Genomic DNA, 144179 nt, shown 5'->3' on the forward strand with positions numbered 1-144179 from the left:
ATGAGCGAGTACTATTCAAAACGGCCGTTTCGAATAGCACGCACCCATAGGAATGAATGGAAGCGGCCGGCCACTTAACCCCCTGCTACGTCCATTCATTTTACAGATTAATCACATATTTCGCCACCTACACCAAGTCTGGCTCTTTGCATCTTTTAATAGGTGCAGCTCCACTCATACCAGCACAATTGAAATTTTTTTTCTCTAGTCACCACCATTCCTGAGCAATAAGTGCTGTTAGATTTGGCGCCTCATATGTTATTTCGGCTCTGTAATGTCAGGAGGGTGGTGTCAGGCAGTAGAATCACTTTTGACCTCTGATTGGAGTTCAGAATCACACCCCCTTTCTTATTCCTGTGTGACGCTTCTCGCCTGATAGTACAGAGCCTACAGGCACCAAAACTAACAGTATTGATTGCTCAGGAATGGTGTGGGATAGAAAGAAAATTCCAACTGTGCTGGAATCAGTGGAGCAGCACCTATTAAAGGATGCCAAGAACTGGAGCTAGTGCAGATGGTGAAAAGTTCTTTTTATCTAATGGATATTGTGAACATGCTGATAGAATCAGCCCATAATCTTTTTCATATTTTTAATCCTAACAAACTTGTCAATCATAAACTATGATACAATATAGGTTACTGACATTATGCACAAGAGATATGAAATTAATACATATTGATATAAAGTCTTATGCATGTATATATTGTAAATACGGGACCCTTTGCTTAGTCTTCTCACCAAACAACACACTGGTTCCTCCTCCAAATACACCACTCTTTGGCAGCTTTTTATTCTGTTAATGGCTGTACACACCTGGGGTAGCAAGTTCAGATTACAGCAGGACTGGTCTATGGGAGTGAACTTCCTGTACAGGACCTTTAGTAACTTCCAAATTTGGACCCAAACTCCAGGCACTTACCTCACAGAGACCAGAAATCTCAATGGTACATATCTGCCATCAACCACCTTACCACTTGCCAGTCTACAGTATGCATTGAATCACAGCAGGCTTACACTCTATAGTGATTGGCTTTTCATTTGTTCAGTGCTATAAGTAGAATATGATATATATATATATATATATATATATATATATATATATATATATATATATAAAATTATATATTATATATTATATAATACATTACACAGGGGAATAAGATTTGTTTGCTATATATTTCTGATTTCTGCCGTGTTGTACCTTTCTGTGCCTATATCTGTGACTGGAAGTAAAAAAAAAAAAAAAAAAGGTCTCAAATTTGATATGCTCATTCCTAATAGAAGGGATATTAGGACAAACATGTCCTAAATAGAGGATGAGCGAGTACTGTTCGGATCAGCCGATCCGAACAGCACGCTCGCATAGAAATGAATGGACGTGGTTTTTGCGGCCTACCTCTGCACCTAGGCCCCAGCTGCCTACAGGCTGACAGGGGCACCATCTACTGTGCCACAACTAAATCCGACTTTGAATCCACTAGGAGGGGGGCTGTTATACCCTTCTGGGCCCTCAGGAACCTCTGGGCAAACTTGCGGCCTACTGCAGCCTGTCAGACCTCCAACACCCCCATCTCTTGCCTGCACCAGCTCCCACCTGATTGCTTTCCTGGCCCCTAGGACAGATAATCTATCAAGCCTGGAGGATCCTCCTCTGCCACTAGATGTTACCTGCTGCTGAGACCCCATCTCTGCTCTACAATCCACCTGCAGTTCCTCAGGGACCTTCTCCTCATCAGCAGCTCCCCAGCTCATCCATCCTCCTGGCCTGCTGTCTGCTCCTGTCTGCCTGCTGGACTGAACACCCTGCTTCATCACCTGCATGTTTCTGCCACCTGAACCCATCATCTAAGGGCTTTCCTGCTACAATCAGCTCTGCTTCTTCCATCTCACTGATGCTTCCAACATAACTCAGCTCTGCTCCATCTCTGCTTGCTGCTATTATCATTCATATTGTTGGCATTCACTTCCTCCCTCCTGCCCCTGAACCCTGTTTGCTTCTTCAGCTGCATACCAAACCATCAGCAGCAGCACAGGAGGCTCTCAACCTGTCAGCTGAGTGACCATGGTCAAGATTGGCCGGGGTAAGGCTGGTGACTCTCCGGAACCAAAGGACAGGCCACTCCAGTCAGTGGGAATGCAAAAATTCCTTAAAAAACAGCAGGCTTCGGGATCTTCTTCTTCTCCAGGGAAGTTGGCACCTGAGGAATCGAGCGGACAGCGTGCAGTGCCACTTGACTCCGACGGGGATGGCTCCTTGCAGGATAATTCCTCGTCATCTATCTCTAAGGGGTATTTAAAAAAGACTTTGTCTCAATCTCTCTCAAATGCTATGGCCCCTGTGCTGAAAGAGCTCACTGCTCTTCGCGAGGACTTTGCTAATGTGACCCACCGGGTGGATAGGCTGGAGACCTGTCAGGGAGAATTGCAGCATGTGGCTTCCTCCGTGTCTGAACGCTTAGATACCCATGCCGCTCACTTTAACTACACTTATTTGGCGCTGGAGGACTTGGATAATCGCTCCCGCCGCAGAAATCTGCGTATACGGGGTCTCCCAGAAACCTACATGCAAGAACAGCTTCCCTCTATTGCAGCCAGTGTCTTCTCCTCATTGGTGGGTGTGGATGTCGCTTCAAAAATGAAGTTGGAGAGGATCCAGAGAGCTGCTCGTCCCAAACCTAGTGCAGAGGCCCCGCCACGGGACGTGGTGTGTGCCCTTTTTTCCCATATGCATACTGTGGATCTTCTTCGTGCAGCCAGGGATGCAGCTGATTTATGAGGGACACTTGCTGAAGCTGTATCAGGACTTGGCACCTTCTACCCTTCAGAAGCGCCGGGTGCTAAAGCCACTTTTGGATTACCTGCGAGCTAAGGGGTTTAACTATGCCTGGTTATTTCCCTTCGGCTTTTTGGTTCCTCACAATGGCAAGAGATTGGTGGTCCGTATGCCTCAGGACTTGGAGCGCCTATGGGGAGCTCTGAACATCCCTCCTATCACTGTTCCCTCTTGGATGCCGGTGCAGGAAGAGGCGCTACAGTTACCGGCGACTTGGCAACTTCCACCGAGTTGCTCTGAATCCCTGGATGCTGCGTCGGCCTCTACTGAGAGTTGATAGCTCCGTTTGCCATGTTCTTTCCAGATGGTTGCGCGGACTTTACTTGTTTTCATATTGGAGTTTTTTCTGGTTTGCGACTCATTTCATTTTGCTCTTTTCACTCATGTCCCCCCCTCCTCCCCCCTCACTCTTTTTTTTTTTTTTTTTTTACCTTTTCCTTCCTACCCTCCCGTCTGCCTCACCCCCTCCTTTACCTTTCTCTATTTTCAAATTTTATATTGATATTGTTATTTCTGGCCTCTTTATGCTGAAGCGCATCTTTGCGCTTGGGCCTGGTCCTGACTGTTTTTCGTATACCATGGACAGCTGTTATTCTATGAATGGTCATGGTCTTTGGTCTTATGCTCATTTTCTCTGCTGTTCTCTTATTTTGCCTATGGTACTGTTGTTGTTCTCTGTACTTTGAAAAAATTAATAAAGTTTGAATTAAAAAAAAAGAAATGAATGGACGTAGCCGGCACGCGGAAGTACCAGGTGCATCCATTCATTTCTATGGAGCGTGCTATTCGGATCGGCTGATCCGAACAGTACTCACTCATCTCTAGTCCTAAATATCCTAAATGTGTCCTAAATTAAATATCTAGGTATGATATGAAATTCAGACTTTGTTATAGACGCACATGTACACAGTACACATGACTGTATTGAAATTTTATACAATATCATCATCAAGGTATACAGAGCCATAAATGGGACCAATAAAAGCCTGTGCGCCAATATTGTACATCCGCATGCCACTGAATTAATTCACAGAGGCATATTGAGGTTTTTTTATTAGATTCATATGAAATCCAACAGAGAAAAAGTCATGCTTTGTTAATACAGTTAATGTATTACAGAGACGTTCTTACTTGCAAACAATGTTCCTGCAGAGAGTAATTTGGTGATATAGTGTTATACAGACTGTCATGAGTATGAGCCAATGTTTTTGACTAACTATAAAATCTATAACTTACCAAAGTGAGTCTGGTGGTAGCAAATTGGTTCTAAAACAAATCCCAGTAGCTTATAGAGGTGATTCTACAAATATTTCTGTGTTATTCCCCTTTGGGTCGTCAATTTCATGCAAACTGCTTTATTAATAGGAAAATGAGGGGAAAAGTGCTTTGGTGGTGTATCTTAGCTTGTCTGGGCTTTGGTCTGAGTCTGGTCTCTAGATTCCTGGGCAAAGCACCTTTTCCTTCATTTTTATATCAATTAAATTGCATGGTAATGGGCCTCAAAAGTTGAATAACAAAGCCATATTTGCACAGAGGCAAACTATGGAGTCACCTCTACTACTGACAGACTTCCTTTACCTTTTCACTTAAAGAGGACCTTTCATGGATGTGGGCACATGCGGTGTTATATACCGCTGGAAAGCTGACAGTGCGCTGAATTCAGCACACTGTCGGCTTTCTCGATCTGTGCCCCGGGTGAAGAGCTATCGGTACCGGTACCGTAGCTCATCGTCAGAAGGTCCTTTCTGACACTCTGTCAGGAATGTTCTTCTGCACAGCAGCGCCTATAGCGCTGTACTGTGTGAGCGCTATAGGCGCTGCTGTGCAGAAGGACGTTCCTGACAGTGTCAGAAACGCCCTTCTGACGATGAAGAGCTACGGTACCGGTACCAATAGATCTTCACCCGGGGCACAAATCAGGAAAGCCGACAGTGCGCTGAATTCAGCACACTGTCAGCTTTCCAGCGGTATATAACACCGCATGTGCCCAAATTCATGAAAGGTCCTCTTTAAAGAGAGTCTATAACTACCCCCGCTTATTCAGCTCAGCACTGCACTACAGAGCATATTACAGGGGTAAATATCATACCTCTGTTATGTGAATATCAATTTTGTACATTTGGAGAAAATCAACTTTGACATTTTATGTAAATGAGACAGGTGGTGCACTGGGGGTAGGACTTCAGCCCTGGGAGCACTGTTCACGCTGCTCAAGTAGGATTGGTGATGTCACACCACTGGGAGGATCAACTCTCATTTCATGGGGTGAGATGGTAGGGGCCTGAGTTGCAAGAGCTTCTCATTGTGTATGGAGTAAAGCGCTATGTGAAGTGAAGAGAATATGAGAGTGGGAGAGATTCTACAAGACATATACAAGGATGGGAGAGATTTTCCTCTTTCATATAACACTAAAAGCGAGTTTCTTTGATTTGTAAAGCCTGACATAAAGCCATTAGAAATTATCATTCCTCCATCCTCAGGATGTTGCACCAGGATCAGTGTTAAAGGGGTTGTCCCATCACAAGGATCCTATCTATACTGATAGTTTATGTGGATTTAAGACTTTTCCTAAATGCATTGCTTTATCAAAACTGCTTTGTTTGGCCGCTATCTCAATTTATTCACTTCATTGTTTACACTCCGTTTCTATGGCCCTTGGGATTATCTGCTCAAATGTCAAGTGATGTGGCTGCCTGCTCTCTGGGGGGGCTGGGAGCAGCTCTGAGCTATTTGTGTCTTTTAAGTAGCGGAGCTTCTCATCTAGGGGAGGTGAGAGCTCCGGGATTTCTGAGCTCTTATCAGTCGGTTTAATTGAATTTGGCTGATAAGGGCTGAGATAGGGAGTCCGTTACCTCTGTATGTAATGCAAACTGACTCAAATCCAGCTCTGCTACGTCAGCTTCACACTGTGGTAATTCATTTACAACCATTCCCGTGCAAGTGAAACCCCGCCCACCTATGTGCCGAGAGAAGCAGGAAGTGAAGAGAGCACAACAGCCTGCAGGTTAGTGAACAAGCATCATGGGAATACCCCTTTAATATCACTATCAGTTATAGTCGGGCTCCCGCAGTGATGGCTTGAGCTGTTTCTGAGCCTGTGCAGTCCCCATCATATTTGTATGTGGGGATACGTTACTCACCCACATTATCCCAAAATACATGTTGTGTAAACGCGGGAAGGGATGTTCGGTAACATGGTGGTGACATTTTAATATGCTAGGGAGAAGTGATAAACTTTCTTTAAATGATTAGTATAAAGTGTGTTAGGAAACAAACACGTGGAGAAAACTCATAAAACCACAAACATAAGTAAAACCTACAAACATGCAATTGCAGATGTGAACCTTGGTTAGATTGATCACAGGATCTGGAAGCCAGAAAAAAGTGAGTTCTGCTGCTTTTCCTTCAATAGCTAACATGATCAGTCACAAAGAAAATCTCAACTCAAAGTCAGTGGAACTAAAATACACAATCGAAAATATTAAAACCTTTAAATTCGTAATTGCACCAAAGGTGATCATTTGTGATAGGATTATAGTAATCATAGGTGGGATACAACCGGTTCTGCTGGATTGCGAAGCCGGAGAGAAGACCCCGACCCTGTTTTGCTACTAGTAGATCAGGAAGCTACAGGATTCCTTCTTTACCACTCTTTGATTTGTAGTCCTACAAGCTGTGTGGCATAAGCGGTAAGTGTTGGTATTTAACCTGTGTGTTCCAGCTTCTTCCTGCTCATGACGCACATTACAGAGAGAGCAGACAGGTAAGTAATGAATTAGTAAATGTGTGGGGCCAACAAAGGGGCCACTGTGTGTAGGAAAGTGACAGAACTGTTATATTGTGTCAGGGCAGTGATTGGGGACACTATACTGTATAAAGGCAGTATTGGGTACCAGTATTCTGAGTGGGCGTTAATCTGCATGAAACATTAAGGGGTAATATTAAAGGGGTTGTCCAGGAATTGGAGAAACCTATGTGGAGGCTGAGGGAGGCTCTGCTTTCCACTGCCGGAGTCTGTTCAGTGTCATGTTGAGACTCATTGCTAGAAGTCTGGGGCATCATGTGACTGCTGAGACAATTAGTAGCCTCAGAGGTTGCTGGAGAGGGTTTGGTGACATCATTTGCATACGTCACGGGTTCATTACCAGGGCCTGCTGAGGCCACTAGTCTCAGCAGTCACATTAGGGGCAGGACTTCAAGCAATGATGCACCAGCACAAGACTGAACAAATGCGTACAGACAACAGAGCACTGTTTAGTATGAGGGTATTTCATTTTGATCCTTTGATCCAACTCCTGGACAACGCCTTTAAAGGCTTTAATCAAGCGTTCTGTAATTATTGATACCATGTCCAATGGTCTTTTACTATTCGCAGTCGAAGCTTACACTCATCCCAGTGCTTTTGACGATTATCACCTTATATTACTTACACTTTATATCAAGGTACCTGGTGAATCCTTTTCAGTTTATTTATTTTATTTATCTTTTCAGTTTTACAATTTATACCATTAGATATCTTGACCTTTATATAGACATTGCTTTTGCAGTAGTTTCATCCATTTGAACCATCTATTGTATGTTGGTTTTTGACACGATATGCGAAGTTGTCTCTCGTTCCATCGCCACACATCTGGAAGATCCCGGAAGTTGGCCCCTCGTACAATTGTGGCTTCTCTTTTCATATTATATAAGATGTATTACCTGTGCATTGTACAGATTGTTCTTTTGATGATCGCTTTTTGTTGATTTATTTATTTATTTTCTTTAATGTAGAGTCTGTAGAAGGTATTATTATACCGAAAAACGTTTTACTCTACCTCCTTATGTGAATAAAATAAGCAATATTTCACAGCACAACCCAAGTGTGACGTCCTTTTCTACAAGTGTATCACGGGTTGGGACCCTCCGTCCACACACCAAGAGTCTCCTACTGCATCTCTCTATACTACAGGTGGTTATATTGGCACTTATGGTATTATTTATACAACTTATTTTTTACGATTGTTTTGATGTTTTGATTTTATAGCTGTATTAAAATGTCTATTTCTATGTAAGTGCTAGTTCACACAGGGACATGGAGGAGGATTTTGACAGCGGAATCCACGTCATAATCCTCATCCATACAATGTTAGTCTATGTAGACTGCTAGCGGAGAAAAAGAAGCGACATGACCTTTCTTCAGGCGTTTTCCGCCTGAAGAAAGCAATAGAAGTGAATAGGTAGCGCAAAACACGCGTTTTTTACTGCGTGTTTTTTTGCAAAAAAAAGTCGCTTTTTTTTTACAAAAAAAACGTGTGGTAAAAAACGCGAGGCATTTTTTGCAGCCCGTTCTCTTTAAAGGATGGGAAAACCGCCTGGAACCTTTTGGAAGCGATTTTTACAATAAAAAACGCTCCACAAAAAGCAGGGCTTTTAGGAAGCTTTATTTTCCGGTGCCAAAATAAGCCACACATAATTTATGTGTGATCTAAGCCTAACTGTAAAACCAGCTATAATGTGATCCATGTATGTATGGAATAGTCTGACAATGGACAGCCATAATGTGATCCATCTATGTATGGAATAGTATGACAATGGATAGCCATAATGTGATATATATATATATATATGTATGGAATAGTCTGACAATGGACAGCCATAATGTGATCCATCTATGTATGGAATAGTATGACAATGGATAGCCATAATGTGATATATATATATATGTATGGAATAGTCTGACAATGGACAGCCATAATGTGATCCATCTATGTATGGAATAGTCTGACAATGGGCAGCCATAATGTGATATATATATGTATGGAATAGTCTGACAATGGGCAGCCATAATGTGATATATGTATGTATGGAATAGTCTGACAATGGGCAGCCATAATGTGATATATGTATGTATGGAATAGTGTGACAATGGGCAGCCGTAATGTGATCCATCTATGTATGGAATAGTATGACAATGGGCAGCCATAATGTGATCCATCTATGTATGGAATATGACAATGGGCAGCCATAATGTGATATATGTATGTATGGAATAGTATGACAATGGGCAGCCATAATGTGATCCATCTATGTATGGAATATGACAATGGGCAGCCATAATGTGATCCATCTATGTATGGAATAGTATGACAATGGATAGCCATAATGTGATATATATATATATGTATGGAATAGTCTGACAATGGACAGCCATAATGTGATCCATCTATGTATGGAATAGTCTGACAATGGGCAGCCATAATGTGATATATGTATGTATGGAATAGTGTGACAATGGGCAGCCGTAATGTGATCCATCTATGTATGGAATAGTATGACAATGGGCAGCCATAATGTGATCCATCTATGTATGGAATATGACAATGGGCAGCCATAATGTGATATATGTATGTATGGAATAGTATGACAATGGGCAGCCATAATGTGATCCATCTATGTATGGAATATGACAATGGGCAGCCATAATGTGATCCATCTATGTATGGAATAGTATGACAATGGATAGCCATAATGTGATATATATATATATGTATGGAATAGTCTGACAATGGACAGCCATAATGTGATCCATCTATGTATGGAATAGTCTGACAATGGGCAGCCATAATGTGATATATGTATGTATGGAATAGTCTGACAATGGGCAGCCATAATGTGATATATGTATGTATGGAATAGTCTGACAATGGGCAGCCATAATGTGATATATGTATGTATGGAATAGTGTGACAATGGGCAGCCGTAATGTGATCCATCTATGTATGGAATATGACAATGGGCAGCCATAATGTGATATATGTATGTATGGAATATTATTATTATTATTATTATTGTTTATTTATATAGCACCATTAATTCCATGGTGCTTTACATTTGGGATATGACAATGGGCAGCCATAATGTGATATATGTATGTATGGAATAGTATGACAATGGGCAGCCATAATGTGATATATGTATGTATGGAATAGTATGACAATGGGCAGCCATAATGTAATCCATCTATGTATGGAATATGACAATGGGCAGCCATAATGTGATATATGTATGTATGGAATAGTATGACAATGGACAGCCATACTGTGATCCATCTATGTATGGAATAGTATGACAATTGGCAGCCATAATGTGATCCATCTATGTATGGAATATGACAATGGGCAGCCATAATGTGATATATGTATGTAAGGAATAGTATGACAATGGGCAGCCATAATGTGATCCATCTATGTATGGAATATGACAATGGGCAGCCATAATGTGATCCATGTATGTATGGAATAGTCTGACAATGGGCAGCCATAATGTGATCAATCTATGTATGGAATAGTATGACAATGGGCAGCCATAATGTGATATATGTATGTATGGAATATGACAATGGGCAGCCATAATGTGATCCATCTGTGTATGGAATAGTATGACAATGGGCAGCCATAATGTGATCCATCTATGTATAGAACTTAGTATGACAATGGGCAGCCATAATGTGATCTATCTATGTATGGAATATGACAATGGGCAGCCATACTGAACTTCCAGAGATGCTTTTGCTGAAACTTGTGGTGCGATGCTGACAATGGCCAGTAGGTGCCGCTAATGCACACAGCATTGTACTTCATAAATCCCTGTTTCGGAGAAGTGAGTCAGTGAATCTGCGATGGAAGGAAGAGTAAGTCCGCTGAAACCTGTATGAAGTTTTCCACTTCCAAGCCTGTATGACACGAGGAAGAAGGCAGCGTCCCTGCTAAAGACTCCGGCTAGAGGGTGCATTACCCGCGTGAACTCCTTCAGGGGCTGGCTGGTGATGGTGCTGAGGTGATGACTGTCCTCGTCCACATCTGTCACCGTCATAGCTGAAGTGCAGGAGGGCTCGGACTGCCGGAGAGCTGAGGTAGTGGCCGGACAGGTGCTTGGCTCCTCACCACTTACAAGGAAGCTTTGCTGAGATGCTCCCTCCAGCGCAGCATCCTCACTAGGCACTGTAGTGGGTATCAGAGCTGGGCACACGGCAGGGAGCATGCACAGGTCACTAGCCCCTTTCTCCTGGTCACTCTGGCTCTCCTACTCCCTCATGATACTCGCCCTGGCTCAGGGCACACTGGTGGAAAGCAGCAGGAGAACAAACATGGACAGTGGCTTCTTGTACAGACGTCTGAAGAACCACGAGAAGAGGGAGATGCAGAAGGAGATCCTCTCCATCCTGGGGCTGCCACATAGACCCAGACCCCTGCATGGACTCAGCCCCGCACAGCTACACCAGCCTGCCAAGCTCAACTCTGCCCCCCTCTTCATGCTGGACCTGTATAATGCCATGTCCGGGCAGGAACAAGCAGTGGAGATGAAGGGCTGGTCACACAGTACCCCTCATAGTCACCAGGTGAAGGCCAAGAGTCTTGTGAGCAGCCCCCTGACCAGCATTCAGGACAGTGCATTCCTCAATGATGCTGACATGGTCATGAGCTTTGTCAACCTGGGTAAGTGGCACTAGTGCAAAGGGAGAAGATATAGATGTATGTATATATATATAATATATGTGTGTGTGTGTGTTGCAATCTGTACAGAATCTTGCAGACCTACATGTATGGGATGCATATGGTAGAAATTTATTGCCCGGCATTGATACTTTATTCTTCATACACATGAATCTAATTGAGAAACATGTGGAGAACACACATTAAATTGATGGCTGGGAAATCTGTTTATTTTCTGCAAGTTCCTATTGCAATTCAATTATCCATAATAGAAGTCTTTCCATTGTGGAGAGCAGTGTGTGCGGGAGGATCAGTATGTACAGAATGGCAGTAATAAATGACACCAGGGCATGGGGGATCCCAGAGTCTGTGCTAACGCTGAACATCATGTGACTGGACATGACAATGCATTTATGGTGGCTGTGAAGTAATAGTAGTATACTACAATGACACCATAAACAGCAGATCAGGCGAGGGCAGGATCAGTCTGGTGTACTAGTACAGCGCAGACATCTCGGGTGCAGCTGGCATCTCTTGACCCCGTTCAGACACAGCAAGATATTTCAGCATTTCATTTTCTGCAGATTTTATGCAATTTTTTTTCTTTAGGTCACTTTGTTTTTTAGTTTACATTAATAATGTAGTAGAACAAAATCTTGAAGTGTGATGTCCGGTTAATGTTAGCGTGTTATCATGGCGCTGGATATTGTGCCTGGATCATTTGCAGGTGACAAATAGTTGAAAGTATTATTTATTTTATTATATTGTTGTTTTAGAAAGCACTATCCTAGTCTGAACAAAACTAATATAACCATGATATAAATGAGGATTGCAAGATATTGCAGACAATACAGTGGTGTCTATAAGAGCTTCCAATCTATAGGGACAGAGTAAAGAAATATGAGGATGAGTAAGGTGTTTGGTATGCCAGTCTACCACAAAGAAGTCAATTTATATTGTTCTTAAAGGGGGTGTGTTAGGTCAAAAATTCCTTGCAAACACCCAAAAAGGCTATGTAGGGCCCTTTAATAGGAGTAGAAATATATCTTCATGGCCAAAAAACTGTGAATCAATGCAAACAATCATCTTTTAAGAGAATTGGAGAGAACCTGGTGTGCTAGTTTTGTCTACAGAAGCTGAATAAATGTATTTGTTGCCAAAGGGGTGACGTTGGGTAGTAGCACTCATGGCTGTCTATAGGCAAATCTGGTAAATCAGGTCCCACCTCTAATGCACTTAAATTTGATTTGCATATTCATAAAAAGAAGATTATCTGTGCATGACTTTATCAGTTTGTGGCCACAGAGTTATGTTTCTGCACCTATTAAAGGCTCCTACACATCACTCTTACTGGTTGGGAGGCATTTTAGAACTGACAGACTCCCTTTAAAGGGCATTCTTTATAGTGGAGTATTTTCAACTCTGCTTGCAGATCAATTGGCAATGAACAGCAGAAAGAGGTATGGAGCAGACTGGTATAGCTTGGAGCAAAGTCAGTGTATTTGATGGCATGCCTCAGTCATGGGATTGCAGCAATGAGGATATGATGAAAATATTTTGAAGCCACTGATGGCACCTTTTTTAAGAACATCACTGGAAATGAGTTTGGCTATTTAAAGGGGTTATGGCATGAAGTATATATCCTCTGTCACCAATCACCTCTATCCTGAGATTTGGGGGGGGGGGGGTTATGGATTCAGCCTGACCACATCCAGGCTGATTGTAGGTGTACCCCTTTCTGGATGCCACTCAGCTATCTCCTATAAACAGAAGTGCAGATGCATCCAGTACAACACGGGTGCGCCTACGTTTAGCCTGATTTCCAAACAGGGAAACACCCCGCTTTCAGGATGGAGGAAAATATTTTTTGTTGCATAACTCCTTTAATGGTTATGAACTGAAACAATGTTTGCACCATATTATTAAATACTGTGAACTGCAAAGGTTCACAGGGTGATATGCTCAAGAAGATGACAGGTGAGTGGTATGGAAGGTGTACAATGTGAAGTATAGAGTGCACACACTTTTTTGGGTCGAGAGCCTACTACTTAGGGGTAAGAATGAAATACTTACGTTTACAATATTAGGCCAGGTTCACATCTGCATAGGAGACTCCGCCACAGAATCTGCCCAAAATTGGTGAAGAAAAAAGTCCGGCATGGTTTCATTATAAAAACGTTGGAAACTCAACAGACACCCAGCAGACCCTGTTATAGTCTAAGGTAGCCGCTGTTTTAGAAGATGGGCTAAGCCCAGAAGAACTGTGAACTTAACCTTAGAGAACATACATTTGTAGAAAACATTACAGATCTGGGCACTCTGGCATAGGATAACATGACATGGGATCATCATAGAGCAGGGGTCCTCAAACTTTTTAAACAGTGGGCCGGAGGCAGAGCAGGTCGCACAGACATCGGGAGCAGTACCCTCCAATAGGTAAAGTGAAGTGCGCTCCATGGCCTGACCCGAGCTCCCCAGGAGCTTCATTATAAATGCACACCTGCCGGCGTTGTCGGCGGGGCCAGACAGAAGTGCTTGGTGGGCCGCATGTGGCCCTCGGGCGGCAGTTTGAGGACCCCTGATCATAGAGCAATATCACATGGTAGCCAATGCATAATCACGCCCAAGAACAAGATACATCCAATAAATGCATCATATCCTTCTTATCGTTTCTAGAAAATCTAACATATACATATGTATCATAGTCACATCCAAATTCTTCTTCTTTTATTGCACCTCATAAATGTAGCTGTAGGTTGTGTGCCACACAATTCAATTGGGTAAGTAAGCAGGATTGTGAATGAAAGGAAGTATTACTTTATTAAAGATGAGTTCAACCTTAGAATGGACTAAACATTAAGACAGATCCATCTGATGGCGGACAACAATAAATCCTGAGCAACCTAATTGACTATAATGTGGTGATTCTTTGGATATCAGTTTTCTTGTTGTCATTTCACCAGATCAAAAAGTCAAACTAGATTTTAGGATTTTTTTTTTTTTTTTTTTTTTTTACTCCAGCACACTGTATAGACCTGGAAAATCTGCTTAAAAAAGTGCTAGCAGTTTTGCAAAAAAACGAGTCACGGTTTTTTCCGTCTCCCATTGATTTCAATGGGATTTTCAAGGCGGAATCCGCCTGAAAATAGGCCATGTCTTTTTTTTCCCTTTAGCTGAAAAAAAAAAATCAACTAGAGGAAAAAAAACCTGCCACTGGCTCCCATTGACATGAATAAGAGGTGTCTTATGAGGTGGATATCGCCTCAAACTCCTCCTGCTAAAAACTCACCCTGATTGATCTGTCCATTTTGCAACCCAGGCTCACTGCAGTAAGCAAATGTGCCAATGGAGAGCATGGACACAATCCAGTTGTTTTCCCATGAACCCTACCATGCAGACATTTGTGTGCGTGTAGCCTAAGGGAAAGAGTAAGGAAATGCATGAATTATCAGAAAGGATCCAAAATTTGTCACTGCAATGAATGAAATTCACTGAAAATTCACAGCATTTTCACGGCATCTATTGATCTGCTGTCAATTCTTTAAGCTGTAAATCAATGGTGTTTGTTAAAATGTAACTGTGGTTTTAATTTTGTTGTATGAATAGTTAAGGTGAATATAAAGGCTTCTGTCTCTACTTATCTCCTCTCCTGTCCGCTAAACTGCTCAATTCACTGACAAATCAGTCTTCACTGAAGTCAGACTGCAGTTCGTAGAAGTCTATAGAGAGGAGAGGTGGAAGGAAGAAGAGAAGTGAGCAAGAAGGAGAGAAACACAGATATTGTTAGGCAGATTACACTAAGATTTTTATATAACCAGAGCTTTATTAATTTCTATATTTTCTATTCATTTCTATAAACCACTTGCAATCTGCTAAACACATACTTTTAGTTCAGGCTTATGTTTGCAGCATGTCCTCTCCCCATAGTCTTCTGTGTAACCTGACCTGAAGATGATTCAGAGAATTGAATTAAAGAGGTATTCCCATGACGCTTGTTCACTAACCTGCAGGCTGTTGTGCTCTCTTCACTTCCTGCTTTTCTCGGCACAGTGGTGGGCAGGGTTTCACTTGCACGGGATTGGTTGTAAATGAATTACCACAGTGTGAAGCTGATGTAGCAGAGCTGGATTTGAGTCAGTTTGCATTACATACAGAGGTAACAGATTCCCCATCTCAGCCCTTATCAGCCAAATTCAATTAAACCGACTGATAAGAGCTCAGAAATCCTGGAGCTCTTACCTCCCCTATCTGTGTCATTTAAGTAACGGAGCTTCTCAAACAGCTCAGAGCTGCTCCCAGACCCTCCTTCCCCCCCCCTGAGAGCAGGCAGCTACATCACTTGACAAATGAGCAGATAATCCCAAGCGCCATAGAAACGGAGTATAAACAATGAAGTGAATAAATTAAGATAGCGGCCAAACAAAGCAGTTTTGATAAAGCAATGCATTTAGGAAAAGTCTTAAATCCACATAAACTATCAGTATAGATAGGATCCTTGTGATGGGACAACCCCTTTAAGGACCTTAGCAGGCAGTAGACAAAATGATAAGAGGAGATAGTAGCTTTTTCCTCTAATGAGATATCACAAAGTTTTTTATATTCACCTGAACAAAGTAAAATTGAAATGAAAGTTACCCTTTATACCTCCATGAATGAGTCAACTGTTGGTCACATACAGCAGTGCCTATAAACATTCCTAATGACTCCTGTGTTCGGTCAGGATGGCCCTGGTGTATGATATGGTATTGGTGGTTTTCAAGAATTGGGAAACCTTTCTTTTTTCAGGCAAAATGTAGAAGCAAAATTGTAAATAAGCTGAGAATGAACAAAAAATATAATTCATATATATATATATATATATATATATATATATATATATATATATATATATTTCAGTTAGCAGTTAACAAACTACAAACTCTTGGAAATAAAGGTAGTAATAGTCTTTTTTTCACCAGCAGTAGTAGTATTGTACTCGAGAATATGCTGATTTCAATGTGAAAGCTCCAGCAAATATTTTATGATGTTTTGCCGGTTTGGAGTGGATTCTTTCCATATTATTCATGTTACATCTTACATATTCTATTGTTCTACATAACAATAACAGCTCATTCACATAACAGTTACTGTTATAAATGTCCTACAGGGTTACATATGCTGCTGTCAGCATTTTTACTCAGCATGTTACTTCCCAGGATGGTTGTTGGGGGGAGTCCTAGAATATCAATTGTGGATTTTGTATTTAAACAGCATTCCTATTCCGTATAATAGCTAAATTGAAAAATAAATAGATGAAATAAAATAAGTGCTGGTATGTGGGAGACGTTTTGCTCGAATTGTGAACACGATGCAAGTCATCATATTTTATTTCCTGTTTAAAATTATGGTAGGGAATGTCTGCACTTCCTAGAATATAACCGAAGGAAAACACAAGCGTTAGAAAAAGTCTTACAGTCTTATTGTTAGTAGCTGCTGAGAGCTATGATATTTTGCGTTATAGCCGTTCACATACTAGAGCAGCCATTGTCCTCTTGATCCTATAAAAGGCAAGCCATTTGGACCCATTATTGACCAGTCACACACTTTATTGGTAGTGATATGTCAGTAGCAACAACCACTGACTGGATGTCAGATTGTTTTTTCTCCATCTTTTCATTTTACATAATATATCTTGAAATCACTCCTCTCCAGTATTTTTCTCTTTCCTACCTGATATCAGTCTGAGGGACTGCTAAATGTTGGCAAGTTACCAGCACTTCACAGAAATCAGCCAGGAAAATGATACTGGCAGGGTCAAGACACACATTTGGTCTAGGACAAGCTGACATGAAAGGTTATGAGCAGGAGAGAGAGTTCCAGAACAAGCCAAATACAGGGGTTATGAACAGGAAATAAAGGTCTAGGACAAGTTGACGTAAAATGTTATGAGCAGTAGATTGTGGTCTCGGACAAGCTGAATTCAAGGGTTATGCTCGAAAAGGTTTGATCTATGATGAACTGAAATCCAAGGTACGAGCAGAACTTTAAGGTCTGGGACAAGCTGAAGCCAGGTTCTATGCCGAAAGGTTTGGTCTTGCGATTCTAACTCCTGACACTGCCATGGGTCAGCTCTGTGTAGTGGCCAGAGGAGGTACTGCAGATCAGCTCCAATCCATTTGAATCAATTCCTTCTTTTCATATAGCCAATAAATTGAGAGGTTTTTCATCCTATAAAAATTCAGAAAAGGACCTGTATGTTTCTGAGTGCTCATTCACCATTACTCAGCTCTGCTGTTCAGCTGCTCCCATTATAGTGCCCATCATGCAAAAGTCAATCATTCCAGGGACTGGTAGAGCCTTGGAGCAGTGGAGATAAGACCCATGGGGTGTGTTACCTTCAATAGATAAGCAATGGGGAGACCACAGGTGTTCAAAGTAAAAGATGGGACAAGCAAACGATAAGGACTATGAACTATACAAGGAGTATGGTCATGTGACTGTATGAGACTTCCAAAGGCATTTCAGCAGTAGGCAATACAGTATTAAATATTACATTTAACTATACTTATACTTAACTAAATCCCAGCTACCCACAGAGTATATATGTTCAAGTAGGCAGCACCTATCACTGCAAGGACTGTTCCAACAGGCAGGTGCAGAAGTGCTGTGCTGCCTGTTGAAACAACTGGACATCCCATAGCGAAGGCATGGATGGTTTATTACTGTCCCAGTCTTCCTGATAGCGGTATACACAGCTTCCAGGGAAAAATGTGTACAGAGTTACCATATTATGGCTTCCCCCTGCCCGTGGTCATGTAATCCTCTGGGACTCGGGAATTGTATAAGTTCCTCCATTCCTCTTGTAACTAGGTCTAATGTATCAGCCTAGTTACAAGGGAAATCAGTAGTTAAAAACTGTAACCAATGTTAAAATGCCACCATTAGTGTATTAAACCTTATGGGGGGCATAATGTAGAAAATATAAATAAATAACATAAAAACAAAGTAAAAAGGGGCATTAAAAATGTTATAGCTCTCAAAACTGTGAAAAATGTGTCATGAACCATAGAAACTGGCTTGGCCATAAAGTGGTTAAATTATAAACCTACGTATAGGTAACTACTAGAGATGAGCGAACACTAAAATGTTCGAGGTTCGAAATTCGATTCGAACAGCCGCTCACTGTTCGAGTGTTCGAATGGGTTTCGAACCCCATTATAGTCTATGGGGAACATAAACTCGTTAAGGGGGAAACCCAAATTCGTGTCTGGAGGGTCACCAAGTCCACTATGACACCCCAGGAAATGATACCAACACCCTGGAATGACACTGGGACAGCAGGGGAAGCATGTCTGGGGGCATAAAAGTCACTTTATTTCATGGAAATCCCTGTCAGTTTGCGATTTTCGCAAGCTAACTTTTCCCCATAGAAATGCATTGGCCAGTGCTGATTGGCCAGAGTACGGAACTCGACCAATCAGCGCTGGCTCTGCTGGAGGAGGCGGAGTCTAAGATCGCTCCACACCAGTCTCCATTCAGGTCCGACCTTAGACTCCGCCTCCTCCAGCAGAGCCAGCGCTGATTGGCCGAATTCGTGTGCTAAGCACACACATTCAGCACTGCTTCATCACGCCAATACAATGCATTAGCCAGTGCTGATTGGCCAGAGTACGGAATTCGGCCAATCAGCGCTGGCCAATGCATTCTATTAGCCCGATGAAGTAGAGCTGAATGTGTGTGCTAAGCACACACATTCAGCACTGCTTCATCACGCCAATACAATGCATTAGCCAGTGCTGATTGGCCAGAGTACGGAATTCGGCCAATCAGCGCTGGCTCTGCTGGAGGAGGCGGAGTCTAAGGTCGGACCTGAATGGAGACTGGTGTGGAGCGATCTTAGACTCCGCCTCCTCCAGCAGAGCCAGCGCTGATTGGCCGAATTCCGTACTCTGGCCAATCAGCGCTGGCCAATGCATTCTATTAGCCCGATGAAGTAGAGCTGAATGTGTGTGCTAAGCACACACATTCAGCACTGCTTCATCACGCCAATACAATGCATTAGCCAGTGCTGATTGGCCAGAGTACGGAATTCGGCCAATCAGCGCTGGCTCTGCTGGAGGAGGCGGAGTCTAAGGTCGGACCTGAATGGAGACTGGTGTGGAGCGATCTTAGACTCCGCCTCCTCCAGCAGAGCCAGCGCTGATTGGTCGAGTTCCGTACTCTGGCCAATCAGCGCTGGCCAATGCATTCTATTAGCCCGATGAAGTAGAGCTGAATGTGTGTGCTTAGCACACACATTCAGCTCTACTTCATCAGGCTAATAGAATACATTGGCCAATCAGCGCTGGCCAATGCATTCTATTAGCTTGATGAAGCAGAGTGTGCACAAGGGTTCAAGCGCACCCTCGGCTCTGATGTAGCAGAGCTGAGGGTGCACAAGGGTTCAAGTGCACCCTCGGCTCTCCTACATCAGAGCCGAGGGTGCGCTTGAACCCTTGTGCAGCCTCGGCTCTGCTACATCAGAGCCGAGGGTGCGCTTGAACCCTTGTGCACACTCTGCTTCATCAAGCTAATAGAATGCATTGGCCAGCACTGATTGGCCAGAGTACGGAATTCGGCCAATCAGCGCTGGCCAATGCATCCCTATGGGAAAAAGTTTATCTCACAAAAATCACAATTACACACCCGATAGAGCCCCAAAAAGTTATTTTTAATAACATTCCCCCCTAAATAAAGGTTATCCCTAGCTATCCCTGCCTGTACAGCTATCCCTGTCTCATAGTCACAAAGTTCACATTCTCATATGACCCGGATTTGAAATCCACTATTCGTCTAAAATGGAGGTCACCTGATTTCGGCAGCCAATGACTTTTTCCAATTTTTTTCAATGCCCCCGGTGTCGTAGTTCCTGTCCCACCTCCCCTGCGCTGTTATTGGTGCAAAAAAGGCGCCAGGGAAGGTGGGAGGGGAATCGAATTTTGGCGCACTTTACCACGCGGTGTTCGATTCGATTCGAACATGGCGAACACCCTGATATCCGATCGAACATGTGTTCGATAGAACACTGTTCGCTCATCTCTAGTAACTACCGCTAGTTGTTTACTGAAAACCAATGTGATATTGGCTCTAATAGCAGCTGTGTAAATCTATGTCAGTCTCTCCATAGTGACAGCTTCAGACGGGCAGAATTGTATCATTTAATTCTTATATTATTAAAATGTATCAACATAGATTTTTGGATTAAAAAAAAAAGTGTGTTGAGAGGAAACAGGAAGTGGAGGCCTGGGCAGGATCGGGAGTGGTGGGGGATGGGTGAAGGCAGTGCTGTGGCTTTTATTTTTTGTTGTGTTTATGGACCTAATTGTGAACCTTTTTAAGAAGTATTGTATCCCCACCCGATAACCTGTATAGTTACTTCTCCATAGTAATAAGCGTGGATGTTATTGTAGAAAAGTAACAGGCAGAAGCTTCATCATATCAGGGGTGTCATCAGCAGAACATGTTAGTAGAGTATATTGTGGCTCTGTGTCAGTATATCTACAATCATTCTACCAATGTGATACAGATTAGCTTCACATTTGCACATAGTGAATGGACATTTTTTTCAGGCTTCCAAGTCTGATAAGAAAACTGCTGAAAGGAAGACAGCTGCTGACCTTCCTTTTCAGCAGGAGATTGTGGCGGTGGCTGCCCTCTTGCCGTAGATTTTATTATTCTGGTTTCCTGCTTTTCATATTGGATTTGGTTTCTGCTTTCAGATTGTATCAGTTATTGCTGACACGATAACCATGTTGTTTATATATTAAGGAATGCGAACCAGGGCCCTTCCTCAAGCTGCAGTTCCTCCAGGAGTATGTAAAGATACAAGCAGGATGGAAGGAGAATCTCACACCATAAAAATGACATTTTACCACTGATTTCGGATGCTATGTGTCATTCACTTATTTACGATTTATTTTACGATGATCAGATTCTGAAAAGTGATAGACAAATTATTGTCATGCGGTTTTAGAATTGCACACTAGATGTCAGTATAACCAGCATTCCCTTGTGAGAAAGACCACAGTGCTTTTCAGCTTTGCTGTACAAAGTGGATGCTGTGAAATGTAGCACCATATAGTAGACAAATCATAGCTTGTCAATAATTGGGGGCCAATTCTAGCCTAATATTACAATAGCTGTCTGTTCATCTCAATGTACTAACATTAGAAACAAAAATATTCTGATGGCAGACTCTCCTGACTGACCCTTGCTATGCAAGCGGCAGACTGATCAGTGAAGAATCATATACCCTTGTCACTTTTGTATGTGCTTCCTGTGTCTATATCCAGTCACCTCCCTTTGTAATTGTCAAAAGAAATGGATGTAGCAGTGAGAATCAAAACGGAAACTTATTGCAGTTTGCCCTGGTGTTACAGTGGCACTGTATTATTTCTGGTTTTGGGGGCTTTGACATTACCAAACAGAAGTGAAGTTTTAGAACAAAAGTTTTAGACATTGAAGTAGATTCAAAATCTGCAATTGCTTATGCAGTTACCCATGTCTAGTACCTGTACACATGTATTTTTCCTGGTTCTGCAAAACGCTGCAGAGCTAATACTATAATGGACCTTAAACTGCGATGAAGATGTTGCCAAAGGTCCTGGAAGCTGCATCAACTGCTGCTGATAACACTGGGGAGGGTGAACTGACTGTGAGAGAGGGTGGGTACTATGAGCAGTATGTGAGAAAGGGGGCTATAAAGAGCAGATTGAGAGGCGGTGTATGTGGCAGGAGGCAACGATAGAAGAATAGGGGGTGAGGCTTTAAAGAATCTGAGGTCACTTGTTAGTATTCAATAGTATCTGCAAGCAGCAGAGAGAGGCCTCCTGTGTGTACATCAATCCATGCTAGAAAAAAAGAGATCATAATGTAATCATATGACTTAGACCCCATTCACATCTGCGTTCGGGTTTCCGTTCCAGGAGTTTGCTTGGGGACCCCCTGAACGGAAACCTATACGCATTAAAAAGTGGTTTCCTGGGACTATAATGGGGTCCATGTGGTTTCCGCTTGGTATCCGTAAGAAACATGCAGAGAGAAAAGTCCTGCAAGCAGCATTTTTCTCTCTGCATGTTTCGGGTGGAAACCACACGGACCTCATTATAGTCTATGGGGTCTGTGTGGTTACCTTAGGTAACCGCTTTTTAATGCGTAGATGTTTCCATTCGGGGGGTCCCCAAGCGGACTTTCCAAACAGAAACCGTAATGCAGATGAGAAAGATATAAGTTGCAATTTGCATTACCGAGCAGGAAGTGATGTCACTATTTGTAAATTGCTGCTTTTCTTGTGAGATTTTGCATTAGACTGTATACACAATGTGCTGGGGTGTGTTTCCAGTTGTGTGTGTTTTACTTTCTTTGGCTCTTTCGCTGAGGTATATTGTGGATGGGTGTCATTGCATGCTCATTTGCTTTCAGTGACATCACTTCTGTTTGGTAATGCTCCTAACAAACACTTGACCCATCTATTGGCAGCCATATTGATATACACAGGTATGCAGATTGCTAAATGAACTAGAATTTTTTCCATGTGTGAATTTGTCTTTGTGATTGGTTACTTGTACATACAGTAAATGGTTGATCTAATATTGTCTCGAGCACCCTAGAAGAAGCGTCCAGAAACGCATTAGGGTTGGTAATTGGTCTGTATATGCCATGTTGGGCTCACATTACTTTCTGAATGTTAATAGGCGATATATGTATGGTTAGTAATATGCCTTTTACTTTGTTTGAACCCAGCAGGGAGATTAATTTATTGTATTTTACCATATTAAGATTACATTTTAGCACTTTCTTAATTTTGTGACTCCTCACTCTTATTGTAACATGTTTTCCTGTTCGGGCCTCTGCGCCATCCTCCGGTCGCATGCTTTGGCGCAGGAAGCTTGTTCAGTTGTGATCCTTTTCACTTGTGGTTTTAGCACAGCTGAGTATTTGTTGCTGTGTGTCAGTTTAGTCAGTGCTATTTGTCCTCTTGTTACTAAGGAGTTAAAGTTAGTGGCTATTTAATTGACATTCCTCCTTGCCATTTGAGCCCATGGCAGATTCCCTTTATATAGTTTCACAGCCCTTTCTTCTATGTTTGCTATTAGCTTATCTGAGCTTGCTGGCTATCAAACTGTTTTCTGTATATATATTATATTTTTTTTTCTGGCTTTGGCTATTCTCTGTGACTATTGTTTTAGATTCCGATTCTGTACTTCATTGCTCGACTGGTTCTGACCCTTGGCTTTGTTGATTCCCATATCTGTTTGGTTGTCTTGTCCGCATTTTGTGTTTTCACTTGTTTTTGTAAGAAGGGACTGTCGCCCAGTTGTCCTCTACCGCCAGGTAGATGGGGCAAGAAGGTAGTGACAGGGATTGGTTCCAGTTTAGGAATTATTGTCTTTGTCATTCCCTTCCTCCCAGTTTTCCACAGCAGCTACTGGAGAATTGCTCAAAAGGCAATTCCCTAACACTTCTGGTTTTATCCCATCATGTAACTCAGTAAAGAGGACTTCCATGAAAAGCAAAGTCAAAGTTTTCCCATAGTGACTGCTTTGCAAAGTAGGAAAAAAAATAGGTTACAATAGACAAGGACCCTGTTACTTCCCTGTGTGGTAGCATTGGATTAACCCTGTACCTGTTCTACATCTGTATCTCAGTTAGAGTTACTGGAATCCCTGAGATCGCTATAAATGTGTTCATAGTAAGTTAGAAAAACCTTTGTTGCTGCAAACAATTTAGTGCAGAAGGTGATGGTGGATTGTTGAGTGAGGAAAGGAAATGTATAGAAAGAAAATCCCATATGCAAAATGTAATTTTCCTTCTACCAGCAGATACCTTCATTATTTTCTGAAAACAGAGGTTTAATGGTTACAGTGAATATGCTGTTTGAGGTGTTTCATTCACCCAGTGCATTTGCAGGCAGACGTTACTTAGTTTAGCATCATTGCTATACCATGAGCTCAGAATAGCAACATGGTGAATCTACTTTCTGCATATGAAGAGACCTTCAAAGATATCTGCAAAGTCTATCAAGGAGTCTTATGACATCATAAATCACAGTTTCTCATCTTCCAGCTCCAGAATTTTGGCCATCATCTGTCTATTTTATGTCTTTGTGTGGGATAGGAAAGGACATTTTTTTTGTGTTCTGTGTCTACTTTTGTGTAACCCTTTCAATGTGAGAATTACTGTAGCTTTCTTATGATGGTCATCTTTAAAGCTTTTATTTTCTATATTGCAGATTCATATTGAAGATAGGAAAACTATGAATTTAAACATATGGAATTAAACGTAAAAGTGTTAAACCAGAATATATTTTATAATTGTCAAAGTAGCCCACTTTTGCTTTGATAACAATTTTTTTTGTATTTCACATACTTTTTTGTTTTTCTATGTATTCAGTTACATTGGACATACATCAGATACCTACAAAACTAGAAAATACTCTTGAACAAAGAAACATTGGCATTTTTATTATAGGACTAAACTTCCCATCGTTAATGCTTCAAGAGCCATTGAAACTTGTTGACTAAAGCTAGGTTCACACTAGCGTTTAGGGACTCCGTCCCCCATTCTGCTTAAAGTAGGTGTAGAGAAAACTCCTGCAAGCAATCTACATCTTATATTAAAGAGGACCTTGCACTGATCCAAATCACTGCACAGGCAGTTCTATATACTGCTGGAAAGCCGACTTTCCCGATCTGTGCCCTGGGTGAAGAGTTATCGGTTCCGGTACCGTAGCGCTTTACAGTCAGAAGGGCGTTTCTGACAGTCAGGTACGTCCTTCTTCACAGCAGCGCCTATAGCGCTGTACAGTGTGAGCAGAGAGGAACACCCTCTCCCTCTGCTCACAGTACTGGTCCATAGACGAGTATTATCAGGAGGGGAGGGGGGCGTTCCTCCCCACTCACACTGTACAGCGCGATAGGCGCTGCTGTGAAGAAGGACATACCTGACTGTCAGAAATGCCCTTTTGACTGTAAAGAGTACCGGCACCGCTAGCTCTTTACCCAGGGCACAGATCGGGAAAGCCAACAGTGCGCTGAATTCAGCGCACTTTCAGCTTTCCAGCAGTATATAGAATTGCCTGTGCCCAAATCGGTGAAAGGTCCTCTTTAAGTAGGTTCATAGGAGGGTGACAGCCAAATTAAGGCCTGTACATTTATAGTATGTAACGTAACAGGAACCATATCGGGAACAAAGTTTGCCCACTGTTGCATATTACCATAAATTTCATGTTATAAATTTAGTTGCTGCCATTGGTGGTTGGATGGCATCCTGCAAGTGTTTTTTGGCCCTTATCTGCCTGGGTTTTTGGGTGGCAACCTGGTTTACAATTTTGGGTACTGTAAAAAAAATCTGTTCTGATCTTATACTATTCAAAAGCCAGAGTAGTAAATCTGTTTTTCGAAACTCTATTCTTTCCTTATGTGATACTGTACTTGTAGGACAGGCTTGCTCTTTACTTGGTTCACTTTTCTTTGTTGTCAGTCACTGAAGCTCTGCACCTTTTTCCGATTTTGCGCCCTTGTCACTACCATATACAGAGATACAAGCCCCCAATCACTCAGTTTATAATGCAACCTAACAGCTTTGGAGCAACATCTCCTACTATAAAATACTTTAGATTTTTCTTTTTTAATATGAAATCTGTGTTTTTGGTAATGATTAGATCATGTGCTACATCATACTTGGCATCATGTACCAATGAAAATAAAGTTAGTCTACTCCAGAAAAGCATTTATACTAGCAATGACCATTACTAGTGTAACTAGCGAATTTATAAGGGCATGGTTGAAATAGGCTACTCTTTCATGGACTATGATTAGCTCAGAGTGAATTTTGGGTTGGGTCACACCTTAGTGCTTTACCACATGTGATGTTTGTACTGTAGTTTGGAGTCAGTCTGTACCACGTTATGTCCTTTAAGTGTTATATTTGAACTCTTTGGGCCTCACCAGATCAAAGCATATGCAAAGTGCAAATAAATAACGCCATCAATGTTTTTCCCACCCCAATTGCTACTTTCTGCCATATTAATTATTTGGTTCACTTGGCATGAACTCTTCTCCCTAATGACGTGTTACTGAGAGTTACTCCCTTTTCTCAAAAGGCTTGTTGATTCATGATGATGGCTTTCTATATGCTGCAGGAGACACTGTCTTCTTTTTGTAAGCAGGCCTTACTGCATTCAATGTTAACTGCATTTCTGTGTGTGCTGATTCTGAGAGAAGAAGTTTTGCTTATCCCGTCTTCTATAGATAAGTCTAACTTTCAAAAAATGTTTAAAATCTTCTTGAGTCTTCCACCTTTTTAATCTAAAGTTTATTACTAAGGCCCGGAATATGCACATGAGGAATTGCGTGTGAACTAAGCCTATTGTGCTGTACTGTAAGAGCAGTGAGGAACCCCTCCCCTCCTAATAGTGCTACTCCATAGATGAGTATTGGGGGGGTGTTCATCACCGCTCAGCGTCATGGCTGGTCAGTAAGCAATGCCTCCTCTCACAGTACAGCGCTATAAACGTTACTGTAAGGAAAGGTGTTCCTGACTGACTGTCAGAAACGCCCTTCTGACAGTGAAGAGCTCTTCGCCGGGGGCACAAAACGGGAAAGCCGATGCGCTTGAATTCCTACCATTGACATTTTGCCAGGCACCTTTGTTTGCAGTGCTGTTGTTAAGAAGAAAGCTGGACTGTTATGGGTTGGAAGCTTATTGTCTGTAGTGATAAATCCAGGTTCTGTTTGGGATCCAAAGATGGTTGGGTTTTAGTATGGATGGCCTTGCAGTGACTACTTCAATCTTGCCTTTGCTTTGGTGTGACACTGCCCTAACTACTGGTGTCATAATCTGGTGAGCCATGGCAGGCAATAGTTGTCACCCCTAGAAGTGATATGAGTGACACTAATAGCGATATCCTTCAGCCTCAACTGTTGCTTCTCATGGCAGCGCGCTTCCAATTGGCATTTTTCAGCAGGATAATGTCCACCCATAGCAAGCGTTTCTCAGGAATGTGCAGCGTTCCACTGCAGCCAAGTGTAGCAGTTGGCTCCCCTAGTGATCGGAGGCAGCCACAATGTAGTCATGCCAGCGTAATCCGCGTCAAAATCCTGCCGCCTCCCATTGAAATCAATGGGAGCTGGTCATTTCCTTTTTGCGTGAGCCCTCGTGGAAAAAAGAAGCGAGCTGCCCTTTCTTCGGGCGGATTCCGTGGCTGATTCAGCGGCGACGTCCGCCTCGCAACACCACCCTCAGGACTAGGCCCATTTATTTGGGTCTAATTCGGAGCGGAAAGCTGTGACGGGATGCCGGTGCACTGCACCGGCGTCCCGTCGCAGTAGCCGCGATGGAATGTGTTTAATCCTATGTGAACTAGCCCTAATAGTGTGTTGTTGTCCGTTGTCTTGCCTCAGACACAAGAACCTGTATTATGGAATTATTGCACTGGAGATCAAGAAATCCCAGGTTCCAAAAACAAAAGTATAAAGAAAGTTTAAAAAATAGATAAATAATTTATTTTTTATTTTTTTTTTAAAAAAACCTCCTTTATAATATAAAAATGTATATGGTAAACAAATAAATTAAACAAACATAGCCATGCATATTGATACCAATAAAAACTACAACTTGCCCCGTGAATAAAGAGCTATGATATAGCTCCAGCAACAACAAAAAATGTAAAAAGGTATAGACTTCAGAATACAGTGACCCCAGGCAAATTGTTTATTTGCCAAAAATGACATTTATATTTAGGAAAAGCAGGAAAACATAATAAAGCCAATATAAATGTGGTATCATGATTGTAATGCAGAGTGAGAGCAAACAAAATGCTAAAAATAATCATACAATTGTAGTTTTTTTCATTTAGACCCCCGCCAAAATGTTAATAAAGGCTAGAAAAAACATAGTGTTTACCCCAAAATGATTCCAGTTGAAAGCACAAATTGTGATACAAAGAATAAGCCCTCATGCAGCTATGTCAGCACAAAAATGAAGAGGTCATGAATTTTGGAAGGCGGAGATGTCAAAAGGTTGGTAATTATGAAAGCCCAAACTACCTTGCTTTGTTAAAAGTTTCATCTAATGTCTACAGAACGCTTAGTAAGAAGTTAGTGGGACGTGTAAGATGTCTTTCCTTGCTGTTCTTTTTAAAGATTAATATAGTGAACAGATATCCTTTAATCTACAGTATATTTCCACATTGAGCGCCAAAAATATCAGAATTATGAAATGTTTAGCTAATACTATTAGTTCCACTACACCAATGGTCATCATTGCTAAACAAAGTTATTAAATACCTAGGTTTATCTAATATATACACAGTACATTGCAAACAGACATTTTAAAAACTAAATTAAACGCAGCTTTATTTGTTACAGATTTTGCTATGGTTTTTTTTATGCCAAAGCCAGGAATGGATGGAGCAGAAGGTAGAAACACAAGAACTTCCTATATATTTCCCATTCCTTTGGTATCTATTTTTAGCTTTGGCTCCAAAAAAATGCAACAAAATCTACAACAAAAAAGCTGCATTTCTCGGGCCTCGGATAAACAATGGGTTTCCATTGAGGCGGAGCTTCTTTCTGCTCATCTTGCCTCTCTTCCGTGGATCCCCCCTCATTTTTGGCCTGCCCTGCCACGCGCCTCTCTTCTTTCTTCTCACTTCCTTACTACCTGGGATTCGGTCCACTCTTCTGTTTCCTTGGCCGCGGTCCCGGGCTGTTTAACTCCGCTATTCCGGAATAACATGTTTCCCCCTGGTCAAACTGCCCGTCGATTCCTTTGTTGGTCTGTTGGCGACGATGTCCGGCTGGGGTCTATTGTTGGATCCTCTCCCCTGCCCTCTCTCAGTCTACTACAGGCATCTTTTCCAGACCTTTCTCTCTCGTGGCTTGAGTATAATCAGCTTGTCACGTTCCTCCACCGGTTTTCTCTGCAGCCCGTTCTCTCCGCTGCCCCGACCGCCCTGGAGACAGAGTTTCTTCGCCCCGTGGTGCCGACTCGAGCTCTCTCCATCTTATACGATATTCTAACGGCCTCTGCCCCGGGTCTCCCTCCATTTACCAGGGCCTGGGACTCCGACCTGTGCTCCCGTTTATCTGCTGCTGATTGGGAACGCTCATTTATCTTGTCTCACAAACTGCCTATGCCCTATAGTGCACAGGAGAAGAATTATAAGATCTTGTCTCGCTGGTACCGTTGTCCAACCCTTTTGCATCGCATTTTTCCTTCTGTGCCGGAGGAGTGTTGGCACTGTGGATCCGCGGTGGGATCCCTCCTTCATATTTGGTGTGACTGCGGAAAGATTCAGGAGTTTTGGTCGTCTGTCTTCTCCCTGTATTCTAAGGTTAGTGGTCGCAGTGTGTCCCCCTCCTCCCAATTGGCCCTCCTCTCTCTTAGCCCTGGAAAGATTTCCAGGGTAAAGGGTGACTTGCTACGCCACTTTCTTTCAGCTGCCAGAACGGTCATTCCACGCCACTGGCGCAGCGCAGTAGCTCCCTCCTTGTCAGAGTGGCTCCGTGAATTTCTCCTCATTAGGAGGATGGAAGCTTTAGTTGCGGAGGACCTGGTGGACTCGTCTAAATTTGAGTCCCTCTGGTGGCCGTGGATCATATTTCAGGATTCGTCTGAGTTTTCCTCTCTTTTCCCCTAACTTTTTTGGTTTGTTCCTTCTTGGGGTCTCTCTTGGCGTCTTCTTGCTTCTATGTCATTTGTTGTTTTCTTTCTCCCTCTTTGTTTTCCGTCCTTGTGGTGTATTGTCCCTCCTCAGTTTTGTGTCTTGCTGGTCCTGCCCTCGGGGCCGTGTTGCGCCTGTGGATGCGCCTTCTGTGCTGTTTGGTGTTGTATGCTCATGGTGCATGTTCATCTTATTTGGCCCACTTTGGGTGATGTGTGGTTGTTCTCGTGATATTAGACCTGCCCATGGTTGGTTCTCATTTTGCAATCTTGCAATACCTTGTGGTTTTGTTTGTTTGTTCCTTTTATTTTTTGTAAAATTTTCAATAAAATACAGTTTACACACACACAAAAAAAGCTGCATTTCTGAAATGTGGAGCCTTAGCCTAAAGGTTCTAAAGACATAACACGGGATCTCCAAGTGCTCTATGTTATCAAGGCCCTTCAACATTAAAAAGGTTGTTCAGGCTTAAATGTTATGTTTTAATTAGGCCAGAGAAGGTGAAAAAAACAAAACAAAATATACTCACATGTTCCCAGTGCTCTGGTGTCCTCCCAGTGTGGTCTAGTCCTTATGCTCAGCTGCCTTTTTGATGTGAAATTCCTTGCCAGCTGTGACGTCCCAGGTCAATTCCAATATACAACATGGTATGGCTTGTAAAATCTTAGAGGCACCCTGGAGACTTTTAGAGGGGTTTTCCAGGAATTACAGTTTTTTTTTTCCTGGAGGCTAGAGAAGATAAACCGCCCCCCCCTCCCCCCAAAAAAAACAAAACAAAAAAACAACATACTCACCTGTATCTGGCACTCCGGAATCCTGGCTGCTGTCCTGTTCAGGAGCCTCCTGGGGCTTGTCTCGGCAGTAGTCTTCGCCACACCTGACCTCTGAGGCTGGTCGAAGTATTGAGTATTGTTTTCATTTTTCATCTTCCTCAGCCTCCAAGAAAAAAAATGTAATTCCTGGACAACTCCTGTCACAGAAAATGTCAGGGATTAGAGATGCTAAAGCCTGGTGGAACCCCTTTTACTTTTCATTTTTCTTTACATTTCTAGTTACATTATGTTTTATTTACCTGTGTATGTAGTCATTTATTGTATGTTGTTGGCATATACTTATTTATGGTTCTTCCTTTTCTTCACCTTATTACTGGGTTTGGGTAGATATTTTAATGTATTTTTATTTCTGGCATAAAACTATGGCAACTCATATATCTTGTACCTGTGTGGGGTTGTGCTTTTAGATTTTGAAATTGCATTAAATTGATCATTCCTAATTGATAAAATGATGTCATATTGCCAGGATGGGATATAATTTTATGTTCTTGAGAATAATGGACTGCAACAATCTCATTTCTATTACCATTGCTGGTATATTTTCTCTTTGGCATTGTGTTAACACATGCCTGAAAGTTACAGACTAGCAAAGTGCCAAAACTTCTGCCTTTATAGTGGTGGTCACACTTCCTGATGATCAGTTTGATTAGCAACACCTGGCTGATATGTACCATGTTAATTACTATGTCAGGAATCTCAGTTTAGCTGCTGTTGATTTAAGGTTTCTGTGCCAACCCGTAAAGCTTCTGCAGTCTTACTCCATTCACACGGAGTAACGCGAGGCGTTTTTTGTGCTTATTTTGTGCTTATTTTTACGGCCGTAAAAAGACGTTTCCATTGAGTTCTATAGTAAAATACAGGCGTTTTTACACCTGTATTTTTACGGCCGTTTAGTACATATATAGTAACCAATACATACAGTGTTGGCCAAAAGTATTGGCACCCCTGCAATTCTGTCAGATAATACTCAGTTTCTTCCAGAAAATGATTGCAAGCACAAACTCTTTGGTATTAATATCTTCATTTATTTTGCTTGCAATGAAAAAACACAAAATAGAATGAAAAAAAAGTCAAATCATTGATCATTTTATACAAAACTCCAAAAATGGGCCGGACAAAAGTATTGGCACCCTCAGCCTAATACTTGGTAGCACAACCTTTAGACAAAATAACTATGAACAACCGCTTCCGGTAACCATCAATGAGTTTTTTACAATGCTCTCCTGGAATTTTAGGCCATTCTTCTTTGGCAAACTGCTCCAGGTCCCTGAGATGTGAAGGGTGCCTTCTCCAAACTGCCATTTTGAGATCTCTCCACAGGTGTTCTATGGGATTCAGGTCTGGACTCATTGCTGGCCACTTTAGAAGTCTCCAGTGCTTTCTCTCAAACCATTTTCTAGTGCTTTTTGAAGTACGTTTTGGGTCATTGTCCTGCTGGAAGACCCATGACCTCTGAGGGAGACCCAGCTTTCTCACACTGGGCCCTACATTATGCTGCACAATTTGTTGGTAGTCTCCAAACTTCATAATGCCATGCACACGGTCAAGTAGTTCAGTGCCAGAGGCAGCAAAGCAACCCCAAAACATCATGGAACCTCCGCCATGTTTGATTGTAGGGACCGTGTTCTTTTCTTTGAAGGCCTCTTTTTTTCCTGAAAACTCTATGTTATTGCCTTTCCACATAAAGCTCTACTTTTGTCTCATCTGACCAGAGAACATTCTTCCAAAACGTTTTTGGCTTTCTCAGGTAAGTTTTGGCAAACTCCAGCCTGGCTTTATGTCTCTGGGTAAGAAGTGGGGTCTTCCTGGGTATCCTACCATACAGTCCCTTTTCATTCAGATGCCGACAGATAGTACGGGTTGATACTGTTGTACCCTCGGACTGCAGGGCAGCTTGAACTTGTTTGGATGTTATCCACCATCCGCACAATCTTGCGTTGAAATCTCTCGTCAATTTTTTTTTTCCGTCCACATCTAGGGAGGTTAGCCACAGTGCCATGGGCTTTAAACTTCTTGATGATACTGCGCAAGGTAGACACAGGAACATTCAGGCTTTTGGAGATGGACTTGTAGCCTTGAGATTGCTCATGCTTCCTCACAATTTTGCTTCTCAAGTCCTCAGACAGTTCTTTGGTCTTCTTTCTTTTCTCCATGCTCAATGTGGTACACATAAGGACACAGGACAGAGGTTGAGTCAACTTTAATCCATTTCAACTGGCTACAAGTGTGATTTAGTTATTGCCACCACCTGTTAGGTGCCTCAGGTAAGTAACAGGTGCTATTAATTACACAAATTAGAGAAGCATCACATGATTTTTCAAATAGTGCAAATACTTTTGTCCACCCCCTTTTTAGGTTTTGTGTGGAATTATATCCAATTTGGCTTTTTGACAATTCTTTTTGTGGTTTTCCATTGAAGACAAATTAAATGAAGATAATAATACCAAAGAATTTGTGATTGAAATGAGTATTATCTGACAGAATTTCAGGGGTGCCAATACTTTTGCCCAACACTGTACAATACTCCATGGCATTTTTTTTAACCTTATAAGGACCAGATGTTTTTTTTATTATGTTTTGATAAAGAAAGAACATAGAATTCACAGAGGGTATAAATAATCTGAGAGATGTTACAACAATTAAATATTGGAGGTATATAGTATTCTATCTACTCCACTTTTCAAGCATAGATGGGTGTATTAGTGGCGAATTTTTGCTCACGGACCATATTTAAACCAAAGCTGTACCACTTTGGTATTTCCGTGCCCTACTTGCCACTTACAAAATTTGGACAGAGCAGGGTGGAGATCAAGGCGGACTGGAACAGGGATGCTTCGACCAAATTTACTGTAATCCATGTGAAAAAGTGGTGTGTTATACCTGAAGTCTAGTGCCAATTCTGGTACATGGGATGGAACTATTAAAGAGGACCTTTCATGACTTTGAGTAAAGGCAGTTTCATACTGGTAGCAAGCCAACAGTGCGCTGAATTCAGCGCACTGTCGGCTTTCCCGATCTGTGCCCCGTGTAAAGAGCTATCGGTGCCAGTACCGTAGCTATTTACAGTCAGAAGGGCTTTCCTGACAGTCTGTCTGGAATGTCCTTCTTCAAAGCAACGCCTATAGCGCTGTACAGTGTGAGCGGGGAGGAACGCCCCCTCCCTCTGCTCACAGTACTCGTCCATAAACAAGTATTATCAGGAGGGGAGGGGGCGTTCCTCCCCGCTCACACTCTACAGCGCGATAGGCGCTGCTGTGGAGAAGGATGTTCCTGACTGACTGTCAGGAACGCCCTTCTGACTGTAAAGAGCTATGGTACCTGCACCGCTAGCTCTTTAGCCGGGGCACAGATCGGGAAAGCCGACAATCAATTCAGTGCGATCAATTCAGCGCACTGTCAGCTTTCCAGCAGTATATACTACTGCCTGTGCTCAAAGTCATGAAAGGTCCTCTTTAAGACGTGAGTTCTGGGGCATCTCATGCCAGCTGGGGAATAGATTTAGACTGGCACAGGAAACACAGTCTTAATAAATTCCCTTTATTGTTTAATTTTTACAATTTATAGATAATCCATTGTTTTGTATTTTTATAACTTTTTTTTTCAGTTTTTTGGATGCAGTAGACATTGGATTTCGTAATTACTGTACACAGCTCGCAAAAACAGCTGTATAAAACAGGGAGGAGCAGCAAATAGGACTCATCTTGTCCATGTTTCCCCGTTTGAATAATTCTTCCTGCAGGTGCAAAATTGTGTACTTATCTTGTCATCATTTGCATTACGCCTGCCTGGCACAAGTTATTTAGGTGTTAGACATTATGTTTACTAGTGCCAAGGAGGTGACATAATGTCTATTGAAATTCAGTCACTGGTGACTGACAGGGAACATTAAAAACAGAAAACTAGATCAAAGTAATAAGAGGCCTATATGCACTCAATTACTGTGCGGCAGCAGCAGCGGGGAGGCCGGGAGACCACAGTAAGCTATGTGAGAGAGAAATAAATAAGCCAATTCTAAATCATTTAATGACAACCCTGCTGAATATTACAACCATGAAACACTTCCTGTCATTAGGTGTTACTATATTTTATAGCTTGAAAACCAAATCAAATAAATCCCACATGAAATTTACATAGATACTATGTTTTTGTGATCTAAGTGAATAAAAATTCTTAAAGGGGAATTCCAGGACTAACCTATTTAATCTGTTACAGTAGGTGGGTTGAGTTGTCACTTTATTAAATATTTCACCAAGATCATCTCCACTCAATCCAGTACAAGTGAACATTTTTCCTTAGTCCCCATCGTTCCCAAGCAATGAGTGCAGTTAGCTTTGGTGTCTCATATGCTACTTAGACTCTCTCTAAGCTTTCTGAGCTCTGACACCGGATACCTCTAACTGAAGCTCTGAATCATGGCTCCTGCCTAGCAGCACCCCACATGACTGCAAATGAAGTACCAACATTAACAGTACAAATTCCTTACCCCTGAAACTACAAAGATGCTAGTCCACGCCATCTCCTGCTTAGATTACTGTAGCACTCTTCTCCATGGCCTCCCAGAAAATACTCTGATGCTCAGACGCTCCCCTCTGTCAATCCCTTCACTGGCTTCCCGTTGCCCAAAGAATTGAGTTCAAGTTACTAACACTGACATAAAAAGCCACACACAACCTGTCCCCTCCATACATCTCCGACCTAATCTCCTGCTACCTGCCCACAGGTAACCTCAGATCCTCCAAAGACCTCCTACTCCGCTCTGCTCTCATCCGCTCCTCACACAACCGTCTCCAAGATTTCTCCCGTGCATCCCCCATACTCTGGAACTTCTTACGCTAGGTTCACACCTGCGTTCAGCTGTCCGTTCTGTGGTTTCCGTCTTCTGCATGCCAGAAGACGGAAACCACAGAACGGGTCCGGCTGTGAGCGTCGTTGAGCGTTTTATGCTCTCCGCCGCGAAACCGGTTTTTTAAATCCGGACACAGAGTACTGTGAGAACCCGGTTTCGCGGCGGAGAGCATAAAACGCTCACCGCCGCTCACGGCCGGACATCTTTCTCACCTATTCAAATGAATGGGTGAGGAAGAGTCCTGCAGGTTTCCGTCTCCTGCTTGTTTTATGCAGGAAACGGAAACCTGAAGTACGGAGTGCCGGGCACAGATGTGAACGAGCCCTTACCAAGACACATAAGAGTGACCCCCACACTCACAGGCTTCAATGTTTTTGTTTATATTATAAAAAAGTTATACAATCTTCCAAAATAAGTTCTCTATCAATTCCTCGTGATTTCCTAGATCTTTAGATCTTTGCTTCTTGAATTTTGTTTATTTTTGCTTCTGGTGGCTAAAAATCAGTCCATGGTCATGTGATGGCTCTGTACCATGGTCATGTGATGTTATCATGACAACCAGGAACAAACAACTACTGCTGACTACCCCTTAGTGTAATGCGAACAGTTTGAGGCTGCTGGAATCTGTTGACATGCCCCCAACACTCCTCTTCTCATTCCCACAGCCCTTGGCATGTTGTCGAACGTCTCTGTGCTCACACCCTTCCTGCTCTGCCCATAGAACATGTGTTCTGGCTTTTAAAGGGCAGGCATTCTGTTTTCATATGGGCGGAATATACTTTTGGTTCATAGCTTCCTACTTAAAGGGATTCTACCATTAAAACATTTTTTTTTTTGTGAATAAGATGTCGGAATAGCCTTTAGAAAGGCTATTTGTCTCTTACCTTTAGACGTGGTCTCCGCTGCGCCGTTCCATAGAAATACCAGTATTTACCGGTATGCAAATGAGTTCTCCCGCAGTGATGGGGTGTGCCCCAGCGCTCAAACAGCGATGAGGGCGTCCCCACCGCTGCCAGAGAAGTGTCTCCAAGCGCCGCCTCCTTCTTCGTCCGCTGCCTCATGTTCACTGTCTTCCGGCGCAGTCTCGTAACTTCTAGCAGAGCAGAGCAGACTGTGCAGGCGCACAGGTCACAGGAAAATGGCCGCTTGCACAATATTGTTAGCGGCCATTTTCCCGTGGCCTGTGCGCCTGCGTAGTCTGCTCTGCTGTGCTAGGTTACGAGCCTGCGCCGAAGAAGACATTGAACATGACGCAGCGGACGAAGAAGGAGGCGGCGCTTGGAGACACTTCTCTGGCAGCGGTGGGGATGCCCTCATCGCTGTTTGAGCGCTGGGGGCCGCCCCCATCGCTGCGGGAGAACTCATTTGCATACTGGTAAAAACCAGTATTTCTGAGGAACGGCGCAGCGGAGACCACGTCTAAAGGTAAGAGACGAATAGCCTTTCTAAAGGCTAATCCGACGTCTTATTCACAAAAAAAAAAGGTTTTAATGGTAGAATCCCTTTAAGGAACTTTTTCTGCCTTACCTAACTTACCTGTGGTTGCGTTTTGGCTAGTTTTCTGATCTCGTCTCTGCCTGCGGTCTTGAATATTACTCCCATTGCCTGATCCCTGATGATAAGGAAATTAGTCTAATAAGTGGAGAAAGAAGCATTTTTGCCTGGAAATATTTCTAAAAAGTTTGTTAAATGTTAGTAACCATTTAGTTAAATGTTTCTCACTATTAGGCAACACTCACATGACCGATGACATCCCTATGTCGCTCGTGCGCTGCCCATGCCTCTACGGTCCCATTCATTGAGATCAGTGAGCATAGGCACAAAACAGGCAGGATTAGGACCTGTCCTGAGTTTTGCTTACAGCTCCATACACCAGACCATGAAAATACACTCATGTCGTATGTATGAGGCCATAGAAATGAATTGGTCAGAGTGCTAGCCATGTTCATGAAGCCACATACATTGGAGTAGCAATATGCTTACCGTGGGTACAATATGGCTACATACTAGTTTGTACTGTGTTGCGTCCATGTGACATTTCCATGTTTTTGGTATTTCCTTTCTCCTTCTTTATTGCTGCATGCTGGTTTCATGAACAGAAATACATTCTTAAAGTGGGATGTAGCCGGATTATGTCATAACTGCAAGTCTTTCCAAAACTTTGACATTGTTTCTCAGCATTAAGTCTTTATTGCTAAATGTTTTACTGCAAAATGTGTCTTCTCAACCTTTCCATCACAGTTACAAAACGGGACCTCCCATTGTGTGAGGAGGTCTGTCCAGCTGGCAATACCTCAGCCACATAATGCCCTCAAGAGCATTCTAGCTGTTCTGGACAAGCTGACAAGAAAATAAGTGAGAACTATTGCTTGAGAAAATGTATGTCCATACAGAAACAATAAGGTATTAATTACACATATTAAAGATATTTTTTTCGGACGTACATGACTTGGTATCCCTGTTCCTAAAGTTTTGTTGTCGCTGAAAATTATATAGAATAAAAATGATGAAAATATATTAATTTTATTTAGTACACCTTATGCATTACTTCATTGTATAGAAAACATAAACCCAGTGTATATTGTTTTATTAAAAGCAAAATTATTTTATTGAGTGACAACTACAGTATTAGCAGGAAGTGCTGCTGGGACTACCATAGAAGTGAATGGAGCTCGGATCACGGTGCATAGAAGTGAATGGAGCTGGGATCACAGTGCATAGAAGTGAATGGAGCTCGGATCACGGTGCATAGAAGTGAATGGAGCTCGGATCACGGTGCATAGAAGTGAATGGAGCTCGGATCACAGTGCATAGAAGTGAATGGAGCTCGGCTCTCGGTGCATAGAAGTGATGGAGCTCGGATCACGGTGCATAGAAGTGAATGGAGCTCGGATCACGGTGCATAGAAGTGAATGGAGCTCGGATCACGGTGCATAGAAGTGAATGGAGCTCGGATCACGGTGCACTGGTGCTTCATTCACAGGGAGGATGCAGGGGGTCAGATCTCCAGCGGAATGACACTTATACTTCATTCTGTTTTCAGACAATAGAAATAGAAAACAGTGTGGCCATAAGCTCCTATTAGGTTACAGTCCTATTAATAGATGAGCTCATGTTTGCTAATAAATTACTTTTAATGTTATACTTATAGCTTGCTATACAGAGGTGGGGCCAAACATTAAAGGATATTTCCACTTAAGTGTAAGATATCTGCAGCTGCTGTGTAGCAGCCATAAATACACCCCCTCTCAATTGTAAACTATTAGCTGGCAATGTACCACTAAAATGTACACACTATGTTAGTGATACAGTGCAAATCTATCCACAGCCACAGCTGCAATATTCTCTTTAGAAGTGTAAGAAACTGTTATATTTGTCATATCAGCCAATAAAACATATGTATTAATGGCATATAGTTACATAGTTTATGAGTTTGAAAAAAGACACAGGGTCATCAACCTATAATCTTACAGTTTTGATCCAGAGGAAGGCTAATACCCCTATAAGGAGAAGGCCAATCTTCCTATGTGTGTGGAAAAATTAATTCCTGACTCCATATATTACAGTCAGAATAAATCCCTCAATATGCTTTTTATCTCCAATAATTACAATTCCCGTAAATTGAGATTAATTATAATTATCGATAGGTCATCAGTATGAAAAATCTTCAGATCCAGGGCAGCTCCTTTAAAGGGAGTCTATCATTGGCTATAGTGATTTTTAACTAAGCATATCTTTGCGTATGCTTTAGATAAGCATACCTTTCATTCATTGATCGGTGCCACCATTTTTGAATTAGCCCGCTTTTATTGATATGCAAATTGCCCTGCAAGGAACACTGGAAGCCTTATCGATGTTCCCTGAGCACCGCTTGCGTCATCAGCCTTCTCTGGTTCTCACCGTCCCCTTCTATACACAGAATCCCTCCTCCTACAGGTCTTCACTGCTTCCTTCAGAGCAGATAGTCTCCTATAGCGTGATTAAAATTGCGCACATGCACTGTACATGACTAGCTGCTCTGGAAGCAGTGAAGGCCTGTAGGAGGAGGGATGTTGTGTAAAGAAGGGGATGGTGAGAACTAAGAAAGGCTGATGATGCAAGCAGGATAATTTGGAAGATGTCACTCAAGAAACTGAGTAAGGAACTAGGGGCAGTTAGGGGCGGTTATCTACAGCAGAGCGAAGCCTCACAGGGGAAGACATGCTCCTAAAGCGATTTCAGCTAATTTGCATGAGAATACAAACCAAAGAAAAAACACCCAGCTAAGGTAATAAAACCATCATTTTATTGGTGTCATTAAAAATGAAACAGAAAATGGACATACAAGGCTATACACAATAAATAAGGGGGAAGAACAACTAATACCCAAACCCAATGCAATGGAGATACCGGCTAGTGAAAAATTAGACATTATACCATGATTCCTATATGAACTATCATGCATACACACCAACAATAAATAGATGTAAACTACACAATAGTGTCAGTATGAAGTACATATACATGAAATCCCATCAACATATCAAGCTAAAAGTGCAAACTAGGAACCATGGTGAAAGACACAGACTATTGCCTATATTACTAGAGACATTGGGACCTGCAACCACCCAGTATCTCTGGTAATATAGGCAATAGTCTGTGTCTTTCACCATGGTTCCAAGTTTGCACTTTTAGCTTGATATGTTGATGGGATTTCATGTATGGTATATGTACTTCATACTGACACTATTGTGTAGTTTACACTTATTTATTGTTGGTGCGTATATCAATAACAGGTAAAATGAGTGAAAACTAAATGCAGTTTTTCAATGATGATTTCATTTCTTAAGGGAAAAAAGCTATCCTATCCAAACCAGCCTAGCCCTATGTGAAAAAGTAATTACCATCTAAAATTCTAATAACTGGTAGTGCCACCCTTGGCGGGAGCAGCTGCAATCCAGCATTTACGATAACTGGCAATGAGTCTTTCACATCTCTATGGAGGAATTTTGGCCCACATTGTAGGGTTTTCAAAGGTCCTGCCACAGCATCTCAATCGGATTTAAGTCTGGGCTCTGGCTAGGCCATTCCAAACCTTAATTTTATTTTTTGACCTTTCAAAGGTGGACTTGCTGGTGTGAATCATTGTTCTGCTTCAAAACTTAAAGGGGCTCTATCAGCAAAATCATGCTGATAGAGCCCCACATATGCGTGAATAACCTTTAAAAAGGCTATTCAGGCACTGTAAATGTTATATTAAACTACTCCTCCGTTTTAAAATACTAACCTAAAAAAGAACGTTATCTACTCACGGATCGTGCACGCTGGGCGGGCATTCAGGGTGTGTCTTCATCTTCTTCCACGCCTCTTCTTCCTCCGATGTCCTCCGGTCCCGTCCTCCTCTGGCGCTCGCTCGCGGACACTGATATAAAAAAAAGGCCTGGGCGCATGCGCAGTAGCATGCGGTTTCTACTACAGCTACTGCGCATGCGCCTAGGTTATCACTGTCCGTTCACGAGCGCTGGAGGAAGACTGGACCGGAGGACATCGGAGGAAGAAGAGGCGTGGAAGAAGATGACGACACAGCCAGAATGCCCGCCCAGCGTGCACGTTCTGTAAGTAGAGCACATTCTTTTTTAGGTTATTATTTTAAAAGTTTAATATAACTTTTACGGTGCCTGAATAGCCTTTTTAAAGGCTATTCATGCATATGTGGGGCTCTAGCAGCATGATTTTGCTGATAGAGCCCGTTTAAGTACACTTGAGCTTAATGTCTTGAACTGATGGCCAGGCATTCTTCTTCAAGATTTTCTGGTAGAAAGTAGAATTCATAGTTCTATCAATTACAGCAAGTTAGGTCCTGAAGCTGCAAAATAGCCCCATACCATCACACTACCACCACCATGTTTGACTGTCAGTATGATGTTCTTTTTCTAAAATTCTGTGTTAGTTTAATACCAGATGTAACAGGATGCACACCTCCACTTTTGTCTTTTCAGTCAACAAAATATTTTCAAAACACTTGGAGATTGTTAAGATGATTTTTGGCCAAAGTAAAATGGACTTTTGTGTCCTTATTGGTCAGTAGTGGTTTTTGCCTTGCAACTGTCCCATGGATACCATTTTTGTTCACTGTCATTCTTATCATTGAATTATGAACTGACCTTAACTGAGGCAAGTGAGACCTGCACTGCTTTAGATGTCGTTCTTGGTTCTTTTGTGAATTTCTGGATGAGTGGTCGATGTACTTTTCGGGTAATTTTGGTAGACTGGCCACTTCTGTGAAGGTTCACTATGATTCCATGTTTCTTCCATTTGTGGGTAATAGCTCTCTTTGTGGTTTGCTGCCGTCCCAAAGCCTTAAAAATGGCTTTGTAACGTTTCACAGACTTATAGATGTGAATGACTTTGTCGCTCATCTGTTCTTAAATTTCTTCAGATCAGGGCATAATGTGTTGCTTTTTGAGATCATTTAACTCAGGTTTACAAAAATGTGGTTAATTACAGTTAATTCATGGGGCGGGGGGAATACTTTTTCACATAGGGCCAGGTTGTTTGGACTAGCTTTTTCCCTTAATAAATTAAATCATTGTTTAAAAACTACTTTTTGCATTTACTCGGGTTAAAAAGGTATTCCTATCTCAAGGATCCTATCTATACTGGTAGGTTATGTAAATTGAAGATTTTTCCTAAATATATAACTTTAGAAATGCTGCTTTGTTTTCATGCTATGTGAACTTATTCCTCCCATAACTATGGACCTGTTTGATAGGACAAGTGACGTCACTCACTACTCTCACTGTTATCTACATCTCTGCAGGACAATTGTTCAGCTGACTGCAGTTTGCTGATAAATTCCTGTCTGTTGATTCCGTAGTTTCCTCACGCGAGATCCCTCGCCATCAATTCTTTCGCTTTCTCCAAATACGGCATGCCCTCTCATCCATATTTCCCACTCAGCCATGTATTATCCAGGGTCCGAAGAGCTTGATCTCCACTCTTTATGAGCATTTAATTTACGCAAAGGTCTCATTGACTGAGGCCCCGGCCCTGGCACGTTGGCGCACCAATATCCAGGAGCTGACGGATGATGTTTCAGGATGTTCTGGAGTCTTCCTTGTAAGTTTCACCCTCGGCTAATAATAAACTGATTCAAATATTCATTTTGCACCAGTGTTACTTGACCCCGGCCCCTCTTTTTAAGATGAGTCGACTACCTAGCCCGAAGTGCCTCAGGTGTCCGTGTCCTCATGCGGACTTCTGGCATATGGTGTGGAGTTGCCCAATTGTGCAGACCTTCTAGAGAGGGGTGGTGGACCTTCTGGCCGAGGTTTTAGGCCATCCTCTCCCGCTCTCTCCTGAGGTCTGTCTGTTCGGCGTGCTCGAGGAGGAGTTGTGTCAACATCACGTCCGGATTTTCCTTCAGGAGGGTCTGTTTTATGCCAGGAAGGCCATTGCCCTCCGATGGATGGCCCCGCGGTCTCCATCGGTGTCTCAGTGGCGGAGACTGGTCAACTCAATCCTCTCGTTTAATCAAATTATTTATAAAGGCAGGGGCTGCCCCCAGAAATTTATAAGGGTCTGGGGAGCTTGGTGTGCTTCACCTGCTACCCAGTACTCTGCCCCCTCCATGCGCGTGGTGCTGGGCGCCTTTATGCCTTGAGTAGGAGCTGTTGAGTTGCTTTGGTGATTGCTGTATTTTCCTGTGTTCATACTGGAGGCGGACTGTGGTGGGACGGCGTCGTGGCAGATCTTTGTTTGTGTGTTTGTTTGGAATTTTCCTTGTAATTTGTTTTTTGACCTTATTTGCCTATATTTTCCTGATTGTATAGTTTGTTGTATTACTTCTCCTTCAATAAAACGAGTTAAAAAAAAAAAAAAGTACAGTCTGTTATCTCTCTATGTAAACACACAGATAACACTGAGCCCATTCTCTATAAGCATCTGTATATTATCTGATCTGCTTAAGTATTGTGATACTTCATGGTGTCCCGTTAGGAAAACTCCTTTACCTTTTGTCTGATATTCAAATTTACTTGATAATCTGAAAGGTTTATGTGTGACAAATGGGCAATAACAAAAGAAATCTGTAAGGGGGCAAATACTTTTTCACAGCAATGTATAAAGCTACTCTGCATGGCCAAACATATGCAGATCCCCCTTCTTTCTGTTGAACTCATGTGTTTCAGCCACTGAATGCTAAAGCAGATGGTTTCTTAAAGGGGTTGTCCGGCATAAACTAAAACTTTAACACTAAGCTTCCTAACTTCTAATTTACTCCCTTTAAAAAAATATCATATTTTCCCATATGCCTGGGCTGCCCCAAGCACATTTTCTGTTCTCCTGGTGAAGTTCAGTTTCGCTGTTTCCAGAGACGGGAGGTCACCAATACTCTTCTCTCTCCTCTAGCTCTTCTCCCCCATCATACTCACCAATGTTCATGTCCTCTTCTTTTGCTGGGTGTCACTTTCTTCACAAGGGAGCCGGTGCCTGTGCAATGGAATGCTGGCAAAGGGGACAGCGCCATCGACGAAAGTCATCTCCAGGACGAGAAGACAGGTAAGTATGATGGGGAGTGGGTTGGGGGACTGAGTTAGTTAGCTAGGTAGATAGGGCTAGTAGTCTGTGCACTAACTAGGGATGCAGGGGGGGTTGTGAGGGAGGAAGTGAGAGGGAGTTCTGAGTGAACTGCAATGCATCATGGTAGTTGTACACTAAGACAGCAGGAAGCTACTTATGTAAACAAGTACAGAGGATACCCAGATCTCCCAGAGAAAGCCAGAAATCACTCAAAACACTGCTAAAGGTATTTAGGTACACTTATTAGCACTGACAGACCTTTAAAAAAAAAAAAAAATGCCCGGAAAACCCCTTTAAATCACCTGTCCTCTATTTCAACTCTGAGCAGAATTCTAAAGTGGCTCTAGAAGTGACATCAGTAGAAGAACTGCACAGTAGGAGCTGCATTAGGTGGGTTTCCATTATTAACCAAATGTATACGAGCCTAAGATCACCATGTTCAATGGCGAGCATCAGCTGGAGTGGTGCTAAACATGCGAACTACTTCATTCTAGAGCATTGAACATATATTGTATGAGGTGATGAATCACATTTCACATCTGGCAGTCTGTACAAGTCTGGGTTTGGCAGATGACCAGAGAATTCTACTTACTGAAGTGCATAGTGCCTACTGTAACATTTGATGGAAGATGAATAATTGTGGACGGCTGATCTTCGAGGTTTGGGCTAGACCCCTTATTTCTTGTCTCCACCTTTTTTATAGGACTGCGGATAGTAAATGTTGGTGATAGAGATATTGTAAACAGGTAGCCGTACAAGGGCTGATTAAAAAATAAGGGACTTGTAAAGTAAAATCCCCTTAAAAAGTAAGAGTACGAGATGGCAGCAAGTGATGATTAGATTTCTTCACATGTTTACCAGCTGCTTCCTGATGGGCTGTGTCAGTGTAAGTTTCATAGAAAGTGGTGACACACATCAGAGTTATGTCAACCCAGCTGTGTTAATTGGGGAACAAAAGTATTACGCAATATTTCAGGGGAAAACTTGAGAGCATATTTCACACAATACTGTGTAAACATTGGCCGTTTATGCACATCAGTTGCAACGCGCTGAATAAGATGCAGATCAGCCTGAGTAGGAAAGTCTAGAAAAGTAGCACATGCACCAAAAAAGTAGTACAGCGCCAAAAAATACTACAGCCTGTTTGACTTCTAGGCTTTGTAGTGCATTTTATTGGTGCTTTTTTAAACACTGAAATGTGAATGGGGTCTTTCGGAAATACTTACGAACTGTTTACATCACGTGCAGACTTCTTCCAAAAGTATACTTAGGGAGGACTAATGACAATTACATACTGATGGAAACCTGTATCCTCTCACAGTCTGACGACAATACAGGACCCTCCTCTTTGCTATAGCCCCTTTTTTATTCACCCCTAAGCTCCCTGTTGTCCCAGTAACCTACAGACACACCCAATGTAGAGTTATGAAGAGGACAGTTCCAAAAGTCCAGATTGGGCGGATAATCTGGATGGGAAAAATAAGTCACCCATTTGGAAGGGGTAACCTGAAACATATCAGAGGAACAGGAGGAGAAGGAAGTGCAGCGGCCATACTGTTCCGATAATGCTGCATGATGGTATAATATAGTTTTTTTTCTACCATTCCTATTTTATTGTAATGTACTGACATATGATTGCCAGGTTATTTTGTACATAAGTAGCTTTCAAAATGTACACGCTAGGTGCAGAAAGTAAGCTAGGTGTAAGTACATGCTAGGTGTAGTAAGTAAGCTAGGTGTAAGTACATGCTAGGTGCAGTAAGTAAGCTAGGTGTCAGTACATGCTAGGTGCAGTAAGTAAGCTAGGTGTAAGTACATGCTAGGTGCAGTAAGTAAGCTAGGTGTAAGTACATGCTAGGTGCAGTAAGTAAGCTAGGTGTAAGTATATGCTAGGTGCAGTAAGTAAGCTAGGTGTAAGTACATGCTAGGTGCAGTAAGTAAGCTAGGTGTAAGTATATGCTAGGTGCAGTAAGTAAGCTAGGTGTAAGTACATGCTAGGTGTAGTAAGTAAGCTAGGTGTAAGTACATGCTAGGTGCAGTAAGTAAGCTAGGTGTAAGTACATGCTAGGTGCAGTAAGTAAGCTAGGTGTAAGTACATGCTAGGTGCAGTAAGTAAGCTAGGTGTAAGTACATGCTAGGTGCAGTAAGTAAGCTAGGTGTAAGTATATGCTAGGTGCAGTAAGTAAGCTAGGTGTAAGTACATGCTAGGTGCAGTAAGTAAGCTAGGTGTCAGTACATGCTAGGTGCAGTAAGTAAGCTAGGTGTAAGTACATGCTAGGTGCAGTAAGTAAGCTAGGTGTAAGTATATGCTAGGTGCAGTAAGTAAGCTAGGTGTAAGTACATGCTAGGTGCAGTAAGTAAGCTAGGTGTCAGTACATGCTAGGTGCAGTAAGTAAGCTAGGTGTAAGTACATGCTAGGTGCAGTAAGTAAGCTAGGTGTAAGTACATGCTAGGTGCAGTAAGTAAGCTAGGTGTAAGTACATGCTAGGTGCAGTAAGTAAGCTAGGTGTCAGTACATGCTAGGTGCAGTAAGTAAGCTAGGTGTAAGTACACGCTAGGTGCAGTAAGTAAGCTAGGTGTAAGTACACGCTAGGTGCAGTAAGTAAGCTAGGTGTAAGTACATGCTAGGTGCTCGCTAGTAAGCTTAGAAATCTTGAAGCAAGACTGATCTCTTTGAGTGGTCACATGATATAAAACAAATATATAAACTCACTTTAACACAGAACTACCTGCTGTTTATATCTTGAAAATCAATGGGAGGGAGGGAGAGAGGAAGGGGGGAGTGAGGTGAGAGGGAGTTAGAGAGGAGGTTACATAGCAGCAACCCGAACCTTGTTAACAAATGCAGGTGATACCAGGAGCTCCCAGAGACACCCAATAATCACTCAAATCACTTCTAAAGGTATATGAGTGCATTTATTAACCCATTAATAGCAACAACAATTTTTTTTATAAAAAAAAAAAAAAAAAAAAAATTTTATCCTGGAAAACCCCTTTAAGACACAATTGACAGTTGATATTAAGATGGTCATTCAAATAGACTATGCAAATAGAACGGTAACTTAGGTAAATGATAAATGTGTAAAATATTGCTTACTTAAAAGAAATCATACAATTTATTAGTGGCGTGAATATTCAATTAGTATGGCTGGTGTTTATGCTGAGCAACATTTCTAGGGAGAAGCCATCGCACGACACAGATGTGTTGAGGGACTTGTTATTCCCTCTGTTGGATTTTGTGAGTCAGATTTCTCTTTGCTAAAATGTTTATGTGAAATCATTTCTGAGTCATATATTTGCATCATATACAACCTGTTTAACAATCAAAACAGTATGCCCTTCAGATGTTGACTAATGGTTAGATGATGTTTTCCAGCAAGGTCCTCCAGTGTCACGTGGCTGCCTATACCCCTAGCTATCAAGAACGCATTTCACATTATTATGTAAGCGTGCTGTCATATTGCTCATTACTTGCTGCTACTGCTGCTTCAGTCTTGTGATGTAGAACATTTTGATTATGTCAGCTTCTAAATAGTGGAGTGTTATATAGTAGATGAGGTTGAATGAAAACACAGACCTATCAAGTCCAACCTGTAACCCTACAGTGTTATCCAGAGAAAGGCAAAAAACCGCATGAGGCAGATGCCAATTGCTTCATGTCACTAAAAGAAATCCTTTCTGACTCCAAATCTGGCAATTAGTACCATGTTTACCAAAATCTAGAACCTATAACCCATAATACTTTTCCATTCAAGAAAGGCATCCATGTCCTTTTTGTATTTGCACAATGAATCCACCATCACCACTTCCTATGGCAGTGAGCTCCATAACCTCATTGCTCTTACAGTAAAGAATCCCTATCTATGATGCTGGTGAAATGTTCTCACCTCTAGGAGTAGAGGATTTCCTTTTGTCACTGTCACTGACCTAGATGTGAAATGATAATTAGAAGGGCCTATTTATTGTATTTGTACATTATTATTATTATTAGATCTCCCCATAGATGTCTTGTTTTCTAAACTAAATAACCCCCGAGTTTGTTAGTCTGTCTCTGTACAATCCACCTATTCCCCTAATAATCCTGCTCAGCCTCTTGCACTCTCTTTAGTTCAGTTATGTCTTTGTGTTATCATCTGTATTACTGTATATACTCAAGTATAAGCCAACCCGAATATAATCCGAGACCCCTAATTTTACCACAAAAAACTGGGAAAACTTATTGACTCGAGTATAAGCCTAGGGGGGAAATGTAGCAGCTACTGGAAAATTTCAAAAATTTAAATGATCAGAGTTTTTGGGTGCAGTAGATGCTGGGGAAGGGGAGGGGGTGTTTTGGTTGTCTGTCTGCCCCTTCCCTGAGCCTGAGGACTGTTTCCCCCCCCCCCCCCATTTGGAATTCAGTCTGGCTGAATATAAAGTATCTGCAGTGCTCCTATTAACCCCTTCCCGACGGAACAGGAGCACTGCATGGATATTACGGCTGGTCATAGACCCCCCCCCCCCCCCCCCCTTAAAAAAAAATAATAATTTTTTTTTTTTTTTTTGCTGACTCGAGTATAAGCAGAGGGGGGCTTTTCCAGCACAAAAACTGTGCTGAAAAATTCGGCTTATGCTCGAGTTTATACGGTATGTTAATTTTTGCATTACTTAGGGAATTTTTCTTTTTATTCTTTATTAAATTAAATAAATTTGAAATTGATGAAATTTGAAATTATTTTTAAAAAATTCTCCTGTGGCTAATTATTGCTGTTACGTTCTTTGGTATGGCACCCCTTGGTGATTTTTTGTTCTTGAGGTTTTTTTCACATTCTTTTCCAGTCTGTCCACCTCTTGTGTTTAGTGCTGGTGAAAAGAATTTGCTTCCAGTGCACTGATTCTTATTGGCTGTCTTGCAGAATAGCAGGAATCACTCTGTTGTGCATGACACTGCTACTGTGCACATGTGACCATCTTCTGTCAAAAAAGTGTGAGCGGACAGCACAATTTTGTAACACCAATACAAGTCTGTGATAAGAGCATTATTTTACAATGATTCCAATTTTTTACATTTATTTTATGTGATTGAACAAAGAAATGTAATACAACATTGTAGAAAACCCCATTAAGGGCATGTTCACACCTGCGCCCGATCTCTGCTTTTGGCAATCCGGTGGGTCTCCGTCTTTTGCCCGAGAAACTGGACAGGGGACGGAAACTCGGCAGTCAGTTTTCAAACCCATTCAGGGTTTGCAAAGTGACCGCCCGTGTGCGTCTTCTGCCTGTCCGCGGCAAAACGTTTTTTTTTTTATTCGGACATGCAGGACTTTGTGTCCGGTTAAAAAATAAAACGGTTTCGGCACGGAGACCAGAAGCTGCTCACAGGCAGACACTGACTGCCGGGTTTCCGTCTCCTGTCCAGTGTCTCAGGCAGAAGATGGAAAACCACAAATCGGAGACTGGGCGCAGGTGTGAACTCGCCCTTACCATGATACATTAATTTAAAACACTAAGAAGGAAAATGCATAGTTCAGTTGTATAATACCTTATAACACACACACACATATATATGTATATATATATATATATATATATATATATATATATATATAGTATATACAATATATATATATATATATCTGCCCAAGTAATATATATATATATATATATATATATATATATATATATATATATATATGCCCAAGTAATTACAGCATTATAGGAAAGCTTTCCCTTGTTATTCCCCATTAGTAAACACTGAAGCATTTTCTGAAATACAAAATGTACAACAAATCTGGCTGGAAAAGGACTAAGGCTTGGTTCACATCTGAGTTGGAGTCTCCGTAGGAGAATCTGCTGCAGATTCCATCTAAAATCAGCGGAGAAAAAAGTCTTGCACTCAGGACTTATCTCTTCCCTGGTTTCAGTATAAATCCGTCGGTGATGAAATTTTTGGTCGAGGGGTTCTCTGTCTTTCAGGTCCCCATATGGAACCTAGCATCAGAATAGATTTTGGAGACTTAGAGAAATGTTGAAAACTTCCAGTGACAATTCTCAAAGCAGTTGCTGTCTGGATTCTAGAGGATAGTCCAGCACCTTTTCTGTATTGTAGTTTACAGCTGATTCTGAATTCCATATCATTGTTTGTCTTTTTCACAATTTTTGCTGTTTCTTTCCAGAATTTTTTCTTTTTTCAATTTCATTGCAAAAACAATGCTATACTCTTATCATAGGCATTTAGGTTTTTTTGGTGACAATTAGAGATGAGTGAATATACTCGATCGAATACCTTGCGGCATAGCTCCCGGCAGCAGGGAAGATGGGAGGTGCAGTAAAAATTTGAAGCCCCGAAAGTGTTTTTTCACTGAGAGCTATGCGTCTGAGGTATTCGATCGACTATATATTCGCTCATCTCTAGCGACAGTGTTTAATACTGTTAGAAATATCGACTTGATATTTAGGAAATAAACTAAGTGGACCTTTATTTTTCTTACTGGTACGTTAAAACTTATTATTTCTTTATTTTTTGTACATTTCAATACATTTTGACTGCTATGTTATTGTTATTGAAAATAATTTGCATCCCTTTTAAAATGATGGCTTAATTTTGCACATACTTCAACATATTTTCCAAATTCTGTGATTTGCAAGTGCCAGTTTTTGACACAGTTTCCATTTCAAAAACGGCCCAGATACTGGGTCAGGTAGCAACATACTGAGCCACACCATAAATCTGCATCAATGCAAATTACAAATCCATCTGGAAGGGGCAGCATTGTGTCTAAGTGGTTAGAACTGCAGACTTGCAGCGCTGGAGTCCTGGGTTTGAATCCTTCCAGGAACAACATCTGCAAGGAGTTTGTATGTTCTCCCTGTATTTGTGTTGATTTCCTCCCTTTTTACAAATACATACTGATAGGAGAAAAAAAATGTACATTGTCATCCCTATATGGGGCTCACAATCTACATTTAAAAAAAAAACAAAACAAAAAAAAATCTATTTGGAGACATATCGCACTCATCATTTGGGTGAGTGAACACAATCTCTATTCCCCAATCTTTTTTGTAATGTAACTGACATTGAGAATTTATTCTCTATGAACAGCGAAGCAGATTTCTTATGTCTTGAACTAGTTTTCTGGTGTACAAGGCATAAAAAGTCCTAAAAAGTCACAATGCAATATTTCCCCAAATAGAGGTGTGATGAGGACAGGTTATCTTGTGTATCTATTAATATATAGCGTTCCTTATTCTAATTTTCTTAAACTCTGTAAAGATGTTTTGAATTTATTGCAGTGACAACATCCAGTCCTGGTAGTTACGTAATGTCATTGCTCTGTAACCTGTAGTGTGCATATACACCATAGTTGTGTTAAATTAGCCATTATGTGCATATCAATCCTTGGACACCACAAATGGCAATTTTATGATTTGGAGGCCATGGCGATATATTTTAAATCATGCTTACTATGCCAAGAAAGTCTCTGGAATCTCTCCATTAATTCAGTGTTAATTGCGAAGCCTGTAAACAAACACAGCTGCTGAGTGTTGGAACTGTATTTCTTGTATTAAAAAAGCACAGTTAAAAGTCTCGCAAAAGCTGAAGTGACATATGTGTGTGCATCATTGGCCCAAAGAAAATAGTAAAAATGTTCCAGGAACAATTTCTAAACCACAGGGTTATTAAAAAGAAAAAAAAATGTATTAGATGTAACTGGTAACTAATGAAGTAAGCAGCACAATGGCATTGTAAAGTTATCGCCTGCTTCATTAGAGGCTTTATATGTTCACTAACACTTTTTCCAGTCTTTGAAATGCCCATTTAAATAGTCTGCACAGATTCCATATTGTTTAAAAGCAATTTGGCAAATTCAATTTGTTGGTATTCTTTAAAATGTAAGGTAGTATTAAAAATCTGAAAATATCATGCACAATGCCAATAAAAAGTATCCATTCTCTACTTGGTAACAATATCTAATCATAATTGTTAGTTTTATGATTGATAAGGGTGTGCGGTTCTGAGATGTGACCACGGTTTGTTTCTAATTGGACATTGTCAGAGGGCTCTGACTAATGACCCCTTGTCTACTCTGCCCCCAAACCACCCACTTGACAGTAGAGAACCTAAATATTACATCAAACTCAAAACTAACAACACTGATTACTGCGGAACGTCGGGCTAGAAAAAAAGAATCCAACTGCTCCTTCAGTGTTGCAATAGCATCTATTAAAGGATGTAAAGAAAGAGAGTTGGTGGAAAGTCATCTATAAGAGACACCGACACTGGGTCACATTTATCAATATTGTCCCAAAGTTACACAGTGCAAACTTAGACTAGACAGTCATAAGCTAAGGCTCCACGTAGCCAGCCACAGCAAATAATCGCTGCAGGAAAAAACATGGCTGCAACGCATTGTGATTTTTCCCATATCACTGTTCACAGAAAGTCCGCAGAGGTTTCCTGTGCAGACCTTCAATTACACCAATAGGGAAACCGCCAGCATTTCCATAGGTATAATTGGCATGCTGCGATTTCCAAAAACGCAGCGTGTCAGCTGCACGTATTTTATCGCAAAGTGTGGATGAGATTCGCTAGACGGTGCAGTGACACTAAAACTGTGCTAGATTTATCAAAATGTCTGATACTGTTTCATAAATCTGTCATATTCTTAGACTGTCTAGTCTAATATTTCACCTCCTATTAGTTTGCTTAGTTTATGACAAAAAAATGCGGTAAAATAGCAAATTTTGTTGCAACTTTTCTTATAACTGTACATTATGGCGTTCCACTTTTAGTTCCCATAGAAAATTATGAATAGTGGCAATGACAAACATATCTAATGCACTTTTCTAACACAAAGGAGTGTTGTGGGATAGGGCAGATGTTTTACTTGGTGGGACCCAGCGCTACAAGGCATCACTGAGCCACTGTTCTGCTCAATTAAATTGACAAATGTGTGTTACCATTCTCCTTGTCTGAGGACGCGGTCTCCTTGAACACTGATTGGACAATGATATCACCCAAATGATATCACCGAGTTAACAATTTATTTACTAATTTTTAATAGAAATGTTTCCATGAATAACAGAAGGACTGCACAACACATAGTTATAAGAAACGATTTTACAGAATAGTTATTTTATGAAAAAAGTATTTATTAAAACATACAGTAAATCACAAAAGTGAATACACCCCTCACACTTCTGGAATTACTTCATTATATATTTTCATGGGACATCACTGAACGTATGACACTTTGATACAATCTAGTCAGTGTACAGCTTGTATAACAGACTAAATTTGGTGTGCCATCAAAATCAGCAACACACAGCCTTTAATGTGTGTGGTATCCCAAGGGATGCAGGTGTTATAGTAGGACCTAATGGGGGTAGTAGTCCCTCTGATAGATGAGCTGTTGTAATGGTCACGGTAGCTGTAGTGGTGGTCCTGACTGTGGGGCACCTCTCATAGGACACACAGCAAGTCAATTTTTAAAAGAAGGATAGCAAAAGACACAGCCCTTTGTTAACCAAAAGTTTCTTTACCGAGGACTCTCATAGAGTGCAGCAATACCTCCCAGTGATACAGTCTCATGTACAATACAGCAGGTGCATGTGAGGAGGACTACCATATAGTACCGCCATACCTCACAGTGATACAGTCTCATGTACAATACAGCGAGGGTATGTGCGGAGGACTACCATATAGTGCCGCCATACCTTCCAGTGATACAGTCTCATGTACAATACAGCAGGTGCATGTGATGCAGGATTCCCTTGTACACTGACAGGTAATGGCTGATGCTGACACAACTTTCCTCAGATTTGGTAGTTTAGAGTATTGAGGAGACACAGTCCAGGTTATAGCTACAGAAGAGGGATCTTCACCGATTGGCTCCCAGCGGTTGACTAATTTGGGGTATATGTAGTTACTCACGGTTACTGAGCTGCGATATCCGATAGTCAGACGCAGACCTAAGAGACATGTGGCCTGGAAACCACGGAGCACTGGACTTGAGCGGAGGCCTTTTTTAGGTCCAGGAATGCAGAAAGGCTCCTTTATAGCTGCTCCTTTCTTTCAGTTTCTTTTTTTTTTTTTTTTTTTTTTTTAATGTAGATTGTGAGCCTCACACAGAGCTCACAATGTACATTTTTCCCTATCAGTATGTCTTTTTTTGGAATATGGGATGGAAATCCATGCAAACATGGGGAGAACATACAAACTCCTTGCAGATGGTTTTTTGCCTTGGCGGGATTTGAACACCAGGACTCCAGCGCTGCAAGGCTGTAGTGCTAACCACTGAGCCACCGTGTGGCCCCTCCTTTCTTTCAGTTTCTCTCCTTCTTGGAGGCAGTAGAAATATGGCTGTTATGCCCTCTGTATGGATTGGTGAATGGTCCTAGGAGAATTTCTATCCTGTTGCTCTACATAAAGATGGCGTAGGCTATACGAAGATTGCCAACACTCTGAAACGGAGCGATAGCAGTTAAACAAAGACAGGTTCCACTCTGAACAGGCATGGCCATAATCGACCAAAGAAGTTGAGTGCCTATGCTCAGCGTCATATCCAGAGGTTGTCTTTGCAAAATAGACATACGAGAGTGCTGCCAGCAATGCCACAGAGGTTAAAGGGTGGGTGGTCAGCTTGTCAGTGCGCAGACCATATGCAGCACACTGCATCAAATTGGTCTGTAAGGCTGTCATCCCAGAAGGAAGCTTTTTCTTATGCACAAGAAAGCCTGCAATCAATTTGCTGAAAACAAGCAGACTAAGGACATGGATTACTGGAACCATCTCCTGCGGTCTGATGAGACCAAGATAAACTTACTTGGCTGAAATGGTGTCATTCGTGTTTGGCGGCAACCAGTTAGGAATTACAAAGACAAGTGTGTCTTACCAACAGACAAGCATGGTGGTGCGAGTGTCATAGTTTGGGGATGCATGAGTGCTGTTGGCTGTGGGAAGCTACTGTACAGTTCATTGAGGGAACCATGAATGCCAATATGCACTGTGATATACTGAAGCAGAGTAAAATCCTCTCCCTTTGGAAACTGGGCCGCAGGACAGTATTCAACATGACAACGAACCCAAGCAAACCTCTAAGGGCCCCTTCACACGGAGGATACTCTGGCTGATTCGGAACGTGTAAACGTCATTCTCAGACAGAAGGTGGAGGTTTACAAGGTCTCTAACATCCACCAGCTCTGTAATGTCATCAAGTAGGAATGGAAGAGGATTCTAATTGCAACCTGTGATGCTCTTGTGAACTCCATGCTCAAGAGGGTTAAGGCAGTGCTGGAAATAATGGTGGCCATATAAAATATTGCCAGGGGTTTAGACATTAATGGCTGTGTGCTGAGTGATTTTGATGGCTCACCATATTTACACTGTTTTACAAGATGTACAGTAACTACTTTAGATTTTATCAGAGTGTCATATCTTCAGTGTTATCCCATGAAAATATATAATGAAATAATTACAAAAATGTGATGGATGTACTAACTTTTGTGAAATTCTGTACATATCAGGAGGGATGGCAGGTCCTCTTTAACTCTCACTAGAAATATTTCTCATGGTAAAATCTTGTCTGGCCTAAAAACGCATGCTGTAGGAGACCCATGGCTACCCCTTATTTCTGCAGTAGTAAAATGAACCATAGTATGAAGGACAGCCCTTAGCACTAGTAAGAAAACATATGCTTCAGTGCTTTAGAGAGTTCTTGAACCTAGTGGCATTGAGGCAAGGCTGCTTATATTGGAGTGAGTAGCACATTTGTCTGTTTTTCAATACATTGTAGAATCTTCCCAAGGCGTGTCTCAGTAATGCCCTACTGTTTCAGAAAAAGAGAATTTATTATCTCTGGATAGAAACCAAAAATAAAATAATATTTGCGTAGATTTTCAGGTTTAAGGAGACACATGCTGGACATAGTTTGTAGTCCATATTCTAAGTCTCAGAGTTTGTCCTTAAAGGTGTTGTGCAGAGAAAAAGAAAGCCTACCAGTGCAGTCCATGCACAGGATAAACTTTATTGCTAATTAGAGATGAGCAAGTAGTATTCGAAACGGCAGTATTGAATAACACACACCCATAGCAATGAATGGAGCCGGCCGGCACAAAGATGGGGCCAGCATCCTGCTGCTTAACCCCATGCGTGTCGGCTGTGTCCATTCATTCCTATGGGTACGTGCTATTCGAAACTGCCGTTTCGAATAGTACTCGCTCATCTCTGTTGCTAATATATAAAAAGGTCCTCTAGAGTACTGATGATTACATATGTAGAGTGCAGGAAGTCTCTGTGATGTTGGCCGACTCTGTCTCATGTCACCGACCCCACTTTATTCCTGCTGCAGGCCCATAGAGAAGAGCAGAGTCAATCATGTGATTGAGAGTTGGAGCGCCAGCAGGCAGAGTAACAAGACTTCAACATTCCCCACTTACACTCTGTAAACCTAATAATCAAGGCTCTAGAGTACTTGTTTTGATAGATAGATAGATAGATAGATAGAGCTAATCAACTGATTTGACTCCAGCAAAATTCTTTTTTTCTTTTTGCTTATGCTTTGTAAAATAGCATTGCTTCTATTACAGGCTGCATAGATACTTTCAGGGGGCTTCAAGGGGTTAATGTCTGTATTTAGTGCTTAATAAAACAGAGACCTGTGGCTATCTGAATGGCTGCAATATTTACATACCCAGCATGTGGCATAACAGTACAGCTGTGTCAGTAAAGGGTTAATGGAGTTTGACACCCAGTAAAAAAGTGACCCCATAAAACCAATGACTTACTGTAAATATATATATGTCAATAGAAACTGTTTTTGAAATAAATAGAAAAAGACCCTTTAATGTCAAAATATAAAAGCTATATCTATAAAGTGATGTACATTAATTAAAATTCTTAAATACCAAATAATTGAATTTATAACCATTTACCTTTCTGAGACAGATTTTAGTTCATGCCCTTTAAAAGGAGCGTGTCATCAGTAAATGGTTTATAAAACTTATCACAATACCTTATACAGGTGATTCTACAGTTTCTAAAAATACCTATTATTTAGCGTTAGAGCCCCATTTCCATGTAAATGGTGTTTTCTTCATATGCAAATAAGGAGAAATGCTTTGGGGCATGTCATAGTTTTCCTGGGCTTTGGATTCAATTCTAGATTCCTGCTCAAAGCATTTCCCTTCATTTGCATATGAATAACTGTAATTTACATACATATAGAGCTCCAAAGCTGTAAAACAGAGATATAGTTGGAAACTGTAGAATTATATTTACAAGGTGGTGAAATTTGGTTTATAGGCAAATTAATACTGACAGACTCCCTTTAAGTGACCTCAGTAGGTGACGTCACTAATGAGTGCTGGGTTGCCTTGGCAAACTAATGCTTAGCACTGCTGGTCTAGTGGCCAGGACGGAAGACAGCAGCTTGTGGTATTGTACTCAGGATAGATGAGTAATATCTAATAAATGCTTCTCTGACCATTGATCCACAGCTTCCAACTTTCATACATGTCAGGGCATTAATACTGTATTGCATAGTAATTGTTCCCCCACCACTGATCCAGCCACTATTCTATGATTTAGGCAGCACTAACAACTGCCTGAGACATGTTAAAGCTATGTTAAGAGGCAACGATGCACATGGAGTTCTACACCATGCAAGAGAGTGAGTCAGTTCATCCCCATCACATTATTGTTTTCAGGTATTCTTATATGTCTGGAATATCACTTTTGGAATATCTTTAGGTGTGTTTAGCCTTTTGTCTTATTTTATTTCTGTTTTGGTTGATGCATACACTGGCACTTTATTATTTCATTCCTTTATGTATTTATGAATTCTGGCATGGATTTCTTAAGTGTGCTTGAAGTAACTGGTTGAGATGCAAGAGCAAATTACAGCAAATGCAGAAACTGGCTGATAGCAGTGAGTAGCCAAAGAACAAACTATTTAAATCCAGTACAGCATTGTGAGACAAACAGACCCAGACCCCCAAATGCCTTTACTAGCGCCAGCCACAAGGCCAGATGGGCTTTGTTGAATTTGGGCATTTGAATTACCACCACCAGAAACTGTCTAGGAAATAAATGTTCCACTAACTGAAAACAAACCAGAACCCACAATACACTTAAGGGACTGATGAGAAACAGGAGAATAATTTTCCAAAGGGTCAAATTCAGAAGTCTTCAGAGGCAGAATCAGGAGACAAAACAGATATCCAGTTAAAAGAAAAAAAAAAAGGTCAAAGCTGAGTGGTAATGTCAATGGCAGAATCAGCAGACAAATAAAGAGAAAACAAGCCAAGGATCAGAACAGTAATCCAATATACATCAGGATCAGAGCTAAACTAGAGAACTAAATTAGCAGGCAACCTGGGTCAGGGGAGTGGGGTCTTTTATATGCCACCTCAGCTGCAAATTGTCCAAGCCCAAGGAAGTTCTGAAATTTCTCAGATTGACATAGTAACCTTAAAGGAAAAGCAGCTGAACTGAGAATCTGGACAGTAACTTTTTGACTTTGCACATATGTTTTTAAGAGTACAATATAGAGTATTGTGCAAAATTTTAATTCTTCTCAGATTGTTATAAACATCTTGGAGAACTAACCACAAGTTTTCTGTGGATGTAGGCTTGCTCAAATCCTTCTGTCTCTTTATGTAATCTCAGATACACTCAATGATGTTGCTATCAGGTCTCTGTGGGGAGCCATATAATCATTTCTTGGACTCCTCCTCCAAGGGGTTTGTTAGTACTCATATGCTTTGAGGGAAATACAACCAGAATGTGTCTGCCTGGTGCACCCAATTTAAATAGTCTATAAAAATGTATCCATATTTGTTCAATTCACTTTGGTATGGAAGACACTTTATTATAAATATAAATATCTTTCCAATGTAAAACAGGTAACTCTTATGATTAAGCAATCCCATAGTGTTTAGCATTTAATAAATCCATAATAAATTAAACTTCACAAGGATTTGGGAGGTGCAATTGCTGGTTAAACAAAGACACATTTGTGTCTAGCATTTATAAGGATTGACTCAATTTTCTGTTTGTTAATCTGCTGAAATGTCAGCAGCTTCTCATCGGCATTTTGCCGTTGTGCAATGTAATGAGTCAGTCTAGAACATGGTTATTTACTATGTACATTTTCTGTCCTTACATTGCGTTCCTTATTTTACCATAAGGGGCCTCTAGGCACCTCATTAGGCTTACTTTGTGGAGAAATCCCTACCTCCCTTTTTCTTTGCCACAAATATCCATTACACTCTTGTGAGCTACTGTGTTGGATATCATTTTGTATTTTGTAGCTGCTGAGGTCCCAGTTCCCATATTTTATTCTTGGCTTCAAATCAGTTATGCCTGGCGTCATGTACTGTAGGTTGGATGGAGGACCATTCCATCATTAAGTCTCTGCACAGAAAACTATTTTAGAAGGCTCATGGTTGGCTTCCTTACTATAGAGTTCTGAGGTAAGATGACTTATGGCAAAGGAAAATGTATTTTTTATCCTGTTGCAAGAATTTAATTGGGTTTTCAATTAAGGTACAGTACATTACACATTTGTAAAATTACAAGCATGTATAACATACAATATTACCAAATCGAGAAAACCATACAAATCTTCTATAACAAAATTACAGACAAATATTAACTTCTCTCTGCAGGCATGTTTCGATTTTTATTTTTAACTCCCCACCTTCTAAAGCCATTACTTTTTTATTTTTCCATTCAAATAGCCAAATGAGAGCTTAATTTCTGTGGGACAATTGTTTACTACAAATCAATTGACAAAAAAATAACACACCCAGTCAGTAATATCAGATTCTTTCAAAATTTGACATGCCGCTAAGCAGATATGAAACTGATTGCGGATGGTTAGACACCAAGTCTTGCCACAAGAGGGCTTAAAAAATTGCTTACCCCGCTGCCCTAAAAAAGTGTCTCAGAGGCTATTTTTGGGTAATGTACCTCTTGGATGCTAGACATTCCTCTACAATAGACTTAAAAATATTGTGCCTAGATGACAGACTTTGAAAATCATTGGAATGAGAAAAGCAGGATGGTCGTTTTGATATATTTCATGTTATTTAAGCCACGGGACATTCTGCAGCAAAAAAGCTCTGCGGGAAAAACCGCGGTGGCAAAGTATTGTAGTTCTTCCCACAGAGCTTTAGATAGAAAGTTTGCACAATTATAATTGACATGCTGCAATTTACAAAACTGCACCATAGTTTTTATCAGAAAATGGGCATGGGATTTGTCACTTTGCCCTTACTGTAAAACGTCGCGATTTTTCCTGCAGCATTTCCACCGCAGGCAAATCACGGCGTTTCTGCACCGTGGGGTGCTGGCCTTAGACTGTTCTGATATAGCTATTAGAGATGTTGGGAGCAGTGGTTACTTGAGGGTACATACACACAGTGTTTTGTATATTACACGTAATATACAGTGGTCCCTTGACTTTCGCAGGGGATACGTTCCAAGGCCGCCCGCGAGAGTCAAATTTCTGCGAAGTGGAGATGCGGTGTTTAATCTCATGTTAGGGGATATCCTGCAATACTGTTCATGTCCAAAATAGTCTACGTACAATACAGTACAGTATATGAAATGATATGGGTACTCACCATTGAAGAAGATACATGAAACTTTTCTGATGATATTGATGAGCAAGTGCAAGGAGTACTTCCTTAAGTACCGATGGAGGTGCTCATTACAGTTACAGGCACTGCCAAGGGAGTAAGTGGTAAACTGGTGATGTCTGCCATGAAACAAAGCCAACACTTTGTTGTGGTGTGGTTTGCAGAACAGAATCCATGATGCAGATCGAATGGAGCCATAATTTGTTGGGTTTTATGGTTGAAAAGTTTGTTAAAAAGTGTATTTAAACCAGAATCAAGGCAAGGTTCACACTTTTCAGTATGTTGTTCTGACAGAATGGCAGATGCTGCCCCCCCCCCCCTCCAGTTTGCATCAACCAAAATTCCCTGCAATGCTAAAAATAAATAAATAAACAACGTTCTTTGTACACTCAGGATGAGCAGATAGGATGTTCTTTATGAATTGCAGCGCTCCACTGGATGTAACTGATTGGGCTTCTTACCATGAAAGGAGGCGCTTAGACTCTGTGGGCCAGTGCTTAAATTGGGAAAAAATTTTAGGGGGAACGCTGGAATAAATTATTTTCTTTTTTGATTTTCTTGCCAAATCCTGCCTGTCAGTCAGTGGTCACTCTCCATGCGACCACTAACTCATTATGTAATGAATGCTTTTACTGTGCATTCTCTATGTCTGAAGAAACCTGTTCCCCTCTTTACTGGCCCATTAATTCCAGCTCTGAACCACTAATATGCTATTGTAGAAGTGTTCAATGACATACTGAACATCACTTTGTTATTTTAAACTGCAGTTTTGCTGCTGAGAAAATTCACATTGAATGTGTATACAGATTAGGATTTAGGCGCACTTGGCTCAAGGCGACACCTGCCAAAGTAACTGTTTCGTCAGTGGTGCCTACTCTTTGCCACCACCTAACAGAACAAGTGACAGGTCCCACTGTAGCCAGCACCATAAATCTCATGAATCTAATCTAGCGTATGAGAAAAGAAAGACAGTACCGTGCATGCGCCAGCCACTGAGCTATCCTGGTATTCAATGGAGATGTTTCTTCAGAGACCCCCTCTGCTCCCTATTATCCAATAGGACAGGGGTTGTTCTATAAACAGGTGTGATTTGTGCCATGTGGATCACTGTACAGTTCTATTTACATTATTGCAAAGTTTTGATGTCCTTTCTATTATTCTGAAATGTGGGAAATAGCAAAAAATCCAATCTATAAATGTAACCATATTCTCATATTTGACCAAGTAAACAATTATCTTGTGCTGAAATATGAATTTTACAACCACATCCCACCGGACCTGCAGAAAATCTTGCATTTAGATTTGTCTTGATTTCAGTTGGTGTAGGTGGATGGTGGTTCATTACAGATGTTATTATACTTTCCAAGCAGCTGCAGTTTGGATTTTTTATTACACAGGTCTCTGAGGAACTCTTGAGCAACAGCATAAGCTTCCTCTGTAATATTCAGTGTCTTACAAATGACACCTGTTAGGTCAACAAGGTTATCAAGATAGCAAGTGAATATTCAATCACAGGGCTATTAGCATTATATACAAGGTTTATAAAAGCAGTGTTACTATACTGATGCAATACTTTCCTTCTATGAGAAAGGACAGTAAATCTTATCATGTTAAAAGGGTTTTCTGAGAGTTTTTAATTGATAACCTATTCTTAAGATACATCATCAATGAATGAATAAATGGGGTCCAGCACATTCTACTCTTCCATAGTTGGTCTGCCATTGTGCCTGGCCTGTCTTCTTCCAAGCTGCCAACATAGGCACAGGGACTTAACCCTCTCATTTCCCTATCCATGATATTAATAGGCTCTGCACCATTTTAGAATACACTTATCATAAAAATTGACCTTCCTTAAAGGGGATTTCTGGCACTAAATCAAGTATATCCATACTGATGACCTATCCACCGCATAGGCCATCAACATGTGATCGGTGAGAAAGTCCAACATCCATACTCTACACACATCATCTGTTCTAGCAGCCCCCAGGTACTGGAAGCTGATAAGGGAGGGATGGCATTTGCAGCAAGTAATAGGAGCAGTGCTGCAGTTCACCAGAACCTCTATTATACAGTACTGCACAACTACTGTTTCTTAAGTAGAGGCATCTCACTTCGCTCTTCCACTAGCAGCTTTCAGCACCCAGAGGCTGCAAGAACAGGTAACTCCCTGTTCTTAATAATATATAATAATATTATACATAATACAGTAGTAGAAGGCAAAACTTTTAAATCATACATGTTCAATGAAACACAAAAATTGACCACAGTGACCTTGTCTGTCTTGATCACTGGGTTCAATCCTTCGATGTTGTATCTTCTTGTACTTAAAGTGCCTGATGAACATTGTACAAACCAGCCATTATATATGTGGACATGCTGATCTGATTGTTTTTCCATGCATTGACTAGCCATTGGATTAATCAGCACACATGTATCCCCAATGCCAGTTCATTTTGTGCAAGGAGGACCTATAAAATTGAGCTTTCACAGTTCTGGCTAGACGAACAAGTGCTGTTTCTAGCAGAAATTTAAGATTAACCCAAAAGCATCAGTAAAGAATGTACAGCATGAAAGATGTTTTTCTTTGTGGTCATGTGCAGGCGGAAAAGGACGAAATGTGGTTTGAAAATTAAATGCAGACAACCACTGCTCCCCTTCGAGGTCAGAAAGAAAAACACTAACCCCCACGCACATATCTGCAGGTTCTGCTTTGCGTTTGCATCGGGGTTAACAGTGAAATGGTATCTTTGGATTGTAAGTCAGAACGTGTTCCATGTGGATGCAACACAAAGGCACGATCAGAGTTAGAACAAAATCCAAAATCTTCTCTGCACCTGTGCATTGCTCTCATATTTACTTGTCTTCTGCTCTTATCCTGCACCTGTTCTCAAATATTGTGCAACCATTTTATACAGTAACGGTTTCAAAATACTATAAATTCAGACATTTCAGGTTTAAAAGATTCGCAATAAAATACAGTATTGGAACTGATTGAGACCTCATACATACGGCTGTATGGCTGTTGATTTGTAGGAGCCATAAAGTAGTTCCATCGTGGGAGAATGGGCAGCACGGCATTTAGCACTGTAGCTTTGCATCACTGGAGTGCTAGGTTTGAATCTGACCAAGGATTTGTATGTTCTCCCCGTGTTTGCATGGGTTTCCTCGAGGTATTCTGGTCTCTCCCACACTTCGAAAACATACTGATAGGGAATGTAGATTGTGAGCTCTATATGGGACAATGACTGACAATGTCTGTATGGTTGGTGCAAAATAAATAAATAATAGTGCATGGGGTCTTTACTGTACCGCTTTACTGCCAAATTCGATGTAGGTATACTGAGATTTTATTTCTGTTGGATTTTGAATGGCTAACTGAAGATAGCCTGAAGAACAGTGCTCATCTACCTCTAGTGGTCCTACTAAAAAGACAGGGGCTACATTGTTTATATGGGAAAACCCCTTTGATGCTGCAGTCCCATGTTGCGAATATGCAGCATTTGTGCCGCAGCTAATCACATCCACACATTGCAGAAAAAAAATAGCAGCGGAAATGCTGCAATTCAAAAACAGTCAAGTTTTTGTAAATTGCAGCATGTAAGTCATATCTAAGCAAAATCTGGCAGTTTCCGTATAGGTATAATAGGGACAGAAAGTCCTCAGAAGAAAACTCAGCTTATTTTCTGTGAAAAGCGGTCGTTTACGCTTTTTTCGCCTTAAGCTGGTCTTACACTACCATAGTGGTTTTGCAGTCCGCAAGTTGCTGATCGGCAACACTAAATTTCACTCCAAATTGTCATTCTGCAGACATCCGTGTCCAGCTGCACGCGCCCATAGAGTTCTAAGGGACAGTCCGTGCCGTGATGTCTGTGACTTTGTGTACCTGCGGTATTCAGTGCAGACCTCGGTCACGGCCCGGCACACCACAGATAAAATATCCGGTAGTGTAAGAGACCACACTGAATACAATGTGTCCGCAATTGAGAACCCACAATTGCGGACCATTTGCGGACTAAACTTACTGTCGTGTAAGACCAGCCTTAGCCTAAACATAGCTAAACAGAGAAAGATTGAGAACACTTTTCTTTTTGTATGCCATTGCAGTCATCAGTTTCTTCACAGCTATTTACTGTCACACAAGTCTTTTCATCTGGAGGATTAAACCACAATCTGACCATTAAGCATGATATGATATGTGGCCTAGATTGATTTACAGCTGAATTGTCCACAAGAGGATAGAATTACAAGAACTAGAAAGAGAGAAGGTGCAGCAGTCACATTGTCTATTTCATATTTCAAAAGGGCTCTGAAAAATGATAACTGCTCCTGCTCACTTGTCTTGATAAATCTCCGGCAATGCCTTATGAGTATGGACAGCTAACAATATATAGTGTATATAGGTTATAATGACACTGCATAAAATGTGAATTATAAATTATTTGTCATCCTTGCAGGGAAATTGTGTTTGTGAGTTTGCAGATATTAAAAGTTTTTACTTTTTCATACTAAATTATAAGAAAACAATAACATGTTTTTGTAGGACAAATACCATCTGCTTGTGCAGACCTATAAATAAATGCAGAGGCTTCAAAGTCGTTTTTTTTAGATTAGGAATTTCTCTCACTTTTTTTTGTATTCTAAGAGCAGTGGATTATACACATGGCTGCATTATGGATCTAGAATACAGTCAGTGAAGTCTGCTATAAGCTAATAATGCTTTTCTATAGGGACTCTGTATGCTGCTCTACATACTTGGAGTAGTGAAGAGTGCCATGTTAATGGACTTTAGTGCTTATAGTTTGTACTAGGCAACTCAGTGGCGTATCCAGGCTTTGCCGGGCCCTGGGCAATTGACTTTGGCGGGGCCCTACTTACCCGGGGGTCCGAACGTGCACGGTGGGCGGGCATTCAGGGTTCGACGTCATCTTCAGCCACGCCTCCTCTTCCAGCAATGTCCTCGAGTCCCGTCTAACTAGCGAACTGACATTGATAAAAAATGGCGCAGGTGCATACGCAGCATACGTAGCATGTTGCTTCTACTACTGCCACTGCGCATGCGCCCGCGTCATTTTTTATCAATGTCAGTTTGCTAGTTAGACGGGACCAGAGGACATTCCTGGAAGAGGAGGCGTGGCTGAAGATGATGTCGGACCCTGAATGCCCGCCCCCCATGCATGTTCGGTAAGTTGAACATATTCTGTTTTAGGGTTTTATTTTAAAACGGGGAGGTAGTTTAATATAACTTTACCGGTGCCTTAATAGCATTTTTAAAGGCTATTCACGCATATGTGGGGCTCTATCAGCATGATTTTGCTGATAGAGCCCCTTTAAGGGCCTTGCGCTTCTAACCAACTGACCCGACCTTCGTTTTGTTAGGTCCGGGCCGTTAGCGCGGGGCCCCGGGCGGTTGCCAGGCTCGCCCAGCCCTGGATCTGCCCCCGAGGCAACTGCTTATTGGTAAGTTGTGGACCTCAAGTTAATTTTAAGTCAGAGGGTACTATATAGTTATTTATATCTCTGGCATTATAAAACGTCCAAACATGCTGTAAATTTTGCCTGTATTATTTCCAGAAATATCACTAGTTAAAAAAAACTGTCGAAATTGGGATACTTATGCAGCTCCAGCTGCTCCCAATTCCAGTTGTCTTTTCAACCAGGGATATCTTTGGAAATTGTAGAGACAATACTGTAACATTGGTGTTATATGAAAAAGGCTTAGGGCTCATCAATTATATACAGCCTTACTATAAATCTATGTAGTAATCTGGACTGTAGCAAACAAAGGTTTGTTTTATCGCTGACTCACACACTTGCCATATACATGCTTGGAGTATACAGTGCCCTATACGGAGGTACCATATGACTTCACATGGGAGGCTTCCAGCTCTCTGTTATATAATCATAGGGACATTATGTGCCATACAGGCTGTAAAATGTGTTATGGCTGAGACCTTAGACAGTGACTGATCAGGAGGTTGCAAGTGATCTGCATCATACTTGTGTTATTCTGTTGTCTATTAGCAGTATAAGCTGCAAGACCAAAAAGGCAGCTAACAAGAAAATACAGAATACCGTTAATACAGAAAACATGTCTTGTGGGGGTAGTATATTTCATTTTTATGTCTGTGAATACCTGAGATCTGTTATTATGTTGCCTGTTTTTTTAATATTTTTCCCCTATATTTCCAGCTACTTTCATTTTCCTATTATTGTAGCATGACAATGGTGACTTTTTGTTCATAGGATTTAGGAATGGAAAAGAGGAGGAAGGGCAACTACTGAAATAGCAAAAAACAAGAATTAAGCCAGTGGCTGACTAAACCACTATTATATAAATCATCTTGCTTGGTATTATTAGAAATAATTATTTTTCTTCTGCTTCAACCGACCGTACTTAATTGTATTAGTGATAGCAGGTTCGCTAAAGAAGGAAGAGAAAAATAGTCTGATCAAAAAGCAAAAAAGTATTTTCCTTGCATTTTCTTAAAGACTTTTTCAGACCCAAAAGCATAAAGGAGCTGCAATGCTGAATAACAAAGGTATAAATGGAGAGTGAAAAGAGCCCTATAAGGTACTGGGATTATTTTAATTCTAATTTTCCGGCTGACAGACTCCCTTTAAAGGGATTCTATCATTAAAATTATATTTCTGCCTATCACATCGGAATAGAATTAAGAAAGGCTATTCTTCTACCTTTAGATGTCTTCTCCGGGCTGCCGTTCGGTAGAAATCCCGGTTTTCATCAGTATGCAAATGAGTTCTCTCACAGCACTGGGGGCGTCCCCAATGCTGCGAGAGAAATCTCCAGAGAACTAAACTGACTAAAACCGGGATTTCCACCAAACGGTGGCCCACAGAAGACATATAAAGGTAGGAGAAGAATAGCCTTTCTTAAGACTATTCCGATGTGGTAGGCAGAAAAAATACTATTTTAATGATAGAATCCCTTTAAGGCTCAGGCTAGGCTAGGTTTGTCTTTTTCTTGAGAGTTTACTTTTGGGACTAAATTAAAGAGAAAATAAAAATATAATTTACGCTTTAAAATGGAAATTGGTTTACAAAGTCCTGCTGCCACACACAGTAAACGCCTACAGTTATGTACTGTAAGCAGAGCACGGGCTACCATTTGTCAAAGGATTCATTCATATAAAATTGTTCTTACCACAGAAAGAATTTCTTGATTTTCATTTTTTTTCTCCCAAACAATGTATTTGTATGTTTTGTCCCACGGAAATATTGTGGTAAAGCTTTGGACCTGCCATTAAAAAAGAATAACATGGTAGGTTTCATATTACCCTGAACAAAAAGAAACCCGCTGGCCATAAATAATATGAATTGCAATGTAGCTGAACAGCCTATTCTCTTTCCTTGTTGAGGAAAATTGCAGACCGTCACAAATTTGTGTTTTCCAGGCTCCATGTAACAAAAGCGGTCAGATTGATTATTGTAGTATTTGCATAGTACAAAAAAATGGACATAAATGGGATAAATGTTCACCCCATTTGAGGTCTATAGCAGTTCATTTGTATCTCCTCAAGAATTTAAAGTATTCCCCTGAATTTCTCTATAGAGTTGTACTAAATGGTAAAATAAGTGTTATGGAATTGCTATTTATGCAATTCCTAGATCTGTTTGGGAATTGCTACTCAATCTTTTCCCTGGTATGTTACAGGAAACAAATAAGATCCACTATCCAAAAGTAAGCTACTTATAATCTGATACCAATCCCACTGCTAGGATTTTTGGATTTTAGCCATGTTGGGATCCAAGTTGCAAAGTCAAAACTTGGTAGCAGAAAATAAGTGTACCTGCAGAGAGAGAGCCTACCCAGTAGGGCTATGGTGGGCCAAGGGAGTTATAAATAAGCCAAGGTCAGGCTAGGAGAGTGTGTATCATCCAAAATGTAACCAGAGTCCAAGCCATATCCATGAGGTGACATAAATAACCAAACCAGAAGCAGTGGGAAAATCCAGTATCATATCAGCATCATGAGATCAGCAACGTGGAGTGCGTCAAACAATGAACAAAGAGAACTGTACTAAAGGCAAGTTTAAATATGCTGCCTCAACCCAGTAATGCACGGTAAAGCAGAGCTCTGCTTGGGTCTTCTTTTAAAGTTTTGACAGCCTGAGCAGTCTCAAGCAGATTTTGACTTGTGGTCATGTGAACCTTAAAGTGATGTCTGCAAGCTGGAGAAAGTCTGCAACACAGACACTGAGATTCCTGACAGTAGGGTAAGGTAGTGAATGATTGGTCTTGCTGCAGACAAGGTGTGCTCTTCCTACCCTACAAGCCCAAATTCTATGTCATTGACACATCAAAGAGAGTTAAATCAAAGACCAATGAATCGATGATGATCCAACACAATAGACTGTGTTGTGGATCAGTATTGGGACCGTCACTTTGAGGAGTCTATGTTCTATTCTCTACTGATGAGATCTTCTTCCACTGTCATTGTAGACAAGCACATCCTCCTCTTTCAGTATCTCTACCTGGACATCCACATGCCCTTGTTGAGATTCAACGTGCTTCAAAACCATAAGCACAAGGTTTCTTCTGCTGTTGTGCTGACATGGAAACAACAGATCCAAATATTTTCCAACCAATATCCAAATCCACCAGTGGACAAAAATGTAAAGTAACATTTTACTGTCAGGTAAAAATACATATCCATTATAAAAATAACATAATATCTTTCGTAATAACAGAATCTGACATGAGATAGAGAGTTTTAGGCGTTTCAACAAAAAATTAATTTCCTCTGCAGGGAATACATATTTAAATCAATATAACACAGATAAATGTATCACTAAATGCATGAGGCAGGCTTTTGAGTCAGAGCAATTTATATACTTTTCACCAATACAACGAATATATAGCTACATAGTTTTGTAGTTCAGAATATTAGGATCCAAATAATATTCTATAGTGCACAGCTGAAAATGTCACCTCTAAGCATGGCCGTCTGTCATATTTGGCCCACTTTAAATGTCTTACCATATGTTATTTAAAAGTGAAAAAAAAGAAGAAAAGATAGACTGTAGTAAAAAAAAAAATAGAGAAGAGCTTTATGTTAGTTTGTGTTACATTTTCTCTTCATATTTACACATAAGAAGTTTTATGACTTTTTAGTGCTGTAAGTGATCAATGGAGGTTTTAGAAGTTGCTGAATTAAACTGATCTAGTGCCAACTTCCTACCCCAAACAGGTAAACATATGATGAGCTTGGCCTGAAGTGGTCATGTCTGGAACCTGGCCAATGCACGATTACTAAACTAGATGCAATCCCCAGAGATAGTAGCTAACCAAATACTAACCAATAAGTATTTGGACATCCATGCAAATAAAGATATCTGCGGTGTCACGCCTTCCGCCGTTAAATATCATGTAGGAAACAGCATTGACATTAGTCGCATGCAAGATGCCATGAATTGCAGAATTGTCCAATTTCACGAAAGGGTAATTGTCGAGTACCAAAGAAATGGTCAATCCTTAAAGGGATCCTATCATACAAACCTTTTTTTTGTGAGTAACATGTCGGAATAGCCTTAAGAAATTCTATTCTTCTCCTACCTTTCATTGTCTTCACTGCGCCGCCGTTTCATAGGAATCCTGGTTCTTGTCGGTATGCAAATGAGTTCTTTCGCAGCACTGGGGGTGGGCCCCAGCACTGGGGGCGTCCCCAATGCTGCCAGAGAACTCCCTCCAGCGCTGCCTCCATCTTCGTCAGCAGCGTCCTCTTCATCCTCTTCTTCCGGCGGTGGCTTATAACTTCTAGGGCTCGGGCAGAACAGACTGTGCATTCCCATAGGCCACGAGAAAATGGCCGCTTACAATACTATGGCAACGCATCGCGGTTTTTTCCCTCAGCACTTTTTACTTTCGGCTTGAATTACACCTATAGGGAAACCACAACTCTTTCTGTAAGTATAATTGACATGCAATGGAGCAATTAAGGGCATTCTGACTGGTTTGTGACTAGTCATCTCCACAAAAGTCTCAAGGAACCATTTATAGAGTATAGGGATAAGACCTTTCATGTATGGCCAGAAGTCACAGATGAACTTGACCTGGGAGAGTGAGTCTACACATCATATAATATCAGCCTCTCAGGGTTGGGAGTTGCTGTGACCAGTTTGCTTAGTCATCACAATTTGGCACTTGTCAAAGACACTGAGATACTTGCGCTTTCCCATAATTCCTGTTTCAAATGTCTACAACAAAACCTGACTATTCTTGCTATGGTATGGGGGCACTCGTCCACATTAGGGAGAGTGTTTGCCTACATAGGCAGTACGGAGACTTACAAGTCATTCCTGCTCCGCTAGGGATTATGGGTAAAAAATATGCAAATCTATTCTCCTGGATGGAATTAGGAGAACAGAGTGCACTCTGTACACCACCCTATAGAGGGCAGCATCCTTAACATCATGAACGACTCAGTTATAAAGTCTTTTAATCATAATGTGGATTTAATTGCTAAATCAGTATTTCTGTCCCAAAAGGAACAGATTCCCAGCTATGGACAGCGCTGTTTCGGCCTATTGGGCCATCCTCAGCATAGCATAGCATGTACTGCCTATTTAGGCACACGCTCTCCCTAATGTGGACGAGTGTCCCCAAACCCTGGTCTATAGTCTCTCACTCTGCTAAATCAGTATCCCTACGCTATGCTGAGGATGGCCCAATAGGCCGAAACAGCGCTGTCCATAGCTGGGAATCTGTTCCTTTTGGGACAGAAATACTGATTTAGCAATTAAATCCACATTATGATTAAAAGACTTTATAACTGAGTCGTTCATGATGTTAAGGATGCTGCCCTCTATAGGGTGGTGTACAGAGTGCACTCTGCTCTCCTAATTCCATCCAGGAGAATAGATTTGCATATTTTTTACCCATATTCTTGCTATGTAATATCTCATCCCATTGTAGCGAGATGTTATTCACTTCCCGTGTCGGTGGTTTTAATGTCATGTCTGAACATATGTATGCGTCTTCTACAATTCTGGAAGTTACGTTACTTAAGAAATGTTCACCAAAGTAAGTTAAATATGACATCTTTGAAGTAGTTTGGTTGTCAAATAGAGTTCTTAATGACTGAGCTATAATTTCCATTACAATGAGGCCAATACAAGAGAAAGGAAAGAGACATATTCAGTGTGGGTGAGTGGCGATGATATGAAACACACTATGTCTTCAGAAGTCAAAGGTTCATTGGATTTATTATCTCTGTTTGTGTCTGCTATCAGTTCAGGTATTTCTAGACAGAAGGAGGAAACTAGATAGAATGACCAGTGATTGGAAACGTTTGCCATAAATAAGAAACAGAGAAGCTAAGATCCAGTACAAATCCTTCCACTAACATCATAGCTTAACTGTATGGAACAAGCTAAATTACCGGAGATTACCTCCACGTACAATAGCCACGTTCCATGTCTGAATAGTTACTTCCTGGTAATGTAAGCCAGTGATAAGCTACATTTCCAAGTGATCATGTGTTTCCTGAGTGACTTGGCATGTCTGCAAGTAGTTATATGACATACCTGAAATAACTGTGATGTAGATAAGACCTCCTCAGGCATATATTATCATTGTAATTATCTATTTTTATACTTCCTGTTAAGCAAATAGAATCAAATCCTAAACTCCTAAAAGTACAGCCTTTCCCCATTGGATCCCTTATTACTTGTTTACTGGATAGATTTGCTAACCATACAGAAAGAGTACACGGGACAAAGAAGCTGTAGTATTAAAAGTTAGTGTACGAGAGGTCCTGATCTTGTCCACTCTCATGCCGCTTTGGTTGTATCTAGTTGAACCTGAGATTGTGATCACATTATAGAGATAAAGTAATACTTCCTGCATTTGACACGCCATGTCACATCGTGTGCATTGGCTACATGGTTTGATCACAACTCAGTCCCATACATGTGAATGGAATGAGCAGTGATACCAGACACAAACACTGCACAAATGTACGTCATTGTGCTTGGTAAGTGCTGAAGAGACTACAGTGCTCACCAGAACTCTGCAGATGCTTCAGACGGCTGATCGACCCATTTTCCTATGTGTTTTTTTCCCTATTAAATCTACAGGATAAATGCACATGATTCTGCAGGTAAAATTAGCATTCTATCTTTTTCAAAAATGTACAAGCTTTTGAAAATACAATTTTTCCACAGCTTTTTTTCCACAATGTGTGGATGAGATTAACCAAAATGTCATTTACGCTAGGTTCACATTAGCGCCCGGAGTCCGTTCTGTGGTTTCTGTCTTCTGCATGCAGAAGACGGAAACCTGTCTGACCGGGTCTGACCGTGAGTGGCGGTGAGCGTTTTATGCTCTTCGCTGCGAAACCATTTTTTTAAAATCGGACACAGAGTACTGCATGTCCGACTCTGTGTCCGATTTTAAAAAAACGGTTTCGCGGCGGAGAGCATAAAACACTCACCGCCGCTCATGGCCGGACATCTTTCAAACCCATTCAAATGAATGGGTATGAAAGAGTCCTGCAGGTTTCCGTCTCCTGCCTCTGTTTTGTGCAGGAAACGGAAACCTGCAGAACGGAGACCGGGCGCAGATGTGAACGAGCCCTAAGTTTGTTAGTACTGTAATCAGACAAAAACACTGCATATCCACAACATGGTGCCTTAGCCTAAAGCATAAATTCAATGTTAAAACCACTTTTCATAAATAAATAATATAGGTGAATATAAAAATCTTAGTAAAAAAAAATATGTTCCTTTTCCACTTATCCTCCTTCTTTCCTTCACTCTCTTATCCAGTCTCACGGAAGTCTATAGAGAAGGGAGGGGGGAGTAGGAGGCTGCTGCCCACTAGTTTGTTGATTTATTGCATCATTGGCAAAAGTGGTAGATTATCTATTATGCACATGACCGTGTGTGTGTGTGTGTGTGTGTGTGTGTGTGTGTGTGTGTGTGTGTCGTCTTGCTATCATTGTGCCACCTGAGCCTCTGCAGCCCAATTTATAGATGTCAATCAGCACAGGCCGCAAAATGGACAGGAATAGGACGTGTCCTGAGTTTTGCTCACAGCCTCATACACTGCACTGTGAAATATATGGTCATGTGCATTAGGCTTTATTTGTGGAAACTGGATTAGCCCTTTAAGCTTTCTAAATAACTTCATTTACTTTTTATTCTGAAAGGCATGTTATTTTTGAATTGTCTTTCATGTTCACACTGACATGTTTTTTTTCACATTTTAGTTGAATATGACAAGGAGCTTTCACCTCGTCTAAGACATCATAAGGAATTCAAGTTTAATTTATCTCAGATTCCTGAGGGAGAAGCAGTGACGGCAGCCGAATTCCGAATATACAAGGACTGTGTTCTGGGCAGCTTTGAGAATCAGACCTTTTTAATCAGCATTTATCAAGTATTAACTGAACACAGAAACAGGTACGGTTCATTTTCTATTTCTGAATACATACATACAAGTGCACATTCCATACTACTGCGTGTTACTGTATATATAATGTTCTGATAGTATAGGGACTGAGGCTCTGTCTTCCTAATTACATCATGGAAGATAGACTTGCACATCCTCAGTGAGCGCCATCTATTGGTGTGCATGACTGAGGCACTGACTTCCTAATTACATCATGGGAAGAATATGCAAATCTGACTTCCATGATGTAATTAGGAAGCCGGTGCCTCAGTCAAGCAAACCAATAGAGTCCGCTCCCTTTAACATCAGGTTCACTGATTCTATCACAGTTGGAATTTTTTTTTTCTGTAGCTATCACTGTTCTAAAGCAATCATTGCTGTTCATTTCAGCCCAATTGTCAATTATACCCTCTTTTAGGTGGGCGGTTCTTGTCTTTCTGCTTCAGCCTAGGACCGCCCACCTGACAGTAAAGATCATAACTGTACAGAAGAACAGAAATGATTGCTTGGGAATGGTTGGGGCTAAAGCGAAAAATCCAGCTATGGAAGGATCGGTGGAGTGACACCTATTGAGGGATTCCATGAGTTAAAGTTGGTGAAAGATCGTCTTTAAAAAAAAAATAGAGAAAAAAATGCCTGGATGGACACAGGTGATGAAGATCTCTACTATCATGCACATGAACATATTTCAGTTCTTGTCTGAAAATATATTTAATATTGGGAACTTTTGGGAAGGGTAGAACAATTAGTTTTTCACAGCAAAATACCGTTGACTTCATGCAGGCTTTATTCACATGCTGCAGCAACATTGCTGTTTTTTTTGCTACGATTTTGCAAAACCACAGCAAAAAATAAAAAAAAATAAAAATAAAGTTGAGGACAAATTATTACATGACATTACTGCAAACATGTGAACAAAACCTAATGCTTTTAATTTAGTTGATTTTATGGACCCTCTAATATTAATAAATGACTTTGCCAGCACAGTAATTCACAAGAGTCCGTCTATAAATGACATACTATACAACATTTCCTACAAATAGCAGAGATATTTTATCAACATACTTGATGTTTTACCATCTGCAGAAGCTGATGTGGATACATATTTTAATTTCTCCCTGTGATTCATTAGGAATGTCATTTCAGGTCTGGTGGGAGCCCAGTACTCATAATCTTCACTAAAGGAAGTGTAGAGATAGAAGCAGCCAGCTTCATATTTGGAAGATTTACGTTATGTTCTAGTGTGATACATGTAAGCCAACTAAGAGCAGCTGCTCAGCACAAACAAGGATACACTTCTTGACATGTCATATTTAGTTAAGTACTTAAACCATATTTCACTTTCTTTGATGCTCATAGGAATTTTGCATAAATTTTAAGCTGTTGTCTGGCAAAATAGTTGTCCAGGAATGTATGGGTTTTACACAGTAAAGCAGTTATCAAGACGAATGAATATGAGATGGGAGATTGCTATTTGGAGTTGACCTTACACAATGGATCCACATTCACGTTAAATGTCACCCAGGGAGCTATTTATCAATTTCGTTTTGGCTCAAAACAAAGCTGATGCTAAGAAATTTCATCAGAACTTTTAATAGGCGACTTCCTGACAAAATGTTTCTTAAAGGCGTTTTCATTACTTATTATAAGAGATTCATGATCACCATTATTCTCAGAGATAAGAGAGAATACATAATTCATTGTGCTAAAATACTGATCTTTCATTGCCAAATATTGTCACTTTACTCCTAAATTGTTCCATTATGGATGACATCAGTGGCGAGTACAGTATATAAAACACTCCAAATGACTCATGTAACAAAAGTTGTAAAAAGGGATCACAAAGAATAAAGCATTGCTTCTCATTTTTTCAAGCTACTTTGATGAAATCATTGGCGTTACTTTAATAGTAACTGACTAATATAGTGACCTGATGAGTAATACCCATCCAGGTTCAGGGCGAACACCGGGCTTTTTCAACTATATAACTTAATGGGCTGCTACAGAAAAACTGAATTTTAGGTCAGCTTCAGAAAGGCGTATTCAGTTCTTGAAATACAGACTATATGTCAGCAGTATTTCCTGGACCTATCTAGAGATAATACAGCTAGAACTGCAAGAATCTCATGTTTCATATGACACCAGAATCACTCTTATATGTCATAAAGTGCCCAAGATATATCTGTTTGAAGTGATTCGAGTGATATGTCAGGGATGAAGCGGAATGTGACAATCTTGGAAGATAGCTACATTGTTTCAGGAATCTACCATGTAGCCAAACAGACACTAATTGGTTCTCAGACCTGAAGCACCTTACACGTACCCTTGAATAGAAGAGTGAGTTTTTCAAGGGTGGGCAGTGCATTCTTCGCAACAAACTTCCTCGCAACAGCAGAAGGGTGCTTTTCTTCATTGTGTCATGTAATCTTACGAATTAGACCTTTTGTTCTACTGTTATTATCATCTGGATTCCTCTGAAGTACTCCACCTGCTGTTTTTACTGTGTCTTTAACATCTTCCTAAGTAAAATGGAACTTGAGTGAGGAGCAAGTGTCCATGTGGGCCCTTTGTCACCAGTGGGCAGCTTCAGATGACTTGTAGGAGTATGTATCTGAACTGCAGCTTGGCAGTAGAAAGGCCAGGCTCTGCAATATGGAGGGAGTGTGGTGCTGTATGCAGCCACATTGCTATTGACCTGATCCTGTAACAGTAGACTACCTAATAAAGAGAATAAAAGAAGTATAAATATGGGTATAACAGGTTGACAGGCTGTAGCCCGTAGAAGCTCTTGCTGCGCGAAGTGGTCCATCACTGCTGCTCACTTTGTCCCTGGTATGCCTGATTTTACTTGATCTCAATAAAGAAGCACTGAAGTCTGGTTGTTTGGCACTGTTCATCTTCTTTCTCTGTGGCACATTACCCTATGTACAGGCAGAAGGAGTAGAGCATACTTGATGACATAAAGAGAGCCATAGTGGCAGCAGAAGAGGCTGTGCACAGAGTCTTCTGGTACCCTACAACATTATGAAAACTAAGATTGTTGATATTGAGGGACCTAAGTATGTGTCTCCAGTGCAGGGAATGCACTGAAAAGCTTTTTAGCTTCCTTCATAATCCCTTCAACATTTATAATAGTTGTTTGTCATCCAAATTTTAGAAATCGACTTTTAGCCCTTCTTAATCCACCATTCAAGGAATGCTACAACATATTGCTTCCTCCGCAGACACTCTATAATATAATGGCTAACTGAGCTCAAGCAATTTAATATACTGTATATTCAATTTACTAGTCCTATTCAGAATTGTTACTGATGGTATAATCCATATCCATGGAATATATTGAAGCTCTGAGGACAGGAGCAAAGCAAGGTAGAGTCACAGCACTATTTACTGCAGGCAAGCATAATACCAAGATTGCAAGTAATGCTGCAATGCCCCTGCCATTTGTTTCTACTAGGTTTGAGAATGAATTACATGAGCTGCAATTAAAATGAGATTATAGAGCTCCTTTCTCTGGTGTCTTTGAAGTAGCATAGATGGAAGGTTTGGGTGGATTATAACTTTTTAATAACATACTTTACTTAGCGTTCCACTAAAGTGTTCTCGCTTCCCACCAATTGTTTTGACACCTGTTTAATTTAAAAATGTGAAATTCAGCCAATATCTGTACGTGTATAATTACAGGGGGTCGGCAGTATCACCACAGATGACATGGCTGTTTTAGTTCATATGGGCATTCTGTAGCCATTCTGGGGTTTTCAAAGAATTGAGTGTGGGTCTCCGCAGAAACCCAGGGGCAGGCGTGCCATAGCAATATTACTATTAGTTCCAATCACCCCCTCCCCTAGAATACATCATAAAAATAAAGAAAAGTAAACATAAACACATTAGGCATGTTTCTCCAGTCCTTCCCATCTGTGACCACTGTAGCCCAGGGTCAGGGCTGCCTTAAGGATGCTGCACTCTAGAGGGCGGCGCACAGAAGGCACTGTTCTCCTAATTACATCCTGGAGAATAGAATTGCATATGTTTTACACTGTAGCCCAGTCACAGGCCTCAGCGTTGACCGTGGGTACATGACATCACCAGGATGCCACAGTCAGGCCTAAAAGAGTTGAGGAAAGGTGAGTATAACTGCTTTATAAAGGGTTTTTTTTAAAAAAAAAAACCAAACCAAACAATATGGAATATTTGGGTTGAACCTGGCTCGGAACAAATCAGTTTACCCATCTCTAGTGATGCCTCTTTTGAACCCTGCACATTTGTTTGTCATGAACTTGTTGTGTTACGAGCCACATAGCATTTTGCAAGCTACATTGTAGCCATCCTTGGCATTAACATGCTTACAGTGAGCCTGCCACCACCAAAATCTCTCCTAAATCATTTATATACCATTTAGGGGCAGTTAATGGAATAGTGAATATAGCTTTCTTCTATCAAAGTGCAATCTTGTTGTGAAGAAAATCAATTGCAAAGAAATTGATTGCTGCACCCCAGGCATGGATGGGTGCAGTGCTGGTTGGCAGGCAAAAGTGGGTGCTGCCTCAGATGCTCCAAACACATAATTTCAATGCAGAAAGACTGCACTTTGACACGATAAAAAGATATGTGCAGTATATGACTAACAGCCCCTAAAACAGCTTATAAGGCTAGGTTCACATCTGTGCAAAGGCATAAAAAAGTGGTTACCTTAGGAAACCAGCGGACTCCATAGACTATAATTCTGTTTCTGTTCAAAAAGGGTGAAAAATACAGAGCGAAAAATGCAATGCATGGAGAACAGGCGCAGATGTGAACTGAGCCTAAAAGGTTTAGAAGCACTTTTGGTAGTAGTAGACTTCCTTTCATACTTACAATAATAATAAATAATATTGTTCTTTTGTTCTGTTAACAGGGAGACTGATGTTTTCCTCCTGGATACCCAGACAGTGTGGGCTTCTGAAGAAGGATGGCTGGAGTTTGATATAACTGCAACCAGCAACTTATGGGTGATGAATCCACGACACAATCTTGGACTGCAGCTTAGCGTGGAGACCAGAGATGGTAATTTATCATTAGATTATTCTTTATGCAAAATAATGCCTTGAATACAGACCGAGCTATTAAGTGGACTGCCTATAAGCTCGTGGTTAGGGTCCATTCACACAGAGTAAACGCGCGCTCATTTTGGCACAATACACATGTAAAGAATACACGTGTAAAAATAAGACTCCCATTGACTTCAAAGACAATTTTTACACATATAAAAAAAATGTGTCAAAAAAACGCGTCACGTTTTCTGGCGTGTTTTTTTAGGGCCTCTTCACATGGAGTAAACGCACGTGTATTTTGGAAAAATACACGTGTAAAAATACACGTGTAAAAGTAAGACTCCCATTGACTTCAATGACATTTTACACGTGTATTTTGATGTGTATTTTGATGTGTATTTTTACACGTGTATTTTGCCAAAATACACGTGCTTTTACTCCATGTGAAGGAGCCCTCACACGTGTAAAAAATGTCATTGAAGTCAATGGGAGTCTTATTTTTACACGTGTATTCTTTACACGTGTAGTGTGCCAAAATGAACGCGCGTTTACTCCGTGTGAATGGACCCTTTAGGGGTACCTTAATAATTGAGGACTCTTGCCTGAAAAAAGAGCAATCTAAAGTTCAGGCTGACTTGGCAGGTGGAATCTGCTAATTAGCTTCACCCTCTCGTTACCTGATTAAATGTATCAGGGATTTCAAACTTAAATTAATTCTATTCTAACTCGTAAGACAGAAAAAGGCTAGGCTTACCCCTGCGCTGGCTCTCCGCTAGAGGATTCCGTTCCCCATTCCGCTTTAAAAGTGGGGAGAGAAAAGTCTTACGAGCAGTGCGTTTCTTTCCGTGTTTTTCGCCTTTTTCATGCGGAAACTGGGTGGAAACCCAGCGGACTCCATTATACTCTACGGCGTCCACGGGTTTCCATGGGTAACGGTTTTTTAAACAGATTAGGTTTACGTTCTGGGGGTCCCCAAGTGGATCTCCCAAACGGAAACATGAACGCAGGTGTGAACCTACATTTTTTACATTTTTTATACCTAATCAAAATTTTATAAACTTAGGGCCCGCCAAATACGTGAGTCAGTGGCAGACTCTCTTCCAACCTTAACTCTATTTATAATGGTAAGTAGCTCTAAACATCATACAAGCAAGATTACAGAGATTATAAGACTCGAGTAGCAGGAAAAACTCAAACACTTTCTGTAGATGTGATATTAATGAGTTTAAGATACACATTTACCATTTTAGTAACCTAAAAATTAAGTGTCTGCTCAAGCAGTAAACATAACTTTTCCTTTCAACATTCTTAACAAAGAAAAACAAATCTATACATAATCTACATTAAAAGTGGAAACAAAGTCTGGGTTGAAGTTAACAAAAAGTTTCCTAAAAGTGACAAAAACTATTATAAACAAAGCTTCGTGTGCTTTAGATTTGGCAGCTCTCAGGGAAGAAAACCAACCAGAATTATAGAAAAAGTCATTACATATTAAGTGCTTCAAGTTTACAATAAAGTATGTTTGTCCTGGCAGGTGTACAGTGAAACATAATGTACAAGTTGAAATTGTAAAACACTTGCTATTCTGAACATATAATGCCCATTTCCAACATACAGTATGTATTAGCTGTATCTGATAATCTGAATTTGGTTAGTCGACTGCCAATATCAGGAAAGAGCTGGGCACTATATGACACATGAAGGGTGCAATGATGAAAGTAACTTTCTTGGACCTTCACCAATTTCTTAAGCTGTTTTTCCACCACAGTTGCAGTTACTAGAACTGTAACTGATCCTGAGAATGTAAGGGTCACAATACAGCAGTATACAACATTAAAGGGGTTGTACATTATTAGAAAGTAAGGTCTGATCTGTTTCTAAGAATAGCTGTTTTCTTGACAATAAACAGATATTGCAGCTAAACTTCACTTGAACGTCAATGAGTTGCAACACTAGTTACAAGTCACGGATAGAAGTATTGCCAAGAAGCACTGCAGAAAAAAACACAGTGGAAACGCATCACATTTTTTTCCACAGCACTTTTCATAGAAAGTCCACAGAGTTTTCCTTTGTGGACTTTCTGCCTCTAATATACCCATATGGAAAACGCCAGCTTTTCCATAGGTGTAATTAACGTGCTGCAATTTCCAGGAACGCAATGATTTTTTAAATCACATTATTTCCACTGCAGATATTTTTCTGCCATGTGTAGATGGGATTAGCCAGAATGTACAAGAGCAATTGGGATATCATAAAATGATGTTAGATGAGACGTAGTCATTGGAGTTGAAGTCAGGACTCTGCTGGTTAGTCAAGTTCCTTCACCCTAAGTTCACCCAACCATTCTTTTATTTACCCTGCTTTGTGTATTGGGTATAAGAATGCTGAATGAGAAAAGGGTCTTCCCCAAACTGTTCACACAAACTTGAAGCAAACAATTGTCCAAAATGCCTTGGTGTGCTGAAGCCGTAAAAATTTCTCCTCATTGAAACTAAGGGGCCTAGGCTAACCCCTGAAAAAACATGCTCCTAGTATTCTCATATCTGACACTTGGCATTGTGCTTGGTGATGTAAGACTTGCATGCAGATGCTTGGCCAACAAGACCCATGCATGATGTTTTGGGTGCACAATTTATGTGCTTATGTTAAAGATTGTTCAGGACTATGATGCTGAGCTTCATTTCCTCTTCTCATGAAGTGACATCACATAGGGGACCACACGGTGGCTCAGAGGTTACCACTGCAGCCTTGCAGCGCTGGAGTCCTGGTGTTCAAATTCTGCCAAGGGCAAAAAAACATCTGCAAGGAGTTTGTATGTTTTCCCCGTGTTTGCATGGATTTCCATCCCATATTCCAAAGACATACTGATAGGAAAAAATGTACATTGTGAGCTCTATGTGGGGCTCACAATCTACATTTCAGAAAAAAAAGAAGTGACATCACATGGCTATTCTACAGATTATCCCCATTCATTTGGATGGGCATAAATTGCAACATGGCCATGTGACCAATGGACGTGAGGGAACTTCCTGCAAAGAGAAAGTAGAGTTCAGTATCATACTCCTGGACAACCCCTTTAATGCCAGAAGAGTTTTATGGCTTTTATGCATTATGTGCTACAGCACTCAGTGACCCCATTCTGCAACTTTTGTGGTCCCTAATGCTTCCACTCTTTTATAATGCCACTAGCAGTCAATTGTGGAATATCTAGAAGTGACAGTACCCTGCTAGGATAGCATTGGGGGTGGTCCTCAGCGCTCAAACAGCACTGGGGGTGTCCCCAGTGCTGTGCGAAAACTCTCCAGCGATGGCCTCTGTTTTCTTCTGGCACACCTTTCCGCGATGTCTTCTTCCAATGGTTGTTCCTGTATTTAAATAGCAGTAGAACCCCTACCAATCAGACAGTTAAAGATTAAAATGACAGGGATGACATGAATACCATTAAAGAACAGGCCAACAGTCAACCCCCGCACCAATCAGCTGTATGGGGCTATGGAGCTGCTTTCGGCTCCCATATTATACACAACACAGGGTCGCCCCTCCAGGAAGCAGAAGGCTCCAGTCCCTGTGTTGTGGGCAAGCACTGTAACTGCAGCTCAATCCCCACTAACTTGGATGGGAGGTACAGTAATGGAGCCCTGCTATTACAGTCCTATGAAAAAGTTTGGGCACCCCTATTAATCTTAATCATTTTTAGTTCTAAATATTTTGGTGTTTGCAGCAGCCATTTCAGTTTGATATATCTAATAACTGATGGACACAGTAATATTTCAGGATTGAAATGAGGTTTATTGTACTAACAGAAAATGTGCAATATGCATTAAACCAAAATTTGACCAGTGCAAAAGTATGGGCACCTCAACAGAAAAGTGACATTAATATTTAGTAGATCCTCCTTTTGCAAAGATAACAGCCTCTAGTCGCTTCCTGTAGCTTTTAATCAGTTCCTGGATCCTGGATGAAGGTATTTTAGACCATTCCTCTTTACAAAACAATTCAAGTTCAGTTAAGTTTGATGGTCGCCGAGCATGGACAGCCCGCTTCAAATCATCCCACAGATGTTCAATGATATTCAGGTCTGGGGACTGGGATGGCCATTCCAGAACATTGTAATTGTTCCTCTGCATGAATGCCTGAGTCGATTTGGAGCGGTGTTTTGGATCATTGTCTTGCTGAAATATCTATCCCCGGCGTAACTTCAACTTCGTCACTGATTCTTGAACATTATTCTCAAGAATCTGCTGATACTGAGTGGAATCCATGCGGCCCTCAACTTTAACAAGATTCCCGGTGCCGGCATTGGCCACACAGCCCCAAAGCATGATGGAACTTCCACCAAATTTTACAGTGGGTAGCAAGTGTTTTTCTTGGAATGCTGGGTTTTTTTGGACGCCATGCATAACGCCTTTTTGTATGATCAAACAACTCAGTCTTTGTTTCAACAGTCCACAGGCTTGTCCAAATGTGCTTTTACATACCTAAGGGGGCTCTGTTTGTGGCGTGGTTGCAGAAACAGCTTCTTTCTCATCAATCTCCCATACAGCTTCTCCTTGTGCAAAGTGTGCTGTATTGTTGACCGATGCACAGTGACACCATCTGCAGCAAGATGATGCTGCAGCTCTTTGGAGGTGGTCTGTGGATTGTCCTTGACTGTTCTCACCATTCTTCTTCTCTGCCTTTTTGATATTTTTCTTGGCCTGCCACTTCTGGGCGTAACAAGAACTGTCCCTGTGGTCTTCCATTTCCTTTCTATGTTCCTCACAGTTGAAACTGACAGGTTAAATCTCTGAGATAACTTTTTGTATTCTGCCCATGAACAACTATGTTGAACAATCTTTGTTTTCAGATCATTTGAGAGCGGGCTGCCCATGCTCGGTGACCATCAAACTTAACTGAACTTGAATTGTTTTGTAAAGAGGAATGGTCCAAAATACCTTCATCCAGGATCCAGGAACTGATTAAAAGCTACAGGAAGCGACTAGAGGCTGTTATCTCTGCAAAAGGAGGATCTACTAAATTTTAATGTCACTTTTCTGTTGAGGTGCTCATACTTTTGCACCGGTCAAATTTTGGTTTAATGCATATTGCACATTTTCGGTTAGTACAATAAACCTCATTTTAATCCTGAAATATTACTGTGTCCATCAGTTATTAGATATATCAAACTGAAATGGCTGCTGCAAACACCAAAATATTTAGAACAAAAAATGATTAAAATTAATAGGGGTGCCCAAACTTTTTCATAGGACTGTATATAAGACATGGGGCCAACTGCTTTCAGACCCTTGTTATGGGCAACAGATACAGCCCTGTTCAGCTGATCAGTGCTGAGGCTGGTTGTTGGCCCCCACTGATCAGATATTTCTGACCATAAAATCCAATATTCTAAATACCCTTTTTAAACTTTATTTACAGTGCCATGCAAAAAATTTAGGCAAAAATGTTGCAAAGTAGGAATGCTTTCAAAACTAAAAGTGTTAATATTTTATATTTGTCAATTAACAAAATGCAGAATGCTTTATTGGGGCCATATCATCACTTCCAGGAACAGTGATCGCACTAAATATTGATTTGATTTATTTTTCTCTTTTTGATTTATTTTTAACAAAAATAAACTATTAACACTTGTATTTTTAAAATCATTCTAACATTAGAGCATTTTTTTTAAAAAATCAGCTTAAAACTTTTGCAGAGCACTGTGCATAACACTTGAAACCCCTTTTAAGATCATAGAGGTGTCTTTGCACACTGTGTTATCGGAAATGGTGACGGTCCTAGCAGACTGGATACTACTTTCTTATCTCACCAATTTGTCATAACAAACCTCTTAAAGACACACATGAAATTATTAGAATATCAGTAGTAGGATCTGTCAACAGCAGGTGTCCTGCTACACTGCAAAAAACAGTAAGTAAAACAGCACTGAAATAAAATTAGAAGAGTAAAACAAGAACAAATATAAGGTTCTTACAACAATGATATATATTTATACATACCGTACTGTACATATGTGCAGTGTTATTAAAAGACATGACAGATTTAATATATTGTAAAACAATTCATAAAAATGGACTTCATGCCCCAATTTCACTTGTCACATCTAATACCTCTATTTGCCTCCTGTATAATTTTGGCAGAAAATTGCTCTTTTTTTTTTTCTTTTTTTTTTCTTAAATCACGGTCATATGTAAGCAGACCACTAACATGGATATTTCCGTGCATATTTGCATGTATGATATTTCACTAATAGACACTAATAATTTCTGTCATTTGGTTCAAGGTCAAAATGTAAACACAAAAGCCGCAGGTTTGGTTGGCAGAGATGGCCCATATGACAAGCAGCCATTCATGGTTGCTTTTTTTAAAGCAAGTGAGGTTCACCTGAGGACAGCTAGATCTGCAACGAGCAAACGCAAGAACCAGAATCGAAACCGCTACTCTCAATCTCAAGATGTGTCAAGAGTATCCAGTGTAACAGGTATGGTGTATTTGTATCAATTCTCCACTTTATAGTCAGCAATAGATTAAAAGTGATGGGTTAAGAAAACAAAGATGTGTCAACATTTTCTAAGACTGCGTTCACATCTGCCTGCTCCATTTCTTTTGTCCTGCACCATCATAGGAGCAGAACAATGAAAATTCCAGTACATTGTTGTCTGATGAATCACATGTTATATTATTTTATCTGCTAACTTAGACACAATCTGTGATGGAGGATCGTAAGACAGATGGCAACATAGCTTATAGATACAATTGCAGTGTGCCAATGGTATATTATGGTGTCAGACACATTAATAATGTTTTTTATCTGACAGAATAAATTAGGTTTATGGGGATATTTCTACATAGATATTTCTAATCTCACATAAAGTTGAATTAATATTTCTTGTATCAAAGTGTTCATGTTTTCTTTTTACTTTTTGTGTTCTAAACAACCATATAAACAATGAAAGAAGACTCTGGTTACTATAGATCAGGGGTAGGGAACCTTCGGCACTACAACTCCCAGCATGCATACTTGCTCTGCTGTTCTTGGAACTCCCATGGAAGTGAATGGAGCATGTTGGGAGTTGTAGTTTCACAGCAGCTGGAGAGACAAGGTTCCCTACCCCTGTTATACAGTAGATGAACGACAAAAACAAAAGAGGTTTGACTATGTCCATGCAGAAGTATAAGAAACACGAAGTCAAAAGAAATTAGAAAAAATACTACCTCCATTTTTCATTTGTCTCACTTGTAGCTAAAACTTTTATCATTGTGTTATACTTATCTGCCTAAAAATCCTGTCAGCCTTGTAGCAATGACTATAAAGTACCCACATGGAAATGCCTACCACAAAGTGGCCATTTATTCAACAGTACCCATGCCAATACATTAAAACCAGTGAGTAGGAAAACTGAATTCTGATAGCTATGGGCAATGAAACTATCTTTTCTGCCATAAAAAAAATGAGCCCCCATTGTCTGGTAACAGAAACATCTGATTGACCAGTCGACTAGTCAATGGCCTTTCCTGATCTCATAGGGCATGGCCTTTATTTTTCTTAATGTAGTTGGCTACAGGTGTGAACCCAATTTCTTGTGTCTGGGCTAGTGATGGGTAATTTTGTGGTATGCTCACTCTTGAGAAGGGATGCCAATGAATGGAGCAAGAAAAAGTGCTCTGTGAATTTTAATTGCCATTAAAGGGATTCAATCATTTGAATCCCATTTTTTCTCTCTAACACATAGGAATAGCCTTAAGAAAAGCTATTCTTCTCCTACCTTTAGAAGTTGTCTCCGCACCGCCGTTCTGTAGATATCCTGGTTTTCTTTGGTATGTAAAGAAGTTTTTTTGCAGAACTGGAGGCATTCCCGTGCTGCGAGAAAACTCTCCAGCGCCTCTGTCTTCTTCTGGCACGCCTCCCCATGATCTCTTCTTCCGTTGGCTTCTCTTGATTTAAAATTCACGCATGCGCGATCGGGCAGAGCCAACTGCACATGTCTGTGGCCAGTTTCTTGTGGCCGCTTACACGAGCGTACTGTGCAATTATAATTAGGACATAAGGAGAACACATTGATCTATATAATGACTAACATACAGTCATTAAATAATACCACAAAACAGGGAGCAAATGTTATCACCATAAATCTTTTTATCATACTGTTACTAAATAAAACACACTGCACTCTCTGCAAACTCTGCACCTCTTTATTAGCCCTGCAGCCTGGCGTTTGTCCAGATCGGTTGAACCCCCTGTTGGGTGTGCCCATGGTTGGCTATACTATTTGTGTACATTTTAGTATTAAGAAGGTACTTATTGCCAGCACTTTAAAATAAACTTCAGGAAATCTTAAGTTGCTTCTGAGTTGTAAGAGGGAAATAACAATTAATAGCAAAAATTTGTCTCCTTTAACTAGGAAAAGCAACAGCTGCTCGGTGTCACCAAGATGCTTCTAATTGAATCCTTCATATTGAACTCTTTCCAAAACATCAGGAGTTTGTTTAAGCCACTAAGAGAGTTCTGTTAAGTAGGGCAAGATGTGAATGAGAAGAAGCAAATTGTCTTCATGTTTTGTTGATGGTCACCAAGGCTTGATGTACAAATGTGGAGTTGTGGAGATGCCAGTGACATGTGGGGAATCCATTGCCCATATTTGTTCACTCTTTAGGGAGAAATGTTTGGGATTTTTCCTCTTGTAAACAGACAAATATAAATGTTAATAAGACTCTCCCATCTACACTAATATTGAAGGCATATGCTGGGACTTTGCTTAAAGAGGTTGTCTGGGATAAAATTAAATCCCTACACTAATGTAAACACCCTCCCCCACCTAATTTCTAAATAACATAGTTTATCAAAATGTATGTTTACCCATATTCTTGAGGCGGTCATGTGACCGCCGCAGGGACATTTTCTGGTTATCCAGTGATGATTCATTTCCCCGTTTCCGGAAATGGAATGTCACTACTCCTCCCCCCCCCTCCCCCCCATCCACTCCATCATACTTACCTCTCTTCCGTCTAGGCTTCTTCCTGCAGGATGGCTCCTCCCTGTTTTCTGACTGCCGGTGCGCGCTATAGACCCAGCACTGATCTGTGTGGGGGCAGCATCAAAGACCTGCACAATAGAGGTTGATTATCATCTGCACAGAACAGTGCTGGGTCTATAGCACACGCCGGCAGTCAGAAAAGAAGGATGGGCCGTCCTGCAGGAGGAAGACTGGAAAAAAGAGAGGTAAGTATGAAGAGGGGGGGGGGGGCTGAGTTAGTTGGGAAGAGCCAGTAATGGGTGGGATAGCTGGAGAATAGTTGATAAAAGTAGTCTAATAAAATAAGTCTAATAAAGCAGAATGCTTTGGTAGCTGTAGCTAGGCTACAGACCAGGTTGATTCTCCAGCTTGTCACAGTATTAACAATAATGTAACCTTTGGGGTCATACTTTATACTTGTCTTCAGTTGCATACAAAGATTTCTTTTTTACTGACTCAATATGAATCCATGAGAATAAAGATTACATCATGTTTGTGTAACAAAGGTATCCAGCCCAGGTAGCAATCTCTTGCAAAAGCACTGTATTACACCAACAATATGGGCTCGTATGGAGTCTGTGTGTCTGCGCACTTGGTCTAAGCAGATTGCATTGGTATGTACATAAACCCCTATTGTCATCTACAGTTCCACCTTGTCACAGCTTGTTTTATGGGTGTATTAGAACACCACTCTTGCAATGTTATGTTCTTCCTAGAGAGCTTCATGTATGAAGATAGAAGATAATGATCAGGTACTTGGTCTTGCATTAGCTATGGGTGCAGATACTGGTGCAGTCATGTAACTAGAAAGGAGCAGTTTATCAATGGTATTTGCTCTCAAAATGAGAAATGATTGGGAAATGAAATAAACTATTATTTCTGAAGTGAAATGTAAGATATCCCACTGGTGCATGTCTTAAACTGAAAAGCAGAGCTTCTGTTTTTGAGCTACTTTTGTGATGAGAAGACCGTGTCCTTTGGTTGTTACTCAGCAGCCAAAACTCGGGAAACCTGATCTAAGCAGCAAGTCCTATGTTAAAGCAGATGTTTTTACACTTAGATGTGACTGGACTGGAAGAGATTTTGTCTTGTCTCCTGCACAGTCTTGAAGCACCATTTTGTCTTTTGCAGTATTGAATGTGTGCAAATACTATAAATAAGTGGGCTCTTTTGTAAAAAATCTTTTTCATCTGAACATAGATGTCGCATCGTTGTTTGGGCATTTCAGGATTTGGTGTCTTACAGTGTATATCAGTTCTATAATATACTGTATTTTCAGCAGCAAAAATTGCACCTGCAACAATAAGTATGTAACCTGTGCCTGTTCACACCTCGCTCGGTCTCCACCTGGGGATTCCATTCCCCATTCTGCTTTAAAAATACAAAGAAAAAAGTCCTGCAACCATGAGCTTCTCTCCGCATTTTTACGCCCCTTTTTCGTGCAGAAACTGGTGGATCCCATTATAGTCTATGGGGTCTGCGGATTTCTGAGGGTAATCACTTTTTTAAGCAGATTAGTTTCCTTTCAGAGGGTCCCCAAGTGGAACCCACACATTCTAGTGGAACCCACACAGCATTGCTGATGGCTGCAGATATCACCAACAAGAAGATCATTGGACGGAGGTTGATCTTTTCCTAATCAAAATCCTGTAGTAGAAAGAGATGACCACCATGAAGGCAACCTGCCAGGTTGGAGGGAGGAGAGCTATCTCATGCAAGGGCATGAATGGAAGACCCAGAGTTCCCTGTGGACGAGAATGAGGTCCCACGGAGTAACTGGAGGATCGCAAGAAGGAAAATAGTGTGCTGCTTCCAGCAGGAAGGTCTTGACCTGAAGACAAAATAAACAGTGTTTTCGGAAAAGGGAGTTTCTCCAAAGGAGAGACGCACTGAACTGTAGAGCATAGAGGAACATGTGCAGGAAGTCCATTCACTAGAAGGTACAAGACTGTTCCTCGCAAATGATCCAGCTGAAGTGGCAAAGGAGAGCCAAGGTGACCCATAGTTCAATCAGATTGTCCATCTAAGAGGAGGCCTAGACCAGGAGAACGACCAAATATGAATGCAGGTGGAAGTGTTGTCACCAGCATTCTGGCGATGGACGGCGGCAGTGGTGGGGACTGGGTAACCAGCAAGGTGCTCTTTAACAGAGCGCAGCAGCTGCAGGAGGGTGTTACTTGGACACTAGGCTAAAACTGGCTAGCACAGTGTCTGAGGAGAGGGTATAGCCCAGAGGCAGAGCCGATTTCTTTTGTTATTGCTAGTATCAGCCTCCTAGTGCCAAGGTCTATACCCATGGTGCTGTGTCCTCCAATGAAATAAGCAAGACACGCTATTTTCTGTCTCTGCTTTCTTATATTGGGACATGCTCTGAACACCAGCTAAGGTTCCATGCACATGAAGGTTTGCCTTGTCAGTGTGCTAGGCATGTGTTTTTACTAACTAGCACAATGACCCATCACCCAGAGGTGATTGTACAGTTTCCACATATACCTCTGTTATTCAGCTTTTGAAATTGATGTGTTATTCATATAAATATGATGGGGAAAATGCTCTGGGAGAATATTTGGTCATTCTTTGGTCTCAGCTTTAGATTCCTGGGAAAAGCATGCCTCCTCATTTGAATATGAATAAAATGGGGATTTACATGAAAATGGGAATCCAAAACTGAATAACCAAAGCTGGAAACTGTACAATCACCTCTACAGGGTACTTTGATTTGGTTTGTAACCAATTTACTGCTGACAGACTCCCTTTAAGGTGCTTATCCTGTTTGACACTAGTGTGACTGTTTACCAGGTACAGTGCTGTACAAATTGTAGTGGCGGTGATGGTATTTCAGCTTTGTCCATTCGAGTGAATGGGAAAGATCTACGTGTATTGTAATGGATGGCACTGTACCTAGTAATGAAGAGGCTACAGCTCTCACGTTCTGAGAGTCCAACCCCTACTAATCGACCTATCTGAGTTTTCATGAAAAGTTGATATATCTGCATGGTCTTGCTTGGCAGCCTTTTCTATGACTGTATAAGCCTTCATATGTGGTGCCCTATCAGTTTTGCTGCTAATAATAATCACATTATAGTTTCAGCACAGTTTACATTGCTCTCTCAGATTGTGGGTGTGTACAAAAAGGAGCAGACTGCCACCCTCCCCTAACCATTACTACTAATACTGGTTTATCTTCATGTCATTCTGCCAGAAGAAACTATACAATTGCAAACAAATAGCTGGGAAAAATCACAAGTGACCATAATAGAGGAAATCTAGGAATACTGAACAGTAAATCCAAGACAAATACATGCAGCCAAGCAGCTAAAACACAAGAAAAAAAAATCTCTGAGCACAGTCAGTAAAGCTGCTTGCTGTCTGTGAATATTATTCCATCTGTAATCACACAAGCAGCCAGAAATAGATACAAGTACACAGAAGACTTCATACATCATAAGCTATGAGATTTGTGAATCTTCAGTCCTTTGCACAGAGCAGTTTGCAGACGTGCTGTAATTAGCATCAACCCCTCCCAGAGGAAAAAGCACCTCCCCCTCCACTCACTGTCTTTCCGTCAGATTAGCTAGAAGGCAGAGACCTAGTAGCAGAAACTTTAGAGAGGTTTTTTTTTAGGCAGAAAGCAACCACATTTTTAATTAAACTGCATTGCATTTTGGTTCACAATCACATGTGCTATCAACTGAGACTAAGTTGTCTGAATTGTCCAATTTAACGTTGCAGAAAATCACTTAAAGGGATTCTACCATTGAAATAAATTTTTTGGCGATCACACGTCGGAATAGCCTTTAGAAAGGCTATTCGTCTCTTACCTTTAGATGTGGTCTCCGCTGCGCCGTTCCTTAGAAATACTGTTTTTTACCGGTATGCAAATTAGTTCTCTCGCAGCGATGGGTGGGCCCCAGCGCTGAAAATGTGATGGGGGCATCCCCACTGCTGCTCGAAAACACGCTTCAGCGACGCCTCTATCTTCGGCTGGATCCTCCCTTCTTTCGTAGTCTTCCTTTGCGTCACCTCCGACGCCTGCGCAGTTGGCTCTGCCAGTGAGACACCAGAAGAGCCGAGTGCGCATGCCGGCCGGCGGACATTTTTGGGAGGCCGCTCCTGTATTGAACTACAAGAGCGATATTTCTAAGGAACGGCGCAGCGGAGACCACGTCTAAAGGTAAGAGACTAATAGCCTTTCCAAAGGCTATTCCAACGTGTGATCGCCAAAAAAAATCATTTCAATGGTAGAATCCCTTTAAGTCATGTCTGTATTATATATACTTGTGCATAAATTATTGTTAAGAACTTCTCTTACATGTATTATGTGAATTCTTACTCTCTTTACTTAAATAGTGCAAATCCTGAGCGCTTTGATGCACCATGCCGTTATTTTTCTGGCATATAGAAATATTTGGGTCAGAGGTCACAATAAACATTGTTTAATCTGGAGAGCAGCTCTGAATGCTGGGAAGAAATGGAGGAGAGAGGAGGAACAATAACCATAGCTGGTGGCTTTTATTTATGAGCCTCAGAAGCTAAAGGGAAAATAGTAAAATGTAACAGATAAATCAGGGCTGCAAAGTAAGAAAATCACATACAAAACTTCAGTCTTGTGCATAATATTATTTGTAATTGTAGAAACTGTGGATATTAAATCCATTGTATATTTCCACAAAATAAGATATATATATGTGCAATGTTTTACACTAATAATGATTGTTATATTTTTTTCCTGCCAGATTATAACAGCAGTGACCTTAAAACAGCCTGTCGGAAACATGAGTTGTATGTCAGCTTTCAAGAACTGGGTTGGCAGGTGAGGACAGAAGACTATATAGTCCATTGTAGCTCTGACCCTCTGTTATTCCTCTTAGAAATGTATGAAAAAATTGACAACCAGGTGTCACCATTCCCTTTGCAGAAGAGGTGCATCTCTACAAGACTAGATCAATGGTAACTGTAGTGATTGGGCAGTCAGACTGCGTAGGGGCACATCACCAAGTAGTAACACCCAATTGTCAGTCTATTCATAGATTTCTAGAAAGAATACAGTTTTCGTGAGGAATACAGTTATTTATTAAAGCAGACGGGTGAGGAAAGGTGACAGGTCCTCTTTATGTCACTTAATCACAGTATACTGCGTGTCACCAAATTCCCTTCTATGTTTTGCATAGATCATGTTATAGTGCTATAGTGTTATAGTGCTATACTGAATGTATACTTCTTATACTACAAAAAGATTATTGTGCTCAGATTACTCACAATGTGATCCTGAATGCCACCTTTCTACCTAACGATAATGGATTTAACATTTACTTAATGGTCCTGCCCTTTTGGAATACAAATTATAGCAGTCTAGTCCAGTTAGTCTACTGATCCCTGCTTCACTTCTGTACTAGGGGAATAGGTGAAAGCCTTTACTGAAGCTCCAGCCTTTAGAAGCATTCAGAAATAGTCTCACCCCCTTAGATCATTACTGAGCAAAATAGAGATGTTAATTGACAATATATTAAAAGAAAAGATGGTGATAGGCGCTTATGTAAATCTATTTGTCTCACTGGGCTACATATTTTTAAGGGTAAGTTCACATAGGGTTTTTTGGATTGGAACCTAAAGCGAAGGCCGCCTCAGGTTCTGATCCAAAAACCGGGTAGCCATGACTGAAGGCCGGTGCACTGTACTGGCATCCAGCCGTGCACTCTGCTCCGGATTAGGCCCAATGAATAGGCCTAGTCCGGAGGAGGGAGTGTCTTCAGGCCGAATCGCGAGGCGAAACAGCCTGAAGAATGAGCACCTCACTTCTTTTTTCCGGGAGCCTGGAAAAAAGACCTGAGCGGCTCCCATAGATTTCAATGGGAGAGGTCTTTTTGGTCAGGGTTTTGAGGCAGATATGGCCTCAAAACCCTGACCAAAAAACTCCATGTGAACTTACCCTTAAGGAACATATCTCAACTTTCTAATTATATAAAACTAGCAGTACCCGCGACTTCGTCCACGGTAGCGTTGTCGCGTTGCGCGGCATTCCTGCAGTGCAGCTCGGCGGCCCTCCCATTGTCCGGCGTGACTTCTCCCCCCCACCGACCTTCTTTCCACTGACCACGGCCCCCTTTTCACCACCCCCCACTACCCTGCGCTCCCCCGCACCCTGCGAACCCGGCCCCCTTTCCACCCTCTTCTGCTACCCCGAGCCCCCCCACAATGACCCTGCCTCCCTCTCCTCTTCCCCATACCCCGGCCCCCTTTACAGCACTCTTTCCCCACCTACCCCCGCGACCTCCTCTTAACCCCCACAACCCGGGCCCCCTTTCCACTCCCTAAAACCCTGGGCCCCTTCACAGCACCCCTTCCTTCCCCCCCATCTCTGCGACCCTCTGTGCAGCAGAGAAACCCCCCCCCCCCGGACCACGTTTACAGTTACCCCCCTCCCCCCGCGACCACTGTTACATTAACCCCCCACCCGCCATGGTGACTTACCATGTACATGCCGGCGAGGGATGGGTGGCGTGTCAGTCACTGCAGCCGCCAGGACTTCTCCCTCCACAGCCGGCTCTTCCGCAGGCTAGTCAGTGTTCACCGCTGTACAGGTGGGAGTGCGGCGGCGTCAGATGTCCGCATCCGGCCTCGCTCTCCCGGCTGGCACGGGAGCGGCAGTCCGGAGTTGCGGGCAGTCGCCGCAGCACAGGTGCTAGCACTGCGGCGGCTTACGTTGGGCTCGGGCCCCGCTCTCCCCGCTGGCATGTCAGCAGCGGGCCGGAGCTGCGGGCAGCCGCCATGTTACTTGGCCGCGCGCGGGATGACTCTTCCCGCCCACTCATCCCCGGCAACGTATTGGGCCGTGCTGCTGTCCCTGCGGCCCACCCACACACCGGCGAGAATCAATAGGAGGGCCGCCGACTTGCTGCGCTGACGTCATGTCAGCTCCTGCAGCAGAGGCGGCCACAACTTTAGCCTTTCACGGTGTTGATTTTACCCGTTCATGGTGGCGATTTCGGTGGACTGAGCAAGATGGCAAGTAGCCTATGTTTCCTTCCTGCACAATCTGTAGGCATGTGTGAAATTTCAGACCAATCCATTCAGCCGTTTGGCTGTGATTGAGGAACAAACATCCAAACAAAACATCCAAACACACAAACATTTTTATAATATTAGTAAGATAAGATTGTCTTTATCTAAGCTTCTACTAGTAACCTACAGATGCAAAACCTTTCCTACTCTATCACTATACCTTCATTAGTCAGTTGTAATGAACATCTTCTAAATACTGTGCACCTTTTTAAATCAAAAATGACACACAGTGTAGTTTTTTGATATTTCTTAAATGTATTATTTCTATGTTTTTTTTGTAGTTATTTGTGTTTTTAAAGCAATGAAACAAAATGGTTGTAATAAAAACATGTCTTTACTTATATTGGTATTGGCTTTTTGCTTTAGTCCTTTAAGGACTCAGGGTAGTTTGTATGTTAATACTCAGCGACTTTGTTCAAACTTTCCTTACCGGCCTTCCAAAATTCACTTTTTTATTTTTTTGACAAAATAGCTAAGTGCTTATTTTTTGCATGATGAGTTGTACTTTCATTTGGCACCACTTTGGGATTCATACAATGATTTGCTCAGCTTCTATAAACATTTTTTGGGGGGTCCATGTAAAAAAAACGTACAATTCTATCATAAATTTTTACATTTTGTTTTTATGGCATTCACTCTCCATTAAAAATGACATGGCAACTTTGTCCGGCAGATCATTATGATTATGGCTATGCCATATTTATATTGGTTTCATCATGTTTTACTGCTTTAACAGATAAAACATCCTGGGGTCACCATATTCTGACGCCTGTAAGGAGGCATTTACATGATGAAATGCGGTGCTGATTCTGGCACGATAATTCACATAAGAATCAGCGCTGCAAAACAGAATGTCATTGACTTCAAAGGGTTCTGTTTAACGTGCGTAACACATTGAAATCAATGCGTTAAAAAGCCTCCCATTGATTTCAATGTGTTACACGCATTCAACGGAACCCATTGAAGTCAATGGGATTCTGTTTTGCAGCACTGATTCTTGCGTGATTATCGTGCCAAAATCCGAGCCGCGTTACATCGTGTGAATGCCTCCTAACTTTTTTTCTGTATTGTTGATGGAGCTGTGTAAGGGCTCTTTATTTGTGGGCCGAGTTGTACTTTTTATTGCTAGCAATGTTTGGTATATATGACTTTCTGATCACTTTTTATTGCAGGAAAGCAGGTGACAAAAATATGTTTTTTTGCGCATTGCGATATAATTTTTTAATGGCGGCCTTGGGTGATGTTTCAGGAGTCCTCTGACTTTTCTTCCTCTTTCGCCTGAGTGGGAATCTGGCTGTCGTTGATCCCGCTTGTTTTCTCTTTCTCTCTCTCCTTCCTATTTGGTTTATCCTTATGTTTCCCTGTCTTGTCTTCCCCCTTTCCTTTGTCTGTGTGTATGGTCCTAACTGGCTGTTCTGTTTCCTTTTTCTCTATTCCTTCTCTCTCTTTTGGGTTTTTTGTCTCCTCTCCCTGTTTTCTGCATGTTTTTACCGTTTGTATTGTCTGGTCTATATCAGCATTGCATATATTTTGTTGAGCTTTGGTAGTTGGGGATTCCCCCCTCTTTTTTTTCTCTTGCCTATATATGCTGAGTGGGGCCTGCGTGCCCTGTTCCTGGATTTCTTGGTTTGTTTTTGTTTGTTTTTCTTTCCCTTTTGTTATGAAAAATTTTCAAATAAAACCCGATTATACATAATTTTTTAATGGCGTTCACCGTGTAGGATAAATATCACTATTTGTGGATATCAGGAGCTTATACATACATGAGGATTCCTAGCATGTTTTTTCATATTTTTTGCTTACTTTATTTTTTAAATGTAAAGGTTGTTTTTTGGAACTTTTTATTACTGATCACGGCATCCAGGGGGTTAATTCACCAAAGTCAGAATACTGGGACATTGGAGCAATGGGTGGATCAACTTCCAGAAAAGTGAACAGGGGTGTGGTTTCAACTGCTAGAGAGGCGCCTAGGGACCTGAGGGAATGCCCCCTGTCCTCCCCATGACTACTTTGCTTAATAATAAGAGTACAGCAGTGGTCTCAAACATAAAATGGTACGATTTTTTTTTTTATCAATGTTATGGCACCTATATCACTATGGAGGCAGTTTAAAGGCTTTGAGACGGTGACAGACTCCCTTTAAAACGTTTTTTTTCCACTAAAAGCAATATTCATATTGGAATCCACTGAAGTATATAAGCAAAGATGCAAAACATGGCAGTAGGGATGAATTATATAGATGTTGTAGTGAAGGCGGTAAGAAAGATATGACTATACAACAATTATCAGATGTGCTGCCATAGTGATGCTAGTAAGTACATTCATACGTGTACACATTTATGGATTTCTGGGCTAACTGCATGTTTGTTTCTTAAAGGACTGGATAATAGCACCAAAAGGATATGCTGCAAACTATTGTGGTGGAGAATGCTCATTTCCCCTGAATGCTCACATGAATGCCACAAACCATGCTATTGTGCAAACCCTGGTGAGTAATGTACAGTGCATGTCACTATCTATAGGTCTCTATAAAGTTTAGTCTGACTTATCTCTTAATATTGGTCTGAAACTGGACAACCCCTTTAAGTTAGGGTGATTAATGGGTTAATGGTAATAACCATGGGGATTAGTGCACTGAATGGGTATCCCTGGTAGTCTGTTTAAAGGGATTCTATCATTTCGAAATAATTTTTACAATAAATACAAGGCTATTCTTTTCTTACCTTTATTATTCTGATCCGCATCGGCGTTCCTGAGAAATATCTTCTCTCTTCCTTATGTAAATTAGTTTTTAAAAAGAAATTAAAAATTTCCTAGAACACATATAAACAAACATAAAAAACACCTGGTCTGCATTGTTATAAAATATTTTTCCAGCTGCCGCAAGAAATAAAATCAAAAGAGCAAAACCACTGCTTTATTTTTTGCTGTTGCCCCACTACTGCTTGACATTGGTCTTGTTTCTTTCGCTAACCAGGTCCACCTTATGAATCCAGAGTATGTCCCAAAGCCATGCTGTGCACCAACCAAGCTAAATGCCATCTCAGTGCTTTATTTTGATGATAACTCCAATGTCATACTGAAGAAATATAGGAACATGGTGGTAAGAGCTTGTGGCTGTCATTAGGAATGGAGTTGACAAGTGGGAGAAGATCATCCAGTAATATCACTTTCACTTGATTGCATATTGCTAATAGTGACTGAATCCTTCAGCAAGAGCCTGGTCAGTGCTTATTTATAAAGATGCCAGTTATGTGTATTACTCGTACTCACAGGATGGTCATTTCACTTCAAAGTTGGACATATGGAATCTTCCAAAATGAAATTTTGCAAATTCATTATCGTTAGCTTGGATCAAGCTGTGTTTCAATTTAAATAAATAATATATGTATTAACTCTTTGTACCGCCTCTCTGGTTCTGGGTCTGCATTGTAATTGTACTAACAGTTAAGAATCTGAAGGAGACAACACCAGTGGTACTTGTCAATGAAGTCTGTGGAGATAATTGTCTTTAAGGGGGCGTTCACACTACCGTCGGTGTCCGACAGGTAGTGTCCGCTCCTAGTGTCCGCTCAAAATCTGTCACGGACACTAGGAGCGGACACTAGCTGTGTCCGTGACACCTGTCATTTATTTCAATGGACATCGGGTGCGTTCTTTTGCACTCCGTGCCCGTCCTTCCCTGTCCGCAAGTGAAGATGTCCGACTTCTCAAGCGGACAGAAAAACCCTACATGCAGGGTTCCTCTGTCTACTACTCTTGAGAAGTCGGACATCTTCACTTGCGGACAGGGAAGGACGGGCACGGAGTGCAAAAGAACGCACCCGATGTCCATTGAAATAAATGACAGGTGTCACGGACACAGCTAGTGTCCGCTCCTAGTGTCCGTGACAGATTTTGAGCGGACACTACCTGTCGGACACCGACGGTAGTGTGAACGCTCCCTAAAACATCTACCTACATTTCTTACAATTCTTTATTCTTTGCCTTAGATTAAAGGGAATGTACAGGATATTTTATTATTGCAGCAGGAGGCAGGGGATGGTGAAAAAAAAAAGGAAAAAAAAGCATATTCACATGTCCCCGGAGCCCCAGGCCACTGTCTGGTCTCCACAGCACTCCGCTGCTTTTCTGGTGGAAGTTCCACCCGCATGTGACTGGTGAGGCCAATCAATGGCCTAAGAAAAGGAATCAGGACATCACCTGTGACATCCATGAATGGCATCCCGTGTCCTTTCCTTAGACACTTGTTAAAAATATGCAAATCTATTCTCCAGGATGTAATTAGCAGAACAGTGCTTCTGTATGCTGCCCTCTAGGGACATCCCCAGAGTGCACTGTTCTCCTAGTTACATCCTGGAGAATAGATTTGCATATTTTTTACCCAGAATCCCTAGCGGAGCAGGAATGACTTGTAAGTCTCCGTACTGCCTATGTAGGCACACACTCTCCTTAATGAGTATGATTATCCCCTGACCTTAGACACTTGTGTCACCGACTTCTGCTGGAAAAGCCCTGAGGCGCCGCAGGGACCAGACAGGTATGTTTTTTTTTATCATTATAATTATTATTATTATTCACCTTCCCCAGCCTCCTGCCATAATTATAAAATGTCCTGGACAATCCCCTTTAAGTATAGTATATGGCATCAACCGCCATACATTTTGTGACAAACATTACTAATAGCACTACAAGATTTTAAGGGTTAAATTTTCACATGGATCATATACTTCATACATAAACATCCTTTCTATAGATTTTTGTTATCAGAATTCATTAGTCTCTAAACATCTCATAAACCACTGAATGAATTGGCGCCCTGCCTGAAATGTATGCTGGAGATCTATAGTATGCTACAGACACCAAACCTGGGAAAGCCCTGATGTAAAGCTACACAACTTGAAACTGCCCAGTAACATGGATGTATGGCCTGCAGGGTGAAAATATTTTCGCTAGATGTCAATTTGTAATGCATTCAAAGAAGCAAAATCTATTCATGAAACATGTTTCCAATAGAAATGCGACTTCTGCAGCTCATACAGATTGCTCACGGTATAAGATTTAGGCCTCATACACACAACGGTGCATCTGTCAGGCCTGTGATTGCACGGCACTAAGAGCACATGGATCATATCTGCATGTCACCCATTCTGCCACAAACCCAGTCATTTATTTCAGTGACACTGGTCCACAAAAATGGACAGGAATAGGTCCCAGTGAATTGAATTAGTGAATTAGAGTCCCAGTGAATTGAATGAGAACTCTCAATTTCTTATCCACACAAAGTTTAGGGCCCCACGAAGTGAGCTGCAGCAAAGAAAAAAAAAAAAGTGCTGCGGGAAGGAAGAAACGCACCTGCAAACGCATCTCGTTTGCCCACCGTTAACAAGAAAATGGCCACTTACAATACTGTATAATCGGCCATTTTCTTGTGGCCAGCGGGCATGTGCAGTCAGCTTTGCCCTAGGACCGAGGCCTAGAAGTTTGAATTCAAGGCCGGAGAAAGCCTCATGAAGCAGACATTCCTGAAGAAGATGGAGGCGGCACTGGAGAGTTCTCTGGCAGCATTGCGGACGCCCCTAATGCTGTTTTAGCACTGGGGCCCGCTCCCAGTGCTGCGAGAGAACTCATTTGCATATCGACAAAAACCAGGATTTATATACGAACGGCGGTGCAGAGAAGACATCTAAAGGTAGGAGAAGAATGGCCTTTCTTAAGGCTATTCCGACGTGTTAGTGAGAAAGAAATTAGTTTTAATGATAGAATCCCTTTAAGCATTTCATAACGTAACGTTGTTTATTCATTGATCTTTTACACCGACTGATATTACATTCATATGAAAACTGCTGTTCAGTCTGTGACATGTTATAGAGTAGGAGATGCTGAGCAGATAGATCAATTTATATAAGGAAAGCATTCAGTGCAACTTGTCATTTATCCATTGAAATTTCTGCCTTGTGTAGAAAAGTCAAGGAGGTGGAGCTAGCAGTTTGCTTCCCCTTAATGACTATGCGTACGGAGATAGCTGTCAACACTGAATCCTTTCACTCTGATCATCCATATACTTGGCACCTTCTGCTTTATAACCTGCTGCCTACAGATTAAACAGCAGTTTTCATGTGACAGGTTCACTTTAAAGCATTTTATCATGCACAATCAAAACTAGAAACCTAAAATGCTTAAAGGAACACAGCATAGAACCATGTTTCTTCTACAATGTAATGTGTACCCATTTAATCAGCTGATTACCTGGGGTTATAGCAATCAGAACCATAGCAGTCATCAGATGACAGTATGGGGATCTACTGGGTCCATCTGAGATGGAATTGTGCACATCTGACAAAGCAGAGGGCGTGTGATTGACAATCTATCTGCAGTAACTTATGATACGCTCACACCATTCTGAACAGATGACATTTAAAAAAAAAAAAAAAGGCAGCAGACTACACAAATTGGTCATCTTTTTTTTTTTTTTCTTTCCGACCAGTTGTTCCATCCATGTAAATGAACATCTGGTCTGCGCAGTTTGGCATAAAAAAAATTTCCACAACACAGAGTGATCACAGCCTTATAGAAATTAGAACATAATTTTACACCAAAATCGAAAAACACATAATGGAAGAGATGATGGAATTTTTTGTTTGGAGCAGAAAGACCATGATAAACTGTATGTGCTGCTCCATCTTGTCTTTGGGTGCATTCACACTGAGTAAACGCTAGCTTATTTTGTAGAGTAAAATTACACTTGTAAATTTTGCTATCCCATTGACTTCAATGATATTTTTTTACAAGTGTAAAAATACGCCTGTAAAAAATACGCCTGTAAAAATACGCCTGTAAAAATACGCCTGTAAAATGTCATTGAAGTCAATGGGATAGCAAAATTTACAAGTGTAATTTTACTTTACAAAATAAGCTAGCGTTTACTCAGTGTGAATGCACCCTTTCTGTGGAGGATCGGAGAATTGATTACTGTATATACTCTAGTATAAGCTGAATTTTTCAGCACAGTTTTTGTGCTGAAAAAAAACCCCTTGGCTTATACTCGAGTCAAGCAAAAAAAAAAAAAATATTTACTTTATTTTATTTTATTTTTTTGGGGGGGAGGGGGGTCTATGACCAGCCGCAATAATAATGTATAGAATATCCCATAAAATAGTGGGGGGAAAAGAAGCTTTAAAAAAATATAATAAAAAAATAAAATAAATAAAAGTTGTAAATCCCTCTTTTCCCTAGAATACATATAAAAGTAGAAAATGACTGTGAGACACAAACACATTAGATATCTCTGTGTCTGAAAGTGCCCGGTCTACTGAATATAGGGGATCTGCAGTGCTCTTGTTCTATTAGTAACGGGTTAATAGGAGCACTGCAGATACCCTATATTCAGCCAGGCTGAATTCCACGTGGGGGAAAAAAACAGTCCTCAAGCTCAGGAAAGGGGCAGACAGACAACCAAAACACCCCCTCCCCTTCCCCAGCAACTACTGCACCCAAAAACTCCGACCATTTTAATTTTTGAAATTTTCCAGTAGCTGCTGCATTCCCCCCCCCTCAGCTTATACTCGACTCAATAAGTTTTCCCAGTTTTTTGTGGTAAAATTAGTGGCCTCAGCTTATATTCGGGTCGGCTTATACTCGGGTATATACGGTAATTTGTAAATGAGACCTGGTGATATTATCATGAGGCCACAGTATTTTGCATTCCCTAAATGCTATCATCCCTGTGTCCTTACTTTAGACCACTGAAAAACCTCAGCGGTCACGTGGCTGCTGTGGGCAATTAGCCTAAGGAAAGGGACACGGGACATCACAAACGGATGAGGTCTTCCACCACAAGAAAACATCGGAGCATAAGGTACGGACAGCGCTGGGAGGCATTAGAGATAGGTATTTTTTTTTTTTTTTCACCCGCCACTCCCCCTTCTGGCCTAATTTAAAAATTAAATTATCTTCAATCCTGGTCAATCTATTTAATCCCTAGGAGACATGCCCCATACTATTACACAAAACTGAGCGAGTCTTATGGCAACGTGCTGTAATAGTACAGAGCAACTGTCATGGGTCACAGTGTTCTCAGGTACGGAGACCAGGAAGAGGATTTCTGCTGTCTATGAATCATTCCCCACAAGCTATGGTGATTGTTGCTATTAGATGATCAAGTAGTCAGGCCAGTCATTGACTACTTTAGCATACCTCCCAACTTTTGAAGAACTGAAAGAGGGACAAAATGTGCGGCGCGCTACGCGCGCCGCGGCAAATTTAGCCCCACCCACTTTTGTGTTGACTCCGCCCACTTGTTAATTTTTCATGTGCCCCGCACACAGTATAATCCTCCTACAGTCACCCGTAAATTATATGTCCCCCCTCTATCTCTCCCCCAGTTTCATATACACCCTTCATCTGCCCCCAGTTTCATGTCCCTCTTCCATCTCTGCCCCCAGATTCATGTCCCTCCATCTCTGCCCCCAGATTCATGTCCCATCCATCTCTGCCCCCAGATTCATGTCCCACATCTCTGCCCCCAGATTCATGTCCCTCCATCTCTGCCCCCAGATTCATGTCCCTCCATCTCTGCCCCCAGATTCATGTCCCTCCATCTCTGCCCCCAGATTCATGTCCCACATCTCTGCCCCCAGATTCATGTCCCTCCATCTCTGCCCCCAGATTCATGTCCCTCCATCTCTGCCCCCAGATTCATGTCCTCTCCATCTCTGCCCCCAGATTCATGTCCCCACATCTCTGCCCCCAGATTCATGTCCCACATCTCTGCCCCCAGATTCATGTCCCCTCCATCTCTGCCCCCAGATTCATGTCCCCTCCATCTCTGCCCCCAGATTCATGTCCTCTCCATCTCTGCCCCCAGATTCATGTCCCCCATCTCTGCCCCCAGATTCATGTCCCCCATCTCTGCCCTCAGATTCATGTCCTCTCCATCTCTGCCCCCAGATTCATGTCCCCCATCTCTGCCCCAATGTCATGCCGTCCTCTCCTTCATCTGCCCCCAGATTCACGTTCCACCTCCACATTAAACTTACCTTCTCCTCCGCTCCCTCGCCGCCTCTCTCGCTGACACATGCGGCTGAAGGAAGGAGCTGACACAGGTCAGCTCCTCGCTTCGCCGCTGCCCGCCTCTCTCCCTGACACACGCGGCTGAAGCTGCTCGCGTGCTCGCTTCGCCGCTGTGTCTCTCTCTCGCTGGCACATGCGGCTGAAGCGAGGAGCTGACCTGTGTCAGCTCCTCGCTTCCCTGCTGCCGCCGGCTCCTGGCGTGTACATCGCGTCTACAAGCCAGGAGCTGGCGGCAGCTACGCGCGCCGCGGCAAATTTAGCCCCACCCACTTTTGTGTTGACTCCGCCCACTTGTTAATTTTTCATGTGCCCCGCACACAGTATAATCCTCCTACAGTCACCCGTAAATTATATGTCCCCCCTCTATCTCTCCCCCAGTTTCATATACACCCTTCATCTGCCCCCAGTTTCATGTCCCTCTTCCATCTCTGCCCCCAGATTCATGTCCCTCCATCTCTGCCCCCAGATTCATGTCCCATCCATCTCTGCCCCCAGATTCATGTCCCACATCTCTGCCCCCAGATTCATGTCCCTCCATCTCTGCCCCCAGATTCATGTCCCTCCATCTCTGCCCCCAGATTCATGTCCCTCCATCTCTGCCCCCAGATTCATGTCCCACATCTCTGCCCCCAGATTCATGTCCCTCCATCTCTGCCCCCAGATTCATGTCCCTCCATCTCTGCCCCCAGATTCATGTCCTCTCCATCTCTGCCCCCAGATTCATGTCCCCACATCTCTGCCCCCAGATTCATGTCCCACATCTCTGCCCCCAGATTCATGTCCCCTCCATCTCTGCCCCCAGATTCATGTCCCCTCCATCTCTGCCCCCAGATTCATGTCCCCTCCATCTCTGCCCCCAGATTCATGTCCCTCCATCTCTGCCCCCAGATTCATGTCCCCCATCTCTGCCCCCAGATTCATGTCCCTCCATCTCTGCCCCCAGATTCATGTCCCTCCATCTCTGCCCCCAGATTCATGTCCCCCATCTCTGCCCCCAGATTCATGTCCCTCCATCTCTGCCCCCAGATTCATGTCACCCATCTCTGCCCCCAGATTCATGTCCCTCCATCTCTGCCCCCAGATTCATGTCCTCTTCATCTATGCCAGCAGATTCATGTCACATCTCTGCCCCCAGATTCATGTCCCTCCATCTCTGCCCCCAGATTCATGTCCCTCCATCTCTGCCCCCAAATTCATGTCCTCTCCATCTCTGCCCCCAGATTCATGTCCCCCATCTCTGCCCCCAGATTCATGTCCCCCATCTCTGCCCTCAGATTCATGTCCTCTCCATCTCTGCCCCCAGATTCATGTCCCCCATCTCTGCCCCAATGTCATGCCGTCCTCTCCTTCATCTGCCCCCAGATTCACGTTCCACCTCCACATTAAACTTACCTTCTCCTCCGCTCCCTCGCCGCCTCTCTCGCTGACACATGCGGCTGAAGGAAGGAGCTGACACAGGTCAGCTCCTCGCTTCGCCGCTGCCCGCCTCTCTCCCTGACACACGCGGCTGAAGCTGCTCGCGTGCTCGCTTCGCCGCTGTGTCTCTCTCTCGCTGGCACATGCGGCTGAAGCGAGGAGCTGACCTGTGTCAGCTCCTCGCTTCCCTGCTGCCGCCGGCTCCTGGCGTGTACATCGCGTCTACAAGCCAGGAGCTGGCGGCAGCTACGCGCGCCGCGGCAAATTTAGCCCCACCCACTTTTGTGTTGACTCCGCCCACTTGTTAATTTTTCATGTGCCCCGCACACAGTATAATCCTCCTACAGTCACCCGTAAATTATATGTCCCCCCTCTATCTCTCCCCCAGTTTCATATACACCCTTCATCTGCCCCCAGTTTCATGTCCCTCTTCCATCTCTGCCCCCAGATTCATGTCCCTCCATCTCTGCCCCCAGATTCATGTCCCATCCATCTCTGCCCCCAGATTCATGTCCCACATCTCTGCCCCCAGATTCATGTCCCTCCATCTCTGCCCCCAGATTCATGTCCCTCCATCTCTGCCCCCAGATTCATGTCCCTCCATCTCTGCCCCCAGATTCATGTCCCACATCTCTGCCCCCAGATTCATGTCCCTCCATCTCTGCCCCCAGATTCATGTCCCTCCATCTCTGCCCCCAGATTCATGTCCCTCCATCTCTGCCCCCAGATTCATGTCCTCTCCATCTCTGCCCCCAGATTCATGTCCCCACATCTCTGCCCCCAGATTCATGTCCCACATCTCTGCCCCCAGATTCATGTCCCCTCCATCTCTGCCCCCAGATTCATGTCCCCTCCATCTCTGCCCCCAGATTCATGTCCCCTCCATCTCTGCCCCCAGATTCATGTCCCTCCATCTCTGCCCCCAGATTCATGTCCCTCCATCTCTGCCCCCAGATTCATGTCCCTCCATCTCTGCCCCCAGATTCATGTCCCTCCATCTCTGCCCCCAGATTCATGTCCCCCATCTCTGCCCCCAGATTCATGTCCCTCCATCTCTGCCCTCAGATTCATGTCACCCATCTCTGCCCCCAGATTCATGTCCCTCCATCTCTGCCCCCAGATTCATGTCCTCTTCATCTATGCCAGCAGATTCATGTCACATCTCTGCCCCCAGATTCATGTCCCTCCATCTCTGCCCCCAGATTCATGTCCCTCCATCTCTGCCCCCAAATTCATGTCCTCTCCATCTCTGCCCCCAGATTCATGTCCCCCATCTCTGCCCCCAGATTCATGTCCCCCATCTCTGCCCTCAGATTCATGTCCTCTCCATCTCTGCCCCCAGATTCATGTCCCCCATCTCTGCCCCAATGTCATGCCGTCCTCTCCTTCATCTGCCCCCAGATTCACGTTCCACCTCCACATTAAACTTACCTTCTCCTCCGCTCCCTCGCCGCCTCTCTCGCTGACACATGCGGCTGAAGGAAGGAGCTGACACAGGTCAGCTCCTCGCTTCGCCGCTGCCCGCCTCTCTCCCTGACACACGCGGCTGAAGCTGCTCGCGTGCTCGCTTCGCCGCTGTGTCTCTCTCTCGCTGGCACATGCGGCTGAAGCGAGGAGCTGACCTGTGTCAGCTCCTCGCTTCCCTGCTGCCGCCGGCTCCTGGCGTGTACATCGCGTCTACAAGCCAGGAGCTGGCGGCAGCTACGCGCGCCGCGGCAAATTTAGCCCCACCCACTTTTGTGTTGACTCCGCCCACTTGTTAATTTTTCATGTGCCCCGCACACAGTATAATCCTCCTACAGTCACCCGTAAATTATATGTCCCCCCTCTATCTCTCCCCCAGTTTCATATACACCCTTCATCTGCCCCCAGTTTCATGTCCCTCTTCCATCTCTGCCCCCAGATTCATGTCCCTCCATCTCTGCCCCCAGATTCATGTCCCATCCATCTCTGCCCCCAGATTCATGTCCCACATCTCTGCCCCCAGATTCATGTCCCTCCATCTCTGCCCCCAGATTCATGTCCCTCCATCTCTGCCCCCAGATTCATGTCCCTCCATCTCTGCCCCCTGATTCATGTCCCACATCTCTGCCCCCAGATTCATGTCCCTCCATCTCTGCCCCCAGATTCATGTCCCTCCATCTCTGCCCCCAGATTCATGTCCTCTCCATCTCTGCCCCCAGATTCATGTCCCCACATCTCTGCCCCCAGATTCATGTCCCACATCTCTGCCCCCAGATTCATGTCCCCTCCATCTCTGCCCCCAGATTCATGTCCCCTCCATCTCTGCCCCCAGATTCATGTCCCCTCCATCTCTGCCCCCAGATTCATGTCTCTCCATCTCTGCCCCCAGATTCATGTCCCCCATCTCTGCCCCCAGATTCATGTCCCTCCATCTCTGCCCCCAGATTCATGTCCCTCCATCTCTGCCCCCAGATTCATGTCCCCCATCTCTGCCCCCAGATTCATGTCCCTCCATCTCTGCCCCCAGATTCATGTCACCCATCTCTGCCCCCAGATTCATGTCCCTCCATCTCTGCCCCCAGATTCATGTCCTCTTCATCTATGCCAGCAGATTCATGTCACATCTCTGCCCCCAGATTCATGTCCCTCCATCTCTGCCCCCAGATTCATGTCCCTCCATCTCTGCCCCCAAATTCATGTCCTCTCCATCTCTGCCCCCAGATTCATGTCCCCCATCTCTGCCCCCAGATTCATGTCCCCCATCTCTGCCCTCAGATTCATGTCCTCTCCATCTCTGCCCCCAGATTCATGTCCCCCATCTCTGCCCCAATGTCATGCCGTCCTCTCCTTCATCTGCCCCCAGATTCACGTTCCACCTCCACATTAAACTTACCTTCTCCTCCGCTCCCTCGCCGCCTCTCTCGCTGACACATGCGGCTGAAGGAAGGAGCTGACACAGGTCAGCTCCTCGCTTCGCCGCTGCCCGCCTCTCTCCCTGACACACGCGGCTGAAGCTGCTCGCGTGCTCGCTTCGCCGCTGTGTCTCTCTCTCGCTGGCACATGCGGCTGAAGCGAGGAGCTGACCTGTGTCAGCTCCTCGCTTCCCTGCTGCCGCCGGCTCCTGGCGTGTACATCGCGTCTACAAGCCAGGAGCTGGTGGCAGCTACGCGCCGCGGCAAATTTAGCCCCACCCACTTTTGTGTTGACTCCGCCCACTTGTTAATTTTTCATGTGCCCCGCACACAGTATAATCCTCCTACAGTCACCCGTAAATTATATGTCCCCCCTCTATCTCTCCCCCAGTTTCATATACACCCTTCATCTGCCCCCAGTTTCATGTCCCTCTTCCATCTCTGCCCCCAGATTCATGTCCCTCCATCTCTGCCCCCAGATTCATGTCCCATCCATCTCTGCCCCCAGATTCATGTCCCACATCTCTGCCCCCAGATTCATGTCCCTCCATCTCTGCCCCCAGATTCATGTCCCTCCATCTCTGCCCCCAGATTCATGTCCCTCCATCTCTGCCCCCAGATTCATGTCCCACATCTCTGCCCCCAGATTCATGTCCCTCCATCTCTGCCCCCAGATTCATGTCCCTCCATCTCTGCCCCCAGATTCATGTCCCACATCTCTGCCCCCAGATTCATGTCCCTCCATCTCTGCCCCCAGATTCATGTCCCTCCATCTCTGCCCCCAGATTCATGTCCTCTCCATCTCTGCCCCCAGATTCATGTCCCCACATCTCTGCCCCCAGATTCATGTCCCACATCTCTGCCCCCAGATTCATGTCCCCTCCATCTCTGCCCCCAGATTCATGTCCCCTCCATCTCTGCCCCCAGATTCATGTCCCCTCCATCTCTGCCCCCAGATTCATGTCCCTCCATCTCTGCCCCCAGATTCATGTCCCCCATCTCTGCCCCCAGATTCATGTCCCTCCATCTCTGCCCCCAGATTCATGTCCCTCCATCTCTGCCTCCAGATTCATGTCCCCCATCATTGCCCCCAGATTCATGTCCCTCCATCTCTGCCCCCAGATTCATGTCACCCATCTCTGCCCCCAGATTCATGTCCCTCCATCTCTGCCCCCAGATTCATGTCCTCTTCATCTATGCCAGCAGATTCATGTCACATCTCTGCCCCCAGATTCATGTCCCTCCATCTCTGCCCCCAGATTCATGTCCCTCCATCTCTGCCCCCAAATTCATGTCCTCTCCATCTCTGCCCCCAGATTCATGTCCCCCATCTCTGCCCCCAGATTCATGTCCCCCATCTCTGCCCTCAGATTCATGTCCTCTCCATCTCTGCCCCCAGATTCATGTCCCCCATCTCTGCCCCAATGTCATGCCGTCCTCTCCTTCATCTGCCCCCAGATTCACGTTCCACCTCCACATTAAACTTACCTTCTCCTCCGCTCCCTCGCCGTCTCTCTCGCTGACACATGCGGCTGAAGGAAGGAGCTGACACAGGTCAGCTCCTCGCTTCGCCGCTGCCCGCCTCTCTCCCTGACACACGCGGCTGAAGCTGCTCGCGTGCTCGCTTCGCCGCTGTGTCTCTCTCTCGCTGGCACATGCGGCTGAAGCGAGGAGCTGACCTGTGTCAGCTCCTCGCTTCCCTGCTGCCGCCGGCTCCTGGCGTGTACATCGCGTCTACAAGCCAGGAGCTGGCGGCAGCAGTGAAGCGAGGAGCTGACACAGGTCAGCTCCTCGCTTCAGCCGCATGTGTCAGCGAGAGAGAGACACAGCGGCGAAGCGAGCACGCGAGCAGCTTCAGCCGCGTGTGTCAGGGAGAGAGGCGGGCAGCGGCGAAGCGAGGAGCTGACCTGTGTCAGCTCCTTCCTTCAGCCGCATGTGTGTTCAACTCAGATCTGCGTCCTCTGGACGCAGATCTGAGTTGAAATCGGGACATACCTCCCTCCAACCGGGACCGCGGGACATGTCACCCAAATCGGGACTGTCCCGCGGAAATGGGACGGTTGGGAGGTATGCTTTAGCACCAAATTTACAGCGTTGTACGTCACTGATCAGAACATGTCTATAGATTGGTTTCAAAGGGAGGCTGAAATTCTGCCAATATCTGTCCAGTAAGTAAGCGACCATTTTCTTGTGGCCTGTGGGCATGCGCAGTCGGCTCTGCCCAAGGCCTAGAAGTTTGAACCCAGCTCCGGAAGAAGATGCGCAGTGAGACCATTCCTGAAGAGGATAGAGGCAGCAATGGAGATTTTTCTCGCTGCATTGGGGACGTCCCCAGTGCTGTTTGAGCGCTGGGGACCGCCCCCAATGCTGCGAGAGAACTCATGAACAGCTGCCGGCTCCGCCTCTAGTCTATACCCTCTCACAGACAATGTGCTAAGTCAGTGTATACCACAGCAGTGAGAGAAAAAACAACCACAAGATTTAAAAAAAAAAAAAAGAAACAGAATCAAAAACCAGCTTCAAAAAGTCATCTTCCCATCCATGTAGTGGGGAGATGTTGGTCAAGTTTGTGTCTCATGTCTGTCTCCCAGCATAGTCTATGACATATTGTGTCCTTTCCTATCAATCAGCGGCCTAAGTAAAGGGTTATGGGAAGTCACAGCTGGCGAGGACTTCTGCAAAAGAACCACAGGCGAGCAGCAGGACCAGACCATGCTAGAAGTCACAGGAGCATGCAGGGACAGGCAAATATATTTTTTGGGGGATTTTTTAACCTTCCCCTGTTATACAATATAAATAATTTTTCTCCTGGTCAACCTCTACTTAGAGAAGGCCCATCTAGTGATCATCTGGAAAAAGTCTTTGTTGTTAGACCATTCTACAAGGGGCATCCTTTTGGTTTAAAAAATCTGCAATTATGTTGTCCGATTCCTTCACAGTAAGTTCAGTTATTTTAAGGGCTGAAAAATAAGCATCAGAGTTCAATGAAAAACAGTCTCTGTAATTCAAGGTATTGTTTTGGTATATTCCTCAGCATCATTTTCTGCAGCAATTTCCGCTGTGTAAAAACCTACAAAATACATACCCAATAGCAGAGAAGCATGTTTTGACTGTACTTAAAGAGGACGTTTCATCAGATCGGGCACATGCAGTTTTATATACTGCTGGAAAGCTGACAGTGCGCTGAATTCAGCACACTATCGGCTTTCCCGATCCGTGCCCGGTGTAAAGCGCTATCAGTCCCGGGACCGTAGCGCTTTAGTGTCAGAAGGGCGTTTCTGACAGTTACCCAGGGACGCCCTTCTGCTCAGCAGCGCCTATCACGCTGTACTATGGAGTGATAGGCGCTGCTGGGCAGAAGGGCGTCCCTGGCTAAGTGTCAGAAACGCCCTTCTGACTGTAAAGCCCTACGGTACCGGGACCGATAGCGCTTTACACCAGGCACAGATCGGGAAAGCCGACAGTGCGCTGAATTCAGCGCACTGTCAGCTTTCCAGCAGTATATAAAACTGCCTGTGCCCAATCTGATGAAAGGTCCTCTTTAAGGGTGCATGCACACTGAGTAACGCCAGGCGTGTATGAGAGCCGTACACGCCGGCATTACAGCAGACTGCCGAACACTTCCCATTCACTTCAATGGGAGCGCTCGTAACAGCGGCGTTTACGAGCGCTCCCATTGAAGTGAATGGGAAGTGTTCGGCAGCCCTGCTGTAACGCCGGCGTGTACGGCTCTCATACACGCCCGGCGTTACGTAGTGTGCATGCACCCTTAAGGGAATCTGTCAGGGCAATTTGGGACTGTAATCCACCCACAGGTCCTTTTAAACCAGGGGTTTAGTATCCCAAAACACCCTGTTATAAAGCAATCCACAACAGCGTTAAAAAACCCCTTTATACTCACCTATCGGATGTACTCTCCACGCCAGCGAAGTCCTTCAATGAAGCCAGAGTACAGTATTTTATATGCTGAACCTCTGGCATAGGTGCAGTTAAGTCAGGGTGTACATATCCGGTTCATAGCACAGGTGCCAGAGGCACAAGAGAAGAGTCCAATAAAACTCATCTCTAAGTATAAAGTTTTGGGGTTTTTTTTTAAATAAATTTTATGCGGCCACAGAATGCTCTAATTGCTCGATTTGGGACACTAAACCACTCACAGGTCCTTATAGATCTGTGGTTTAGAGTCCCAAATCATCTTGACAGGTTCCCTTTAAGCAAAGACAGCTCCCTAATAGAGATGAGCGAGTACTATTCGAAACGGCCGTTTCGAATAGCATGCACCCATAGGAATAAATGGGCGCAGCCAGCACGCAGGGGGTTAAGTGACCGGCCGCCGGCAAAGTCTGCGTGCCGGCTGCTGCCATTTATTCCTATGGCTGTGTGCTATTCGAAGCGGCCGTTTCGAATAGTACTCGCTTATCTCTACTCCCTAACAGTTAGTAATCTTAAATTTTTTTGTCCCAGCTGCATAAAGATATGCTTTCTATGAATAATGATGTGTGCCTACTTGAGCCGAAATACTGAAGGTGTGGATGTCTGTAAGCTCTTAATATTGAAGGAAAGCAATTTGGAAGTAGATCCTAATATATTTAAATGGTCTCCCTTGCTCTTAGGCCAGTTTCACATGGCCAAGTTCAGGCCAGGAAACATGACTATGTATTGGCCAGATTCATTTGCCTAACCGTAGCTCAGTTCAGTTAAGCCAAGTTTGGCCTGGAAAACCTAGTGTATACACCGGTTTGTTTTTTTTTGTTTTTTTATAAAAGTCTAATTTTGGATAGGCCTCGTGAATCCTGTTTTGCTTGCATATGTGATAACAGTTTTTAATAGGATAGTCTAGTTTGAAAAAGAAATACAAGAAATACTGTATATACTCGAGTATAAGTCGACCCAAGTATAAGCCAACCCCCCCTAATTTTACCACAAAAAACTGGGAAAACTGATTGACTCGAGTATAAGCCTAGGGGGGGAAATGCAGCAGCTACTGGACAATTTCAAAAATTAAAATGGTTTTTGGGTGCAGTAGATGCTGGGGAAGGGGGGGGGAGGGGGTGTTTTGGTTGTCTGTCTGCCCCTTCCCTGAGCTTGAGGACTGAGTTTTTTTCCCCCACTTGGAATTCAGTCTGGCTGAATATAGGGTATCTGCAGTGCTCCTATTAACCCCTTCCTGACGGAACAGGAGCACTGCAGATACCCTATATTCAGTAGACCGGGCACTTTCAGACACAAGGATACCTAATGTATGTGTGTCACAGTCATTCTCTACTTTTATATGTATTCTAGGGAAAGGAGGGATTTAGAACTTTTGTTTATTTTATTTTTTTATTATATTTTTTAAAGCTTCTTTTTTTTATTTTTTCACTACCGTATTTTACGGACTATAAGGCGCACTGGACTATAAGCCGCATTGCCCATGAGCGCCTTATAGTCCGTCTCGGTTCATATATAAGGCGCACCGGACTATAAGCCGCAGTCCGGTGCGCATTATATCTTATTGAAAGCGGCGGCAGGCAGACTTTGCCAGCGGCCGCTTAACCCCCCGCGTGCCAGCCGCTTCTATTGGAAGCGCTCGGCAGGCGAGGAGGGGCTCTATCAGCAAAATCATGCTGATAGAGCCCAACCGTAAACGTTAGATTAAACTACCCCCCCCCCCCCCCCCCCCCCCCCCCGTTTTAAAATAAAAGCCTGAAACAGAATGTGAAACTTACCGAGCGGTGCAGGGTGGGCGGGCATTCAGGCCTCCTCTTCCTCCGATGTTCCGTCCTCCTCCGGCGCTCGCAAGCTGATAATGGCCAGGGCACATGCGCAGTAGAAGCATTATGATATTGCGCATGCGCCCCGGCCATTATCAGCGAGCGCCGGAGGAGAAGGACGGAACATCGGAGGCAGAGGAGGCCTGAATGCCCGCCCGCCCGCTGGGTAAGTTTCACGTTCTGTTTCAGGCCGGCGTGACAGCAGGGCTGCCGGACACTTCCCATTCATTTCTATGGGAGCCGGCATGCGAGCGCTCCCCATAGAAATGAATGGACTGCTTTTTTCCATTCATTTCTATGGGGAGCGCTCGCATGCCTGCTCCCATAGAAATGAATAGGAAGTGTCCGGCAGCCCTGCTGTAACGCCGGCGTGTACGGCTGTGATACACGCCGGCGTTCGGTAGTGTGAATGCACCCTTACGGTGCCTTTTATGTATGTATGGAAGCGGCACGCAGTCTTTGCCGCCGCTTCCATCCATATATAAGCCGCACCGGACTATAAGCCGCACTTACGATTTCTGAGGAAATCGTAGGTTTTTATGTGCGCCTTATAGTCCGGAAAATACGGTATTTTATGGGAGATTCTATACATTACTTTTGGGGCTGGTCATAGACCCCCCCCTTCCCCCAAAAAAAAAATAATTTTTTTTTTTTTTTTTTTTGCTTGACTCGAGTATAAGCCGAGGGGGGCTTTTTCAGCACAAAAACTGTGCTTAAAAAATTCGGCTTATACTCGAGTATATACGGTTAATGAAAAAAAATAAAAATTAAAAAACCTGAACAAAATCTTAGTCTCTTCCAAAGGGATCAAGTCAGAGAAGACTGAGATACACTGCTGTGAAATACTTTCAGATGTTGCAGTCCCTACCCACTACAAAACTAAGGCTAAGTTCACACCTGTGCCCATTCTCCACCGGGGGATTCCGTTCCCCATCCCTGCAAGCAGCGCTTTTCTCTCCGCATTTTCTGTCCTTTTCGGCCAGAAACCCAGCGGACCCCATCATAGTTTATAATGTCCAAATGTAACCACTTTTCTAAGCGGATTAGGTTTCCATTCGGGGGTCCCTTGTATGTAAGCATGTATGTGAGTAGGTGCCATAGAATGTGTATCTGGGAAGAAGACCAATGGATGGAAAGGACACTGCACTACTCCAAAAATGTTGAATCAACACGCACTTTATTAAGGTACTTGTAACTCCCAAGTTACAAGTACCAGCGCCAGATCCAATCTGCTGCATGTATGTACCCACTAAGCAACGGATGTTGCCACAACAACAAGGATACGTGTGTGTATTGGTTATACACTTGATAAAGGGGTATTCCCCGAAACACTGTCCAATGTGTCGTGTGTAAGAAACCTTAATAAAGTGCGTGTTGATTCAATGTTTTTGGAGTAGCGCAGTGTCCTTTCCATCCTCTGGTCTTCTTCCTATTTGCTTCACCCTTTGGAGGTGCTGGATGCTTCTACTGCTGCTGATTGTCTCCAGATCTCAATTTCCCGGACTGCCAACAACTTCAGAGCACTATAGAAGGTGATAGTGGGAGGTTGCTCGGTACATTATTTATTTTATGGAATGTGTATCTGTCACTATGCAGGGCACAAAGCTATTTAATGCCATGCTAAAGGGTGACACTAGCAGTCAAAATGGGGAAATTTGTAATACTAGTGAGAAGGAAAAGAGCAGTTACTCTCAGCAACCATTTTGCAGTTTATCCCCCAAAAGAACCTTCTGAAAGGGGTTACAAGAGATAAGGGTCTTGCAGACAATGCCACAATTTTTCTTAAATCTTTCCCATCATGCCAGAGATATTTCCAGCTTTTGTTCACATTCGCAAGATCTAGCAAAATAATCCAATAATTCCAGTAAGTGGAGTGCCATACTTCTTCACATAACTATGTATACTCTGCACATGTATATACAGTCCGCCCCCTCTTACAAATACTATCAGTACACTGAATCTTGTCCATTATAGTTGTGTTTATTGGTGTACATTGGCTCATTGAAGAACTGTCAGGCTTAACAGTAAGTACACAAGACAAGACCATTTAATCCACCCACCCCCTTCCAACAAACAAAGGGAAAAAATTGTGGCAACAATTTGTTTACAAACATTTGTATATACTCTAAACGGTACTGCATTTGCTACACAAATAAGTAGAGGGGACAAGAGGAGGAAAATAAAAACTAAGTCGTCATCCCTCACCCACCTAGGAAGTAAGGCACTTGACATCTGATTTAACAATAGGAAGAAATATTTTCAGAATGGTAAAAATTGCGCAAAAAAAGTTTATAAACCAAGAACTATCTGTATAGTGGTATAACATACATCCTGAGGTGTCTTCTTCGAGGTTTCCACAGAGCCTCAGAAAGACAATTTATTACAGGGCCTCCTTATTCAGGATAAAACTTGTTGCACAGAACACTTAGAAGACAAACTGTCAATACAAGGTTAGGGCTACATCGTGTTACGATGGAACTGCAGTCTAGTGCACGTCACCTTGTAGCCCTAAGTCATGTAGTACTGCAGGTAAAATAATTCAGTAACCATTTGGCCCATACAGGTAGCACAAACCCATAGGGTTTAGGACAGATTTATAGTTCATCTCTAGAGTGGCGCAGGACAAAGCTCTGTAATGTGTCCAAATCTCTGGCTCCTTCATGTTCACCAATTTTGTCCCCAGCACGGAAGAGTAATAAAGACGGATACCCACGTACCTGTTAAAGAAAAATGTAAGTACAATTAAGACAAGCAAAGTGAACATACACAGCAATTCAACAGTCAGTGAGAGCGGGGGTCATGGGAAGCTCCCCAGCATATATATAAGCCAGTGATTTCGAATATATGTTTCTTACAATTTCAGACATATAACCCCGTAAAGCAAAGCTGTTTTATAAATAGCAGACAGTCATGGTCAGCCAGAAACTGTAAATTGATAGACTTCCTATGAAAGTAAATATGTAATGTATCTAATAATTGTATGATATTATAAATAGATAATCATTTTGAAGCTGAGTGGGAAACTTTCCTGACTGCACCCTAAAATGGTCCCAACTCCACAACCTGCCTAAAGCCGTTTGCACACGATAGTGTTAGCCGGGGGCTGAGAATGAATGGCATGGGCGGTGCATGGGTGACACGTGCACCAGCCATGTTTCCGCGGCCCCATTCATTCAATGAATAAGAGTTGCGGAAGCAGTACTTGATCCTAAAGGAGGTCAGGTCACTAGTACAATATAATGCAATACTGAAATATCCATTGACTTCTATTACTGGTTGCCCATAACAGACTAATACTAGTGCTGTAATGGCAGCCCTGCAAGCCTTGAATAAACTCCTAACTGTCAGGGAGATGCTTGAATAACACCGCTCTTCAAATGCTTCAGTTGCACCTTAAGGGATAATACCCACGATCACAGGCGACGCTGATCATAGGCATTGCCACTAATTGCTGTGTGTTACAGTGTGAAAAGACCTGGCGGCTATGGCATCCACTCAGCTCCTGATCAGACTCCATGATTACAATTCTGACATCTGTTGTAATAGTAAGGCGGATGTTGGGGAAGGATAGATTCAATCAACACATCATGGAAATAAAAGGGTAAATATATAAATAAGCCAAATTGTCTGGTCTGTCAGGACATCTGAATGCCACATTACTTACTGAGAATCTGTTACACAGGGACCTCTCTGCAGTGCAGTCAACTTTAGCAATTTTGACATCACTCAAACCAGGAAAGTCCTTTTTGGAAAGATCCTCCCACGTAGGAGCAAGATGTTTACAGTGTCCACACCTTTAGGTGAAAGAGAAAAGTTTACTTTTATAAAAAGAAACTATGACAAGGTGGGGTAGTTACATGTGAAGCTAAAATACTCACCAGGGTGCATAAAACTTAATGAAAGTAACACCTTTAGCAACAGATTGGTCAAAGTTATTTTCAGTAAGAGACAGGACTTTGGACTGGAAAACAAAAAAAAAAATGTTTTTCATGAGCACTAAGATGGATTTACACTTTGCGTCATGTCTAAATGAGCTGTATCAAGTATTCCCTCCATTACACACACACAAACTAAATGTACCTTATTCCATTCACTGTTGTATAAAGACTCTGTATATTTACTAAAACAGTTGGAGAAGAAAGATTGCCAAAAAGCTGTAAAGTCTCATCAGATTTTAGTCTACAACTCCTAAATCATGAGATCTTTGAAATTAATTTGCTGTGCATATAAAACATCAATAGATTTATATGGCTGTCAACAGATCAGTGAATGCAATAGTCAGCAGCGGTCTGCCAAAATGTAAGTAAACGTAGCATAAAAAGGCGATTTTTACAGCACCATGTGTGTTTTTTCTATCTTTTTCTGATGTTTTCTATGTGGATCTGTTTTTAATGGACTTAATAAAGAAGTAATTTTGTAGTTCCGGAGCGTGGCAGACCATTTCTTCTTACATTTTTCTCCATTGTGGATGTCCTCGTTGGTCCAGAGGCTGGTCTAGCACCCCGCAACACTACAGCTTAGTGGTAAGAAGCAATCAATTTTTTTATCATTGATTTTTTTTTATCATTGATTTTCAATAAAAAGGCACTGGCAGACGAAGCCTCCTAGAACAATATTAACCAAAACTAGAGAAGAGCTATGTCTTACGATCCCTTCATTAGTCAAACCGGAGTCTAAGCCAGCAACGCACTCACGGCTGACCACCAATGTGAAATGATGGCCACCGCTTACTGTACAGACAACTACACACGTCTCCACCATAGAAGTGCTTTGTGCTACACACCTCTACTGCTGCCGGCTCTTCAGCCTGTGCTGGAATATCAGCTTCCTTATCATCTGCAGTTTTCAGTTGACTTTCGGCATATTCTTTAAGGGAATCCAAGTCTCTCTTTCCTTTGTATTGGTCCACCTGTAATTGGGAAGCACACAGGCATAGCAAACATTAAAAGGGAAAGGAGATATTGAAGTTATTGATTAATCCAGGAAATCCGAAGTGATTTTAGTTTTCCTTTCCGTTTCAAAGGTATTTATTAAATTACAATAGCTTAAGAAGCACAGTAAACGGCATATCAATCAGTGAGAAGTCTAGGAAGGGTAACCAAGGGAACAACAAAACACAAGAACATACATATAACAATTACCCTGAATCAGGAGGGGCGGGGGGAGAAAAGTAGCGCTACAGTGAACAAGAGCAGCAAGTGTGACAGAGAATCCACCAGTGGGGAGGGGTGGCGGGGTGAGGACTCAATCCAGTCACAGGATTAAAACTGGAGGGATCAGAGACCTATTGACCCAAGGTGCCCAAACCTTATCAAAGATCAGGTGGGTGTTAGACTAGTCTTACACGAGCGTATTGAATGTACAGTCTGCAAGTTGCTGATCAGCAACACTAGTTGCTGATCAGCAACATAGGCTCCGCAGATGTCCGTGTCCTGCCGCACTCGCCCATAGAGTTCTATGGGCGAGTCCGTGCAGTGCCGCAATTCACGGCCATTACGGCCATGTCCTATAAATTACGGACCACGGTTGTGGCCCGGCCACACCACGGATAAAATATCCGGTGGTGTAAGAGGCCACATTGAATATAATGTGTCCGCAAATGGTCCGCAATTGAAAACCCTCAATAGCGGACCATTTGCAGACTTACATTACAGTCGTGTAAGACCAGCCTTAGAAATAGTGAAACTAATCTATTCCTGAAGCATAATGGTATCAACCCACCGCACAACCACAGCCACTGAGAGAATCCATTTTCTCCAGTTGGAGGCGATGTGAAGCCAGGCGGCTTATAAACTATACTGGAGTGTCTTAAACTGGGTGTATTTCAAGTTAGAGGACTTAAGATTGAGGAGAAATGTGGAAGCCTGAAATGGGAAAGACTGTTCAAAAGGTTGTTGCGCAATCCTATGGATAGGCGACCAACAGCGTCAGGCATGAGGGCAGGACCGCCACACATGGAGGATAGTGCCTAAAGCATCACACCTATTAAAACATAGGGGTGAAACACTAGGAAAAGCTGATGGAGTCGATGAAGTACCAAATATGTCCAATGAAGACCTTTTAAAATGGACTCCATGAGGATTACCTGCCAGCTACACTTGCTGATCAATGTACAGCAGTTTACCCATTAGGCTGGCGTCAAGGGTCAAGGTAGTGTCAAAGTTATGGAATTTTTCTACCTGAAATGGGGCAATTGACATAAGCCTCATGGGGTTTTTTGCCTTCCTCTGGATCAATACTGTAGGGTTATAGGTTGGACTTCATGGACTGATGTCTTCATTCAACCTAATCTACTATGTAACTAATATACACACGTGGACAAAATTGTTGGTATCCCTTGTTTAATGAAATAAAACCCCACAATGGTCACAGAAATAACTTGAATCTGACAAAAGTAATAAAAAGTAAAAATTCTATGAAAATGAACAAATGAAAGTCAGACATTGGTTTTTGCTCCAACAGAATTTTTTTTACAAATAAAACTGATGAAACAAGCCTGGACAGAGATGATGGTTCCCATAAGTTAATATTTTGTTGCACAACCTTTTGAGGCAATCGCTGCAATCACACGATTCCTGTAACTGTCAATGAGACTTCTGCACCTCTCAGCAGTTATCTCGGGTTTGAAGGGTGCTTTTTCCAGACGCCATGTTTCAGCTCCTTCCAAAGATGCTCAATAGGATTTAGGTCAGGGCTCATAGAAGGCCACTTCAGAATAATCCAATGTTTTCCTCTTAGCCATTCTTGGGTGTTTTTAGCTGTGTGTTTTATGTCATTATCCTGTTGTAAGACCCATGACCTGCGACTGAGACAATGATTTGCAGATCACCCCCATTTCCCCCTGTCCCATAGGTCTGGCTTAGGCTAGAAGAGTGGGGGAGGACATTTTAAAGCCCAGTTTCTCTGAATTCCTAAGTGCTATCAAGAAGATTAATCTGACTAAACTCAAAGATTTGTGACCTTCAGATCTCTAGTCCGAGCAGGGTTTTTACCAACGAATCGTGTGGATCTGTAAATACTATCATGATCTTAGTATAATTTTAAAGAGGAGATTCTCATCTAGCCCTTATGGATCCTGAGAAATTAGCATTAGTAGCAGGCTACTAAAGTCCATGGCAGGGAGAGGGTTAAACTAGGCTCTTATATACACAACGCCTTGGAATTAATTCTGCAGTAAGTTATATCAAACAGTATTTAAAATGGGGTTACTCACTTTTTCACCATTTTTAAACCACAGCAGAGATGGATAGCCTCGTACTTGATTGTCAGAACAAAGGTCATTATGCTGAGTACAGTCAACCTGAAGAGAGTGTGGGGGGGAACACAAGATAAGTTATTAGTGTCCAATTAAATTCAACTTAAATTAGTTATTTAACCATTCAATTACCAAGACCATTTTGGAGTTGCTTGCTTTTGGCAGTTTTCTGTTGCAGAATGCAGGCCTTTTTGATTTAAATGAATCCAATTTTGTATAATACAATTTTTTGTTTGATTTCACATCTGTCTGATCTGCTGATCACTTCAACAATGTTTTCTATATTTCTTATACCAAATCTGTATTGAAGTCACTAAAACTGAAATGTGAGGCCTGCACAACCCTTAGGCTCCATCATATCTTCAAATCTTTTGGCTGCAGCATATTCAGTGGTAGACAAGTGATTAACCAATTAGAGGGGAAAAAAGTTTCCTTCTGTAATATTTAAGCTAGATATGCAGAACTGGGGAATGGGTTTTGGGTTTCAGGTTCAACTAACTCAAAAATAGACTGAGAATTTCGAATGGGATATGATAATGCATTTGCATATTTTAAAGAACATCTGGCAGGGATGGTGGTGAGCTCTGAACTTGAGTGGCCTTAATGGAAAATATGTGATGCTATGGAAACTGAATGTAGTTCTTGAAAGAGAAAGATTAACTCCTTCCTGCATCATCATGTATAGTTCTGAGGAAGAAAGACAATATATGGTCACGTCCCCACATGCACAGTATACAATGGTTATTGTCTCTCAAGCACAGGAGGTATGCCACTGAACAGCAGAATAATGGCTGATAACAATAACCACTACTCTAGCAATGACAGGGATTGATGATAGCGGCTGTTTAAAGAGGACCTTTCTCCACCTCCAACAAATCCAGTTCTTTACATCACATTGCTCCACTGATTCCAGGACAGTTGGAATTTTTTCTCTAGCTCCCAACGTCCCCAAGCAATCAATGCTGTTAATTTTGGTGCTTGCTCTACTATTTATGAGTTTCTGTACTGTCAGGAGGCCGACGTCAGAGAGGAGCAGGCAAAGGGTGCGATTCTGAGCTCCCTCTGATTGGAGCTCTGAATCAACCCCACCCCCACGCCAGACACCGCCCTTCTGACATTATAGAGCTCAAATAGCACATCAGACACCAAAACTAACTGCACTTGTCTGGGGATAGTAGATGCTAGAGTGGGTTCTCCAGCCATGTGCTAGCCCTTTTATTAACAGCCTGAACATTGCCCCATAGACATTAATGGATCTAATCACAGATTTTACTTGTTTTTTTTATGGTCTGTGTGACTCATCTATTAAATACTAGAACATGCCTCTCCTTCAAAAAACTCTGAGGGATTTGTGAAACTGGTTACCCTCAACTGGACGTTTGGAGAAGAAGAGAGTACTTTTTCAATATGAACAAGCACTTGGTCCGATTCAGGGACCACTAAATGTCTGTGTCATTTCTGAAATTTAAGGAATTTCCTGTAGATCTGCCATAAAATTCTGATACATGTGGACCCAGCGCAGCACCTCTAATGAGGTGAGGGGGGGGGCAGCACGGGCAATGTTTTTTTTGCTTTTTTTTTGCTAAACTAACGCAGGAGAGCTGCCGCCTACGCGGAGACACAGACGTCTTATTGCTGGGTGAAGAGGAGGCAGCAGCAGCGTGAGGTCTGTAAATAAAATAACTTTTTTTTTTTTGTTTTATAATAGGTTGCAAACTGCTGGAGTATCCCCACCAGGTAGTGGCTTATTTACCAACCTCCTCAGACCTGTTCACTGCCGCCCCCACTTCCTCTTGTACTATAGGCCGCAGAGGCCAGCAGTGAGTAGGCCCGGGCAGGCCGCGATCCCACTACCGCTATTATTATTACTCACCTCTCCGGGATTTGATGTTAATCCTAGCAGGCTTCGAGCCTATATGGTAATATCCCAGATGTCACATGGTCTGGGATATTACCATAAAGGGCCGAAGCCTGTTCTAGCAGTACCATATAGGCCCGAAGCCTGTGCTAGTAGTATTTGCCTGTTACTGCAAGCACAGGCTTTGGGCCTGTATGGCAACAGGTTGTTACTGCTACCACAGGCTTTGGGCCAGTATGGTACTGCTAGCACAGGCTTTGGGCCTTTATGGTAATATCCCAGACCACGTGACGTCTGGGATATTCCCGTATAGGCCCAAAGTATGCTAGGATTAACATTGGATCCCAGAGAGGTAAGTAACACTGTTTATTATGTTCCCTCATCTCCCCTGAAAAGACCCCTGAGTATAATAATAGTTCATGGGTGTGCAACTGTGGGGCATAATAGAGCTTGAAGGGTCCACTGTTGTCCCTGTAACCTCTATTATGCCCTACACCGGCCCCCCTGCAACTTCTATTATGCTCTACAGTCTATTGTGTCACTGTGCGGCATAATATAGGCTGCAGGGGCCGCTGTGGGATATATATATATATATATATAGGAGTTGGGTCCATGGAGAAGTGAGGAGTCAAAGATGTCTGTGTTTTAAATTTTACAGAGTCAAGCCACAGCTGCAAGAAGTGGTCATGGCGGAAGGGAACGGAAGAGACGAGATATGTGGGAAGACGTCTCCTGTGAGTATTACTGCACAAAATATTATTGCATTGTATTAATTGTAATGTTACCGCTAGCATCCCCCCCACCCCGCTGTCTGATGTCCCCCCTCCCCCTCGGACTCAATAGGGAAGGGGGGGGCATCTTTTCATTGTCCGCCTCAGGCAGCAGAGAGGCCAGGTTCGCCACTGTATGGACCCCACAACTCTCAGGTACAAAGGTTCACCTAAATCCTATCTAGTGGGTGTTGTGACTGGAGTTTAACTTCTATAATGGGATTTCCAAAAATAACCATGCATGCCCGCTCAGTTTTTGGAAAACACGTATACGTGACTAAAGAGAGCCAGATATGACACCTATGACATATTCTGTGAATACATCATAAATACCTTAGATGAGAATACCCCTTTAAGTATGACAAAGATATTAACTAATAGTGAAAAATCAGTGTGGGCAGACAGAGTTTCGACTGAATACAGGTTCACCAAACTGCATATGTACAACTTCTCCAAGGCATAAGACTCAATAAAGGGTAACATCTTAGTGAGGTTATGGACGAACCTTAGCAATCTTCACAGTATTAGAGTTCTGATAAGATGATGCCAGCTGCTCCCACGCAGGAGCTAAGGACTTGCAGTGTCCACACCAAGGAGCAAAGAACTTGATGAAATGGTAGCCTAAAAAAAAACAAACAAAAATTAATAATTTACACCCAATTCCACCACACGTTTGCACAGCAATATGAAAAACTAAGCACTCCCCTTGTATTTTTTTGGGATATGTTAATATTTCATATTAGTTTTAACTTTTATTTAACTGCACCACTTTTTATATACAGTTTCAATGGACAATGAATAGTATTGTTTAATAAAAGGACAATCCTTCATTTATCACTGCTTTAGGCTGAGGCCACAGACATAGGCAGGGTTACTACATGGGGTGATTTATTATTCCCCTATTCCAGTTGTCTGTTTTACGACTAATGAAGTACCACATTATTTCCACAAATAACATTCTTACAGCGCCACTGTCAGATTTTTTTAAAATGGTGGAGTGGCTGGGCAAATTTGGTATAATTTTCTTTTACTTTTCTGACATGTGATGAAGTCTGTGCAATGTAATTAAGGTCTCTTCCATTCACTTCTATGGGATGAAGCTTTAATTATCAGCCACCATGAATCAGATAGCATATAAAGTAAACAATGAAACGGTCACAGGGCTCACATGACCACCACAGCCCTTTAAGCAGCTCATCAGTGGGAAGTGGGGACTGGTCTCTTCACCTAGTGAATAGAAAAGGAAGAGGAAACTGCTTTCTCTGTGCACTGGACTGAATATTCGGCACCTCTCACAACTTACAATGTAACAGAAGTCTTATATGTATGTCTGGCTTCTTGTGTGGTTACAGATCGGATATTGTTCACAGAAAGGAGCTTTATGGACTGTGCTCATAGACTGCACTTATCCTGTGTCATTCCCGTCTGTATTTGCAGTTAAGTGTTCCTGGATCTCCTATATTATGGTCACTTGGGCTTTTCTTGGCTATTTGCTTGTTACTGAGGAACTCTTTAAAGGGGTTGCCCACGTTCACACCAGATACTAATGTTATTTGTTTGTACAATGAAAAGTAGCCTGAAAATGGAGACTATTAGTATACCATTGGTTCAGTGGTTAGAACTGGAGTCCTGGATTCGAATCCTAAGGACAACATGTGTAAGGAGTTTGTATGTCTTCCCTGTGTTTGCATGGGTTTCCTCCCACACTCCAAAGACATACTGATAGGGAGTGTAGATTGTGAGCCCTACATGGGACAGTGGTTCATAGGCTTGTTACTGGGCCATAAAAGGCTGCTGAGCCTGCACTTCAGGGCAGATCCTGAGAGAAGAGGAAGTGGCTGGGTCTGTCCTGACACTGAGAGCCTTATGTATGGTACAGTTTTTTTTTTGTTTGATTTCGTATGGCTGATAGTAAGCCACATGTACAGTTAGTATTTTCTAGTTAGTGCTCAGACAAGTAGGATTTTGGTTTGCCATTATTTTGCCTTAAGTTAAGGCTGTATTTTCTTTTGCTCATTTTTGTGCCTGACAAAGGTTTATTTATTTATTTATTTTTTTCTTAAATAAACCGCTTTGCTGCAAGATTTGTATTTCTGTCTCTGCTTGGGTCAGCACCACTGCGTCTACTGAGCTACCTTCCCCACAATATACACACAAAAACAAGTACCTTGAGCTACATGATCCTTGAAGTTTGATGAGGTAAGCTCATATAAACCATGCTTGGCTTCTGGAGCTTTGGGAGCTTCCTGCTCAACTTTTGGTTCCTAGAAAGAAATAGTCAATATTAGGGATACATTTGAGGCAGTTGACATTCAGCATATTATTTTAGTACATCTGGAAGACCTTGTACAAACAAATATCTGCATTTGCCCACTAGACATTTCTCCCCACACCTGACACATATGATTTCTCTAAGACACTGCAGTGATTTAGGGCTCCTTTCCACAGTTTTTCATTTGAGCCAGAAAACAAGTTTTACAAACATATATTGAAAGTGAATTTTGATGCATTTATTTGCTGATATATTTTATGAGAAGTCATCAATCACATATTGGTGGATGGCCAGCACCCACACCCATTAGCTCAGCAACTACTAGAGGTATAGAGTGGACAGAACTGGTATCAGATGGCTTGAGTGATTCAAGTGAAGGGAGCCAATAAATGGATGAACAAGCCCGGATTAGGTGCTAAGCTACAGTGACAACTACAGAGCCCTATGTGCGGAGACCATATGGCTCATTAATATGAAGCCAATCAACCTACGTGTATTGCTGTACAGTTTCAAACCCCATTGGGCAGTTTATATTTTATTGGTGTACAAATATCACAAACCTTAGGTTTATGGATTTTTACATGCCAGTTGTGCTGTGTGCTTCATTTATAAGGAGGCATGCACATCATAGTAAACTAGGCGCACCCTCCGCTGATGCAAAGGTATTGAAAACATGCATATGAACATATTCTGCTTGATTATGGTGAATGGAACGACCTTCAGCTGCAGGCACAGTGGCTGTACAAATGCATATAACTGTGCTTGTTAAGTACTGAAGAGGCTGTGGCACTCGCCCAAACGCTGTAGCTGATGGACTGGGGGCCTGCCTGCTTAACTTTAATTAAGGAGCAATTTCAAGGATAGATTGTTAGATATAAACCCTGGAAACCCATCAAAAACAAACATGGTAAGGGCAGGTTCACACCAGAGACCGATCTCCGCTTTGCAGGTTTCCGTTTCCTGCCCGAGAAACTGGACAGAAGACAGAAACCAGCAGGCAGTTTTCAAACCCATTCATTTGAATGGGTTTGCAAAGTGTCCGCCCGTGACAAGCAGGACTTTGTGTCCAGTTAAAAAAAAAACGGTTTTGCCATGGAGGCTAGAAGACGCTCACGGGCGGACACTGAATGCCGGGTTTCCGTCTCCTGTCGGCAGAAAATGGAAACCCACACAGCGTAGATTGGGCGTTGTTGTGAACCCGCCCTAAACACTATGTGTTGGAAACCTAAAATATCCAATTTTAAAAAATTTTTTTGTTTTTAAAGTTTCAGGTTTGATAGGGGGAAAAAAGTAGTGAGAGCCAATTAAATACACCAGAGCTTGCCCAAACATCAAGCAAGATAATACGATACTGCAAACATAAAAAGATTAGAAGATAATATAGCAATAGCAAAACCAAAGAGGGTCCCCCCATGAAACCCTGTAGAATCTCTTAGAGAAAGGACCAGTCACCACTCCTGACATGCTTGTATTCCCCACAATACGCCAATCATGGAGCTTCTTTTACTGACTTGCATCTTATAGGACTGAATGAGAGTAGGAGAGATGATAGTTGTATCATGTGCCCACTCACGAACACATCTTCCTGGATGAAGCGGTCACATGATACACCTTTTACTGCCACATTGTGAACTAGAAGACATTGTGTGTTGCACTAGCAACCATGTACAGTCAAGTGACACATTAGTGAGTCAGTGTATGTATCATTTTTGTACCAGGATATTTTTGAGAATTAAAAAGGACCTTTCATGACCCCATTGATGTGCAGTATTATATACCACTAGAAACCAGGCATATTCCCGGTATATACTCTGGTGGTGAAGATATCCCTGTCATTATTTTCGACACATATATCCCCATGCGGGCCTTACAACCTAGCATCATCGATAGGTGGTAAGGATCATCCCCACTGACAGTTCAAGACTATGGAAGGATACTGTCGGAGGGGGATGGGGATATGGCTGGGGTGCTCCTTACCACCCAGAGATGATTTTAGAGTGTAAGGCCTGCCCTTCTGACACATCGGTGCTGAAGTTAACTGCATGGCTATCTCCACCACCAAGGCACATACCAGGAAAGCAGACAGTGTGTTGAATTCAGCACTCTGTTGTCTTTCTTGCAGTATATAATCCCACAAATGGCTAAGGACATGAAAAGTCATATATAAATAAGTGTGCGATAAAATGTATTATATGCTTGGTTTTTTTACTCAAGTAGGCCAAGGAGTAATGGAAATAGTTGAGCCTTGATCTCTGACCATCTCCGGAACTCCCAAAGAGAATGAATGGAGCAACTGGGTATAAGCTTAGCTTGTCGCTCCATCAAGACAGAACTGAAGTCCCATCAAGATCAAAGTCAAGATCGATGTAGATCTAGCACTTGGACTTTCACCGAAAATGAAGTTTGTCCCTTTTGAATGGACAGTTCATAACTTCATACAACCCCTTTAAGAGGTTCTACTGGTCTGTTTAAGTAAATTCTCTGATTCCTCATGACAAAAATTCTGGAGCATCTTCTACAAGATTAGCACTGTGTTGTGACTGCTATGACTCTGTAGTCTGTGTCCCACATCCCCATCTCACATAGAAATGTATAACAAAGGGTGATTATAATGTATGTATATGATGAATAAGTAAATAATGGGGGGGGGAACCAGAGTGATGTATTATACTATAGACATCTCAAGATATTCTACTTAAGCACTGTAATGTACCCTCAGTGCTGGACAGCCCTTGGCCGCATATGATGTTTTGTTCTAATCCAAGAGTTAAACACTAAATACAATATGGCAAGGGTCCCCCTGACAGGAACCCTTGAAAATATCTTTAAAGGGACTCTATCATTAAAATGCAATTTTTTTCTGGGTACCACGTCGGAATAGCCTTAAGAAAGGTTATTCTTCTCCTACCTTTAGATGTCTTCTCCACGCCGCCTGTTCGGTAGAAATTCCGGTTTTCATCGGTATGCCAATGAGTTATCTCGCAGCACTGGGGGGCATCCCCAATGCTCCCAGAGAACTCTCCAGCGCAACCTCCATCTTCTTCTGGAACGGCCTCTCTTCGCTTCTTCGTCCAGTGCTGGCTTCAAACTTCTAGGCCTCGGGCACCCGACTGCGCATGCCTGCCGGCCACAAGAAAATGGCCACTTACAATACTGTGTAAGCGGTCATTTTCTTGTGGCCGACGGGCATGAGCAGTTGGCTTTGGCCCGACACCTAGTAGTTTGAAGCCAGTGCCGGAAGAAGACGCGTGAAGAGGCCGTTCATGAAGAAAATGGAGGCGGTGCTGGAGACTTCTCTCGCAGCATTGGGGACGCCCCCCAGTGCTGCGAGATAACTCATTTGCATACTGACGAAAACCGGGATTTAGACCGAACGGGGATGCGGAGAAAACATCTAAAGGTAGGAGAAGAATAACCTTTCTTAAGGCTATTCTGACGTGGTACCCAGAAGAAAATTGCATTTTAATGATAGAATCCCTTTAATACAGAATAGATTTGAGAATGGAGCCCATTATACCCTTTACACTCATCAGGAAGACTGTGTTTCCTGAACACTCACTTCTTCTTTCTCCTCATTTACAGTCTGGAGCATCCAGTTCTCCAGAGTCTGGAAATCTCTTGGGCCCTGGTACTTCACAGCTTCTTGGCCTGGTTTAAACAGTTTCAGACTGGAGAGAACAATGAGAGGAAGCATTACTAGTCACCGCATGGTAATGAACTAGATAGTAAACACAGCATCGGAGATGTGGGAAAATGATGAACACTAGCAACAGTAGATAAATTCTGCTTCTGCTTTTTACTCTATCACTTGGGAAGGCAAAAATAAGCATTCAAAAATAACTTTCAGCCTACTGGTCTGTGTCTTCCCATACAGTAGCCCACAGTGAATATTCTGTCAGTTCAACAGACATTAGATTGTGTGCATTTATACTTGTGCTGCCTCCCCTTACCACTGGTAGCGCTGTATGTGACTTGGAGTAAAGCCCCCTCTCATAAACTATGCTCCCGAAATTTGAGAAAGATATGCAGGGTCAGGATTACACTTCACAATGCCTTCATAAAGCAACAATATGCTAGGTTCACACCTGTTTCAAGTTCCATTCTTTGGGTCTGCTTGGGGAACCGGAAACCCAATCTACTTAAATAGTGGTTACCCACAGAAACACAGTGACCCCTTAGACTACAATAAGATCCACTGGGGTTCCACCCGATAAATTCGAACAGAAAAGTCCTTTCCTTTTTCTATTCGCATTTTTCAAACAGAATGGGGATCGGAGTCCGCCAGCACAGACGTGAACCTGAAACGTGCATTTTTTTTTATGTATTAGCATAAAAAAGATGTCAGTAATATCCTGCACTGCAGCCAATTAGCTATAAGCTCCGATATAAGAAGGAAAAAAAACTACTTACGTGGGATATCCACGGACACCATTATCGGAGCAGATCTTGTTATCCACTGTACAATCCACCTTGGCCACGTAAATTGGAGTCTTTTCCATAACGTTGTATTTATCTCCCAGTTCATTCCAGGTTGGCTGGAGACGCTGGCAGTGCCCACACCTGAAATGAAATATGACATTTTATGAAGATTCAGTTGTATGATCAGACTTCATATTCCTGTCTATTAAAAAAAAACTATGTTGAAAAGAAATTGGATAAAAGTACTTGATAATGCATAACAGTCCCCGGATGTGACAGTTTGAAGACCACTCTAACATATCACTGACAACTATTGTACCATATAGACCAATTATGTTCAGAAAATATCAGGACATTATTAATAATTCCTTCTTAAAGTGACCACAAAATTACGGCCGCAAAATAGCGCCGCGTATACGATCCCGGCTCCCATTGAAATCAATGGGAGCGTATACGGCCCACAAAAGCTCACGCGGCGTCTACGTGCCACATCACGCAGCACTTTACTCTGTGTGAACTCACCCTAAGCAGTCAGTGGGTATCACTCAGGTCAGGCCCCTGTTCATTCAGACAATGGAGGCATATGCCATCCTGAGAAAACTGCATTAATGAAAGGTTTGGAGTAAAAACATTCATGAACTTACGTACTTACACATAGAAAGAATAGAGGTACTGGGCTGGTTCCAACCACAGGACATGTGATCAGAACCAGCACCAAACCTGCCATCTTCCTCCTATCTCCTGTATAGAGATAGTTACCTGTGATATGGTAGCTGGTTTTATTATAGTCTGCTAGCCCTCAAAGTAAACTCCTGGGAACACAGAGGAGTTGGTGCAGTGCTGACCAGGGGCCTACACCCCTAGACACAGTGCCTAAAAGCCCTAATGGAAGTTTAAAGGGACTCCCTGGGGAATACTTATGATTTGAGTCTGTCCACAGGATGATGTTCCCTTGTAGGGAAGCTTCTATACTTACCACAAATGCCCTCTATATTCTGCATTGCAGCTCCATTTTCTAGAAAACCAGTGTTTTATTTGTATGCAAATTAGCTGAAAAAGGCTTTAGAGGCAAAGTGGGAAATGTCACTGGAGCAATGGGGGGCAAAGCTGGGTGGCAGTTAGGAGCGGTTTACTAGAAGAGAGTATGAAGCCCCATTATCAACAAATTTGCATAAAAACTAAATCCTGATTTCCATGAAAATGGGACTGCAATGAAAAATAAGAATGTCATCTTTGGAAAGTGTAGAAGGTGCCCTACAAGGTGCTATCAGTCATATACCAATTTTCCTGCTTTAATGGTTCCCAAGATCTCAATTGCAGTCACTGAATAGGCGCCTAAGAGGTCATGAAATCACTAAGGTTGTAATCATACGACTATCCTCCGTTCACTGTCTGTTTGTGGGCCATATTTCCAGGACTGACCAAGGGTGTTATAATGGAACTCACTGCAATTTAGGGAGTTATAATGCAATTTGGAAACTCACGACATGCACTGAGCTCCAATCACATGGCCATGATCAGTATAGAAATAGGGCCTGCACATGGACTGGTTGTGTGGATAAGGCCAAGGGCTAGCATAGTTCAGTTGCATCTGGTCTTTTTTTCTTTTTACGCCTGAGCTGGGCCTAACTGATGATAATTTGGCTATCAGGACTCTATAACCTGAAATGTGGCGCGGGGACCAGTCAACAAGACAGACTGCAAACTGCTGGCTCAATGGTTTTTGGATCTGGTGTAACTGCCCCAGGTTGCCCGATCAGACATAGGTGAACCCATTCTAAACAAGCAAATATTTTTCAACCTAACCGGACATTATAGACTATACATTAAGAAAAACAATCTGACCCTAATAATACTATATAAAAAAATGAAGTCGATAAAAGCCGTACATAGAGATACACACAGATTACTCATTTACACGGTTAATGTATATTCACACGTCAGCGTTTTATAACATTTTTCCTATGATGTTTGTACAGGCAAATAAACAGAAGACGAGGCAGGAAATCCAGAAAGGTGAAGGTTAGTAAATGCAAAGTTCCTGAACATGGAGACATCATCCCAGTCCTACCAGTCCAACCCCCTGAGCACACGTAACCTAATGCCAGGAATCCAGAGCCACGTCAGCACATCACACACCCACTAATGATGTCCAGACCCTGGAAACACTGGTGCCCTATAAAGTAGGCCGCAGCCATACAAGTACATAGACAGTATACAGTCAGTCAGACCCTACACACACTGGTCATGTACAACCACCAGCACCTGGCAGAGGAATATCACAGGGCACAAGCAATGCCTCATGTTTACTGACTGATAAGCAAGACCAACAAAAGATTAGCAAAGCCTTATCAGCCAGTGCACAGTGTCCAGCTCTAACAGGGATGCCACAGAGGGGTCTCCTACAGACAAAGACCCTGCCCATTACTCTCGCTCTAGGCTAGGCAGCCGTAATTCTCCTACTTATTGTGTCAGGCCGGCCATTACAGCGGTGCCATGCCAGCGGCGGGCACACTACACTGTGTACAGTGGGCAGCATTACCAGGGAGCGAAGAACATAATGAAGTGCGGCGCCGTGGTCACAGCATGGCTGAACATCTCGGCAGAGTAGAGGTGCTTGGCGTGCGGGTCGTCCTCCTCCTCCTGTCCCCCCATCTCCCCGGACACGCTGACCAGCAGCACCCATAACAGCACCACGAACCGGCTTCGTATCATCATTCCGGGTGAGGAGACGGCAGTGTGAGGCCTGGTCCGCTACTAGGGGAGGAGGAGACACCAGACGGAGGCCGCAGAGAAGAGACTCTGGAGAGGAGGAGGAGAAGGAGGAGGAGGAGGGCGGCTTATCAGGGCGTGAGGAGAAGGAGGAGAAGCCCTGACAGCCAGGTGTATTACCACAGCCCTCACTTCTCCATTCTCCGGCCTTATGAAAGACTAAGAGGAAATGTCACTTATGTCCTCAGAGCAGGAGCTACGAGGAAATGGCCGATGTTATCATTCACAAATTCTCTTCACCTCTTATAGTTACCATTTAATATTCCATACAATGTTCTGGGAAACTGGAAAAGACAAATTCAGAATGGGGTAGAATGAGAATAACAACTGCATTGCGCCATTTTCTTATGGGTTCTGGATGTGTCAAGCTAGGTTCACACCAGTGTTCAGCTTCATTCAGATCAACATAAGGAGAGCCTGTCCGCTTAAAAAGTCACCATAGACTATGATGGGGCCCGCTGGGTGTCCATTGGGTTTCCGCCAGTTTTATACTGAAACCAGAGGAGAGAAAAGTCCTTGCGGGACAATTCTCTTCTGATTTTAGGCGGAATCTATGCAGTTATGAACATAGCCTACCTATATCCTGCAGGTTGTTACGATTACACCGATACTACATTTATATAGTTTTTGTTATGTTTTAATAAAAATGTTAAACTTTGAAAAATTAAAAAACATCCTAAAAATATTTTTAGTTTTAGACCCCTATACTTAGGCTGTGACTCCCACTATGCAACCAAAGATTGCTATTTTCGCCCTGTGACTCCTTCTATGTAAGTGAATGGCGTCCCATTGTGACCCCAAGGGTGCTCTGACTAGATGTAGTTGTATCACCCACAGGGTGCTTTTATATCACAGAAAGAGTTGAAGGGTAACACAGCAATCTTTGGTTGCATGATAGGAGTTGTAGCCGAAGTCAGTGTGTAGCCCTGGCCTAATTGATAAATGGGGCCTTGTACTTGCAATTCTTTCCATTGTAGTATGGGACAGACAAGGGCAAATTTATAATCAGGACCAGGGACGCTTTAACCATAGGGCCAATGGTGCACTTGCATCGGGCCCTATGGTAGAGGGGGCCCCCTTTGGACAGTGGGAGTCTTTTATTTGCTGTCCAGCAGTCTAGGGCAGTGGGTCTGGGCTTCTCCAACTCCTCCAGAAGACGAAGAGTTTAAGACAGTGAAAAAGTAGGTAGCCATCCGCTCCCTGCTTCACAGCTGCTGTCTTTGCTCCTGGGGTCCTGAGAGAATGTAGCGACGTCACTTATACTGTGCCTGTTGAAGACTCTGGACCAGAGAGAGAGGTAAACAGGGAAATGGGAAAAAGTGAGTATATATATATATGGAGGACATAAAACTATGCGGGCAAACTTGAGGGACATGCCACTGAAGGAGCAACTGGAAACTGTGGGGCATGACACTGTGGGGGGGAACCTGAGGGGGACATGTAACTGGGTGGCAACCTGTGGAGATGGGGAGAAATGATACTGTATGGGCAACCTGGGGGGGGGGGGGTCATGACACTGTGAGGGCAACCTGGGGGGACATGAAAGTGTGGGAGAAACTTGGGGGTTACACATGACACTGTGGGGGCAACTTGGAAGGAGACATTACGAGGGAAATTATATTGTATGGGGCCCTAGGGAGGTAGTATACTGTGTGAGAGTCACTAAGGGGCATTATACTATGTGGGGGCCATTGAGTGGGCTTTATAATTTGTGAAGGTCAGGTATTTCTAAGTGGTGGTGATGGGGGGGGGGGCACTTATGAAGCCTTTGCACAGGGCTCACCAATGTCTTAAGTCTGTAGTCGCAGTGTATCTTCAAATTTCATTCAAATGTATTCATTAGTCTTGGGTTATAGCTGATTTTTCCAGGCCTCAAGCAATTGGGTGACCTTGTGCAATGATCCAGTCATTTTTTATTCTACTGTAATAAGCTAGTCATCAGCCAGTATCTGAATGCACAGAAAGGAAATGCATTAGAATACAAAGGTTGTAGTTTATACTGTTGAATAAAGGGACAAGGTCCTGAAGAACCACGTTAATAAAATAACATAAGTAAATTATTTAAAAATATGATAGTAGACATCCCAGAGTCCTGGTGCAGCACACGAAAAGTCTTGTTGCGGAATGGTCAGATTATAGAAATGTTAGGGCTAGTTCGCACGGGGACATGGAGGAGGATTTTGACAGCGGAATCCACGTCATAATCCTCCTCCACACAATGTTAGTCTATGTAGACTGCTAGCTTTTTTTTTTCTGCTAGCAGAGAAAAAGAAGCGACATTACCTTTCTTCAGTCGTTTTCCGCCTGGAGAAAGCAATAGAAGTGAATGGGAAGTGCAAAACGTGCGTTTTTTACCGCACAGGTTTTTGCAAAAAAAAAAGCGTTACGTTTTTTTACAAAAAAAAGGTGCGGTAAAAAACACAACGCGTTTTTTGCAGCCCGTTCTCTTTAAGGATGGGAAATCTGCCTGGAACCTTTTGGAAGCGATTTTTACAAAAAAGCTTCACAAAAAGCGGGGCAAGGTAAAAAAAAACGCTTCCTAATTAGGAAGCGTTTTTTTTCCAGTGCCAAAATAAGCCACACGTAATTTACGTGTGAACTAAGCCTTAGATAACTGACAGAGTGTAGACCATGGGTAGGGTGATAGAGATGAGGTAGCAGATATAGGGAGGTGTAATATACTGTAGTTTAGAACTATGTAAGTGAGAATAATAATCTAAATGGAGTTCTAAAGTGAACAGGTAGCCAGTGCAGGAGCTGACACAGTAGAGCCATTAGTATAGTGGTCCTAGATGGGCCTAGCTGCTAGGTACAGGATAGATTATAGAAGGAAGAGTTTGGTGAGGGGAAAGTCAATAAGATACATTAACCAAGACCACAATGAATCAAAACAACAGTAAAGCTGGATTCATACCAGCATTTGAACTACATTCGGGGTTTCCTTCCCTGAATTCACTTGAAAAATGCGGAAATTCCTGCAAGTAGGACTTTTCTCTCTGCATCTTTTAGACGGAAACTGGGTGAACCCTTTATAGTATACGGGGAACATGGGTTTCCGCGTGTAATCACTTTTTAAGCAGATTAGGGTTACGTTTTTCGGTTCCCTAAGTGGACCCAAAGAACAGACAGCCCAACGCTAGTGTGTACCTAGTGTAAGAGCTTTGGCCATTTCCACAATAAGAAAACAGCTGATAATGGCAATTATTTTGAGGTGTAGGTGATATTAGCATGCAAATAATTCAATATAGGGAGTAAAATAAAGATCTGAGTTGAGCATAATCCCAAAACAACAGGCATGCTGCCCAGGAAGTATGGTAATTAGAGATGAGCGAGTACTGTTCGGATCAGCCAATCTGAACAGCACGCTCGCATAGAAATGAATGGACGTAGCCGGCACGCGGGGGGTTAAGCGGCCGGCCGCCGTCAAAGCGGAAGTACTAGGTGCATCCATTCATTTCTATGGAGAGTGCTGTTCGGATCGGCTGATCCGAACAGTACTCGCTCATCTCTAATGGTAATATCATGCACCAAAAGAGAAGCCTGTTTAGTTAAAGTTTTTAAGTTAAAGGGGTTGTCCCATCACAAGGATCCTATCTATACTGCTTGTTAATGTGGATGTAAGACTTTTCCTAAATACACTGCTTCAGCAAAACTGCTTTGTTTGTCCACTATCTTACTTTATTCAATTCATTGTTGACACAGCTCTTGACTTATCTGCTCAAAAGTCAAGTGATGTATCTGCTGCTCTCAAGGGGGAGGGAGGAGGGGCTAAGTGCACGGGAGCGAGCCTGTGTTTCTAGCTATTCCTGTGTCTACACCACATGACCTAGCTTCCTCCTATCAGATAGGGGAGAGGAACTGCTTTCATTTCTGAACTCGTCTTCTGTTCTCCCAGTTATCAGGCTAGCTAATTCAATTGTGTTCATTATGGCAGAGACAGGCAGTGTCTGTATGTAACACAGAATGGAGTTGCTCCTGCCTGTACTTCATAGTCCAATATTGTGCATATAGTGTTTAAGGACCTTTGATGACATCACAGGCCCTTCAGCCGCCCCATAGGATCACACTATGTGGTGGGCGGAGCTACACACTACACTAATTTTGGGGCAGAGCTAAACGACAGGTTGCATGTGAAACCCCCGCCCACCAAATGATGCAAGAAACAAGGAAGAAAGAAGACTTTACAGCAGTGAAGACTGGTGAGTATGCGACGTGGGAATACCACACTAAATAAGCAAATCTCGGTAGAGAACGGTACAGGGCAACCCAGAACATCAGCCAGGAGATCCACCACGCCTCTCCAGTAGGCCTGCATAGATGGGCAGCTCCACATCATGTGCCAGAAATCTGCGCGAGGATGCGGACACCTGAGGCAATTCGGGCCAGACAAACGACCCATCTTGTGCAGACGGACCGGGGTCAGGTAACATTGGTGTAAAATGAACATTTGAATCAATTTGTTATTGGCCAAGGGTGAAACGTACAGAGGAGACTCCAAAATATCTTGAAATGTCTCATCTGTCAGCTCTGGGATATTGGTGCACCAGCGCGTCAGCGCCGGGGCCTCGGTCAAAGACACTTTCGCATGAATGAGATATTCATAAAGAGCAGAAATCAGGCCCCCCGGGCCCTGAGAGCGCAGTACACCAATAAAAGAGGAGAGAGCATGCCGAATTTGAAGGAAGCGGAAGAATTGATGGCGGGGAATCCCACGTGAGGCAGTTAAAGAGTCAAATGTAACAAAAATAACTTGCACGTACAGATCTAATAAGGAGTACACACCATAACGTGACCAGGACAGGGCATCAGATAACTTATTAAGGTCAGGTAAACCAGGATTGTCCCACAGGGGGGTTTCCGCAGGGGTATCAGAGTAGGAGGACACTTTCCGGGCCTGCTTCCAAACCTGTGCCGCCAGAGTGTGAAGGGGCAAAAGTTTGCCTCTAAACAATTGAGGTTGTTCCAACACCGGCCACAGGATACGTAAATCCAGGTTGTGAGCCAAATACGCCTCGGGGCCCCGAAGCGGCTCCAGGGAAAGCCAAGGCTTGACAAAGCGAAGCTGACCAGCTAAACAATAAAGAAACAGGTCGGGAAGAGACGCACCACTGAGCTATTTCAGTCTCTGGAGAGCAGACAATCTCAACTTGGATCTGGAGTGGCCCCACACAAAGGAAGCCATCAAAGAGTCCATCTGTTTAAAGAATCGAACAGGCACGGGCACGGCTGAATGGCTCAAAACATATAAACATTTGGGCAGGACTATCATCTTAAGCAGATTAATCCGACCTGCAACAGATAGGGGCAGTGCAGCCCAGGTCTGGAATTTAAGTTTAAAAAGCGAAAGGAGGGGGAATACATTCAGGTCCAGGAACCTCTCATGGTCCCTAGGAATCACTATGCCAAGGTATTTACAGGCCGGAACGACCGGCAGCCCACACATCATTCCAGCTCCCACCGCCGCTGAGGTATGACCAATATGCATATAATAGGATTTAGCCCAGTTAGTACGTAGGCCTGAATAATCTCCAAATTTATCTATAAGCTCCATAGCACGGGGCAATGATGCAGAAGGATTAGTTAAAAAGAGAAGAAGATCGTCGGCATAATGCGCGACTCTCTCCTCCTGGGAGCCAATAAATATACCCTGGTAAACAGGGTCCCGTCTGAGAAGTATGGCCAGGGGTTCCACAGCTAATGCAAACAGCAGTGGTAAGAGTGGACAGCCCTGCCACGTGCCTCTACGCAATGAAAAATACGGGGACAGGGAGCCATTGATGGACAAAGCTGCCCTAGGGGAACAATACAGAAGGGACACCCAAGCCCTCCCCGAATCCATATCTATGTAGAGATTGCAAAAGAAAAGGCCATTCGACCGAGTCAAAGGCCTTGGTTGCATCCAAGGAGGCTAACGCCCAATCCTCAGAAGATACCGACCCAATCTGGGTCACCACCTGGACATCTGAGATTGTCAGATGTAGATTTACCTGGCATGAAACCTGTATGGTCGGGATGGACCAGATCTAGGACTACCGAGTTAAGTCTGTTAGCCAACATTTTGGCCAGGAGTTTATAATCAATATTCAACAAACTTATAGGTCTGTAAGAGCCACAGTCCAGCGGGTCCTTATCTGGCTTGAGTAGCAGGATAATGGTGGCATCGTAAAAGGACGCCGGAATGGGAGACTGCGGCCCTCAAAAGCGGATTTATAACACTCCAGCAGCACAGGGAGAAGCACATCTTTATACTGGGCATACACCTCCAAGGGAATACCATCTGGGCTCGGAGATTTCCCCGTTGCCATACCAGACAGCGCCTCCATCAACTCCTCCAAGGTGAAAGGGGAGTCCAAAAAAGCACGCTGCTCGGCAGACAAGGTGGGAAAAGGAATGGAGTCAAGGTAATCCGACATCTTCCGGTCACTAGCCCTGAGTTTGGAGCAATACAACTCACTATAATACTGGTGGAATCTATCACGAATTTCTTGATTATTAGAAATAGTGTCGCCCGTGGCCGAGCGCACACGAAGAATAGCAGGGGAGGTTGTATTCTGATGTACCAAATGGGCCAATAAGCTGCTCGATTGATTATCCAGTTCATAAAACCTCTGCTTATTAAAAAATAGGGACCTGCGAGCTTTATCATGTAGTGCATGTAAATATTGTCTACCAGCCTGCAACCACCGGGACCTAGCGTCATCAGTTGGGTCGGCAACATAGACCGCCTCTAAGGAGGTACATTGAGCCGCTAGGATAGCCTCCAACAATGAGGATTCCACCTTAATAAAAGAAATAGAAAATTTAATACAGCCTCTGAGGTATGCCTTAGTGGTCTCCCATAAAAGAGACTGGGGGTGCCAGGGGAGTTAATCTCCAGGAAAACCTGCAGCTGGTCGGGAATCCTGTCATGCGGCTGAAATAATTTGAGCCAGAAGGGGTGTATGTGGCAATTCCGGTTTGATCTAACAGTGTCACCATGATTCAGCGTGACTAACAGGGGGGAGTGGTCTGAAACCGCCCTGGGTAAATAGGAGGCTGAGTGTAAAATAGAGCATGTTTTTACGTTCCCGAAGGTGTAATCAATGCGGGACAGAGCATGTCTATAGGCAGAATGACAGGAGAAAACTCTAGAGTCAGGAGACAAAATCTTCCACAAATCCTGCCATCCCAACTCCTGGACCAACCTGGCCATGGGAGTGGGACGAGAGGAGGGCGGAGGATCCGAACCAGTATGGAGCATTATTCATTACTTTGTTAAAGTCTCCCAGACAAAGCGCCACAGCACCAGGGAATTTAGCTACAAACTGGGATTGTCCATCATTTTTAAAATGAAAGCAGAGGAAGAAGTCCTCTGTGCATTGCTTTTTCTTCCACCGATTTTCAGTGGCCACAGAGTCTTTGGCACAAATGTGAATGTAGCTTTAGGCCCTATTCACACGGGAAGCGGGAAGGGCGGATTTTGGCACCGAGAGTGACGCAGGGAGCCGCATCACTCTCGGGCCAAAATCCGCCTTCCACGACTGTCATGGCTTCCCCCTCCAGAGTAGGCTCAAATGAATAAGCCGACTCCGGAGGTTGCTGCCGTGAGGCGGGTGCCACGGCTGAATGAGCTGCGGAATCCACCTGAAGAAAGGGCAGCTCGCTTTTTTTTTCCGCTAGTGGCAACATGCTGCCAGTGGAAAAAAGAATGCTAGCTTATGACGTCGATTCTGCACCATTATCCGCCCCCTCTGTTCCCGTGTTAACTAGCCCTTAGTGTTTGTGTTGACATTCCAGTAAAAAGTGACATTAAGCAATTAGTTTGTTTCCACCCTTAGCCACCCTTCACACGTGGCAGATATAGCTGAAATAGTTTGTAAAAATACACGCATAGTCTGCAGAAACGTCGCCATGTCGATGTATCAAACAGACTTTCAGTCACAGAAAATTCTCCAATAGTTTTGCCACGTGACCAAATTTTTACATTTAATTGACAAATAATATCTATAATATATTGTAATATATTGTTCACATTTTAGTCATTCAATATAGATTTCTGAATAATATGTTACTTTCACATTTTACAAAATGAGTTGTGTGGAATTCAGAAATAATGAAATCGTATTTGTATCTGAAATGGCTAATAGAGAGCAGACAAAATTCGGAAAAACCAAACCTTGAATTTAGCATAAAGCAATGGCCAGGAACAACAAATAATCTTAATTTACAGATCGTAAAATAGGTCGGTACATAATGGAAGTGCCAGAAGGAACAAAAAGTCTTAGCTTACAGATCATAAAGCTGTGCAGCATGAAATGCAGTATCTGATAATTCCATGTAACAGCTTCATAGGGCCATGATTACTTAACCAAACTGCAGGATAACAAAAGTTTTTAGAGGTTGAAAATTGCCATTAAAGTGAAAACCTCTGCAAGAAACAATCTTTCAGGTCAGATGGCAACCAAACTACATCCTGTAGATATGTCGCAGATGTCTAAGACTGACATATGTCATCAAATTCAAAACTATATAAATCAGTGGCGTAACTACCGCCGTAGCAGCAGAGGCAGCTGCCACAGGGCCCGGGACATTAGGGGCCCGGTGACAGCCGCTACCGCTGCTATCATTATACTCGGGGGTCTTTTCGGACCCCCGAGTATAATGATTGGCGGACCGGGAGAGGTAAGAAACATTAAAAATACTGTTACTTTCCTCTCCACGATCCGGGCAGGTTTCGTCCTAGTTGTCTGACGTCTCATGACCCCAGCCCGTGTCCCGGGTCATGTGATGTCTGACGTAATTGAAGATGGACTACTTCGGAGGCCGACAGCGTAGGAGACAGGAGATAGGTGAGTAACATAGTTTTTTTTATGTTTTTCTCCCCCTGGGTCTCCGATTATTAAACTCTGGGGTCTGAAAAGATAGAGCCCCTTTAAATGCACCATAATAACTCCCTGAGATACCAAGTTGTTTCAGAATTTTGAGGCATTTTCATAATGATCATGGGTCTCCTGTGTCTCAGAGAATAGAATTCCCCATACTGAAGAGTGCAGACATCTTAGCCACTGAACATGTGGGGAGCTAACCAAGTGCACATAAACCACATATACTCAGTGAATGTCTTAGCATTTCTGACTCCACTTGTGTGTGATGAAACTGGCCTAAAAAGGACATTGGTAGTCAGAAAAAAAAAAAAGGCAACATCGTGTGACCCATGGCATGTTAAGGAAATTGATGGCATTTTGGCAGTGTAAGTTAATTAAAAAGAGGCTTCTTTTTGCTGGTCTAGGCTATATAAGATTATATGTTTGGTCCAGAAAAGCCCTTTACCATTCATAATAATAAACAACTAAAACTGATTTGACCTTGCAGTCACGTGAATCATTAACTCTTCTGTATCCTGTCATTGCAAAGTAGTTAGTGTATTAAAAAAAATAATAATAAATCCGTATTAAGGGGTTAATGGTCACATTGCTGGAGGTCCGAGCTCTGGGACTCCCATTGGTCAGGAGAAGGGGGAATTCAAAGAGAATGAAGCTCCAGTGCGCTTATGTAACCTATTTTCTAGTCACTGCTGTGGGGCTGTTGGGATTGCAAGGTGATAAGGAATAAGTGTCAGTAATTGCACAACCCCTTTACGTTTCAATTAAAGAAAAATACAATATTGTGCGTGTTTCTGATGCTTTAAATCCAACTGTTACATTCATCTATAAAATAGCAAGCAAAAAGGTAACAAGCCTAAGTGATATTTACTCTCTTTTGAATTGTGGGTACACTTAGAGTCAAGGACAATCATATTAAATGTTAGATTTAATATATACAAAAAAGTACAAAGCTTAACAAAAAAGATGTAACAAAAAGACATACACAAGCAAACAATAAAAATAAAAAATGAATAACATAAAGAACAGACCTGTTTCAAGCCTGACTGGGAGTGCAGCAAAAAAAATAAAAAAAAATGGACATATCTACAGGTAGGGCTAATCTCCAGTATCTCACACTGAGTTCATGTATTTCATCCCTTTCCAAAGACCTCTCACCCCAGCCCACTTCCTGGAACCACCTGTGACTAGGTGGGTTTATGCCATTGCCAAATCCAGAGAGATATAACATACTTTTGGAATATGCTATAACTATCATTGGGTGTATACAGTATATAAGTGTGATATATTAGGCAAGAAAAATGAAACACTTTTACAAGTCCAGGCATACCAAACATGAATATTGTACTCCATTCCCCAGATAATTTGGTGTTGTTTGGAAGTGGCATTGTCCCCGTCTTTGATGTCATAGTCAGGTTTCTATAACCCCATCACACTGCTGTATATGGGTGGTTATGAAACCTGAATTTGGACATACATGTTTTTTTT

General features: G+C 42.5%; 2 protein-coding genes across 2 annotated transcripts; one reads left to right on the forward strand and one right to left on the reverse strand.

The window, feature by feature from the left end:
* Positions 1–10506: 10506 nt before the first annotated feature.
* Positions 10507–98762, forward strand: BMP6 (bone morphogenetic protein 6). Its single transcript, XM_075270800.1, has 7 exons — positions 10507–11311; positions 74083–74275; positions 79159–79307; positions 85575–85772; positions 93042–93118; positions 97745–97855; positions 98345–98762. The coding sequence occupies exons 1-7, from the start codon at positions 10855–10857 to the stop codon at positions 98492–98494; spliced, it is 1335 nt and encodes a 444-aa protein (XP_075126901.1). The 5' UTR covers positions 10507–10854; the 3' UTR covers positions 98495–98762.
* A 17683-nt stretch (positions 98763–116445) lies between these two features.
* Positions 116446–133960, reverse strand: TXNDC5 (thioredoxin domain containing 5). Its single transcript, XM_075270795.1, has 10 exons — positions 133601–133960; positions 131050–131199; positions 130199–130307; positions 126535–126631; positions 124873–124988; positions 121698–121784; positions 119268–119393; positions 118363–118445; positions 118149–118278; positions 116446–117201 (listed from the first exon to the last, which is right to left on the reverse strand). Exons 1-10 carry the CDS (start codon positions 133774–133776, stop codon positions 117079–117081), a joined length of 1197 nt encoding a protein of 398 aa, XP_075126896.1. The 5' UTR covers positions 133777–133960; the 3' UTR covers positions 116446–117078.
* Positions 133961–144179: the final 10219 nt, after the last annotated feature.

The sequence above is a fragment of the Leptodactylus fuscus genome, chromosome 4, assembly GCF_031893055.1.
Source record: "Leptodactylus fuscus isolate aLepFus1 chromosome 4, aLepFus1.hap2, whole genome shotgun sequence".
Lineage (NCBI taxonomy): Eukaryota > Metazoa > Chordata > Amphibia > Anura > Leptodactylidae > Leptodactylus > Leptodactylus fuscus.

What these genes read in the sequence shown, in the direction of transcription:
- BMP6 (XM_075270800.1), top strand. Translation starts at nt 10,855, where the DNA reads ATGCACAGGTCACTAGCCCCTTTCTCCTGGTCACTCTGGCTCTCCTAC. An exon ending in AAGAGTATCCAGTGTAACAG is followed by an intron (nt 85,773 to 93,041) that starts GTATGGTGTATT and finishes TTTTCCTGCCAG; the next exon opens with ATTATAACAGCAGTGACCTT. An exon ending in TTCAAGAACTGGGTTGGCAG is followed by an intron (nt 93,119 to 97,744) that starts GTGAGGACAGAA and finishes TGTTTCTTAAAG; the next exon opens with GACTGGATAATAGCACCAAA.
- TXNDC5 (XM_075270795.1), bottom strand. Translation starts at nt 133,776, where the DNA reads ATGATGATACGAAGCCGGTTCGTGGTGCTGTTATGGGTGCTGCTGGTC. An exon ending in ATTATGTTCTTCGCTCCCTG is followed by an intron (nt 131,200 to 133,600) that starts GTAATGCTGCCC and finishes ATTTCATTTCAG; the next exon opens with GTGTGGGCACTGCCAGCGTC. An exon ending in ATTAAGTTTTATGCACCCTG is followed by an intron (nt 118,279 to 118,362) that starts GTGAGTATTTTA and finishes TTTCACCTAAAG; the next exon opens with GTGTGGACACTGTAAACATC.